A 144179-nucleotide genomic window follows, 5' to 3' on the forward strand; every position below is an offset into this window, starting at 1 on the left:
TCATTCAGTCATCTCACCTATCCTTAAGGGAAATAGGGATGCATCTCACCTACAACACATGGGAGGTGCGATGCATACAGGCTGCCAATTACAGACAGTGCGATGGGCCAGGGAACGAAACTGAGCTTGTTATTGGCTCAAAATTTGCAGCTAAGTTTAGTGATTTAGGTTGAGCTATGATAGACAGTAAAAAAAGTACAGGGGTATGATCTTAGGAGGTTATTGAGCTACCACAAGGGTGCTTAGAATGCTTGTAAGCCAGATTTTCATTTCATAAACCAACCCGGAGATTGACTGAAGCAACATTCATCTACTTTGCAATTGCATAGCAAGAGCAATTCAAAGGCTATCTGGCTAACTTCAGGCTCCATCTGTAGTTTATAAAGCAAACAACAATAACAAACAAACAAACAAACAAATCTGTCCCCAGTGGAGTCACCATTTTGTTTCCGAGAAAACTAGTGTCTTTTTGATTTGCTAGTCCCACTAAGACGAGTAGCTATCTTAGAAACAAACAATCAAAGCAAATTGTGATTTCCTTTACGTATGATAGATAAGGGAGAAGCAAAGAGGACCAACGTGGATATTCCACTTGGCTCTTTGCTTGTTTCCTCTCTCCTTTGATAGAGCTTGCCACTCCTCTCCTACTTGTCCTACTTTAGAGAATACCTGTAGAGGAAAATCAACAAAACACCATCAAAGCATCTCAATCTATAATACCATAAACAATGTAGAATCAGAAATACATTGACCATACAATTGCATTCACAAATAACAAGATTCAAAAATACACGATTATATGTAAACTCAAATAGCTTTATTAATAGTAGAAGAGAGGATTACAACCCAGCTGTCTGATCCAGCATCATCCTCCCAGCATCAAAGCCCTTTTCACCTCATGAAAAGCAAGATCACCCAACAATAAAATGTCTCTTCTCAAAGAGAAACCAACAACACTTCCTTACAAATTACAAAATTCCAGCTTTCAGCTTTCTCAGATGAGGGATCCATATATAGATGTCTTGCAAGGGTGTGAGTCAGCTCTAGGTTTCTGATTAGTGTCATTCCACTGATAGTTCCTGGTTCCACTTGGAGATTTCTTTGATCTCTTACTCATCCCTGGGCGAATTCAGAGAGGCAAGTGTCATATGATAAGTTTCTAGAAGATTCCCTGGGTTTCCACTTAGCAAACTATCTCTGCCATTTGTCTATTCTCGCTCATCATACCCCACAGAAGGCTCTTTCAGTATGCATCACACCTAGCTAGTGTAGTAGCTAGTATGCATTGCACCTTGACCATGGAGTAGTCAATATGGTCTAGTTTTGGCCAGTTCTAAGTGGTTTTTCGAGTGGAACTTCTGGGAAATGATGTAATCAGCTGACCCTGATCCTTTAGGGTATGAAACAACACTTTTAGGGGTTAAAGAGGTCTTGGTTTATCTATATATGTGGTTTGGGTTGAAGTGCCCAAATATGTCTATAACAATAGGTGAATTTGAATTCAAATCCAACCGTTCCCTCCAATTCCCGGTCATTAACACATATTTGGCGGAAAATTTCCAAATATATGCTCCATAAATGCATTTTCCCCGCTCCTTTCAACCGAAATTTTGCCATCCAACCATCTACAGTGCTTCCAACGGTCATTTTTTGGCCAAGCGACACAACGCCCAACTGTGTGATGCAACTCCTTCGGTGCCTTACTTCAATTCATCACACAACCTCATCATTTCGGTTTTCCAACTTTTGGGCAGTGTTTTTTGTAGTCTCATACTTCCTTGAAGCTACCTAAAGTGCTAAGACTATCCCGCAATCATATAGTCATTATGCAGGGGTGGGATCACCCTTCAAGTGACTTTCATTGACCTTTCCCAGGATTAATTCCCCATTCAACTTCACAAGTTGGACTACGCCACCATCTATAATTTCCTTAAAAACATAAGGTCCCAGCCAATGCATTTGAAACTTTCTAGGAATTTTTCAAACTTATTGTCATAAAGAAATACCATATCTTCCCTCTTCACGGTGCACTATTTTATATGGTGCGCCATGCCTTTTCATGATCCTTCTGTACTTGTTAATGAAATCCTACCAAGAACTAATCCTCTTCTAGTTCTACCAACTACGCAAGTCTCTTCTCCATAGTATCATGATCATCCATGTCTATAACTACTGCAATCCGCAAGCTTGGCACAATGTATTCCATGGGAATTACAACCTCTTTCACATATACCAATCTTAACGGGGTTTGGCCTGTCAACTTCTTACAAGTAGCCTTGTAGACCCAAAGAAAAGCTAGTATGCGCACATCCCAGCCATAACTCTTTGTGTTGCAAATATTTTTCAAGGCGCTCTCCAAAATTTTATTGAAGGCTTCCATCGTGCCATTCGCTTGAGGGTGATAAGGTGTACTCTTCGGATGATATAAGTGGAATTCCTCAAGCAACAAAAAAAATGTTTCATTTAAGAAGTGTGTACCCCTAACGCTCATTAAAATTTTAGGGCAGCCAAACTGAGACAAGATATACTCAAAGATAAACTTCGTGGCTATAGCTGAGCTACAGAATTTTACAGGCTATGCCTCCACTCATATGGTCAAGTATTTAGCCGCTGTAATAATGTATCTAGCCCCCGTATTTTTCCCTGGAGGCTGTATTGGACCCACAAACTCTATCGTCCACTTATCAAACACCTGCAACGTCACTTGCAGATTCAAGGGAAATTCATCTCTTCACAATGGTCTGCCTGTCCTTTGACAAACATCGTGCACCCTACAATAGGTCTTAGAGTCCTTATACATAGTAGGCCACCAAAGTCTTGCGTGTAGAATTTTCTACGCAGTCGCTCTCCCTGCGTAATGTCCTCCCGCTACTCTTCCATGTGCTTCTTCCAGAATGCTTGACCACTCATACTCTGGGACATATCTGCGCAATATTTCATCAGAGCCCATTTTGTATAAGTGTTCGGCAATCACAAAAAATTCAGTCGCTCGGACCACCAGTTCTTTCTTACGTTGCATCAAATATCCTTCCAGGGTTGTACCTATAGACAAAATCTAAATTATATCTTCGAAGTGATCGTTTGTGACACGAACAATGAAAAGTTGTGCATCAGGCAAGCCTTCCTCCAAACTTGTAGGCTCATCACGAGTCTCAATCTATGAGAGGTGCTCAAGACCAGCATTCAGGTGTCATGGCTTCACAATTATCTCAAAATCGTATTCTTGGAACATCAACAACCACCTGCAAATCTTCCCCCCAACACTGGCTTGTTGACAAAATATTTTAGAGCAGAATGGTTCGTATACATCTTGAAGTGCGCTCCTCAGAGACAGTGCCAAAATTTCTACAATGCGTAGACCATCGCTAGTCCTTCATGCTCTATGTTCGAGTAGTTCTTTTCTACCTTGACAACTTCCTACTCACAGATTATATAGGGTGGTCAGTATTGCCTTTGCCTGGTTGGGTCAATACCACACCTAGCACAATACAAGACACATCTACATGAACATGAAACTCCTTCTTACAATCCGGGAAGACTAAAATGCTCACAGTGACCATTTTCTCCTTCAAAACATCCAACCTTTCTGACAATCCTCATCCCAGCAAAATTTTGTATCCTTTTCCAACAGTCTTTCCATCAGCGTGGTTATTTACAAATATTCCTTGATGAATTTCCTGTAATATCCGGTATGGCCCAACGTTGGGCTCAACTACTTAACGTTCTTCGGGGCCTCCAAATTCACGATTATTGCAATCTTGGCAGAGTCTACCATCAATCCCTTCTTGTAAACTACATGACCTAAGATTATCCCATAAGAGACACAAAGTATACACTTCTTTAGGTTAAGGGTGATCTAATGTCTTCGATAGGTACCCAACATGAGGTTCATACTAGCAACATGGCGTTTTACCAATCCAAACACTATCTAGTCATCAAAGTAGACCTCCAATTTTTTTTAGATAAATTCCTTGAAGGCCGGAATTACTACTCGCGAAAAGATTGCAGGCACATTCTTCAGTCGAAAAGGCATCACTGTGTATTCAAAACAACCCACTTAGTCATGAAGGTGGTCTTACTCTGATCCTCCGGCGCGATCTTGATCTGATGACACCTTGAGAACCTATCTGTGAATGAGCAGGGCTCCTGGCCTCCAACATTTTCTAGCACCTCATATGTAAATGACATAGAGAATGGATCATGGATGCATGAGTCATTCAACTTCCTCAAGTCTACACATATCCGAATTTCATCCTACTACTTCTTTTCTTGAAGCACCATGGGACTCACCCAGTCCGACTCCTCCACAGGTTCAATGATCCTAGCTTCCAACATCTTATTCAACTCCTTGCACACCTTTTCTTTATACTTTGGATTTAATTGGTAGGGGCATTGCTTTATTGGCTTCTCATATGGCTTCAAAGTGATCTTCATGACACCCAGATCCCCCACTATCCCTTTTAGATCAAAGAACTTGGTGGGAAACAATTCCTGATATTTGTACAACAACTCTGCGACTTTAACAATTGTATCTTCATCAAAATAGTCACCTATCTTCACAAACTTCAACTACGCCTATGATCCGATGTTCACTTGCTTGGTCTTTAAAGGCTCTGATATATCAGGGATTTCTGCCTTAGGTCCCTCTACTTCATGTTGTCCTTCAGACTCGGGATTGTTGATGTTTCTGGGATCTTCATCACCTTCATTTATGGTCACATTATAACATTCAAGCGCATGGCGTAGCTACGTACTCTAATATGGTTGTACCCACTCAACTATCTCTTCAAGCGTTTTGAATATCACGACTTTGATCTCTGGGAGCACCTCATTTATACACTCAAACCCATCTTCAAAGATGAAAGTTGACAAAAATCTCTCCTTCAGGATATCCCATGTTGTTGTCCCATGTCAAAACTTTGTTTCCAAATACCAGTTCATTGGTATTGCATCAAACATGTGGCAGAAGATATGAACCCACTCTGGCTATGGTTCCTCTCCCCATGCTTTCATCCATCATGCCAAATGCTCATGTGGATAGTCCTTCCCTATGTATTTTTCCACGAGGTGGGTATTGGCATACCCAAACCTCAACTTCATCATTCTTCAGTATTCCTTCCAATCGACAAGTTTTCCTTATGTGTCCCCCACCATCGGGCAGGTGTAGCTCGCAACGCAATATATAGAGCTTGGAATTGATGTTCCTCTGGTACATCCATTTCAAGCTTCTCCAAAAACAAACTAACATTTTCTAAACCATCATAATAAGATAAGTTCCGTACCTCACTGGATATGCATCGAAGTGACTTTGTAAGCCTGTTACAACACGACGATGATACTTCATGTAGTCAGTTCTCCCAATTCTCAAGCTCCTCATCAGAATCCGAAGTGCAGGAACTATCCCTATCCCACGCGAGTTGTCCATCCACAGTGGGGTTGATCCAGTCCTCATCACACACAATGATCTTATAGATCTAATCAAGGCCATCTTCTTCTTCATAATCACAGACTGGTTTAGTATATCGCATACCTTCAGTCAGATCCAATGGAACAATAATCCTGAGCTCCTTCCTTTTGAACGTCATTGTATTCTTTTTTATATTAATGAACACGTCCATATCAAAGGCCCAATCGATGTCAAGAACCATGGGGTAAGGTTTGTTATCGTCGACTATCTTGATCACTTCAAAATCAACTAGAGCGCTTGCTCCTTCAATATCTATCGTTACCCCATATAGGCGGCCCATAGGAATAATATTTTGTTGGTTCACCATTCATAGCTTGATAGAAGACCACTACAGTGCAAGTCTCCCCATTCTCTCCCAAGTTTTCTTTGGTAAAACGTGCACATCAGATCCCAGATCAAGAATTACCTGATCCATTTCATATTCTCCAATTTTTGCAGTCACTCTAATCTCACAACTGGTTCACTTCTTTCTTTTCCCCACTTTGCATATTGCATGTTGTTCTGGTAGAGGTTTAGTTTTACCTGTACATTTATCCATTAGTTCCTGTAGCCCTTATACTACCTTCCTATCCCTTAGGAGCTTCATCCAAGTTTTAAAAAATTACGCTAACAACGAAGGCTCTACTTCCTACGCATTATCCCTTCCTCCAGAATTTCCCTGATTTCCTAATATAGAAGCTTCCAAGAAGCTCTTCTTAGCCTCCATAAACGTTTCCTTGGATTTTCTTAAATCAAACCCAACTTTTTTTTCAGCAGCCTTGCGTACCCATCCCTCAACTTCTGGTTGCTTCCACTTGTCTTCTCCAATGGCGATACCACTTCACGTAATGATATTAACACTAGGCTAGTCTTCATGAGGCTCCGACCTCATCATTTGGATGTTATGTGTAGGTTGTTGGGTGTGAGTGTTCTTTTCTTGCATCTTTTCTATAAGTATCGGGCAATCTTCTATGACATGGTCAAACTACCTACAATACTAAGGAGGGGCGTGTCAGATTCTGACAGTCATGCGCAAAATGACCTGCTTCTCCATAGTTGTAATAGATGATTTGACCACGACCCCTTCCAGCTCCTCCTCCTCGCCCTCTTCCTTAGCCTTGAAATCCTTTGCACACCATGGTTGCGTCCCGATCCTAAGGCTGATTTTTTGCTTGAATCCTATAAGTAGGGATCTACTCCATCATTAGTTCATAGCTTCTACAATTGCTCTCATTGTGACCTGCAAATTTGCAAAAAGTGAAAAACAACTATTGCGGGGTCTATACAAAATTTTGCAGAAGATGGAAATTATTTGTCACGTGCTTCCTAGAAATTTGATTAATAGGTCACTACAAGGCTAGTCCTATACTTGTCCCAATGGTTTTTTCTGGCTTCAAGGGGACGGGACCTCCCCCAATAAGATAATTCTGATAGACTAGGAAATGGTCCTTATTGTGACCATGACCTTTGCATTTTAGGCACCAGACTTCTATGCACACCTCGAGCTGGACTTCCTTTCCCTTCTTGAGGCTCTACAACTCCATGTGTAAGATAACCAACTATGATTGAATATTTTTCACTCCCAGATCCATATCTTGCATGGGTGAAGCCTCCAATCTCATGGAAATCTCCAAGGCTTTAGCTTGCGTTCCTATTTTTTGTTGAGATTGTGGCATTCTCAGATGAGGCAAGAGAAAAGCAATGTACCAATATCTGTGTTGATCATCTGTGATCCTCATATTAGTCTGTTGAGTTAGATACTTTAGTCTTTGATCAAAGTCTCACGTAGACTCATTTACCTTCCGCTGGATCTCTTTAAACGTTGTCACTAACTGGGCTTACAATTTAGTCTTCTTAAACTCATTTTCCAGCGCTTCTTGTATTTCCATCATAATCGAATTAGGTTTACATGAATATAACTTGATATACCAGCTCAACGCTCTGTCCTACAGTGTTGTAACTAGTTGTGCTTTCTTCATGTCATCATCAGTGATCTATTGTGCCTTCCATACAACATCTACTACAAAACAGAATTTTTCAGGGTCGTCAATCCCCATATCCTTAAACACTTGCATCTTCATTGCGTTCGCTATGTTGAATGATGGAGGTGGAGGTGGTGGAGGAGGTGTATGTGTGTGAGGCAAAGGTGGAGGTGGAGGTGTAGGTGTGTGAAGCGGAGGTGGAGGTTGCGGTGGAGTGGACGGATGTGGTATCCTTGCGATACCTTGAATCATAGTCTGTAGTGTGCCTCGCGGTGTCTTCAGAATACTATTTTCATCATCACTATTAGACAATCCCAACAACGGACTATACTCAGCATCTGAATCTAGGTTCCTTTTAAATGTTCATCCACTTCACGTAGTCCCAAAGATCAATTCAAGGGCATAACCCTATTTTCTCACAATAACATTTTAATCCAAGTCTTCAAGGATTTCAGGTACTTACATCTTGGCCCCTTGAAAAACCTGCGCTCTGCTTCACTATAACTGGTGGACGTATTGATTGCAAACTCAGTAATGAATCCTCCCATAATACTATCAATCCCGTAATCGACAGCCTGCATGATTTTTTTTTATGTAGCCTGCAAGCACTTTACTAGTTCTGGGGTCCACACAATAGGGTCATTAGGCTTCCACATACCCTGATTATCCGCCAATTTAGAAAACCACTCATTGACATGGAAAAGAGTGGAATAATATCTCATGTTCATCTGTGAATATGTATATATTCAACCACTCTTCCTTTCACAGACGTGGATTCCTATTTTCCTGGGCTACAAACATGTGAAATTTTCGATCTATCCACTTTTCAGTCTCTTTCTTAGTCGGAAACAACTTATCACACATCCCTCAAATAGATCCCAATCCCAGCAATGGAACCATTTGTTGGGTTAAGGGGGCCTGACTTAGGTTTAGATTTAGCTGCAACAACCAACAAAACACTAACTGCTGGCCCTTTCGGAACCAACTAACTTAGCATAGGATGCCGTCTCACCCAAAGAAGTATTGGGGGATGAAAGAACCAAGTTTCTGCATCTATAGGTCAGTGTGATGGGTTCCTGCGGTTTCTAGGGCTTATTTTAATCTTCACGAACCCTAACCCTTATAATAAAAACAACTTTCATTAGTGTTCAGAAACCAAATCTAGGTCTTCTCAAAATGCTTTAAACATTCATAACAGTAAGTAAATAAGCAGGTCTGCTACTTCTGTGCATTAATTAAGAATTACTTCATATAAATTTAGAATAACAAAGTGAATATACAAAAATATCATAAGTAATTATAGATGCACATATACACAAGTATGGCTCAAAATAGTCTTTATTAGATGTATTCTTCCGGTTATAGTCTTCTTCCTTGTGCACACAGTTACAAGGGCCTGCGCACTCAGCCTGCAGAATTAGCAAGGTCTCCATGCACTCAGTATCAAGATCCTTCCCCTTCGCCTAAGTACAAGAAACCGGATTTCCTGCCTTAGCTTACTTACCCATACAATGATCTTCTATTCTATTATGATCTCCTAGACTCGCTATGACTCCTTTAAATATCTTTCTCTTTTACAATACCATGTTCCATTGACCATGGGTGGGTCACAAAACCTCCTATCTTCTAACATACGATGAGAATAAGCCCCTTTTGACTCCTATGACCTTCATTCTCTACTACCTCAAAATGCAGAGACTTTATCAGCATTCAAAAATTAATTACAAAATTTACCCTAGGGGACGTTGTCCAACCAGAAATCTACCCTCCTATCGTGCATGTGTAGTGCGTCATTGGTGGGGAATTCAATGACTTTCAAGTAGAGAATGTTTGTAATAGCATGAAATTTAGTCGTTTTAATTGGAATTGTTATCCTAGTGCCTTTCCACTCCATCTTGTGCCTCATATCATTGGAATGGGTTCGAGGAATCATAAATTTTCTCATCTCAGCGGTATTCTACTTATTCTATCCATGTGATTGTGTGATGATTTTTCCTGTAACACTGATTAAAAAGATATTACTTTGGGTTTCATTTTATTTCAGCTCCAACCTAGGGGAGGCTTGTAGGAAAATAAACCAAGTTTCTATTGTTTCCCTCACCCCCATAGCCTCCAACTTGTTCAATAGATTATTATGGGTCTTTCTTGTGCCCTGGCCACACTTGGGAATAATTCCTTTCAGTTGGACTCTAAAGCAGTAAGCCCATAAGGGATAGTCAATACTTTTGCATGTAGACAGCCTTGGTGGCAGTTAGTTTAGGTTCAAATAAACAATATCTATGCATATTCAATATGTTGGAATTATGATTATATTGAGAGGGGTTCGAATCATTATAATGGTATATTTTATAATTTTAACAATGTAAGACAATTTATTCCATTCAACACATCAATAAAATAGTAACACATAAGAAAATTAGATGTCTTTGGAAACCCCTTAAAGGGAGAAAACCAAAAAAAATATATATCTAAACATTATTGTAGGCTCCAAGCTACTATTACATTAATTTACTAGCACCAACTAGAAGGAGACACCCATCCTCTAATATTTACACGCACCAACCTGAAGGAGAAATTGATCTGCTTTTTACAAGCACTAACCTAAAGGAGGTACCTATTCCCTGATATTTATAGGCACGAACTTAAAAGAGACATTGATCCCCTAATTTATAGGCATTGACCTGAAAGAGATACCTATCACTTGAGATTTATAGGTACCAACCTAAAGGAGACACTGATCCCTTAATCTATAGGCACCAACCTAAAGGAGACACATATCCCCTAAAATTTATAAGAACCTACCTGAAGGAGACTTTAATCCCCTAATTTACAAGCACCAATTGGATCTACCTATTAGATCTCTTTTTCATCACATTTTCAAACGAGATCCATAGGAATTCCATTTAATTTTACTCATACAAAATCCTTGATGTCTGATCTTTTTCCTCAAATCTTCAACATTCAGGCATGTTGCCACAAAGTCATACTATCAATGTTCCTTCACACTTAGTTGTCACATTGTTAATCAGGCTTCACATTCTGTTGTCACATAGTCACACTGTCACTTAGTCTTCACACTTTGTTATCATACCATGACTTTGTCACTCAGGCTTCACACTTTGTTGCACATAGCCTTCACACATTTGGTGGTCCTCAACAGTCACACTTGTTGTCTTAGCAATCACACTTATTGTCTCACTCAACAATCATACTTTTTGTCCTTGTAATCACACTTGTTTCTACTCTAATTTTCTATTATATAGTATTTCTATCATACATTCTTCACACATACATTTTTTTTTTACTACTTTGCTATCATTTTTTTCCACTCTAGATTATTGTTGCACATTATCACTATCAATTGTTTCCATTCAAAATTGTTGTTACAATTGTTAGTGTCAGTCAGTTCAGCCTGTCACCAGTGATCAAATATGCTCTTACAAGGTGTTGTTATAGTGTCAAGTCAAATTTTTGTCATTTCAGTGAGTCTTCAAATAAAAGTTTGGTCACTAGTTATTGTGTCTATGTCACTTCTGCTCCCTTCACTTACTCATGGTCTTCATCATTCATCATGGTCATTGTCTTCTTCGAGGTATCATATCTTCATTTAAGTGTCTTGGGTCATGAAATGGTTAAATTCCTCATTTTAGGTCATGGTCTAGGGTTTCACTCCATGTGTCATCGTGATACCCTATGTCAAAACAAAACATGTCCATCATGTGATTAAGTGGTTAAATGGAGTTAGCAGCATAGGTAAATCAAAATAAAGGTAAAGGTAATATTTAATTTCAAACAAGACAATGTTGTAGTACACTACCTCACCTCATCATTCCTCATAGGGAGATGTTTGATTCAAAATATGTTTCTGAACAAATGGAGAATAATTTTACAAAATTGAAAGAGGTTTTTGTCCATTATAGTCCAAGGAACAACAAGATCCTTCAGTTTATACATGGGTATTATGATTTGAAATAAATTCCCAAAATACACTTGCTACGGGAGAGTTAATGCACTTCTGGACAACTTGACTTCAAGACATTTTTCAGGGACTTGGAGCCGGTATTAGCAGTTCTTAAGGACTCTAGTGTGTAGCAGACATCCTAAGATTTCCAATGGTACCTTCATATCATTATTTGGATTAGTGAAAGGCATATGCAAGTGCTCTGCAAGTTGGAGCTTCTCTTTTGTGAGAGAAACCCTGAGTTTTTGGAGTGACCTTGGGAAATCAATTTTTCTCCCTAATGGAGTGTCCACATTACATGCTTGAGGTGTCCATCTTGTACCAGACTTCAAGAGCTTTCCAATGATCTATCAAGCTCTCAATTTGGAGCCATTTAAGTCCTCCAAAAGTGGTTTGGAAGATGGCGCTGCACTTCTTTGAACTGTGCTACGCTTTGGAGCCGCACGTAGGAACACTGCGCTGTGCGCAGGACAGAGTGCCCAGAAATCCTTCAAAAATCTCCCAAATCTCAATTTTTATCTAGCAAGCTTGATTTTATTGACTTCTAAGCCAAGTTAGAAGTAAGTACACCATCCTTATCCCTCTTTTTCTTTTCAAAATTCATCTCATGTCAATGATTCTTCAAGTTAGGGTTTGTAGCAAATTTTGCATGGGAAATGTTAGGGTGAAAATGGCCATCATAATTTTTGATCTCCAAAACATGTAAATTGATATCCTACACCTACATACATGTTTGATGAGTCATTTTTACCAGTTCATCCACCTCAAAACAAAGTTTAAACACTGAAAAAGCAAAACCCTAGCTCATTCCTACAATTCTTTTTGGCAAATTTCATCATAAACCCTCTTGGTCTCACTTGCCAGAAACAACATCTTTTCACTATTTTCTTCACGCATTTTCATTAGTTTTCAAATTCATCTCATCTTTCCTAAAACCCCTCCCCTCATGTTGTCAAAATATCCTACATATCACTTCATTTCCATTCATACCTCACATCTTATTTTCACTTCCTGCTGCTAGGACTTTGTGTCATCATGGAGATAGAATCTTCGCCATAAAGAAAGAGACAAAACAAAGGAGGGAGGATTCTCAAATATGAACCATCAGACTGCAACACAATCAACTCTTATCCTTTCATCAAATAGTGCTTTGAGGATGTTCACTGCTTGGAATTTTGCAAAAGGGTAAGTGAGGCAGGGTTTTATGAGCAACTGACAGATTGGGTAGCAACACAACTGAAAGGAGAGACTACTGTCATTGCTGGTATTGAGTTTAATTTCTCAGTGGCCTCCATCTCAATAGCAATTGGCTTACTAAACAATGGCGAATATTGGTTCAAAGGAATGAGTCTAGATCTTGAAAACTACAAGACTTTCCTAAAGACACCATACAGAGATACACATACTCACCTAATTCCTTTCAGATATTTACTCGAGAAATATGCCCCTTTAATGAAAACTATCATGAGGTTCTTTACTTGTGAAGGTAGATTCTCCAGGTTGTATTCCTATCAAATTCACCTCTTGATGCACTTCACATCTCAAAAGCCACTCAACATGTGTAATTACCTATTCAGGAGCATTTCAAAAATGTCTGAAAAGATATAATTAAAGGACAAAGAGCACTCCCCAAACTTGTTCCATCACAGTCTCATTAAAACCATTGTCCTTCACTAGCTGGCAGAGAGAGGTATGGCTTGGGAAGCCTTTTTAGAAGCAGCTTTAAAATGGCATGAGGAAAATGCAACATCTTAGTTTCCAAGTGCACCAAAACAACAAACAGAGATGGGATCATCTACCAAAATAGTGGAGAAGACTCGGCTACCCAAACCTAAGGTGACCAAAGTGTATAAGAAAGGGTAGAGGCTTGTGTTTTCTTCTCACAAAGAGAAAGGGGCCAAGCCTTCTTCATTGACAAGGCAGGAAACAACAACAAAGGATAAGGGCATAGTGGAACATGAGTTTGAGCTTATTGATTTAGACGCGGAAGATCAAACTTCATTCATGAGACAGACTATCAGGGACAACGACTACCAAATCAAGGAGTTGGCAATAAACTAGAAAGGGCAAAGTATGTTATATCATTCCTTGAACAGGAAAACAGTCAACTCAAAGCAAAGGAGTTGATCCTAGAAAAGGAAAAACCAGGTTAATGCAGCAAATTGGCAAAGGTAAGGAGATCATGACATCAAGTGAGCCTGAAGCATCAAAGATGAGAGGAAAAAGGAAAAGATAAAGGACAAGAGGCCTGAAGAAAGCTTTGCAAGAGGAACAAGAACAAATTTTTCTTAATGAAGACCTTGACCTAGAAGAAAGGATTTCCCTAGAGGTTCATCAAGATAAAGAATATTTGCTTAATACGGTGAATGAACACTTGGAGAAGCTCCTTGAGAAGGCAAACAGAGACAATCAATTGCTCAGACACATGGCACATCACTATCAAACTCAAAACATGATCACCAATGTCAAGGTAAAACAACTTGAAAATAAGCTCAAGGAGGCCAAAAAACATCAAAAGGATGAGGGAACTTGGAGATTCTTGCTGAATCATCCATGAAGGTATAGAAAACCTATTTTTACACCTTCCCTCCAATTTTTAGCAAATTATGAGCATTTTGAGTTTTTTGACAAATTTTGGTCTAAGTTCAGAAATTCAGTTGCTCCAAAAGGCACTGCGGTTTTTATTCAGGCCACCATTTGAGGAAAGGTCTACATTTTTGGAAATTTATTGACATCCCCTAAAAACCCATTTTCCCATATTTTGCAGAGGTGGCTTAGTTTTGGAGAAAAATGAAAAAAAGTGGCAAAAAACTAGCATTCTTGAAGGGCGAGTTGACTGTTCTCTCAAATTTGCATTTTGACTCCTGGAAGTCACCTAACAATCAGCTCAAGGTCAGTGCTGCGCTTCTGCAATTTCTGTGTCTTTATTTGAAAATTTTCACTCTGTAAAATTTCTAGTTTTCAGTTTAACTTGTTCAAAGTCAATATTCTCTATGTAATGGAACTAGTTATGATGCTAGGTGATGTAGAAATGAATAAATGTACATCATAGGTTGTTTTTGATGTTTATTAGGCCTCATAATAGAAGAAAACTCCTAAACAAACTCTTCATGAAGTGTTTGAGTTGCACCTTCTCACTCTCACTTGTTGGTTGAGAGAATCTTGGAGTCAGTTCCCCCAACAAGGAATTTGACTCCTGAAGGTTGGAAAGTGGTCTAGGAAATTCTATAAGTATCATTTCACTTCAGGAGAAGAAGGTTGAACTTTTTATGAAGGAGGCTTGCATTGTAATCATCTTTCAGCTAATACAGATAGAGGTTGCAGCTATTTTCAAGGAACTCTAGCCCAGTGAGTTCATGTTGCTTGTACTTCAGTCTTTTTGTTTTCTCATGGTCCAAACATCTTTATCTACATTATATCTCTTCTTTCTATGAATTCCTTGTGATAAAATACTCAGAATTCTTATTTTTCAAGCTCTGTTATTTGGTTTTCATGGTTATGTGTTTTGTCTTCCTAAGCTAATGAAATCATGTTTATTTATGCTCATTAGTTTATTCCACACTATATCCTCTATACTACACTGAAAAATACTCAAATTACACCATGGCTTCTGACATCTAGCTCCTTCTTATGTTTGCTCCTGTATTCCCACAGCCTAGACCTACTTGTGGCTCCAAACCCTAAGTTCAGAAAATCCCTAAAAAACCAAATTTTCACAAACAAATACACATATCTAGCCTAAAATTCATTTTTTTAAAAGTTGTATCACTGATAAGAGACTTAGAGAGATCCCTCTCATGCTCAGTAGGGCTAGCTACTGAGCTGAAGTGGTTTGAGGTTACCCTTTTTTATTTCCTTTTCAACCTAGGAGATTGTAAGGACTAACATTTTGGGCGTCATTGTTGGGGAACAAAAGATCATATCTTCCCTGGGAAAGAAAAACAAGGACCAGATTTGATTGCTGATGGTGAACAGTGATCAAACACAAGAAAGATTGTGCATCTTTCACCTAGCGACTCCAGTGTCAAAGAATCAAAAGGTTCAGAATTTTCATGGCAACTCCACTATTCAAAAATCAGTAGTTTGAAAAACTTCTTGGTGTCTTAATTGTTTTCAAGATGGATTCAACTGCTCAAAGGTATGCTCCTATGAATTGAGCTCATATTCATGGTTTTCCGAATTGAATTTGTTGCATAGATTGGCAAACTAATTTTCCCAAATTCATAGATGGAAATGAGGATGAGGCTATTCTACATCTAATCATTTTTCATTGGCATATACATAAGCTCAGGATTAAGTTTCATGAAGATTGTTTGATGAAAATGTTTATGGCTACCCTAGAAGGAAAAGCAAGATCATGGTATGAAGGATTGAAGCCATGTAGCTTATTCTCTCTTAAAGAATTCCGCACAACATTCTTTGAGTTTTATGGAAAGTATCATCATTGATTCTTGTTGTCCGAAGATTGTTGTGAATCCTGTGAAAACTTCATTCAATACCTTGAAGAGTCATGTGAGGCATGGCAATATCAATCAGACATAATGGTTGAAATCTAAGACCCACTTAAAAGAGGATGCAACCTATTGAGCTATGGAGAGATCTATTATAGTTGTGTTTCACATAGGGAAGGCTCTCTTTTGGTGATGAAGAATGTCTAGATTATGAGATCATATAGGCCCTTTATGAATATTCTTCCCAAAAAAAAATAACAGAGATTAGCTGCTTTGATACAAGGGATCATTCAAAACACACATCAACTCCTTCTTTTCTTGAAGATGAAACAGATCTGCATCCTAACAGTCAAGAAGAAATTGGTCCAAGTGAAAATTTTGAAATTGCATGTACAAAAAACTTAAGTAGTGAACCAACTAATGACAAGGATCATCTACTTTTGCAAGGAAATAGTGAATAAGAAGTTGTTTCCCTTGATTCTTGCGGCAGTGAAATTGATATTCTTTCTTGTTGAAGCACATGAGGAATCAAACTTACTTGAAGTGGTCGCTGCATTTAAAGTTTTCCATAAGAATCCAAAACCCTGTCTTTTGGATGAGAGGTATGAAGATAGCCATTCACTTGTTCTTTCATATTGTTCTTTCTCTGAGGTTTTATTTCCAGATCAGGTTTGTGAAAACCAAGATGAGGTTTCTAATAGCCAAGAGAGGTATGAAGATAGCCATTCACTTGTTCTTTCATATTGTTCTTTCTCTGAGGTTTTATTTCCAGATTAGGTTTGTGAAAACCAAGATGAGGTTTCTGATGAAGTGTATGAACAAGATCTCTAGACACTCACCACTCATATGTCTCTCTAGCTCATCCATTTTCTGAAGCACTATTTCAAGGGAAAATTCATGCAAATCATAATTTTAAATTGGCATGTGTGAAGGTTTCGGACAATGTAATTATAGCAGAGAATAATCATCAAACATTACAAGCAAATTATGAAGAGGAGAGCAGCGATAAAGAAGAGGTTGTTTTAGAGCCACTTGATGGTCTTCCTCCAGATTCAGAAAATGAAGAGTGTGCTTGTATTTCTTCTGACTTTCAAGATATGCTAATCTTCCATATTATTATAGACCCTATTACCAATTTGTTGCAGCCATCTGGAAAGATGAATTTTCTTGTATTAATGGATCATGAGCACATATTCAATGGACATTCGGAGTTCCCTAACTTTTGTTTGTTCTACCTGCTCAAGGAAAGTACAAGCAAAATTCAAGTAGCCACTTGCTGGATTGGTTACAAGGGAGGGATCATTACACATGATTGTATATACATCTTTAGTAGGTCGGTGGTTACCATCAAGATTTGAAGCTCGAGGTGAAGGCTCTAAGATCCCGATGGTCTGCTGCCATAAGCAAGTTCAGTCAATATGTTTTTTATAGTCAAGTCAGTCGATTAGTCAGTCAGTTTTCAGTTTGACTTTAGTCTTTGCATTATGACTCCATGCCCAATGGATAAGGCTACTTGGTCTACGGTGTTCTTGACACCTCCAAGGAGCTGCCATCCCTAGTTGGATCCAATTTTAGTGTTAGTCAGTCCAGCCTGTCACCAGTGATCAAATATGCTCTTACAAGGTGTTGTTATGGTGTCAAGTCAAATTTTTGTCATTTCAGTCAGTCTTCAAATAAAAATTTGGTCACTGGTTATTGTGTCTATGTCACTTATTCTCCCTTCACTTACTCATGGTATTCATCACTCATCATGGTCATTTTCTTATTCGAGGTATCATATCTTCATTTAAGTGTCTTGGGTCATGAAATGGTTAAATTCCTCATTTTAGGACATGGTCTAGGGTTTCACTCCATGTGTCGTCATGATACCATATGTCAAAAAAAAACATGTCCATCATGTGATTAAGTGGGTAAATGGAGTTAGCAGCTTAGGGAAATCAAAATAAAGGTAAAGGTAATATTTAATTTCAAATAAGACAATGTTGTAGTACACTACCTCGCCACATCATTCCTCATAGAGACATGTTTGATTCAAAATATGTTTCTGACCAAATGGAGAATAATTTTACAAAATTGAAAGAGGTTTTTGTCAATTATAGTCCAAGGAACAACAACCTCCTTCAGTTTATGCATATATTTTATGATTTGAAAGAAATTCTGAAAATACACTTGCTACAGGAGAGTTAATGCACTTCTGGACAGCTTGACTTCAAGACAGTTTTTCAGGGGTTTGGAGCAAGTGTTGCCCGTTTTTAAGGACCCTAGTGTGTATAAGACATCGTAAGCTTTCCAATGGTACCTTCATATCATTATTTGGATTAGTGAAAGGCATCCACAAGTGCTCTGCACGTTGGAGAATCTCTTTTGTCAGAGAAACTCTGAGTTTTTGGAGTGACCTTGGGAAAATCAATTTTTCTCCCTCATGGGGTGTCCACATTACATGCTTAAGGTATCCATCGTGTAGAAGACTTCAAGAGCTTTCTAATGAGCTATCAAGCTCTCAATTTGGAGTAGTTAAACGCCTCCAAAAGTGGTTTGGAAGATGGCACTGCGCTTTTGTGAACTGCGCAGCACTTTGGCACTGTGCTTAGGAACATTGTGCTGCGTGCAAGACAAAGTGCCCAAAAATCCTTCCAAACTCTCCCAAATCTCATTTTTTCACTTCCAAGCTTGATTATATTGACTTCCAAGCCAAGGGACAAGTAAGTACACCATCATTATCCCTCTTTTTATTTTCCAAATTCATCTCATGTCAATGATTCTTCAAATTAGGGTTTGTAGCAAATTTTGCATGGGAAATGTTAGGGTGAAAATGGCCATCATAATTTTTTATCTCCAAAACATGTAAATTGACATCCTACACCTAAATACATGTTTGATGAGTCATTTTTACCAGTTCATCCACCTCAAAACAAAGTTTAAACACTGAAAAAGCAAAACCCTAGCTCATTCCTAGAGTTCTTTTTGGCAAATTTCATCATAAACCCTCTTGGTCTCACTTGCAAGCAACAACATCTTTTCACTATTTTCTTCACTCATTTTCATTAGTTTTCAAATTCATCTCATCTTTCCTAAAACCCCTCCCATCATGTTGTCAAAATCTCCTCCATATCTGTTACACTAAAATTTGTCACCATGACTATTTGCAGTTAGTATGGCTTCATCAACTGTCATACTATCCTCCTTGGCAAGTCTTATACCTCTGCTCTTCATGTCAAACTTCAAGAAAGAGAGAAAGTCCTTAAAAGTCAATTAACTCTAGTTACGCAGTTTCTCTTAACCTTACCTGTGTGTACGCACCCCAAGTTCACAATACCTGCGTACTTGTACGCTCTGTCTGTAAAGGGGTGGGTGCGTACCCCTGTAAAGGTCAAAAGGCACGAGTTTTACTTCAAAAAAGTTACTTGTGGTCTATTCTAGAGCATTCTAGAAGTTGGTTTGACGTGTATTGAGCGCCTCCAGGTGGTTCATGTATCCCTATGAAAGAGGAACTTATCCCATCAAGAGGGGAGCTATCCCATTCAAAGAGGGGCTTATCCCATTGATGGTGGACTTGATTAACTTCCTCCAAAGCACTATAAATATAGGTATTGGGCCAGAGGGAGGGGAGGTTGAAAGTTGAACATTCCTAAGGGTAGATGCTGCTGAAATTAGGACTCCCTTATAGAGCTTGAGAGGAGAGATTCCCATCCTTTCTTAGCTTCATTTGGAAGTGGGTGAGCTGATCAAAGTAAAGGAGAACTCTTGCTGGACCCTGGGAGGGACCTGCACAACACCAAGGCACTGGTTGTAACGGTTTCTTTTGTTTCCACTTAATACAATTAAGTTCATTTTTCTCAACAAGTTGTTATACATAATTTGTTTCATATACTCCTTGGTCTTTATGATGAATATGTTTTATTTTATGAGTTATTCAGGTGTTATGTAATCGTTTGCTTGTTAGTGAATGCAGGTTTCGAAGAGAAGGAGGAGCTCATCTGGATCGGAGAGATTGGACTACTACAAAGCGTTGGACTAAAGGTATGTTATAAACACATGATTGCTTGTATTCTAAATGCATATTTAGGGAAAGATAGTTCTTAATTGTCTTGTTTGTCACTAGAAAGCCTTAGCTTCTAGGGAGGTCAGTTTTGTCCGCAAAATTGACTCTTTCCACATGACAAAATGGCGACTCCACTGGGGAATCCATGGATTTGATTGATTTCTCTTTTGATTGATACTTTGATTTGAGAAAAGTCGATTTCTTTCTGGTTTTTGACTAATTGACTATGAATTTGGGTGGAATAGCTTAGGGTTAAGTTAGATTTTACTTTTCTTGGTTTTGCTAGAAGTACGCAGCCTCTGCATTAAGCACAGTGCGTACTTGTATGCACTGCAGCTTTGTACACAGAGCGTACCTGCACCTGTGCAAACAGGCTGCCTGCGTACCCTGTCAAAAGTTGAGAAAATTTCAATTTTTCCTTTTTTGCTTCTTAGATTTTGTTTATAATTTGTTTTTGCTGCCCAGATCCACTGGTTACCTGTCAGAAGTCTTCATCCAATATTTTTTCATTAGTATCTAGGGTTTTAGTGAAATTCATAGAAGTTCTAGCCCTAGGGTTTGATTTTTGCATTGGTCCTGTAGTGACTTTGGCTTTAGAAGTTGTAAAACCTTGGATCTCCCTGGTCTTTTCAGTGTTCTTAGAAGTCGAACCTTTCATAAAATCCACCTGTGTGAGAAACCTATCTTTGTGTTGTCTCTTTGCAGAATTTCGAGAAAGCTTGTTGGTTAAAGTTGTGAATTTCATTCTTAAGAAAAAGAACAAAAAATTTTGATTTTTGTTTTTGACTGGTTTATGATTCTGCATGAACGAGTCCTTGGTTGAATTGTAACTGAGTAAAACATCCTGGAATTATACTTGGTAGGCTTTTGCCTCATTAGATTTGCTTTTAGGTGAATTTCTCTTAGATTTGATTTTAGGTAAAATTGATTTGATTGTCATAGATTTTTAAAATTTGATTTTTGTTAAGTAGTTTTACATGCTTTGTTAATATAGGAAAAAATACAAAAAAATCTCTTTTGAAGAAAAGTTTGTTTTAGTAGCGTTTGAAGTCTTTGAAAAGAGAAAGGAATTTTCGTGAAATAATTAGTGGTCATGTGTTTTATGCTTTGGAAAAGATAAAGAGATTGTTTCTTTGATTTTCATTGCCAAGAAAGTTGTCTTTATATCAATTTTGCATTCTCCAACTCTCTTAGCTAGGGAATTCATTGAAAAAAGAAAAATAGTATAAATCATCCTAGGTGCATCTTTTTTAGTGGATTTGAGTCGAGTCTACACACCATCAGTTTCATCTCCACTACCTTTTGTCCTAAAGAAAAGCCATAAAAATTAACGCTTAAAGTAAAATTAACTTAGTAACTTTTTATTTACTAGGGCTCTGAAACACCAATATAGATCAGGCTAGTGTCTTGGAGTAGGAGAGTAATTAACTCTCCAAGACAGCAAAATCAAACAAGTAGCTCATCTTGTGGTAGGATAAATCCAACTGTTTCATTTATACTCTAGGAAAGCTCCTCTTAAAGGAGAAGCACGAGATCGTGTCCGAACCAGTGAGGGGATCAATCCTCCTTCATTGGGAAAGACGCCAGATACGCACGTACTACAAACAGTAAACCTTAGATTATTTTCGAGGAGCCTGGGGTCACTTGTCGGTAAACCTTGGATTATTGTCAAGGAGCCGGCAAGGGGATTGAGCTTGATACTCTGCCGTTGCGTGCTATCGGATCGTATACTGTTCCCCCAGGTGTATTTGTTACTGTTGGTGACCTTAGTGACCATTCCTCAAGGTCAACCCCAGCCTCAATATGTACCCCAAGGTCAACCTCAGTATCAATTTATACCTCAAGGTCAACCCCAGTATCAGTACTTACCTCAAGGGTATCTACCCCAAGGTCAGTACTCGAGTCAAGGTTATCAACCACCCCAAGGTCAATCTTATATTAAAGGTATGGGAAATGTACCTTTCAATTATCAATCCTACCCTCAATCCGGTTATGGATCTCAATATCCTCAACCTGTCATGGGTCAATACCCCAGAATGAACATAGTGTGGGATCCATCGCAAGTTCAACAGGTATTGCAGCCAAGTGTACAGTTGTCATCTCAAGTTGGACAACCCTTAGTTTCTGGTTCACCCCAGCAACCAATCCAGTCTAATGTTCAAACTTCTGTACCTTCGGTAGTTTCTCAGTCTGGGCCTATTGCCCCTAGTACTCCATCTCAAACGACTGTTGTAACTACCGCAACATCTGTTCAGTCTACCACACTTACTTCTGGAGTATCGACAGCTCTGGTTTCTACTGTCTCTGTAACTACTCCTCAGACATCTTTACCATTGTCTGGATCCACGATTCAAACTACGGTTCAGATGCCTGTAGGACAACCTAGTTTAAGTACGGTTGTCACTAGTCAACCACAATTCGCTTATCAACCGTACCAGGGACAGTACTAATACGGGCCTGTTGTCCAGCAGCCAGTTTACCAGTATCAACTGTATCCTGGGTACACTTATCAACAATCACAACAACCCCAGTACGGTCCGGTTAATCCTGGTTTTCCGGGAGGACACAATATCCCGAATGCGATTCCTATTCCAAGTTATCCCGGATATCCTCCTCCTGGGACTAGTCTTGTGACCCAGAGCTTTAGGGATCCTAATCGGCAATTACCGTTTATCGCAACTTTGGATTTACCAGACTTGTCGCGCCTAACGAACGATCCAATAAATTATCTTCCGTTTTGGCCGCCAATGCCAAATAAGTTGCCCAGTGGCATACCCAAGTTCGAAGGTAAGTATGGAGAGGACCCGTCGAATCATGTGATGACTTACCACCTCTGGTGTGCCTCTAATTCCATCTCGGATGATTCGATCCGCTTACGTCTTTTCCAGCGTACTCTCATTGGTCTCGCGGCCAAGTGGTACATTGAGTTACCACGGGCCTCTTTTTATAATTTTAGCCAGTTAGCTACCTCATTCTTAACTCATTTTCAGTTGTTGGTCAGATATGATAATGGCACGGAGTTACTAACTTCATTAAAACAATCGACGTCCACTTATATTTCCGATCATATTCATGAATGGAGACGTCGAAGGCGGTTAGTGAAAGTTTTTATCCCGGACCAAATCTTAGCTGAATGGTTTGTTAAATCATTATTACCGAAGATTACTGAAGACGTAGCTAAGGCCGGAGTAGTTACTGAGGAGCAAGTGATTGCTCAAGCGCAGTACCTTGACTTAGTTTACACTCAGTCAGGTACATTACACGAAAAGATCCTAGATCTTCCTAAGTCAAATCAAATCGCTGCTGCTCCTTCGAGGTCTCATGCCGTTGATGGCATGATTGGTACAGTGAATACTAAAAGCAAGAGGAAATCCTCAAAGAATTCTTCTCCTATTATAACCTTGCCAGACTCCCTGACAGGAGAATCTTCTGCTGAAGTTTCCGCTGATATTCACGCTGTAGAGTCATCTACAGCTAAATCAAAATCCGGTGGGAAAAAAAAAAGTAAGAAGAAGAATAAAGCAGACAAAACTCCAAAGGAGAAAACAGAAAAGTCGGAAACCAATGACGAAAAGCGCAAACCTCGATATCCTTGTCTTATTTGTGAAGAGGATCATTTTACAAGAGATTGCCCTCATCGGGCCGAGGTTGTGAAAATCGTCAAGGGTTCCCCAACTCCTGCTGTTTTGAAAGATCCATTTCCAAAGCAGGAGAGTAAGATGATAGGTTCTTCCTCGAGTGCCAGTGAAGAACCCATTTTGATGATGTCTCATGTAAGGATTGCGACTCGATCGCAAGGTTATGGTAGTAAAAGTCCTGTTGATGGCAAAGAAGCAGAATCTTCTCATTCTAATCCGTCAACCTCAGCTCCCGGTTCCGATCCACTACAGATCGAGAAACCTAACCCAGACTTAGTGATCAAACCGCCCGCCAAGGGTTTACTTCGAAGGTCTGCTTTCAATCCACATGCGAGAGCGGCCCAGAATTACAACATTGTTGAGGATTTAGCTGTTTCACCCTCAGCAATGTCGGCTTTGGAGGTGCTGCAATCATGCCCAGCACAACGCAAATTACCTTTGTCGGCTATCAGAGCTGTTGATGTTCAGGACCCGAACCTAATAATCTTTGATCTAGAAAATAGTACACCACGTTTACCTCATCAAATGGCTTTCCAGATCCCAGTGATAGTCAAAAACAGGCCTATTCATCGGATTGTAATTGATGAGGGAGCTTCCACGTGTATTATGTCGATACAGTGCTGGAGATCGCTTGGTTCTCCTTCACTAAATCAATCCCCAACAATTCTTAAGGCCTTTGATGGCCGTGGGTTCCATCCGTTTGGCATTCTACAGGATTTGCCTATAGGGGTTGAAGGAAAAACCGTTAGTATAGATGTGGAGGTGGTTGATGCCCCTCTAGACTACAACCTTCTCTTGGGTCGAAGTTGGTCTTACGCTATGACAGCGGTCGTTTCATCGGTCTTCCACATAATGGCAAGATCGTAACAATAGACCAGCTGGCTTACTTTTCATCCGACCCAACCTCTTCAGAGAGTATCCAACATGTCGGTAAAACGACTATCCCTGATAAAGATGTTGGAGTAGGATTAGTTAAAGATGCCGGTTTACTGGGAACTTTTCCTTTTCCTCCAATCAACGCCTTGTCTTCATTTGCATCCATTCATATGATTACTTCAGACGCCATTGTTTATGACAATCCTTGGATCGTTCCTTTTGAATCTGAGATAGACTCATTTGGTGATGCTATGCCTTTGAGTCCATATGAAATTGCCTATGAAGCCATGCAGTCTTTTACCGACCCGAGTTCAACCAAAATCGACCAAATGAATGTGGTCTGTGAGGAATCACTTTTCACATCAACCTCGAAGTTAATAGCGTTTCTCGAAGTCGTGTCATCTGATGAACAACTTTGTGAAGTCCTGTGTGTAGACGATTTACCATGGGAAGATCTCCATCATCGATATTCGTTTTTACCTGAGGATGATCGTTTTGAAAACGATTTCTCATCAATCTTTACAGCTGAATATGTCAAAGAAGCTCAGAGTCCAATGAAACATCCTGATTCAGAGCTGAGTTTGGGAAACATTTCTCGCACTATTCCCATTGACATTTCAGTCAAGCCCGGAATTCTTGAGCACATTCATATAGGTGCCTTGTGTTCAGATGACGAAATTCAGACATACAATGCCCTATTTCAAGAATTCCGCGACGTGTTTGCCTGGTCCTATGAGGAAATGCCAGGAATTGATCCCACGATTGTTGTCCATGAGATTAAGACTTACCCGGGCGCTAAACCTGTCCGGCAACGTTTGCGTCAGATTCACCCAAGAAAAGCGGCTGCAATTAAAGCAGAAGTTGAAAAGCTGTTGAAAGCAGGTTTCATTTATCTGATCTCGTTAACGGATTGGGTATCGAATATTGTTCCGGTTAACAAAAAACAGGGAACAATAAGAATATGCATCGATTATAGGGATATCAATCGAGCTTGTCCCAAGGACAACTACCCAACACCCTATATCGATCAAATAATTGATGATTGTGCCGGCAGTGAAATATTTTCCTTTATGGACGGTTTTTCCGGTTACAATCAAATCAATATTCTACCTGCCGATCAACCAAAAACGGCTTTCATTTGTCCATGGGGGACATTTGCTTATTGCAAATTACCTTTTGGACTTAAGAATGCCAGAGCCACTTTTCAAAGGGCGATGTCTTATGCGTTTCATGACATCAAACACATTGTGCAACCATATCTCGATGATTTGCCCGCTCATTCATTACATCGAGCTGATCACCTTGTCCATTTACGAGCAATCTTCATGAGGTGTAGGCATTATCGTATTCGTTTGAACCCACACAAATGTGTCTTCTGTATAGAAGTGGGACGATTGCTGGGATTTGTAGTTTCAAAAGCCGGCATCCACGTCGATCCCTTGAAGGTAGAAGCTATCATCAAATTGCCTCCTCCTTCGAGTCTTCGCCAACTCCAAAATTTGCAGGGAAAGCAAACTTTTTACGCCGATTCATTCCTAACTACGCCGAGATTACAAAGGGTTTTACCCGGTTGCTGAAACAGAACGCTCAATTCTCTTGGGATGAGATAGCTCAGAAATATTTTGATGCACTCAAGCACGCGTTGACCCATGCACCGTTGCTGCATCCTCCCAACTACAACCAGGATTACTTTTTGTACCTCGCTGCCGCTCATTCCACCATTGGAATGGTCTTAGTTCAGGAAGACGAATTCAGAACGGAACATGTGATATATTACCTTAGTCGGACTTTAAACCCCACTGAGCTCAAATATTCACATGTGGAGAAATTGGCATTGGCAGCCGTCCAAGCTGTCCAACGTTTTCGTCACTACATTCTACTTCGTAAAACTACAGTCATTTTGGATTGCAACCCTATGATCTACATTTTGACTAAGCAATTGCTAGGGGGCAAGTACTCTAAATGGATCGTTATCCTGCAAGAGTTCGACTTGGAGTTTGAGAAATCTAAGTCTAAGAAATCCTTAGTTTTTGTAGAGTTAATGTGTGACTTCCCGCGTGCTGACACAGAAACTGTGGTAGAGGAACCCATTGCGGACGAATCTTTGTTTCTCATCAGCACTTTAGATCCGTGGTATGGGGATATAATCGTCTATCTCCAGACCCAATCCTTTCGGCCCAAAGTTTCAAAGTCGGAACGTCGGAAAATTCGATTCCAGTCCCAACAGTACAAAATTATTGGAGATACTCTTTATCGCCGTGGGGCAGACTTGGTTTTTCCCCGTTGCTTAACTCACGAGGAAGCTGAAAGGGTTCTGAATGACTGCCACTCTGGAGCGTGTGGCGGTCATATGTCTGGGTATGCCACAACCCAAAAGATATTGCGCGCTGGCTACTTCTGGCCGTCCTTGTTTAAAGACTGTATTATTGCGGTCCGGAAATGCCACAACTGTCAAGTGTTTGATTGCAAGATGCGCGCTCCACCTGCTCCTCTCCACCCTATAATTGCCGTTGGTCCTTTTGCCAAATGGGGTATTGATTTTATTACATGTAACCCTCACTCGGCCGGGGGGCATGCGTATATCATCCTTGCAGTTGATTATTTTACTAAGTGGGCCGAGGCGATGCCTACATTCGAGGTAGATGGAAAGACAACTGCAATTTTTGTATTCAATCACATTATTGCTAGGTTTGGTGTCCCACAAGTGATAATCACTGACCATGGGCGCCATTTTCAAAACGTTATGATGACAGAACTAACAGGCCAGCTTGGTTTGCGTCACGATAGCTCAACTCCTTATTATCCACAAGCGAATGGTCTGGTTGATTCCATCAACAAAGTTTTAGTTATCATGATCCGAAGAATCATTGGTATCCATCGGTCGAATTGGCATAACATGTTATTTTCCGCGCTTTGGGCGTACCGAACCTCAGTGAAAACATCAACAGGGTTCACTCCTTTCCAACTAGTTTATGGTTTGGAAGCTGTGCTGCCCATTGAATGCGAAATCCCGTCACTTCAAATGGCCATCGAATTACTTCCAGCTACTTCCGAAGAGGAGAAGCGTTTATTATACTTAGCTCAATTAGATGAGACTCGACGTGATGCTGCATTGGCAATCGAGACTCACGCAAAACGTATGAAAGCTCAGTATGATCGAAATGTGACCCCTCGAAATTTTTCGGAAGGAGACCTAGTGCTATTATATGATCAAGCTAACGATAAATTAGGTGCTGGAAAATTCTTTCCTATGTGGCATGGGCCCTACATTGTCAAGCGAAAGCTAGCAAAAGAGGCCTATGAGCTGGTAGACTTTGATGGGGACTCTTTGGGTAAACCCAGAAATGGACTTTACCTAAAGAGGTATTATGCTTAAATGTTGGGTATGGAGATTTTAGTTAGGTTAGGTTTTTCTTTCTAGCTGGTGTGTTTGTTAGTTTAGACAGTGTGCTTAGCTTAGAAAGTGTGTTTTTCATCGTTATTCTGCTTATCTTGGTTTTACGCTTGATGTTTGTAGATGTCGATGCCTCTCGAAACATACATTGGATTTGCTGATGGTGCTTGTCGTAGTACACGAAATATCTCTTCCGCAGCTTGGGTTATCTATTCGCCCTCTGACGAGTTAGTTTCTATGCATGGGGTGAGCCTCGATCAAACAACAAACAACATTGCAGAGTACAGTGCAGTGATTGAGTTATTGTCTGAATCTATTTCATTTGGGATTCGGAGTTTGATAGTGAGGTTAGATTCTGAACTCGTTGTATTACAGCTTAATAGAGTGTATGCCATTAGAAATCCAGTGTTATTAAGGTTATTTTTGAGTGTGCGTCTCTTGGAACGTGAATTTGATTACATTGAATATCAGCATATTCCAAGGTCTTTAAATACATTAGCAGATGCAATTGCTTCTCGAATGTTAAACAGACATTTGCGATAATCATACATGTAAATTTAAAAACATTTAATCACACATGTTTAACAAGATAAGCCGGTAATAATGATATATATATAGGAGTGTGTCAAAAAATACATCGTCTTCGATCATAGGTTGAAAAACACCTTATGATCGGCAAAAATGATAAGTACAAAAAACCAAAATGTCACATGTGTCTACAAAAATGACCATCCAATCACTGGTGATGCTCTCTATACGACACCACTGCACGCGCCACCCTACACAAGAACCTCCTAAAAGGTCCTGGGACTGCGACTACATAGCGCTGAAACCTGATAGGAATATCATCTATAGTAGTCTCTGGTATGTCTGTCGTAAGATGCTCTAGGTCTTGTTCCAACTCAACTAGGGTCTCTGTTGCCTCGTCCCGTGGGGCCTGTGCCGCTGCAACTGGTAGTCTCCTCTCGAAAGGCCGGAGATTGGCTGGACGGCATGGGCCTACATCTGCATTTTGAAAATTATTACTTTCAGTTTTGAGACGATATAAAAGAACAAAAAAAGTAGATAATTTAAAAACTTGTGAAAATGAAGTACCTGTGTCATCCCATTGTTCTCCTGGTGGAAGAACCATGTCCGGATCTCCACGAAAATCAACTCCAGCATAAGGAAAATCCTGTATCGAAAAGACCTGTTCCTCTAACCAGTGAAAGTACTCTAGTCTAAATCGGACAACCTCCGTGCCCTCGTCAGGATGACGGGCCATAACCGCAACCCATCGCGTCAATTTGGGCTCTCGGGGAAGCCCAGCCTCAACAGTGAGATGCTGTGGGATCAGCATCATAACCCTCTCTAAAGAAAAACTCACAACTAAAGCCCCATAACCAAAGGTCTTCAGCTGTCCATTTTTGGTTTTAGTCAGTTGGCTTTTTACGTTAGCCAACACAACATCACACTAGTTGAAAATGGTGCCTCGATAGCAATCAATCGCCATCCGCATCTGGGATCCAGTGGCAATGTGCAAAGCGGCAGCCCCGCAAAGTCTGGTAACTGTAAAAGCAATGACCATAAGTTCAGGGCGGGATATATTTTTGATCTCTATCCCCTTCTCCTGGTTCTGCATGTTGCACCACTCTAGTCGGAGACTAGCAATGGACTGGCCACCCGGCCTAGTCCCGGATAGAGTCAAGTGTTCGCCCCTCTTGGGCAAACCAGTGAGAAAGTAAATATCTGAGAGCTCTATCTCAAGCTGGTGCCCTCCAATGTAAAAGCACTGGTCCTGGACGTTCCATCTCTCTACCAGCCACTCTAGAAAGCGCACCTGGGCCCTCATGCCAGGTATGGCCTAGTATTTGTAAAGGCCGCATGCCTTCAAAGCATCAATGGAAGGTTGATGATTAATGGCGGCCAAATCGACATCTTCGTGCTCTCTCTCGTGCCAATCAAGCATGGTGGGCAATCTACACACCAAAAAACATCTGTTAGAATCAATGAAATCAAAACAATTTGGTCCATTTTGAAGAAATTGGGGTTTAAAAATTCGTTTTGCGGGGTACGCACCCCGCCTTTAGGAACATGGCGTGCGTACGCGGGTTCCCTTAAGGCAAGGTGCGTACGCCCGGCATTTTCCCAACTGAGAAAATGTCGGGGTACGCGGGTCACTAGTGGAGTACCTGTGTACCCCGAAAAGCGGACCTTGAAACCCCAAAGCCTTCAAAAAATGAAACTAGGGCCTAAAAACAAATTCTAAATGGATGGAAATGAAGAGGCGGATGTTGTAGAATACCTGATGAGACGGCGTTCGATTTCGACAGCCGGATTCTCCACAATGTCCACGGGAAGTTTCTTGCCAAAAGCCCTTTTTCTCTCCTCAACAGTAAAATGGTAAAAATGAAATGGTAAAAGCCCTTTTTATAGGTTTTTTGGGTAAATAAATGATAAATTTGTTTATTTTTCACCATGAAAAGGTATTTTTCAAAGTATTTTTATCTATCTTAAACAGGTATGAGTAATGTGTTGGTTTTTGTGCAGGATAAAAGGATTTCAGGGAAAATTGTCATTTTTCACAAACAAAAACATCAGAGTCATCTTTTAAGCCCTTTTCTGACTCCTAAAACATGAAAAGATTGCCAAGCGTTTCTTTTACACTCGTTAAAACGTAATTAAAAGACGGTCCCCTTATAGCCCTTTTCTAATCGTAAAAACAGGAAAAGATAGCCGGATTTTTGTCGTTTCAAATTCGATACTGGAAATAAAACGACGTGTCCTTGATCGCTTTTTACTTTTCAGGTCAAAGACACTAATTATGAAAGTACTCCTTGGTCGTAAAAGATCCAGCGGTTCACTCAAGTATTATTTTATACTTTTTCGGGCTTGGGAGACACAAATTTACGAAAAAGTTCAACCCTGGAGTCTTCTTAAGTTTTTCAAACTCTCTAAAATTGAAAAGCGCCGAGTTTCTCCTATACTGGACTCGTTAAAATTTCACAGTAAAGGACCTGTTCGATTACAAACAGGAACGGACCACTCCTTCTTAGGGTTCGAATCTAAACTAAGTTGGACTCATCCGAAGGATGAGCTTATAATCAAGCACATGTTATCCTCCTCAAGCTTGTAAAACATTAAGAGGTACTTTCCAGAAATGGTGGGGGAAAAGAGAGGAAAATGAGCCTATTTGTTATCTTTTGTCTCAGAAGAAACTTTGTCACCACTCTTGAACACGACACTTTTCATTCACCTGGGTTGGGAAATCCTTTGCCTAACAGTTGATTAAACCACATTGAAAATCTTCAACCGGTTCTGGGTATTAACTTTGGGTCAATTGTCACCAAGCCATCTGTTGTGTCGTTACGTGTTCAAGAGGTCACTGCAAATAAACCATTCATCTGCAAAATACCTGTCATCCATCTCAACCATCCCTGAGTCAGTCCTTACAACTACATTTCTTCAACTTGATCTATGATTTCGTGTTGTGGGCTTGCCTGCAATGGGTCGCTTTCTATCGACATCAGCACATTATCTAGAAAGATGACCTAGAAATCATCAGTACCTTGAAATCTGCATGCATCAATGGCATATTTCTCGCCTTTGACGACGGTTTACATCATTGACTTTCGATCGAAGGATTCCATGACATGTTCGACATCAACTCATTCATTCACATCTCATGGATTGTACTGGGTACTTTGAGAACCATTGACATCACTGGTGGTCTCTCTCACACTTGTTAACAGTTTACATCATCGACTGGTAATCAAGTGGTTTCTACCATGTTCGACATCAACTCATTTATTCGCATGGATAGAATCGTACCTTTTCGGGAAGTAGAAATGAAGACCCTGGATCTAGTTTCCACCATCCAGGCTGCGAGGAGTTTTGTATTCATTATACAGTAGACTAATCATAAACAGATGGCTGCGTCCATACTGTGTCTACAAGAGTCTATGATTATGATGTATTGCGAAATCATTCCCATATCAGAGCAGTAGTTAGTTTGTTAGTTAAAGTTTTCAATCTGAGTATGGGAATGCCTACCTCAATGATGATATGATCTTACATATGTATTTTGTGTTGAATATTTGCAGGTTCCGACTGGGCTCTCCACAAGATAATCCTTGAAATGATAAAGTACTTCACCCTTCCTAGATAATATGAAACCCTAATCTACTACAGGCTTCGCACTTTAGGGGGCAATCTATTACACTAAAATTTGTCACCATGACTATTTGCAGTTAGTATGGCTTCATCAACTGTCATACTATCCTCCTTGGCAAATCTTATACCTCTGCTCTTCATGTCAAACTTCAAGAAAGAGAGAAAGTCCTTAAAAGTCAATTAACTATCGTTACGCAGTTTCTCTTAACCTTACCTGCGTGTACGCACCCCAAGTTCACAATACCTACATACTTGTACGCTCTGTCTGTAAAGGGGTGGGTGCGTACCACTGTAAAGGTCAAAAGGCGTGAGTTTTACTTCAAAAAAGTTACTTGTGGTCGATTCTAGAGCATTCTAGAAGTTGGTTTGATGTGTATTGAGCGCCTCCAGGTGGTTCATGTATCCCTATGAAAGAGGAACTTATCCCATCAAGATGGGAGCTATCCCATTCAAAGAGGGGCTTATCCCATTGATGGTGGACCTGATTAACTTCCTCCAAAACACTATAAATACAGGCATTGGGCCAGAGGGAGGGGAGGTTGAAAGCTGAACATTCCTAAGGGTAGATGCTGCTGAAATTAGGACTCCCTTATAGAGCTTGAGAGGAGAGATTCCCATCCTTTCTTAGCTTCATTTGGAAGTGGGTGAGCTGATCAAAGTAAAGGAGAACTCTTGTTGGACCCTGGGAGGGACCTGCACAACACCAAGGCACTGGTTGTAATGGTTTCTTTTGTTTCCACTTAATACAATTAAGTTCATTTTTCTCAAAAAGTTGTTATACATAATTTGTTTCATATACTCCTTGGTCTTTATGATGAATATGTTTTATTTTATGAGTTATTCAGGTGTTATGTAATCGTTTGCTTGTTAGTGAATGCAGGTTTCGAAGAGAAGGGGGAGCTCATCTGGATCGGAGAGATTGGACTGCTACAAAGCGTTGGACTAAAGGTATGTTATAAACACCTGATTGCTTGTATTCTAAATGCATATTTAGGGAAAGATAGTTCTTGATTGTCTTGTTTGTCACTAGAAATCCTTAGTTTCTAGGGAGATCGGTTTTGTCCGCAAAATTGACTCTTTCCACATGACAATATCACTTCATTTCCATTCACACCTCACATCTTATTTTCACTTCTCGTTGTTCGGACTTCATGTCATCATGGAGGCAGAATCTTCACCAGAAAGAAAGAGACAACACAAAGGAGGGAGGATTCTCAGATATGAACCATCAGATTGCAACACAATCAACTCATATCCTTTCATCAAACAGTGCTTTGAGGATGTTCACTATTTGGAATTTTGCAAAAGGGTAAGTGATGCAGGGTTTTATGAACAACTGAAAGATTGGGTAGCAACACAACTAAAAGGAGACATTGTTTTCATTGCTGGTATTGAGTTTAGTTTCTCAGTGGCCTCCATCTGAATAGCAACTGGCTTACCAAACAATGGTGAATATTGGTTCAAAGGAATGAGTCTAGATCTTGAAAACTACAAGCCTTTCCTAAAGGCACCATACAGAGATACACATACTCACCTCATGCCTTTTAGATATTTACTTGAGAAATATGACCCTTTAATGAAAACTATCATGAGGTTCTTTACTTGTGAAGGTAGATTCTCCAGGTTGTATGCCTATCATATTCACCTCTTGATGCACTTCACATCTCAAAAGCCACTCAACATGTGTAATTACCTATTCAGGAGCATTTCAAAATTGTCTGAAAAGATACAATTAAAGGACAAAGAGCACTCCCCAAGCTTGTTCCATCACAGTCTCATCAAAACGATTGTCCTTCACCAGATGGTAGAGAGAGGTATGGCTTGGGAAGAATTTTTAGAAGTAGCTTTAAAATGGCATGAGGAAAATGCAGCGTCTCAGTTTCCAAGTGCACCAAAACAACAAACAGAGATGGAGTCATCTAGAAAAACAGTGGAGAAGACTCCGCTACCCAAACCTGAGGTGACCAAAGTGTATAAGAAAGGGCAAAGGCTTGTGTTTTCTTCTCCCAAAGAGAAAGGGGCCAAGCCTTCTTCATCGACAAAGCAGGAAACGACGGCAAAGGATAAGGGCATAGTGGAACATGAGTTTGAGCTTATTAATTTACAGGCAGAAGATCAAACTTCAATCATAAGATAGACTATCAGGGACAAGGACTACGAAATCAAGGATTTTGCAATAAATATGGAAAGGGCAAAGTATATTATATCATTCCTTGAATAGGAAAACAATCAACTCAAAGTAAAGGAGGTGATCCTAGAAAAGGAAAAAACCAAGTTAATACAGAAAATTGGAAAAGGTAATGAGATAGTGACATCAAGTGACCCTGAAGCATCATAGATGAGAGGAAAAATGAAAATACGAAGGACAAGAGGCCTCAAGAAAGCTTTGCAAGAGGAACAAGAACAAATTTTGCTTAATGAATACCTTGACCTAGAAGAAAGGATTTCCATAGAGGTTCATCAAGATAAATAATATTGGCTTAATAGGGTGAATTAACACTTGGAGAAGCTCCTTGAAAAGGCAAACAAAGACAATCAATTGCTCAAACACATGGCACATCACTATCAAGCTCAAAACATGATCGACAATGTCAACATAAAACAACTTGAAAATAAGCTCAAGGAGTCCAAAAAACATCAAAAGGATGAGGGAAACTTGGAGATGTTTGCTGAAGCATCCATGAAGCTATAGAAAACCTATTTTTACACCTTCCCTCCAATTTTGAGCAAATTCTGAGCTTTTTGAATTATTTGACAAATTTTGGTCTAAGTTCAGAAATTCAGCTGATTTAAAGAAAGGTCTACATTTTTGGAACGCTCTTGACATCCTCTAAAACCCCATTTGCCTATATTTTGTAGAGGTGGCTTAGTTTTGGAGAAAAATGCAAAAAAAGTGGCAAAAAACTAGCATTCTAGACCATTTTTTGACAAGCGCTGCGCTTTTGGAGTAACCTTGGGAGAATGAATTTTTGAAGGTCTTCCCATGCTCCAAATTTAGAAATTCAAACTGTTATGGAAACTAGACTTGACGGGCTAGTTGAAAATTCTCTCATATGTTCATTTTGACTGCTGAAGGCAACTAAAAATCAGCTCAAAGTTGGCACTGCGTTTCTACACTTCCTGTGTTTTTATTTGAAAATTTTCACTATGTAAAATTTCTAGTTTTCAGTCTGACTTGGCCAAAGTCAAGATTCTCTATGTAATGGCACTAGTTACGAGGGTAGGTGATGTATGCATGAATAAATGCACATCATAGTTTGTTTTTGATGTTTATTAGGCCTCATAAAAGAAGCAAACTCCTAAACAAACTCTTCATGAAGTGTTTGAGTTGCACCTTCTCACTCTCACCTGTTGGTTGAGAGAATCTTGGAGTCAGTTCCTCCACCAAGGAATTTGACTCCTGAAGGTGGGAAAGTGGCCCAGCAAAGTCTATAAGTATCATTTCACTTCAGGAGAAAAAAATTGAACCTTTTGTGAAGGAGGCTTGCATTGTAATCATCTTTCAGCTAATACAGATACTGGTTGCAACTATTTTCAAGGAACTCTAGCCCAGTGAGTTCATGGTGCTTGTACTTCATTTTTTTTGTTTTTTCATGGTCCAAACATATTTATCTACATTATATCTCTTCTTTCTATGAATGCCTTGTGATAAAATACTCAGAATTCTTCTTTTTCAAGCTCTGTTATCTGGTTTTCATGGTTATATGTTTTGTCTTCCTAAGCTAATGAAATCATGTTTATTTATGCTCAATAGTTTTTTCCACACTATATCCTCTATACTACACTAAAAAATACTCAAATTACACCATGGCTTCTTACATCTAGCTCCTTCTTATGTTTGCTCCTGTATTCCCACAGCCTAGACTACTTGTGGCTCCAAACCCTAAGTTCAGCAAATCCTTAAAAAAACAAATTTTCACAAACAAATACACATATATAGCCTAAAATTCATTTGTTTTAAAGTCATATCACTGGTAAGAGACTAAGAGATATCCCTCTCATGCTCAGTAGGGCTATCTACTGATCTGAATTGGTTTGAGGTTACCCTTGTCAATTTCCTTTTCAGCCTAGGAGATTGTAAGGACTAAAAACAATCATATACACATTTTTTTCCACTCTACTTTGTTGTCATTTGTTGTCACTTTTCTTTCTTGTCATTTGTTGCCACTCTTCTTTGTTGTCATTTGTTTCCACTTTTATTTTCTATCATTTTCTAACACTTTGATTTTTTTCATTTGTTGCCACTCTAGTTTTTGTTGTCATTTTCTACCATTGTATTTTGTTTTCATTTGTTGCCACCCTACTTCATTATCATATGTTTCCACTCACCATTGATGTCTCATTCTTACATGGTCTATTTTTGTCACAATCACACATACATTACTTAGCATTGATGTCTCATTCTTACATATTCTCTTGTTGGCACAATCACACCTATAGCCCTCAGTATTATTGTCTCATTCTTACACGCTCCCTAGATGGCATAATTACACCCACATCCCTTAGCATTGTTGTCTCATTCTTACATTCTCTCTTGCTAGCATAATCACATATATACTCTTCAGTATTCATACTCATTCCCTCCTCACATCCACTATCACAACACTCACACTTGCTTCCCCTCTTACATTTTCATAGTCATGCTTGCAATCCTCTAAGTCAATTTACTTGACAATCTATTTATATTTTCCCTTTTATCAAATTTAAATTGATCCACGGTTTAGACCCATGTTATTTACCCATGGTAATGTCCCATCATATTTTCCCATTGTATGGACATCTAGGCCAGGAACAAGGTAAATATTATTTTCCCACTTTCATATGATTACAAGGAAAAGAAGAAGTTAACAATACTGAACAAGAGCAAAGATAGTGGTTGTGACTCCACACCATTGTTGCAACTCTATATGCAACTCCACAATATTGTTACACCTCCACTGCAACTCCATTCCCATGTTGCAACTCCATTGCAAGTGTTGCAACTCTTGTTGTTGTAACTTCAACCCCATTCATCATTGCTGCAACTTTGACATAGAAATTCACAATGATGATTATGCTACAACACATCCTAGACATACTAAATTTGTTGCAACTCTCAGACTTTCATTTCATTGTTTTGATTGTTGGATTTTCTCATGTTGCGACTCCTTTTTCCGCAACTATTGTTGCTACAACTATGAACCATTATTTCAAACATAGTCACACATCTACTCAAAAAATCATCGTTAGTATCATGAATATTATCAATCTTTGTATCACCATCATTGGAATAATAACTAGCTCCACTCATTTCATGATGTGACTCTTATAATTTCTTAAAGGAAGAAGTTTAGATAGCACCTTGTTTCTTAGTTCATAATTATAATACCTAGAATTTCCCCCTTATGTACAGTATATTTTCTATATGGTAATTACATCAAATAATTCAAGTTGGTGTTGCTTCCAATGAGGCCTCCCCATTGTGAACCATTTCCAAGTGGTGGAGGTACAATGACATTCTAGCTATCCATCTTTCCAATAGCATATTTTGAGCATCTAGACTTCGTACTGCTCTGTATTGTTTGAGTTTCTTTCCCATACTAGCCCCAACCACTAGCATTCTTCAGTTTGGTGGTCCATTTTTCATGATTTGCATTCCTCTACTAAGGTTTTTTGGACTCTTTCAAAAATTTGAATAGTAATGAAAACTTAATTATTCTAATATTGATTCCCTCTTCTCTTGTAAGCATCACTATGAAAACCCATTACTTACAATTATGCTAGTTCTTAGATTGATCCTCGACGTTTGCTTGATGGTGGAATATCTACTTTTGTTTCCTCAAATATATTCCATGATGTGAAATCAGGAAACTTGCAATTGGTTTTATTTTTGTAACAGGACCTTTATTCTACTCTACATCTCTATTTACAGGTAGAACACTGATTGTTTCAAATTTTTCAATAGGGCCTTACATCTCTATTTATAGGTAGCACTCTAGATTAAACTAAAATTAATGACCATAATTCCTTTGACATCAATGAAAACACTTTTTCAACACAAGATATGAATCATCATGTTGGAGTTCATAAGAACATACTAGCTTATGTTGATTGTTGTGAAGGCAAATCCCCTCTGCGAACAGAGTTGATACCTCTAGCCCAATGAGTGGGTGTTATGTACAAAATGTATACCTACAGATAAGTATATCTTCCCTAAGTGGGTAGTTACACTTAGAACAACTGAAGTAAAGATGTTTAACCTTTTCCTACAATAAACAGGTCATATTTTTTAATTGTTGTCATCTTTTGTTTATGTTGGCAGGTACCAATTGAGTGAATTCAGTTTGAGTGGGAGTGACAGGAGCAACTCAAAGGATATCAAAGGAAGCAAATGATCACAAGTAGGTTCTTTTATATTATCTCTTTATTGTAGGAAAAGGTTAAACATCTTTATTTCAGTTTTTCTAAGTGTAACTACCCACTTAGGGAAGATATACTTATCCGTAGGTATAAATTATGTATAACAAATTGGTGACCATACTGGGGAAAAACCATCATTCCTGGTAGTTATCAATTGTCTTAGCAGCACCAATAGACTTTTCTTGAGTTCATTTACCTATATTCAGTCATTTTGAAGCTTCTTTGGTCAAAATGTGTGCTTATTTGTGTGTTAATAGTGCTCTCTAGCATCAACGCACTGTTGTTCTTGACACAGTGCACTGTAGAGCAGCCTTAGCCTAGAGATAGTGCTTTGCAACTTAATGTCCCCACTCAAGGTTGCACTGGTCCCTTTCAAGCCAAAACCCCATCTTTTTGCTTTATTTTTTCCAAACTATTTCAAATCTTGTTTGCTGAATGGTCAATGTTTCTCTGTCCCTAAAGTCCAAATTAGCATTTCTTTTCCATGCCAACTTTGGCTTTGTTTGTTCAATGTTTATTTATGTTTTCTTTATCATTGTCGAATCAATCCTAAATTTAGCTTACATTGATTAGTCTTTACTTTTCTGAAAAAGAAATTGTCATAAAGTCTTCGTTTCTTGTGAAAAACATTGATTGGTTGTTTGTGCATTTAGTTTCTTTATGTTCATCTAAAAATTAAAGGAATGAAAATAAAAACATGCATAATGCATTTAGAAGTTTGTGTGTGCTTGTAGGAATGGTATAGGGAAAGTTGAATTAGATGTGCTATATGCTCTTTGTTAAAATATTCTGATTGCTCTATCCCTTTTAGTTACGCTTTTCATTTTTTAAATCAAATGAAAAGAATATTTCCCATCTTAGTTGCATTCTAGGAGTTTCAGAAACATCATGCAGTGAATCTGAAAGGAAAACTTTTAAATAAGATCAACTAAAATTTATCTTAATTAACCTAATGGAGCATTGTAACTTAACACATAACATTTAGAGGTCTAGGCTAGAAATGTGTTCCGACATCATTAAACATAGCAGCTATCACTAACAGTCTAGGATACATTCCGAGTGTGATACCGCATTCCACTTACGTAAGTATATCGTAGCTCATCCACGTACTTCCAGGTATATTGGGAAATGTTATAGTACGAAAAGTATAATGGAATGCTCTCACTATGCGGTTTCGCATTAGACAGCGCTAACACAGATTGGGCCTCCACGTCCTTTCAGGTATATTTGGGAGGACTACATTAGGTTGCTATCCATCCATAGGTAACCGAGTCTGCCTCCTTGTATACTGTGATACAATGAAAACAACATTTGGGGAGATTACCTGCACATATGTTAATTCCTTGGCTCCTCCAAGGTGGTACATTGCAGTTCACAGTTACTTGGTAATTCTTTTGCCTAGATTACCCTCTTTTTGTTTATTTCTTTTTATAATAAAATAAATCAGCAATCATGGAAGAAAATCAACCTTACCCCATTGTTCGTGTAGGACAGCAAGTAAATTGCCTTTACCGCCTGAAGCTACATCTAGTCAGTGAAAGCGGTCACGTTTAACTAAGTCCAGTACATCACAAACCCTTGGTTCTTCATCTGATTTAGCAGGGTCACCTATACCTGTATGTACTGCGATTCCAGTTACTGCTAGTATTACTACTTTATCTGCTACTGAAGTGGAACATTTACAATTACCTGAGGAAACTGAAAGTGAACTTACTGAAACAGTAATTGAAGTTGTCCAGCAAGAATTTGATCCTCAGCCAGAAGTTGTTCAAGAAATTCATCCTGAACCTATTGTTCTTTTACCATAACACTTGGATCCTGAAGTTAAAAAACCAAAAGTTGTTCTTGTACTGGAAGATGATCGACTAGTTTATCCATAGACATCTGTAACTATTAAAACTTCTCCTTTACCACAAATTCAAACACCGAAAATTTATTACGAACCTGATGGTGAAATCCTTCCACCTGGTTTGATTGCTATTGAAGAGGAATTTGAATAAGAAACTTCACCTAGAACTCCAACTCATTTTGGACCAGGGATTTATCTTTATCCTTATTTTCCTCGGTTAACTTATACTACTCCTCTTGATCTTTTTTACTTTCAAACTCCCGTAGATTCATTAGGACATTTATTGGGTCATTGGACTATGGATGAAACAACATCCCAGACTATATCATATGTTGCAGCTGCAACAGCATATACTATCGCTACTTCGATGTTTACCACAACACCTGAGTCACATCTGTATGGTGGTCCATCCGTCCCACTGGGTTACGAATCATTATCTGGAACTCACTACAGTGTTTCTTCTAGTCCATGGTCTTCACCCCTGTCATCCACAGGAATTTTACCTAGTTCTTCACTTGCGGATACTGATTAGTTTGATCCATCAAATCAATATCAAGATGGTGCATATGGTTACCATCCAATATATCCACTTAACACTGGATTACCTCCATAGGAGAAAAATATGCCCAATTTTCTTATTCTCCATACTCTCAGGGGCCACCATATGGCAGTTTACCGTCATCTTTAGGTCCAACTTATTCTGGAATGACTGTTTGTCAATGGAAGCCTACAATGCCTGTTTAACCAAGGCTTGTGTATTCATCACAACCAATACAACCTATTTCATCCATACCTACTACACATGTCGTTACGACTTTACCACATTCGCAAGCTCAGTTGATTGTATCTTAACCTTTGCAAGTTGATCCTTCAACCTCTTACCCTCAAGTTTAAGGTCTACAAACTCAGTCTTCTCAAGCCATTTTAAAACAACCGTTTGTGTCTGACATCCAACAACCTCAATCCAGTTTACCATTAACTGGGATGAATCAGACTTATACTAGTCCAATTTATGCACAACCTGGTCAAACTTATACTGGTGTGTTTTGGTAAGTTTTAGTGTCTATGGATAAACACTTAAACCCCTTACTAGTAGCTAAGTCTAGAACAACAGTGCAAAGCATTCTCTATTTTCTCTATGATCAAAAGATTAAATAAGAGGTAAATAAAATCACCTGTAGCTTTCACTTACTCCTTATCTCCCTTGATCCATTCTGTCACTCCTCTCCGTACTTAATCTGCTTGAAGAGTACCTGCACACAGACAGAAGACAAAAACTGATCAAAGCATATGATAATGATCTATTGATTAAACATATCATGGAATCAAGCACATGATACACATATGAAAGCATAAATGAATAACACAAGCATATGGAAAAAGCTTTGAACACTTTATTAGTAAAAGGAAGAGTTACAAACCAATTTTCTTGATTCAGCATCACTCCTCCAGTTCAATCCCATCCTCTCCTCATAACGAGCAAGACATTTTGACATCATTACAATACTTGAAATCAACTCAAGTCTCATACTAATAGCATCTCCCTATAATTCAATAATTTCCAGCCCTTGATCACTTAGATGAGTAGTATTTTTATAGGTGAATGAAGGAAGTTATGCCATAAATGGTGATAATAAATGACCTCCCAAACTTAGAATTTAGTTCCATGGAGGAAGTGATAAGGGATTGATGTTCCTTAACTCCCTTCCTCATCCAAATACGAGCTCAAAGGAGTAGATAGCCTTGATAAACTTCTAATAATAAATATTTCAAACCCTCATGGAAATTCCCTCAAATTCACCCAGCGCAAGCCAAAGAGGGACCAAGTGCGCTGCATAGCACCATATCAGTGTATGGTTTGCATTTCAGCGCACCCTAGTGAAGGCCTACCTGTGCTAACCTTCTTAGAGGCAGTTTCTGGATGATTTTGGTCATGGAACTTCTTGGGAAGCTAGGCATTCTGATGATTGACTTCTTTAGGGCATGTAACAACTAAATTAGGGTTTGATGGGCCCTAATATTACTAATCTTTAGGTTTGGGTTGATGTGCCCAAATGGATCTACAACAATTGCCCCCTAAAGCATGAAGTCATAAGTATGTATGTCGAGTGAAATGCTTTATCATGTGGAGAGGAGGTTTCGAAGCGGAAGGTGACCTGCATCAACTACAACACATATATCATGATAATTTGATTTTTCTCATGAACTTGCTGAGGGAAGGCATACCCATGCTTAGCTTATAAACTTTCATTACATGTACAAATATAGTCGTCTACAGATAGAGACCCATGAATGAATGACCATGAATGCAAGGCCATTATACATTTGATTTAGTACTCCTGAAAACATCGCAGCCCAAATGGATGAAACTAGATCTGGGGTCTTCATTCTCGTTCAATCTTTCACTCAAGTACAATTCTAACCATGTGAATAGATGATCTAAAGTTGAACATGGAAATACATCGTCTAATTACCAGCCAATGATGTAAGTCGTTAACAGACGCGAGAGGAATCACCAATAATGATAATGACCCTCAAGGTACTACAGTACATTTTGCATGGTGTGAATAAATGATTTGATGTCGAACATGATACAAAGTCTTTCGGTCGAAGGCTAGTGATGTCACCCTATCGCTGGAAGCAAGAAACCTGCCATTGATGTATGCAAGCCTCAAGGTACTGAAGGGGTGTTTCTAAGTCAACTTCTTAGATGATGTGCTGATGTCGACAAGAAGTGACTCATCACAGGAGGGCCTTGATGTATCCCACATCAATGACATGAAACGAGGTAAATGATTTTGGAGATGAAAAAAATCGACTGACGACACAAGGTTTAGGAATGGCAATCATGAAAATGAAGGCTTACAGTATTGCAAAGGATGAAGTTTGCACTGAATGACTTCTCTTGAACATGTCGGTGACACTAAGATGAATTGGTAGCATTGATCAAAAACAAAGTAATGGATGGTATTGTAGACCAACAGTGTGATAACCATCAAGCTGAATGACCCAACCCACATAGTCACGGTGATGAGGTGAAAGTGTCATGTTCAAGAGCGACTTGCTACCATAAAGTGTTTACCCCTTTTTCCAATTTTCCCTGGTCATTGCTGACCAGTACCTCTTTATTTTTAATCAAGCTTGAGGATGATAACATATGATTGTTGTATAATTTCACCCTTCGGGTGAATCCATCGCTATTTGATGCTTTAACGAGTCTAGCAAAGGTGAAAATCGGTCTTGTCTAGATGGACAAGTTTTTCGCTATTTGATGTTTTTAACGAGTTTAAAAACAAATATAACTCGGTCCTTTTCATGTTTAGGGAGTTTGAAAAGGGACAAAAAGAAAACTCTGTAAGTTCTTTTTCGTAAAATAATCTCTCAAGTCTGAAAAAGCGTAAAATAATACAAGAGAGATATCGTTTCCAATCCTTTAACGAGCTAGAAAAGACAAGCGTTCGACAATATTTTCATGCTTGGAGAGTCTGAAAAGAGCTTAAAGAGGACTCAATTTTGAGGAATGAGTGGCGTCTAGGATAGCATCTAGTTCCGGTGATGTTGGAACTTCTCAAAACATGTTAATTGATTTGAATAGGCTGGCTAATAAGACCACTCATTGCAACTATTCCTCAAAAAGGATAAAACAACCAAGTGAAAGCGTATGGTCGTCCAAAGAGACGGTGGTGATGGAATGAAACAACCAAGGCTCATCTGATGAAAGAGGTTGATAGAATGGAAATCACAATGGTTACAAATGAAAAACGAGTTCATTTTTACACAAGCTTAAACCATAGGGAACTATGCTTGGTGTTGGGCAACGGAGGCCCCATAGTGAATTTTTGGGGCTTAAAGCCTAAGTTTTGGGTCAATGTAATGTAAAGACCCCGCAAAATGCGGGCGCAAAGCGCGAGAGTCTAGGGGAGTCTGCCCCCAAATATTGTAATTTAATATAGAATGTGTTGGCCTACCCATGGTCCACGGACCATGAGAATGTATAAATAGAGCGAGGCTCTAAGTATAGAAGGTAGCTTTTTTTTCTGATCTTAATTGTTATGGGTTTTTGAATGTGATATTCGCTCTGAGTCTATAAGTCCGAGTCATGGTTGAAAGTAGTAAGAGTAGGCTCTGCAACTGTGTGCGCAGAGGCTTGGTAGAGTCTGTAGCTGTGTGCGCGGACCCCTGCAGCTGAGTGCACAGGTGGAGTTGGGATTGTAACAGAGAAGAAGATTAATAAAAGATAAGTGCTTCAGAAATATTTTGCATCTACTTGTAGATCTGTGTGTTTATTCTTCTGTTATGGTTTTATGCATCTCTTTACAGTTTATGTTTGCACACACTTGTTATGAATATTGAATGATTGATAAAGACCCCCGAGCCCACAAAATTAAGTAAAATCTATAATAATACCACAGTAAGGATAAAGGATTTGGATAGCACCTCTCCGCACTCTATACAGAGTTACGCAAAGGCCAGACAGCTGCGCGGAATAGTGCAAGCATGCAAGATTGGTTCACGACCTTTCCAAACCTCATCAAGAAATCCCTAGGGTATGGGAACCTGGTTCCAGCACCCTCCCATACTACCTCGGGTGAGACCTCAGTCCGCGCTCTGCAAACTATTGCCAAAAGGGTCGGTAGTGTGGGATTTGTTTGGCTAAATCACTTCTAAACCTGGGTCATGCCCCAATAAGCCTACAAATGGTTCTGTTGTCGGGACTGGGATCTGCCTAAGGGATACTTGATGTCAGAACACTGGAACCCTAAGAAGAAGGAAATTGAAGATTGGTTGGATCAGAAGCTTCACGAGTTCGTAACATAGGAAAATAGGACTCCGCAGATATCCAAGAAGAGGTGGATGGATCCCTATGTATATATGGAAATCCACGAGATCTTGTTCACATCCTTCTCTAAGAGTTGTATGATTGGATAGTGTGGTTCGCTGATGGCCAGGGTAGGTATAAGCTCGATCAACCGATAGTGTGGAATCCAGAGTTAGTGCGCAGACTATAGGCATCAGAAGATAAGATCGTGTGGGCTGTGGACCATTAGTGTAGAAATTTTGAATAATATGACACTTATTCACAGAGATTATCCTAATTATACACTATTGTGGAATACATGCATAATACATAACCTCCTATACGTTGATCATCAATTTTGTAGTATTAAAAACAATGAAACATCAATTGCATGCGCACATTAACATAGTATGTAATCTGGGGAAATAATACAGTTGAAAACCCCACACTATATTTATATTATATTGATTGAGAACATGTATCAATACATAGTACAATACTCCTCACAAGTACTCAGTACTATCTCCACCTGTTACACACAAACTAGCTCAGATTTGATGCCTCAAATCTCCTCCACTGTTTACCTGCCTCCACTGCGCAATCCTGCATGAGAATAATGATGAATGGCTGAACCAAACTCGTATTTCCTTGGCTGAACCATGCAATCCTCATTAGCATTACTCAATCCCATTGATTTTGCAAGATCTCATGCACAACTATAGTCACAACTGATAGCAATATCAACCTCTAACACCTGTCTCCACTGAACTGTCCATGCACTAAGTTAACTGATGTATTCTTTAGTTTCTTTATGAGTTAATAATTAGTGAATTAATTTAACAATTAATTCACATCACTCATCACTAGTGTATTTGCAGTTAAACTAAATACAACTAGTTCAACCAAGTCAAATTGAACACAACTCCATCAACTCCTCAATCAACTTCACCAAAACTCAACCACTTGAGTTCTAACTGAAGTCCACCATGCAATAGCTCAACTGACTCACAATAAAAGCGTATTTCCTTCTGATAGCTGCATGTGCCACATCTGTATCTAAAACTAAAGTGCTCCAAGAGGATAAGGTAATGTTTATAGTCCAAATATTATTATGAGCTAATAATATTCAACTATTCTATTTTTACCCTGGCAGTCTAAAAATAGAAACCGCCCATATGTCTAAAAATAGAAGTCCATATATTTTTACCAACATGACCAATCATCCACAAATAGCATCCTGCAACTCATAGACCATGATCCATATGTCTAAAAATAGACATAGTTTAAAAATAGACTTTGCGCCAAAAATAGCCTGTGGGCCCACTTAGTGAAGGGGACTTCTTTCCACTAAGCTCCATCATCTTGTTGCATTCTCAACACTCCCTCTCAACAAGATATGGATTATCAGCAACCCCTATCCTGCCTTGGTGGTATTCGAATTTGCTCCTGGTGAGCGCCTTCATCAAGATATCAGCATCCTGATCCTCTGTTGGAATGTATGAAAGTAACATGATTCTCCGCTGCACACAATATCTGATATGATGGTACCTGATGTCAATGTGCTTAGATATATCATGAAATACTGGATTAGCCGAAAGTTTAATGCAACTCTGGTTATCACAGTAAATCACAGTAGGCTCCAAGTATGAACCGAACAACCCGACCAGAATCTTCCTCATCCATATAGCCTCGCATGCAGCCAAACTTGTTGCCATATACTCGGCCTCTGCTGAATTGAGTGCCACGGACCTTTGCTTCCTGCTGTACCAAGAAACTACTGTCGACTCGATACTGAAGACCCCTCTAGATGTGCTATTTCTGTCCGTTGGGCTCCCTGCCCAATCTGCATCCGTGAAGCCACATAGCTTCACCTCATCCTCTTGTTTGTACCACAATCCATATTCCGATGTGCCTCTGAGATAACACAATACATGCTTGCCTGCCTTCCAGAAGAGCTTGGTTGGCTTAACCATAGCTTTTCAAAGCTGGTTAGCAGCATAGTATATATCGGGTCGTGTATTGACCAGATACATAAGCAACCCCACCAATTGTCGATAAACAGTGGCATCCACTACTTCTGTTGAAGTAGCATTCTCCTTCCTCCAACCTCCAGGAGGAGGAGTATCAACAAGCTTGTAGCCATGCATGTTGAACTTCTCTAGTATCTCCCGAGCATACCTACCCTGAGAAACAAATAGTCCATCACTACGCTGCCAAATTTCCAATCCCGGGAAATAATGAAGGAGGCCCAAGTCCTTCATCTCAAACTCCTTAGCAAGATCATCCTTGCATGAAAGTATCAACAGCTCATCACCTATTAGAATCAAATCCTCTACATAAAGTACAATGATAAGCAACTTACCCTCCACCACAATCTGGTATAGGTTAGGATCTGCCTCACTCTTAGAGAATCCAAGTCTGGTGAAATAACTGTTTATCCATGTGTACCAAGCACGTGGTGCTTGTTTCAACCCATACAATGCTCTCTTGAGCCTGCACACATGCGACTCGCTACTGAAGATCTCGAAACCTTCTGACTGTTCTATGTACACCTCCTCCTCAATGACTCCGTTGAGGAATATAGTCTTCACACCCATTTGATGAATGTGCCACCCCATCTGCACTAAGAGAGAAAGAATCGTCCGTATGGAAGAATACCTTGCGACAGGTGCAAAGGTCTCCTCATAATCGATCCCTTCTATCTATGAAAAGCCTTGGGCAACAAATCTTGCCTTGTACTTCTCCACACTCCCGTTAGCTGCCTGCTTAACTTTGTAAATCCATCTCGAACTCACCACTGATTTCCCTTCCAGTCTTGGGACAATCTCCCATGCACTTTTTTTGACAATTGAATCACACTTCCACCATGGCATCTACCCATGCAGGATCCTCCACAGCTTCCTCGAAAGAGGATGGATCAGTTGCAACACATTTGCTCACAAGAGCCATGTATCCATTGTACCGATTAGGTGACTGTCTCTGTCTACGTTGAGCTGTAGGTGGTCCTACAACCTTCTTTGCATATTGAGCCAGTCGCTCAGCTTCTGTCAAGCGCTTTCGCCCTCTGATGGTTGGCGCTGCATGAGTGGTCTCTTCCACTGCATGAACTTTGTCCTATGGCTAATCCACGTCCTGAAGCTCATCCTTAGGAACTAATAGCTCCTCATCTGCATGCAACTCAAGTGAACACTTTATGGCTTTCTCCTCCTGAAATTTTATATCCCGTCGCACAACAGTCTTTCCATTGTCTGGCAAATACACACGATAGTTGTGGGGCATATCAGTGTACCCCACAAATATCCCAACCTCTGCGGTTGGCTCCAGCTTCTTCCTGGCATCCTTTGTCACATGCATGTAAACGTTAGAACCAAAAATCCTCAAATGAGAAATATCAGGCCTCTTACTAGAATAAGCCTCCTCGGGTGTACTCATGCCAAGTATCCTGTGAGGACAACGGTTCTACACATATACTGCAGTATTTCATGCTTCCACCCACAAGTGAAGGGGTAGGCCCTGATCATGCAACATCGCCCGTGCAACACCCACGATCGTTCTGCTCTTCCGCTCAGCAACCCCGTTCTGCTGTGGGCTATGAGGAGCTATGAGCTCTCTTCAAATCCCTTCTGCACTGCAGAAGTCCTTGAACTCGCCAGAGATGTATTCACCACCATTGTCGCTCATAAGAGCCTTCACCTTCTTCCCTAACTCCTTCTCGACCAGTGCTTTGAACTCACAGAACTTTGAGTATGTCTCACTCTTCTTCTGCATGAAGAAGATCTAGCACTTTCGAGAGAAATCATCAACAAAGATCACATAATACCTGTGCTTTGCTGTCGAAGCTACTGAGAAAGGTCCACACACATCTGTGTGAATTCTCCCAAGGATCGTGTTATGAAACCAGCTCAAAAAAAGATAGAAAAGAGAGATCCACGCCTTAGAATTCAGCCTCTTCGAGGGGGCAACCTCCTTTACATTACATAAATGAACAATTCTTGGATGATACAAATGAAAATACCTCCTTTCTATATATAGGATTCTAAGTGGTCCCAATACAATCAAAGCCTACATAACAACAATATTGTAGGGCACAACAATAACAATAGTGGGCTTCTATGTGGCACAATAGTAACAATATGGGCACTACATGGGTACATCAGTATAATAAGTGGGTTGTACTAATAACAATAAGGGGTTACACTAGTAGTATAGGGGCCTAACATGTCCCTCTCCTTCAAAAAGTGTTGTCCTCAACGCTTGAGTAGTTCTTGATGCTTCTGTATAAAATTCTTGTCCTCCCATGTGGAAGCTTCAGTGGGTAAGTTCTTCCACTTGATGAGATACTCTGAAATTGATCGTTTTCGTAGCTGTTGAGTTCTTGTTTCTATGACTGCTCCAAGTTCCAATATGATTTTTCCTTCTTCTTCAATTTCTTGCAATATTGTTTGAATTGGGATATTTTGCAACTTTTGAATAAATGGCCATACTTCTTCATCCTTCTTCCATTCATCCCTTGCTTTGTTTATCCAATCTGGTTGGATAATATAAATAGCACAAAACAGTGCTTCCACATCCTCATCCTTGAAGCGTCTTCCCATTCGGTAAGGTCGCCATTTTTTAAGTGCATGTAGTATTGCCAACATTTCCTTCTCATAAATAGCTTGCTTGAGATGTAGCAGTAAAAATACCCAATCACTTACATCAAAACATTTTTCACTATGATGTTGATCTACCTGTTGTTTCATTTGATTTTTCACCGAAGTGGCGTTATCCTTTAAAAGTTGGAGAACTTGTTGTTGATGCTCGATATGATCTTTCTCTGCTTGAACCTTTTTCTTCTTGATATGTCCTTCTATCTTTTGAGGAGTGGTAATTTCTTCCAGTCCTTTACAAGATATGGTCGGATTCATTTCTTGATGCTCGATGTGATCTTTCACTTCTTGAATATTTTTCTTCTTGATGTGTCCTTCTATCTTGATAGTTTGAGGAGTGGTAATTTCATCCATTGAATTACAAGATATGGTTGGATTCATTTCTTCTTTCTCGATGTGATCTTTCACTTCTTGCACCTTTTTCTTCTTGATATGTCCTTCTATCTTGAGAGTTTGAGGAGCGGTAATTCTTGCCAATGCTTTACAAGATATGGTCTGATTCATTTCTTCTTTCTCTGGGGTGGTGTCCTGACATATATCCTCTTCTTTTGATGTTTCTTGATCCTTTTCTTCCTCCTTTTCATATTCTATGTAAAATAATTTCTTCTCGGCACACCTATGACCTTTAGTGCATTTTCTATCACAATTGTAACAAAGCCCTTTTTCTCTTTTTTCTTCCAATTGTTGTGGTGTAACCCTTGTAGGTTGTGGAAGGCTGGGAGAAACAACACTTCCATCTTTATAGTTGTGAGGGGTATGCTTCCCGGTTTCCATAATTTTTCTTTCCATTATGTCACAAAGCCCTTTTACTCTTTCCAATTGTTGTGGTGTTTCTCTAAAGAAGGTGTTGCTCTTTGTATCCTCATAATGTGCTATCATTTCCTCCGTGAAAATTGACCACGTAACAAGTTTTTTACGAGAACAAAGCCCTTTGTACCATAAAAATTGATCTGGTTCTAAATATGAAGATGCAATACATACCTTTTGTAACAGTTGAACACCATGTATATCAAAATATTGCTCCATCTGAAGTATCCAATTTACCGGATCCTTGCCATCAAACTTCCTCATCTTGTTTTTTCTTGATTTTAGGAGCTCTACCTTGAAACGACTGTAATTCTGTACTTTTAGATCTTTAAGTTCTGAAATTGTGATCTTTAGTAGCCCTCTATGTCTTCTTTCCAATGCCACAAGTCTGATCCAAATTGGATTCTCCAAGAAATAGTTATGAACAATCTCCCGCAGTGACCTGATTATAGACTAGTTCAGTAGAGCGAACTTGTATGAAGTGCCACGTGTCACTGTTTCAACCTTTGACTCTGAAAAATATATAAACAGAAACTGCATTCCGTCCTCTTTCTGTAACTTCTTACGAAATTTCAATCCGATGCTCAGAAAGAAAGTTATGACGATTTTCCCCAGGTCACCTGTTTTGAGTGTAATTCAGGAGTCTGCAAAAAGACCAATTTCCTCAGATCATATGTCCGACAATATCGCGTAAAAATTTCTGAAATTTGGACCCAAGGTTCAGCGTCAATTCTTCTCAAATGGGTTTTTTTTGCGACTTCTGAAACGTCACAGAAAAAAACGTTATAGCGAAAATGCCACGATGACTTGTTTAAAGCAGCGAAACCCTAGAATCCAAAGCTCTGATACCAAATGTTATGAAACCAGCTCACAAAAAGATAGAAAAGAGAGATCCACGCCTTAGAATTCAGCCTCTTCGAGGGGGCAACCTCCTTTACATTACATAAATGAACAATTCTTGGATGATACAAATGAAAATACCTCCTTTCTATATATAGGAGTCTAAGTGGTCCCAATACAATCAAAGCCTACATAACAACAATAACAATAGTGGGCTTCTATGTGGCACAATAGTAACAATATGGGCACTACATGGGTACATCAGTATAATAAGTGGGTTGTACTAATAACAATAAGGGGTTACACTAGTAGTATAGGGGCCTAACAGATCGTCATGGCATGACTATCCTTCTCGTGAAAGGTGGCTTTCACAAATTTTCCCAAAGTACACCCTTTGCACTGATCTAAATGCGCAAGAGTGCCTTTAGGAAGCCCTGTAGTAATCTGCTACAGTATCTTCAAGGCTCCATGGTGAAGGTGACCCAATCTCTTGTGCCATAGCTCGCCATCATCCCGGCTCACCAATCCTTCTACCTTGCATGCCATTGTTGCGCAGCCGTCTACATGCAACTGATAAATATTCCTGACTCGAACCCCTATCTTCCGGGTTTCTCCAGTTGTCTTACAGCGCAGGAAAGCCTTTCCCTCGCTGAAAACAACATCATATCCCTTGTCTTCTAACATCGCCACAGAGATAAGATTCTTCTTCAATCCTGGAACATGCACCACTTCCTTCAATACGAAGGGTTTACTAGAATCCCTCTCAAAGGAAATGGTACCAATACCAGTCGCACTGTATCTACCATCATCGCCCATCTCAATGTGCACTCCAAGATCTTTCTCCTCCAGATCAGAAAACAAATCTCGATCTCCTGTAATGTGAAAAGACGTACCATTATCTAAGAACCATACTGATCCCATCACACTGGATACCAAGCATGCGATCAACGAAAAATCAAGCTCAAACTGCAAGGCTAAGGCCTCTCCTGCTGCAGATCCAACAACTTGCTTATTTATCTTCTTCTGCGGACAATTAGTGGCATAGTGTCCGTGTTGGTGACAGTGAAAGCACTTCACCTTGGACATGTCTTGCTTCTTGCCTTTTGCATCGGAATGAGAAGATTTCTTGTTCTTCCCCTTCTTTGCTTTGGTAGCCAAAGTGAAATTTTCTTCATCAGGTGCCTTTGATGAAGATCCATCCCTGGTATTCTGCCTGATCTCCTCCTGCACAAGGTCTGACCAAAGTCTCTCCCATCCTGGAAATTTCTCTCGACCATTGACAGAGTCCTGATAGGAATGCCAACTCTTCAGAAGACCAAGGAGAGCTAAGCTCACCAAGTCCTCATCATCGACAGTCACCCCCACACTTCCCAACTCATCCCTGCACTGATTGAACTTCGTGAGATACTTGGGCATATTGTCTCCCTTCTCGCACTTAATGTTTCTGAGTTTATCCTTGAGCGCCAACCTCCTATGATCGCTCTTGCTTTGGAATAGATCTATCAACGCTTTCCACATCAAGTATGGAGAAGCCTTTCCATGCAGGCTAGACACAATGTGATCCTTCATGCCCTCCAACAGAATCCTTCGACACTTTGCTGTCTTCTTTTGCCAAGCATCAACTTGCGCAGTATTAGTAGGCTTTGGGACCTCAACCTCTATGAACTCCTTCAACCCATTATCATCTAACACCACCTCCATCCTGTCTTTCCATGCAATATAATTCGAGCTGCCCTTAAGAGCATACTCCAATCGCAATCCGTTGAAAGACATTTCAACTTTGACACCAAGAAAACACTACCGCAAATTCGAATTCCACCAGCTCAAAACTCAACCGCCTCTGATTTAGAATTCGTGAGAACAAAGTATTTCTCATACAAAGATTGATTGTATGGGATTTTACTGGATATCTCACCTTCCAAAGGAAAGATGATTCCAGATGCTACCTGGCCTAATTATAGACTCTGCCTGAAGAAATAAAATGTAAACACTTTCTGAATAATAGATCTGATGATCAACAGCTCCGATACCATGTAGAAATTTTGAATAATATGACACTTATTCACAGATATTATCATGATTATACACTATTCCAGAATACATGCATAATACATAACCTCCTCTACATTGATCATCAATTTTGCAGTATTAAAAACAATGAAACATCAATCGCATGCGCACATTAACACAGTATGTAACCTGGGTAAAGCATACAGCTGAAAACCCCACACTATCTATATATTATATTGATTGAGAACATGTAACAATACATAGTACAATACTCCTCAAAAGTACTCAGTACTATCTCCACCTAAGACTCGGCTTCCTTTATTGAGGATCTTAAGAAAATTAATCTTGAGCCCGAGGACATTTTGGTCAGTTTCGACGTGGTCTCTCTTTATACTTGCATTCCTATCAATGAGGCCTTGATGGTTATTAATAAGCTAACTGACCCGGATACGGCTAAGTTAGTTGAGCTGTGCCTTACCTCTACATTTTTTAGCTTCGAGGGAGAATTCTATGAGCAAACTTGCGGAGTTGCCATGGGATCCCCCTTGTCCCCTGTCGTAGCTAATCTCTTCATGGAGGATTTTGAGTCGAAGGCTTTGGCCTCCTCTCGTCTCTTACCTAAGCTTTGGAGAAGATTCGTTGATGACACTGGTGTTGTCTGGTCTCATGGTCCGGCCGAGCTGGATCGCTTCTTCTGTCATCTCAATAACCAATCCGCCGCCATTAAATTCACGATGGAAAAAGAAGTTAATGGTTGTCTTCCGTTCTTGGATGTTCTCATCTCTAAAAAGGTGGATGGTTCATTTTCTCATCAAGTTTATAGAAAGAAGACGCATACTGAGCAATACTTGCATGCTTCTTCTCATCATTTCCCCGCTCAGAAGTTAGGAGTGCTTAGCACGCTTGCCACCCGTGCCGTTAGGATTTCGGATGAGGAGAGCTTGGAGAAGGAGAAGGCTCACCTCCTTGATGTCTTTGAGAAGAATGGTTACAATAGACGCCTCGGTCATAAAGCCTTCCTCAGGGCCAAGAAGGAGCCTTCTATCCGAAGGAATCCCGATGGTCATATCTTGGGTGTGAACCTTCCTTACATCGAGGGAACCACGGACAGGATTGCGAGGATTCTGAAGAAGCATGATGTTCCTACTACTTTTAGACCTCTCAGTACTATCCGTGGATCCCTCAGATCTGTGAAAGACCCGATCGACCCTAAGGACATGAAGGGCGTCTATATCATTCCTTGTTCCTGTGGAACCCCCTATATTGGTGAGACTGGTCGCTCGATCAATCAGCGGATTAGCGAGCATTCGGCTGACTTAAGACATGGGAGGACCAAGTCCTCGGCCCTGGCTGAGCATGTGGGAAAGACTATGCATCATGTGTGTATAGAGGATGCTCAAGTCATTGCCAGGATTGCGCAGTTTCACCACCGCAAGTTTAGAGAGGCCCTGGAGATTGAAAAAAGGCCGATCAATCTTAATAGGGATGATGGCTGGAAGATTAGCAGTTGCTGGGTCCCTGCCTTGTCTTCCTAACCTTTTTCCCCCCTCTTTTTTTCTCTCCTTTGGCTGGTTTGTCCTGTTATTATTTGTGGTTTGGGTCCTTTTTTTGCTTTGTTTGAGTTTCGGGCTTAGTAATATTAACCTTTCATACTATTGGGCATATGAGTTTTTCCCCTATCTCTTTATATATTTTTAATTTTACTTTTTATGTTTCTTATTATTGGCATAGTTAATTATATAAAATTAAAATAGTTATATTTTATATTTTGACCATTAAGTTTTAAGGATGGATTTTGATATATCAACCCTAGATTTCGTCATTCTTCTATTAGTATTAATTTACTTACCTATAACATTATAGTTCTAATATTGATTTAGTTATTAGTTATGATATTAATAGTCCTAGTGTTAATGACCCTAGATTATGAGGTTATATAATGGAACTTATTTCTAGAAATATCAATTATTAGTAGACATATATTGTTTATAATTAATTAATGACCAATTAATTTAATCACTTTATATGTTTGATTCTAAAAAGCATGATATATCTTACCTTAGATAATTATGAATAAATTACCTAGGGTAAATAAAATTCGAATAATATTAATAATGTGTTGTCTTTACTTATAAGTTATATTTGATTATAGCTTAATTATTATATAGTATGTCCATCATTATTATAATTTTCTTAATATTTAGGATAATATTAATATTAATATTATTAATATTAGTATTAATATTAGGATTATTATTATTTTTAATATCAATAACCCTAGATTAGGGATTTACCTATTGTGACTATTTTCTAGAAATATTAACTATTGGTGGATATAGATGATGTAATAATCATATTGACCCGGGTTTTTAAACATTATTTATGATTGATTCTAAAAAACACGATCTTTTTTACCATTAGAAAATTATCAATAAATTACCTAGGATAAATAAATTCTAATTTTAATAATGGGTTATAAGGGATTAGAGATTATTTATTATATAATATGACCATTATTATTAAAATATCATTTTTTCTTAATATTTGGGATAATATTAATATTATTCTTTTCCTTAAATTAGCAATTGAATTTCCTTAATTTACCTTATTTTACTTTCTTCGAGAAATTTTAACTAACTAATTTAGTGGTTTGACCGGGTCAAAATTAGCCGTTAGGATTTAGCTGTTGGAATCTCTGCACACTCTATTTATTCTCGCTACGCCAGATCAGTTCTTCATCTTGTCCTGACGATGAACCACACTGGTTGGTTCGAAACGCGTCGACGAAATATTGGTTATGTGATTTTGCCGAAGATTTCTATACAATGTTATGGATCACAGAAGTCTAAATTCCTTAATTATCTCCACCTGTTACACACAAACAAGCTCAAATCTGATGCCTCAAATATCCTCCACTGTTTGCCTACCTCCACTGCGCAATCCTGCATGAGAATAATGATGAATGGCTGAACCAAAATCATATTTCCTTGGCTGAACTATGCAATCCTCATTGGAATTACTCAATCCCATTGATTGTGCAAGATCTCATGCAAAACTATAGTCACAACTGATAGCAATCTCAACCTCTAACACCTGTCTCCACTGAGCTGTCCATGCACTCAGTTAACTGATGTATTCTTTAGTTGCTTTATGAGTTAATAATTAGTGAAATAATTTAACAATTAATTCACATCACTCATCACTAGTGTATTTGCAGTTAAACTAAATACAACTAGTTCAACCAAGTCAAACTGAACACAACTCCATCAACTCCTCAATCAACTTCACCAAAACTCAACCACTTGAGTTCTAACTAAAGTCCACCATGAAATAGCTCAACTCACTCACAAGAAAAGCGTATTTCCTTCTGACAGCTGCATGTGCCACATCTGTAGCTCAAACTGAAGTGCTCCAAGAAGATAAGATAATGTTTATGGTCCAAATATTATTATGAGCTAATAATATTCGACTGTTCTATTTTTAGCCTGGCAGTCTAAAAATAGAAACTGCCCATATGTCTAAAAATAGAAGTCCATATACTTTTACCAACATGACTAATCATCCACAAATAGCATCCTGCAACTCATAGACCATGATCCATATGTCTAAAAATAGACATAGTCTAAAAATATACTTTGAACCAAAAATAGCTTGTGGGCCCACTTAGTGAAGGCGACTTCGTTCCAATAAGCTCCATCATCTTGTTGCATTCTCAACAATTAGCTCGATCGGATAACAGGGGGATTTATCAATGAGTTCGCGATAGACATGACCGTGAGCTATAACGAAGCAGAACGACGTTTTCTCAAGGGACCGCACAGTAGGTACATTAAATCTCTAAATACCTAGATTAAGATGTTGTTATGTGAAAAGCAGGTTATGTGAATACATTAATGTTTGGAGCAATGCGGAGCAGAAGGATCTACCAAGGTATCGAAGGATTAGGAAATAGTCCCTTAATTTCACCTTCACGAGAGAGCGAGGAAGAACGTGCTTGGGCTTCTCCGAGGAGTGCGGTCAGTTTGATAAGGCAGCGCATTCCACAGTTATCACCTCCACTTACGCCATCACCCACTTCACCTACTTCACCTCCATCTTCAACCACCCCACCTCCACCCAACCCACAGTTCAGCATGGCGAGTGCAATCAAGCTACCCGTATTCAAAGGAGTAGGAAATGAGGACCCAAATCAGTTTTGGTTCATAGTAAGAGCAGTGTGGGAAGCACACGGGGTTACAGATGAAAACATTAAGAGGGCCACATTGGTTAGCACACTGCAGGATTGTGTGTTGACATGGTATATCAAGCACCTGAACGACCACCCAAATGGAGGAATAGCAGAGATCTAGAATGCGCTGAACAGAGAGTTTAGCCGGCCAAAGTCAGAGACATAGTCAATCATTGGGTTTAAAGAGATCGCAATGTTTCCAGGTGAAACCCCTAGGATCTGGATTAGAGACTGAAAAGTATGATCTGCGAAGCTAATATGACCTGACGGATGTGCAGCATCGCGTGTGGTTTGTGGCATCTTTGACACCACACTTGAGGACAGCGTTGTCACAGCAGAAGCTTTCAACCCAAGCAGAAGTGTTGGAAATGGCAATGAGGTTGCATGAAACCCGATACAGGATCCTGGGTTGGGAGTCCAACAGATCCATGTGCAACTACAAAACCTATGCTTGGAGATGCAGAGTTTGAAGTAGGAGAGGGCACCCCGGACAAAAGCGTGCGAAGAAGTGTGGTGCATAAAATGTAAAGGCCAGGGCCATGATAAGGATCACTACCCAGTATTCGTGAACTATTTGGCATGAGGGGGACCAATTCTATTAATACCAAAGACACAGACAGGGCCAAGTGCAGCACCCGCACTCTGGTGTGCAATCTGTCAGGTGGGATGAAAGCACACGACGGAAAACTGTCATTTGTTGCAGAAGTATACTCAGACTCCCCAGCAGCTGTTTTGCAATTTTTGTAGATCGGTGGGCCATGATGAGCATACGTGTCGTAGCTATGAGTTAATGATGGAGCAGACTCCAGCATATAGAATGCAAACTGAAATGAGAGGCGTTGACCCAGCCGTGGGGAAGGCACACAGGGGATTTCAAGGGTGAGGTCAAGGACGCGGAGGAATGGGGCCAGGAAGGGGCTGCGGACAATTAATCTGTTAAAATTGCTATGGACCAAGGCACTACGCTCATGACTGTACCAACCCGACAAGACTATCTTGTCCATACTTTGCTCAATTCAATCATGAAGCAATAGATTGTCCTACGCTGATCACGTAGATGCGCGAGAAGGACGTACTACAGCCTAATCTAACCCAGAATATCCAAATGATGAGGTCTGAACCATGCGAAGAAGACCCAAATGTGAATATGGTGCTTAGCATTGGTTCAACCATAGGGGAAGACAAGGGGAAGCAGCCCGAGGGAGATACATGGGTTCGCAAGGCTCCTACAAAGGAACTGGATTTTGACTAGAAACGCGCAAAGGAGACATTTATGGAAGCTAAGAAGAGCTTCACGGAGGCCTCTACATCAGGTAGTAAGGATCAACCAGAGCCAGGAATGGATCCTTCTATGCTCACTACCTCTTTAGAGACATGCATGAAGCTGTTGTGTGACAATAAGGTAGTTAAAGGACTACAAGAGCTGATCACTAGGTGCGCAGGGTCGGGTGAACCACGCGTAGTCCAGAAACTAGGAAAGCATGTGTTGCACACCAGGAGGGAAATGAGATTAACAGCGTAGATTGGTGAGCATGAAATGGATTAGGTAATGCTAGACCTGGGGTCGAATGCAAATGTGTTACCAAAGCAAACATGGGAACGCATGGGTAGGCCCACATTACAATGGTCTCCTATTCAAATATGAATGGCGAACCAATAAAAGATCTTGCCCATGGGGAGATTGCAAGGGGTGGCCGTGGATATCAAAGGCTCGAACACACAAATGGACTTTGAATTAATAGAGATTTTTTATGACAGTAACCCTTACCCTGCGTTGCTAGGAATAGATTGGGCCACTGATATGAATGGAGTCACCAACCTAAAGAAGCGGAAGATGACATTCGTGAAAAAGTCTCTACGCGTGGTAGTTCTGCTAGATCCAGCCGAAGGAGCACACTACACTGAACCTGTACGCGAGAATGACAATGAAGATGAGCTGGATTGCATTTACCAGATAACGGCAAAAGACCAGGATCGGGTAAACCCAACAGAAGATGGGAGAATCTCATGGGAGCGCAAAAGTTCCTGTACTTCGGATTCAGATGAAGAAATAGAGCGCTAGTAGAACCAGTTGCATGAAGTAACAACACTGAATTGCAACATGATGATTAGATCGCTACAGCAAGTGATGACCGAAGCAAGGGAAATACCAACAGATGAATGGATAACTAGAGTGGATGAATTCCTAGACAAATTTGAAAGTGCAGTATAGGAACACCAGTAGTACGGTGCACTAGAACGGGCGTTACGTGTGACACCCGCACAATGGGGGCATACCCCTCAGAAGACTATGGGGAACTGGCACAAATATAGAAGACGAATGTGCTTATGGTGTGGAAGTCCCCAGCATCGTACACGAGATGGACAACCAGGACGAAGTAGTTTGCGCACGCACCTATGTCGATGAAGCCAGTTGCAAGCATAGCCCAGACTAAGGATCGAAAATCCGAACCCGATGCAAGGAACATGGTGCATGCTACAAAAATTCCACGTCGGAGCCTTCGCAAAGATAGGCAGAACCATGAATAGAGTTTACCCGACGGGGTGAACTGACTGGCACGCACCAGCAGTTAGATGGGCCTATAGGACCATAGGCAAAAACCGAAGTGCGGAAATGACCCCAACAATGAAAAGAAGAGATGAAACCAGGAGGACAGATAAGAATCCCCAGACCACAACTTCCGCAGTTGGGACAGGATGCGAGGACTTGGGTAAAGGAATTAGGCAGTTATAGGATGTCCTTTAGCGAGGGAGTTTGAAACTTCGTGAACTCGATGAAGAGTGGGCACGGCTGAGGAAGAAAAGCATGACATTGGACAAAGAAATAAGCTAACTGGAAACCAGAGTCGCACAAGCGGGCCACGAGAAATTAAGCATGATGGGACTAGGTCTAGCTGGCCCTACTACTGCATTAGAAAGACTTGCGACCCTGCTATCATGGTTGTGACTGCACCTTACTAAATAGGGGAGCGTACCATACAAAGAAGAATACGACACACTATTAGACACAAGGGTATTTAAAGGGTGCCCACAGCCCAGGCTAGCAGGAAAATTGAAGCCTCATAGCGGGGGTGCGACCACCTAACTATCTGTAGGAAGCACAGTCTCAGCGCTGCAAGTAGTTGAAAGAAGGCACGGGACTATAAACGAGTCTGCAGGAGAGCTACACAGAAAGGAGGTTCCGCGCAGGGCCAGTATGTCACAGGGATCGCAGTCGCGCATAAGGGGCTGCACTGCTGCATGGGTAGGCTGGGACGTGACCGTTGATGTCACTGCTCATGACAAGAGGTCTAATTTAAGACAAAAAGGAGTGGGCGATGGGTCATTAAGATAGAAATTAAGAGTTAGATTTGAGATGATCTGCCGCCAAGAAGGTATCAATGACTCAGAAGTGGAGGGAATGGGCGAATTCAAACACAAACGTTACTATAAAATCCCATGGGGTAGCCTCGAGGCAACACTTGGTAATTTGAGATTTGAGCCAGTACAGAGCATTGAGCACCAAGCTTCCTGGCCACCCTAGAGTATGTGACCAAGCGGATCCAGTATAGAAATGATGGCGGCTGCAAGGACCAGAGTGAGATTCGTGGAAGAGCCTCGTATGACCCAGGAGGAACCGGGAGAGGCGGTAGCTACACCAGAGGTTCCAAAGTCCCCACGCATGCTGCGACCCTAAAAAGACAAGTAGACAATGGGGCCAGTCTGGGTATCACCACGGATCCCACGATTCAACAAATTGTTAATGGAAGAGAAGGGCAAACCTGTCACCATTGAAACTGGGGAGGAAGAGGAAGATTTGCAAGCCCTGATCACTCAAATTGAAGCACAGGACGATGAGGTGGAAAATGTTTCCCAAGTACCTTCGGTGATAATGCTACCCCCATACATCCCCCTATGGAAAGGGATGGCCAAGATACCAAAGGACTTGGAGGCCACGAAGAGTGCACTCTAGACCCCGCTTCTTCCAAATGAAATAAGATTTGATGGTCCACCACTGGGACGGGTACCAAATACAAAGTTTGAAGACCGGGACCTCACAGATAGCAAGAAGTTCCCACAATTGGCTGCGGGGAAATCACTGCAGCAAGAGTGGTTACAAAGTGTGGAGAAGGCTGGATTACTCCATCTGAGGTGGATACCCCACTACCACCACGTGCCCATCACAATTTTTGTCATCCGACAGCTACTATGTCTAGTACATGATGGGTATCTCTGGCTGGAGGAGCTGATTCCCATCATCGCCGATTTAATACACTGGATTTCTCGGCTGCCTACCAAAGGAAACAATCTTGCAGCCATAGCAGGAAAGAGCAACGACTTGGGCCTTGCAGAAGCAATGAAGGCCAAATATAAGCTGGAGAAGAGGAAGCAAGGGTATCTAATAGCAAGAATCAAGGACCAACGGGTGCATGTCACCACCCAACTACTGGCCGGCAAGCTCATGAGGAAATGCCATGCAAACGAGGTGCCAGCATCTGTAATTGTGTTGGCAGAGTAGTGTGTAGAGGGGGTCCAATTCAACTAGGCGCAATTTCTCTGCGACAAATTTTTGACAAATTGCAGGGAGGCCCAGGAGCAGGGTAAGACCTTCTAATATCCATGGTTGCTCTTATCCATCCTATTGGTTGTAGCGGAGCTGCCAGAGGATAGCCAGTTACCCACCGTTGAGAAGAACCTACCCAAAGCCGGGTGGTACACCTCGCTCTGGGCGATGAAAGACGCGATGAGGGTTCATGAGATCAAGGTGTTTTGGGTGTTCATGGAGGCACGCATCCAAACATGGATTAACGCAGGCCATTTTTGTCCCAGAGAGTATACAATAGTTTGCAAAGCATGGCCTAATTGAAGGCAAATATGCATAATTTGTATATCCGGGAGTGAAAGGATCCAACCTGAACATGGGTAAAGCTTCCATTCATCGCAATGGACGATGCAATCTTCGAGGTAATGGCAGCATGGTCTTCATAGTGGAACGCTTTGGACTTAGCAGAACTAGAAAATATTTCTTCACAACAGTGGAAGAAGGAAGCCAAGCTGCACATTGGGAAGTTGGCAGAGAGAAAGCACCACGAAAAGGAAGCGACCGCGCAACAGAAGGCGGTTGAGGCAGTAGCGATTGCGCAGATGGTAGAAACCACAACCATGACCACCGAAGAGACCAAGGAAGGTCAGGAAATGTCCATGGAGCAGGACAAATAGGGGGAGGTGGAGACACAGGAATGCATGGACCTTACAACAACATCGACCCAACCCAAGCGGGCGTGCGTCCAGGAGCAGCCAACCGCACACAAAAAGACAAAGAAAACGAAGACCTTGGAGGGAGATCTTCTTGATAGTAGCATACCAATTCATGATGTCACTAAGGATGCTCTGAAGGAGTTGATGACGGAGTAGATAACTGTGTTGGGGGTGCTCAGAGCGCAGTTGCAGGCATTACAGGTGCAACCCCCAGGAGTGATGACACCGAACCTTGCAGAAGGTGCATCCGTAGCCGAGCAGATGTTGCGCACCTACACAACGAACACTTTGGTGTTACCAAAAGGCGTCTTCCTAGCAGAGATCGAAGGTGACATAAGGGGTTGGGGGTTGAATTTGGCCGCTCTTCCCAGAGAGACCCTATACTAGCTACAGGATGGGGTAACCGCTGAGCTCCACACCAGGGAAATGTAGAGCTTTGAAATTACACCTCTCCTATACATTTTCCCAGACTTTTTCCCTCACCAATACTCCATAAGTTGTCAGAAATCATTGCATATTGATTCTAAAAGAGCATTTAAGTGGTTTTCTAACTCTGTTTTTGTGTTTTCTATTTTAACTAGATTTTGCTCATTAGCTACGGAATCCAGTCACTTTCCACAGCTGATTCAACTTTTCGCAGCTGTTTTTGTTAAACTATAGGTTGCAGGTGTCATCAGGAAAAACAAGTCCTATTGGTTCAACCGTATTCATCAAGGGAAGTTGTGGTCAATGGTGGTCCAACGTAAGAGTCCTATGGCAGCCAGACTTTGTTTTCAAACACGTGAAGGATTCTGAAGGATGCGTGGCCGTTCCTAAATCTCCAGGGTCATGTTGATAGATTTAATAGTCTCAGCAACCATTATGCTAAATCCATGGACGCTGTCTTTTATGTGTCTCCTGTTGACGTAGTTTCACAGGAAAAAAACTATGTAACCTTTGTTATAAATAACGCGTTTCTATACGCATAGAGTTAGTCTTTTTTTGAATGTAATTGTGTTGTTCAAAGTTCACTGTGCCGTGAAACTAGTCTTATTACTGTAAATGTGTTTTGAAATATATGAGAAGACTCTGTTTCTACATGGTTTCGTGAACATAATTTTGGATTGATAGCTTGTTGACCGAGGCTGTGCAGAGGGCCCCTGTATGCTGAGGTTTCGTTTTCCTTGTTGCTGTAAAGTTTTATACAATGTTTCCTTATTTCCATTGCATATATTCCATATTTATCCACCTGTGTATCCATCAATTGTTATGGTATTAACATTTCACATATGTTCATGATTTTACAAGCTTTATATGACACTGATCAGTGTATGTATGTTTTAGGATAGAGTAGGTAACCCAGGAATCTACATATAATTTTTGCAATGACTAGTGACATGGGATTAATTCTCTGCTGACTTTTCTTTTCTTAGTTTTTTTTATTCCAGTTCTGTTTTGTTGATTTCAGTCTTGTTCATTTTCTTTGTTAGTTAGTTTAGAAATCAACTTACTCATATCATTGATGATTATCTCCAAAAGCCATAGCTAGACTAACTGGCAAGGAATCGGATTATGAATGTTGTGATTTGATTTTAGTTTTACTTTTCTGCAATTAAATATCAGATTGCTCATGTCATTGACGATTATCTCCGAAATCCATAGCTAGACTAACTAGCGAGGAATCGGATTAGGAATTTTGTGATTTGATTTTAGTTTTACTTTTATGCAATTAGATATCAGATTGCTCATGTCATTGACGATTATCTCTGAAAGCCATAGCTAGACTAACTGGCGAGGAATCGGATTATGAATGTTGTGATTTGATTTTAGTTTTACTTTTCTACAATTAGATATCAGATTGCTCATGTCATTGACGATTATCTCCGAAAGCCATAGCTAGACTAACTGGCGAGAAATCGGACTATGAATGATGTAATTTGATTTTAGTTTTACTTTCTTTGCAATTTTTTATTTCTTTGAGTGCAGTAGCTTAAATCATTTTTCTGTATTTAGACAGCAGCAAAGATAATAGTTTCATGATCAGTAGTTCATTATTTACTTGTTTTAAATAGCAGCACATTTTTCATTCTTGTTCAAGTATTACTGTCATCACTAGTATATTCTAAGATCTTTTGAAGTGTTAAGTTTTGGAAACCATTATAGAGGATGTAATTGCCTAAAATCCATATCCATGCTTGCCTTTGAAAGACTCAGGAATAGCATTTCTATTCACAATAGGAGATAAACGAAGATAAAAACCCCCAAAACAAAATAAAAATTGGAAAACGACAAAATATAAGAAAGAGGTTGTCTTGCACATATAGTGCACCACACTTCATCATTTTACGACTCCCAGATTGATAATTAATGTAGAAATTTAGGACACACTAAATTGACCAAATGTTTTGGCACCGTTGCGAGGGACGTGTAACTAGGTAGCCAATTTGTTAAAAAAAGAAAGGAAAAATTGATAACTTCTTGAAGTATGCTCTCCTCTTGCACCTAGTGTGATCTGGAGGATCAGAAAAGAGAGTTGTCAGTTCAATAATTTCTTGATTATGCTCTCTTCTTGCACCTAGTGTGACCTGGAAGATAAGAAAGAGAATTATTAGCCCGACTTGAAAAAAATAAAAATTAAAAAAAAAAGACATGCATAGAGCAAGAGATTCTAGGGGAAGGTTTATAGCTAGGGCCAAAAGTTCTATTTTCACAACTCCAGCTACTTCAAGGCATAGACAAGATACACCTCCATCATCTCCAACTCACACTCCCAGCCTTAGGATTCCTAGAATTCAAGGGGTAGCAACTGAATTAGGAGACTCTCCCACACTATCCATCAAATCTGACCTAGGAGAAGAATCTTTCTTCACTTCTACAGGAGAACATATTGTAATCAAAGAAGTAGAATCACTTGAAGAAGAGGAGGGAGAAATTCTTCCTTGTTCGCCATTAATAGAAGAACCAGAAGACTCTGAGAACTCTGAGGAAACTATCATGACAGAGGAAGTAGTGAATGGATTTGGAGGAGGGGGTCGAGGTAGAGGTAGAGAAGGAGGAAACAATGGAGGATTTACTTGAAAGATTTCAATACAACTTAAAGAGAGCAAAAATGAGTAATTTAGATGAGGAAACCTTGAAAGCCCTTCTATTGAAAGCCATTAGAGATGAATGGATAGATATTTTAAACATGATGGGGAAGGGAGATATTTCTCAACTTCCACTCCATGACATAGCAGAACTATGTGTCCATCTCTCAAGGGGAAAATCTAAAACTGGAAAAGGGCCTAGAGATCCTTCTCTTCTTAGAGAAAACAAATCTGCAACTGGATCAGTAAGTAGGGCAGAGATTGGCAATATGCTTGATGAGTTCAAAACTGATATTCTAGGGAGCCTTAGTGAACAACTAGACACCCTTAAAATACAAAAAAAACAGAAAGCAGAAGCTGAAGCCTTAGCCATCTTTTGTCCAAAATGTAGAAAGAAACATGCTTTAAGGGAATGTCCGTTGGATGCAAAAGTTGTAGAGACATGTGTGATTTTCTCAGAAAGCCATGAGACCAACGATTGTCCTTCAATTCCTAGGCTCAAAGCTGTCTTTCAAGATGATCCAAATTCAGTAGAATCCCTTTGTTTTGTTTCAAGAAGACCATGGCAGGGGCCACAAAATCAAGGATTTAAAAATCCTATGAACTTTCAGCTCCCACCAAATTGGAATTCTTGGCAACAACCCTGGCCCCAATCTCAAAATCCATACCAATCATGGGCACAAAGGATGCAAAATCCTTATGGGAGATTTGCTCAATTTTATCAATATCCTCCATCTTTTCAAAATCAACAAAATCCAAAAATTCCAAATCAAAACCCACAGCTCTCATTACCATTTCCGCAACAACAACCTTCTCAACAAAATCCAAATTCTCAACTCTTGCTTCCATTTCAACAAAAGACAAATCAACTACCAGCCCAGCCATTTCCAAATCCCAATATCAAAAATCCTCAAAATGCTTACATGGTAGAAGGACAACAATTTCCTACCTATATGATTGTTCCTCTCAACGATGTAAAACTCAGGTCTGGTAGAGTTTTAGAAAAACCTTCTATAGATGTTCAAAAGCAAGATACCTCTGAGGAGGATTCTCTTAAAGCCAATAAAGGTTCTAAGGAAGCATCTCTTCAAAACCAAAACATTCAAAAAGAAAAAGAAAAAGAGTCAACCCCCACAACTCCTGTAGTTGAGCAACCTACATCTTCATCCACACCTCCTTTCCCTGAAAGATTACAAATTGAAAAAGGGGTGGAAAAACAAATGTTGTTGCCTGACTATGACTTTCTAGATGAATTAATGAATGTTTGTATCAAGATTCCCTTGCTACAAGCCATTATAGAGATTCCTATTCTAGCAAAAACAATAAAGGAGTTGAGTCTCAAAAGACCAGGAAGGAAACCAAGAGATATAAGAAGAATCCACCTGGTAGGAAAAATTGCAGATATCATGATGGTAAAAATTACCATGCAGAAATATGTAGATCCAGGTAGTCCAATTGTCAAGACACATATAAATGGGATAGAAATTCCAAATAATTTGATTGACTTAGGGGCCGTTATCAACGTTATGAGTAGACAGACTATGGAAGAACTTATACCTCCTAATCTTCTTTTTACACCCACCTTACTGCAACTTGCAGATAGATCAATAATCAAACTAGATGGTGTATTAGAAGACATTTCAGTCTCCTTATATTCTTGGGAATATCCAGTAGATTTCATGATTTTGACTCCCAAGAGTAATTTAGGAGGGCATCCACTCATCTTAGGAAGACCTTGGCTAGCTATAGTTGATTCATTCATTAGTTGTAGATCTGGGGATATGTACATTTCTGATGGTAGTTCGACAAAGAAATTCAATCTGTATCCTCCAGCAAAAGCAATTACAGAATTAGGAGACAATGAATGGGTCGATGATGAGGACAGTCTACAACCTGTCTTTACCATTTTTGAAATTAGTGAAGATAGTCAAATTCTGAACACATTAGAAAATTTTGAAACACCTTCAGAATATGACCACACACAATTTCAGTTAGACTCTGACATTGATTATTTATCATCAAGACAAATGTCTCTTTCTCTATGGAAGAGTTCGGTAGTTCTACCATTGAGATTTTTCTAGGTAAGACATTGAACATCAACAAAAATTTGGCAAAGTCACAACAAGAAGAGCTAACCAAAATCTTGCAAAAACATTCTACTGCATTTGCATGGGAGTATACTGATATGAAAGGTATTGATCCTAAGACTTGCATCCATCATATCTATATCGAGGAAAATAGTATACCAGTCAGACAACCTCAGAGAAGGATGAATCTAAATCTTAGGGAGATAGTGAAAGAAGAGCTCCAAAAACTACTCAATGTAAACTTCATTTATCCAATTTCAGATAGCCAATGGGTTTCTCCTTTGGTTATAGTACCCAAAAAGAATGGTAAATGGAGGGTATGCATTGATTACAGGGAATTGAAAAAAGCAACTTTGAAGGATCACTTTCCTTTTGCCCTTTATCGATCAAGTATTAGATACATTAGCAGGCAAAAAGTACTTTTCATTTCTGGATGGTTTTAGTGGTTATAATCAAATTCAGGTAGCACCTGAGGATCAGGATAAGACCACATTTACCTTTCCATGGGGAACTTTTTCTTATTGAGTGCTTCCTTTTGGATTATGTAATGCACCCGCGACATTCCAAAGAGCAGTACTACGAATTTTTTCTGATCTAATCCATGATTGTGTAGAGGTTTATATGGATGATTTTACAGTTTATGGTAATTCATTTCAAGAGGCATTAGAAAATTTGGAAAAAATCCTTATAAGATGTAAAGAGACAAACCTTTCATTAAGCCATGAAAAATTCTTTATGATGTTTACTGAAGGTGTTGTTTTAGGACATCATATTTCAGGGGATGGGATTAAAGTTGATAGATCAAAAGTTGAGGTCATCTCTAAATTTCCTATTCCAAATTGTTAAAAAGATGTTAGAAGTTTTCTAGGATTTACTGGATACTATAGAAGATTTATAGAAAACTTCACTAAAATAACATCTCCACTCTTCAAACTGCTTACAAAAGACTGTGAATTCAAATGGGATCCTGATTGTCAATCAACATTTGAAACTTTGAAAACAAGAATATCTGAAGCGCCTATCTTGAGAGGACCAAATTGGAAACTTCCTTTCCATATTTCTACAGATGCTTCAGATACAACTTTAGGAGCTGTGTTGGGTCAAAAAGATTTAGTTCCTTATGCCATTTACTATACCAGTAAAAATTTGACTCCCACTGAGTTGAACTATACTGTAACTGAAAAAGAGTTCTTAGTTGTTGTTCATGCAATCAATAAGTTTAGACATTATATAACAGGCTATGAAACTTTTATTCATACTGATCATTCTGCAATTAGATATCTAATGAAAAAACCTATTACTAATGGCAGAGTTACAAGGTGGCTCCTACTTTTACAGGAATTCAATATTACTGTGTTGGATAGACCAGGGAAACAAAATACAGTAGCTGATTTCTTGTCTAGGATTCAGAATACTAAAGAAGATTCTCCTGTAGAGGATAAGTTTCCTGATGAATATTTATTTGCAGTAACTACTAAGACCCCTTGGTATGCAGATATAGCTAACTATTTGGTTACAGGGAAACTACCTCCACATTTATTTCTTGGTGAAAGAAGAAATATTATTCAGGAGAGTTCAAAATATTCATGGATTTCTAACGAATTGTTTAAAACAGGGCCAGATCGTGTGATCAGAAGATGTGTTAGGGAAGATAAAATGCCTGATATTCTCAAAGCATGTCATGATGAACCATGTGGCGGACACTTTGCTGACAAAATGACAACCTATAAAATCATCTCTTTAGGATATCATTAGCCATCCCTCTTCAAAGATGAAAAACAATATGTCAAAAGGTGTGACAGTTGCCAAAGAGTAGGGAAACCTACCCTTTCAAATGAAATGCCATTGCAACCACAGGTACTCATTGAACCCTTTGAAAAATGGGCTTTAGATTTCATTGGACCTATTAACACACCATCTAAACAAAGAAAGTATATATTGGTATGTACTGATTATGTCACTAAATGGGTAGAAGCCAAAGCATTACTTTCTGCTACTGAAAATTTAGTTTTTAGTTTTCTTTATGAGGATATTTTTACTCGCTTTGGTGTTCCAAGAGAAATTGTGATAGATCAGGGAAGTCAATTCACATCCAACCTGGTGGAGAAGCTGATGGAAGAATACAAAATCAAGCACAGAAATTCTACTCCTTACCATCCACAAGCAAATGGTCAAGTGGAGTCTACAAACAAAGTTATTGAAGGCATCATCACCAAAACTGTTCATCTACACAGAAGAGATTGGGCAGAAAGGTTTCCTGAAGCCTTGTGGGCCTACACAGAAGAAATTGGGCAGAAAGGCTTCCTGAAGCCTTGTGGGCCTACAGAACTACATGGATAAATACAACAGGACATTCTCCCTATGAACTTGTTTATTGGAAAGAAGTCTTGCTTCCCATTGAGTTCCAAGTCAAAACTTTCAAGATCGCAGTTCAGTTGGGAATGGATCTATCAGAAGCCCAAAGGCATAGAATGGAGTAGTTGAATGAGCTAGATGAGATCAGACAAGAGGCAATCCTAAGAACTAATATAGTTCAATATCAAAGAGCTAAGTGGCATGACAAATACATCAAGGAGAAAAAGTTTCAAGAAGGAGATTGGGCATTGCTATTTGATTCCAAGTCTAAAGATTTTAAAGGAAAATTTCAGACTCATTGGCTTGGGCCATATGAGATTGAAAAAATCTTTAGCATTTGAGTGGTAAGAATCAAAACCATTGATGAACATCAAAATCCTCTTATTGTGAATGGCCACAGATTAAAGATCTATCATAAGCCACTCTCAAAAGAGGAATTTCTCAAAATCTTTCAAGATAGTTTTGCAATAAGGCTGGAGAAGAAGAATCCTTCTTCTCCACCAGCCTAGCCTTTGTTCTTTTCTATTTCTATAAAAAAATAAAAAATAAAAAAATGTGTATAATCCTGAAAACCAATCACTGATTGGCATTCTTATACAGAAAATACAGGGCAAAAATCAGGAACTCCTGATGCCCTATATTTTCCAAAAAAAAAATCTCTTTCTCATTTCACAGTTTTATGACACTCCACTTCATTTCATTCCACTCCATTTCATTCATTTCATTTCATTCCGCCAATATTTTTTTTTTTTCATGACCATCTTCATTCATTCAGTCATCATTTATCCATCTCCATTCAGTCATATGATCACTGTGTCAGTTTCCGCAGCTGAACCCAGTTTCCGTAGCTAGAAGCAGATTCCGCAGCAATCACTCTATTTTTCAACACTGAGAATCAGATGTTAGTTAAAAGACCATGAAAATCAAATGCAGGTATGACCAAGAACATATTTTGAAGACATGAGGCACTTAAAAGCATCAACAAGGAGCAGCTGATCAAAGGTTAATGGACGAAAAGTGACAAAAATTCCAAGGTATGAGTAAGATTTATTTCAAATAGCATTTAGAGTACATTTTATATAGTTTTGAAACCACGGCTCCATTATATGCAATGATTGGCGTTGATAGCTCCATAACCGTTCCACAACCTCTATATGATTCCTCCACAAACCTTGCATTTATTTTCAAATGACCTCATGATCAAGCCTTCAGATTTAACTCGTGTTTGGCTGTACTTTGACACTCCACCTATAATTATAGGGACGTGGTTGATTTGATCACGGCTCTTCTCCGCCGCACAAATTCCGCAGCCATTTCTTGAGCATGTTTACGTCTACTTCGTAGACATCTAGTTTAAAACTATGCTGGGCTCACTTTACTCCCCTACTATTCTATTGAAGTCACGTTTGAATTCCTACCCTATTCACATAAGCCTCTGCTCTGTTGCATAAACTCACTCCTACTACCTGTTCTCTGTTTTCCATTTACAATCAGTGGTTCTTCTCCATAAATCATGTCCATTTCCCGCTAACCCAGCCATCTCACCTCCGTTCATCCAATACCCACGTAGACGTGTCTAAGACAGAAGGAAAGAATGGGTCCTCTGTTGAGAGCATAACTGGAAGGGCCCAAATTTATGGAAGGGTATCCACAAGTGAAAAGCATGCTAAGGAAGGCCCGGTGGTTACAATTTATTTAGAAATTCAAAGGCTACAACAAGGAAGTTATGAAGACTTTTGCGAGGTCCTTTGATGACGTAGAAGCAGAGGTTGGAGACCTTAAATTCTCAATCATAGAGGCATCCATAGCAGCTGCAACCGAACTCCCACAGGGGGGAGAACGATGGTTCAAAAATAAGAGCTTTGACGAGAGAGCATGGAGGGTTATCCTATGAAATCTAGGTATGGATGTAACCATCTTTAACTGTGGAATCCCTGTCTCTGCTTTACAAGAAAAATGGGCTAGTTTATCATTAATAATCCAGAAATTCATTACCTGTGAGGGATGATTCGGGTCAATGTACATGTACCACACTTGGTTGCTGATGAATTTTCTAGAAAACCAAACTATTAATTTACCCTACTTCTTGCTAAATAGCCTGAAGAAAATGTCCACCACCATCCAAAAGAATCTGGGAGACGTAGAACTCCATTTGTATCATCACGACCTTGTGAAGATTTTGATAGAAAAACAATTAAAAGAAAAGAAGGACACATTGGAGAAGTTTTTGGTTAGAAATTTCTTTAAAGATCCACAAGAAACCCCTGAAAGCAGCACATCAAGGAGAAGCAGAAGAAAGAAAAAAAGTGATAAAATTCAGGATACTCCTACTAACATAGTTGAAGAAACTAGTAGGGAAGAAAAACTGTCTGAAAGTAGGAAGGAAACAACTGAGGGTAAGAAGCCAACAAAATCAAAAGGGAAAAGAAATATAGAGGCTGTCTATCAAACCCTAGAACCTTCCTCAGAAGAGGACCACCAAATGCTATCTGAAAGACTAGTTTACCTTTAGGAACAATCAGCTGCAGCAAAGAAGAAAGGGAAAGAAAAACGGAGTGGGGAGAAAGAGGACACTAGCCCACAAAATTTAAGGAGAAGTTCCAAACTTAAAGGGAAATTGAGAAAAATACAAATTAAAGGGCCCTGCTTTATTGATTTAGGAGGGGAAACAGCAGAACAACCTTCAGCAATTCCTCCTAGACATGGTCCCCACCATACTCCTATTTCTCAGCCAGATTTTGACATGAGTCCTTCTCGGCCAGATTTTGAAATCAGTCCTTCTCAATAGGATTTTGGGGTCAGACCAAGAAAGACCACACTTGAGATAGATCCAAACCAGCAAGAAATGTATGATTATATATAGCCCTTGGAGAAAATGGCCAAAGATCCAGGCACGTCATCTGCCCAGCCTAATACAACTCAAGAAGCTCAAATCCAATCACTAAAATAGGAAGTTTTTGAGTTGGAGGTCTTAAATAGACACATCAAAAGAGAAAATGAAACATTGAAGGAATGAGGCAGGTTAGATAAGATTATTCATGACAACACCATGTTGCATCTTGGGCTATGGCAAAATAAAAATAGAAAATTAAAGAAAAAGAACAGAAGGTTGAATAGGGCTCTCATCAACCTCAAGTTCAGGTGTCTAATGAGGAATCCGAGGATGGTAGTGGTCCCAAGAAAGAAGAAAAGAAGGTTGGATGTATTGGTAGAGGTCTCAGAACACATGAACTGAAAGGAGGATGATCAAAGTTTTGGTTGCATGGGGATATGCAACACCTTCATAGTGGGGGTATGTAGAGCTTTGAAATTACACCTCTCTGATACATTTTCCTAGACTTTTTCCCTCACCAATACTCCATAAGCTGTCAGAAATCATTTCATTTTGATTCTAAAAGAGATTTTAAGTGGTTTTATAACTATGTTTTTGCGTTTGCTGTTTGAACTAGATTTTGCTCTTTAACTGCGGAATCCAGTCACTCTCCACAGTTGTTTTTGTTAAACTCTAGGTTGCAAGTGTCATCAGGCAAAAAAAGCCACATGGGCAAGTTAGAAATGACCTGGACATGGATCAGGGCCTATTGGTTCAGACGGATTCATCAAGGGAAGTTGTGGTCAACAGTGGTCCAACGTAAGAGTCTTATGGCAACCGGACTTTGCTTTCAAACACGTGAAGGATTCTGAAGGATGCGTGGCCGTTCCTACATCTATGGGATGTTGTTGCCACCTGTAGACTGCCCCACGATGCAAATCCAACAGCCATAGTTGATAGATTTAATAGTCTCGGCAACCATTATGCTAAATCCATGGACGTTGTCTTTTACGTGTCTCCTGTTGACATAGTTTCACAGGAAAATATCTATGTAACCTTTGTTATAAATAACGCGTTTCTATACGCATAGAGTTAGTCTTTTTTTGAATGTAATTGTGTTGTTCAAAGTTCACTGTGTCGTGACACTAGTCTTATTGTTGTAACTGTGTTTTGAAATATATGAGAAGACTCTGTTTCTACATGATTGCGTGAACATAATTTTGGATTGATAGCTTGTTGACCGAGGCTGTGCAAAGGGCCCCTGTACGCTGAGGTTTCATTTTCCTTGTTGCTGTAAAGTTTTATACATTGTTTCCTTATTTCCATTGCATATATTCCATAGTTATCCACCTGTGTATATTTCAATTGTTATGGTATTAACATTTCACTTCTGTTCATGATTTTACAAGCTTTATATGACGTTGATCAGTGTATCTATGTTTCAGGATAGAGTAGGCAGCCTAGGCATCTGCATATAATTTTTGCAATGACTAGTGACATGGGATTAATTCTCTATTGACTTTACTTTTCTTAGTTTTTTTTAGTTCCAGTTCTGTTTTGTTGATTTCTGTCTTGTTCATTTTCTTTGTTATTTAGTTTAGAAATCAACTTACTCATATCATTGACGATTATCTCCGAAAGCCATAGCTAGACTAACTGGCGAGGAATCGGATTATGAATGTTGTGATTTGATTTTAGTTTTACTTTTATGCAATTAGATATCATATTGCTCATGTAATTGATGATTATCTCCGAAAGCCATAGCTAGACTAATTGGTGAGGAATCAAATTATGAATGTTGTGATTTGATTTTAGTTTTACTTTTATGCAATTAGATATCATATTTCTCATGCCATTGATGATTATCTCTGAAAGCCATAGCTAGACTAACTGGTGAGGAATCGGATTATGAATGTTGTGATTTGATTTTAGTTTTACTTTTCTGCAATTAGATATCAGATTGCTCATGTCATTGACGATTATCTTCGAAAGCCATAGCTAGACTAACTGGCAAGAAATCGGACTATGAATGATGTAATTTGATTTTAGTTTTACTTTCTTTGCAATTTTCGATTTCTTTGAGTGCAGTAGCTTAAATCATTTTTCTGTATTTAGATAGCAGTAGAGATAATAGTTTCATGGTCAGTAGTTCGTTATTTACTTATTTTAAATAGCAGCACATTTTTCATTCTTGTTTAAGTATTACTGTCATCACTAGTATATTATAAGATCTTCTGAAGTGTTAAGTGATGGAAACCATTATAGAGGACATAATTGCCTAAAATCCATATCCATGCTTGCCTTCTAAAGACTCACGAATAGGATTTTCATTCACATTAGGAGATAAATGAAGATAAAAACCCCCAAAACAAAATAAAAATTGAAAAACGACAAAAATATAAGAAAGTGGCTGTCTTGCACATATAGTGTGCCACACTTCATCAGTTTACGACTCCCGGATTGATAATTAATGTAGCACTTTGGGACACACTAAATTGACCAAACAAGAAGTCCGTGCCCTCCAGGTCTTAATGGAGCAAAAGGGAAATCTGGAGCAGATCAGTCTACAGCATGACAGTTTGGTTGCACACAACCAAGGACTGGAACAGGCTATGGAGGAGGCCTGTAGCAGTGTGCCAGAACTAGTTGTGCTAGCGGAACTCCCAGTAGTTGAAAAGATTCATCACATGGCAACAAGATTTTGTAGGGCCCAAGAGGAGGCTGTGAAAGTTCAGTTGGAGTTGAACTTGCAGATGTCTGAGCTGCGGCTGAAGGTGCAACTCTCTACACCCAAGAAGTCAGAGAGTAGCACCACCACACCATTCAATCGAGGTTAGGAGTGATAGAGCAGGTGGTATAGGACTGCACAGGATTGTTGGATTAGCCCTTCCTCACGCTCACTTCATTACAGGAAGATCCATCCATATATCAGTTGGAGGAAGAAGCATGGTAGCTACAGTAGGCATACAACAATGTCAGAGGGACTGCACAAATGGTCACCCTCACTTAGCACCTTACCAAGATGAAGGAGGCCTAGGATCTCAAGGAACAGGTGGATGTTGCGTGCCAGAAAGATGCAATGCTAAAAGCACGCATTCAACCTTGGCTTGAGGAAGGCTTCCTGGTCACCGCCACAATTCAGGAAAAGCTAGCACAGATGCAGAATGTATCTGGGCTAAGGCTAGAGGGTGCCCTTGACAATGATGCATCAGAGAGTTGCACCCAACTAATACAATGGACAGCAGAGGAGTTCGTTGCCACCATAAGCGAAGTGCAGAAGTTGTTGAATGGACTCCGCGCAAAGATCAGCATACCAACCGAGTGAATCGGGATGAGTCACGTTGATTGTGTTGGGGGCCTGCTGGGTAGTGTAGGCCCCATAGTGAATTTTTTGGGCTTAAAGCCTGAGTTTTGGGTCAATGTAATGTAAACGCCCCGCAAAATGTGGGCACAGAGCATGAGAGTCTACGGGAGTCTGCCCCAAAATATTGTAATTTAATATAGAATGTGTCGGCCTACCCATGGTCCACGGACCATGAGAATGTATAAATAGAGTGAGGCTCTAATTATAGAAGGCAGCTTTTGTTCTGATCTTAATTGTTATGGGTTTTGAATGCGATATTCGCTCTGACTCTGTAAGTCCGAGTCGTGGTTGGAAGTAGTAAGAGTAGGCTCTGCAGCTATGTGTACAAAGGCCTGATAGAGTCCGCAGCTGTGTGCACGGACCCCTGCAGCTAAGTGCGCAGGCGGAGTTGGGATTGTAACAGAGAAGAAGATTAATAAAAGATAAGTGTTTCAGAAATATTATGCATCTACTTGTAGATCTATGTTTTTATTCTTCTATTATGGTTTTATGCATCTCTTTATAGTTTATGTTTGTGTGCACTCATTATGAATATTGAACGATTGATAAAGACTCCTCGGCCCAAAAAACTAAGTCATATCTACAATAATAACATAGTAAGGATAAAGGATCTAGATAGCACCTCTGCGTGCTCTGTACAGAGCTACGCAAAGGCCAGACATCTGCATGGAATAGTGCAAGTGCGCAGGATTGGTTCGCGACCTTTCCAGACCTCATCAAGACATCCCTAGGGCGTAGAAACCTGGTTCCAGCACCTTGCCATACTACCTCGGGTGAGACCTCAGTCCGCAGCCCACAGACTGTTGCTAAAAGGGCCGGTAGTGCAGGATTTGTTTGGCGAAATCACTTATGAACCTAGGTCAGGCCCCAATAAGCCAACACATGGATTCAGTTTCATGTTTACATAAGCTTGAAATGAAAAACTATGCTTGGATTCAGTTTCATTTTTACACAAGCTTAAAATGAAAAATTATGCTTGAGATTGGTTTACATGCCCCCAACATGATGAAAGGGAGTGTCTTCTATAACCATATGGAAGTCACTGCAGTGAAGCAGGACGGTTATCCAACACCTTTTTGGCTTCGTCCAAATAGGGACAAAGGTGAATGGGGTGATTCCCTTCACATAACCTACAGGAAAACTTAACTTTACCATTAGGTGCATGCCCCCCAAGCTTCATTACATTCACCTAAGTAGACTACTTGTGGCTATCAAGTGGATGGAATGAAGGTTCATCTATGAGATCAAGTGAAAGAATCGATTGGATTTTACGAGATCTAATCAAAGACTCGACATGGAACTTTGCTCCAAGGGACCATGTTTCATTTTTTAATGAGCTTGACACAAGACAAGGAACTATGCTCGTATTCCTTGGTTTCATTTTTTAATGAGGTTGACACAAGACCAGGAACTATCCTCATGGGGCCCGTTTCATTTTTTAATGAGGTTGACACAGTAAAAGAACTATCCTCATGGGAGTTGTTTCATTTTTTAATGAGGTTGACACTGTAAAAGAACTATCCTCATGGGCCTCTTTCGTTTTTTAATGAGGTTGACACAGTAAAAGAACTATCCTCATTTCCTTTGGATCAAAAATCATAAGAGGTCATGAAGGAGAGATCTGCTTCCAATGCCCCTAGAACATGATGTACAACATCGCTGAATTGATCGTCAGTTGATGTAGGTATAGAACAGGTTTCCACATAATTAACCTGTGGCAGGGATGATACCATTGGAACAAAAGGACCATTTAGGGAAGATGTTTTACTGGAAGCCATATTTGGACCAGGAAATGAAAGCTGGTCAACAGTGAGAATTCTACCTTCATGCGGGAAAAAAATCACTCGAAAGAGTGTTGAAACAATAGCTGCCATGTCATAAACATAGTCACACCCCAGAAGTAAGTTGTAATCTATAGGGTCTGGGACTACCATCACGTTTAGATAAACAATTTTTCCTCCCAATGTAATAGGTAACTGAGGGAGGATCCCTAATGGTTGATTGGTTCCTCTGTTAAAACCCAACAGATTCTATGTAACAGGCACAAGCAGCGGCAAACCAAGCGCTTGCCAAGTAGTTGAGGAAAGGATGCTCATTGATGCACCTTCATCTATAATAGTGCTTGATACAATCATATTACAAACTTGTACTATGATCTGGAAAGGCACATAAGAAGGAAGGCGAAATCCTGCCAGTTGATTCCAATCAAAGGAAGTGACTAGACTACTTGGATGGGGTACCGTAGAAAAGGGAGAATTAACCCCTTGAGTTACGAGAACTGGAGGATTTTCCTCCTGTCTTGATGGAACAGGAGGATTGCCCCCAATATCATTTGAATTTGAAGAAACAAAAAGATCTTGAGTGGTATCATTTTCACTCTCTTCAGGAAAGGTACGATTAGCTGAAGGTGAAATCAAGTCAACTATTACCTCAACCTGTTGATTTGGGTCGGGTATAGACTCAGAGGATTCACTTTTAGAGAGAGTGGGTTTGACCGACAGTTGATTTGAGTCAGTCAATTCATCAACTAGTGAAGGATTAAAGGATAGTCTCCTGTAACCAAATGGAAATCGTTGTATTGAAGCAAGACGGGATTCAAAAACTCTTTTGGCTTCGTCCAGATAGGGACAAAGGTGAATGGGGTGATTCCATTCACATAACCTATAGGGAAACTTAACTTTACCTTTGTTTCCATGAACTTTACTACCACTAGTTGATGGTGTGTCACCAACATGATCTCCAGAAGTTGATGACACAGGATGATGTGAACAGGAAGACCATTCTTTTAAGATCTGAGGAATATCAAGACAATTTTGAAGAAGATGGTCTCCCACACAAAGTTTGCATGGATATCTAACTTTGTGATGCTTGATGGACGATTTCTCATCAAATGTTGCATTCAAATCAATGGTTGCTTGGTTGCCCCTTTGCTAAATTTGCTTCTTCTTCTTTTTCTTCCCTTTCTTCTTCTTCTTAGCCACATGGTTACTAGTACCAATACTTTCACCAAGTGAATAGGAAGAAGGGGAGGAAAAAACAACCGAGGAAGAGGGCAAAGGGACAACCTTAGGATCAACTTGAGGTTGATTTTGTCCAGTTGGAGGTGTACTCAATTGCGGAGAAATCACGACATTTTGAACAAAGGAGGTTGAAAAAAACCATACTGTCAAGCCAATGGTAAGTCCTAGTAAGGATAATGTAGCCATGTAAGGAGCACCAATATTTCTGAAAGAAGGAAAAGGACTAGGATTCCCATCAAAAGGAATTCCTTGATTGGTGTTGTCTGTATTTGTCGCCATATGTTTCAAGCTAAGATTAACTAAGAAGTGAGCGTGGAGGATGTTATCTGCTATCAATTAATTTTATTTTAATCAAAGTAACATAACAAAACAAAAGAGTGATAATCTAGGAAAAAGGTTTACCAAGAAACTGTGAATTGCAGAGTACCTCCTGGCGAACCAAGAAGTACAGGTAGGCAATCTCCCTGAATGATGTGTTTGGTGTATCATAGTGTACAAGGAAGCCGACTCAGTTACCTAAGGATGGATAGAAACCTAGAGTTGTCCTCCCATATATACCTGAAGGTATGTAGAGGCCCAGTCCGTATAAGCGCCATCTAATGCAAAACCGCACAATGAGAGAATTCCCATATACTTTACGTACTATAATACTGCCCCATATACCTGAAGGTACGTGGATGAGCTACGATATACTCATGTACGTCGAATGAGGTATCACACTCGGGATGTATTGCAGACAAGTTAGCGACAACTGCTTTGTTTTATGACGCCACAACACGTCTCTAGCCTAGACCTCTAAATGTTTTTCATTAGGTGACAATGCTCCATTAGGTAAATTCAGATAAATTGTAAGTCGATATTCTTTAGAATTTGCCTTTCAAGGTTCACCATGTGATGTATGCTTGCAATTCCTGAAATGTAAATAATATGATAAGCATTCTTTCCATTCAATTTAACGATGAAAATCCTAGCTACTAGGGATAGAGCAATCAGGTCTTTGACAAAGAGCAAAGAGCATAACTAATGCAATTTCCCTAGCTATTCCTTTCAAGCATTCACAAACTACAATATGAATGATGCAAGTTTTTCTTTTCAAATCCCTTAATGTTATGATGAACAAAAAAGGAAATATGCACAATCGATCAAAAATCTCTTTACAAAAAGGCAAACCATATGCACATATAAATCAATTGATCTTTTATGAATGAATACTTTATGACAATTCAGTTTTCGAAGGAAAAGATGACTTTACGACACTTTCTTTCGAACAAAGATTAATCATATGCACACATCAGTCAATCAATCTTTTATGAATGAAGAATTTACAACAATTCGATTTTCGAAGGAAAATATGACTTTTACGACACTTTATTTCGACAAAGATCAATCGACCAAAAACTAACTTTGACTATAGATTGATAATGACAAAGAAAACATTAAAGAAACATTAATCAATGCAATCAATGTAGGGCTAGCTAAGGAGATGAAAAACTATTTTTTGAGACATGACATCATTGACATTCAGCAAGCAAGAAATTAGAAGAATTTTGACAAAACCTCAATCCAAAGGTGGGAATTTGACCTAAGGTTGATCAACAGGTCAAAGAGGGGCCAACTGCATTGCAGAGCACTGTCTCTCACTAAAGCCTACGTTGATTTCAATGATTTCAAGATTGATAAGCGTAGATCAAAGAGGGCCTATCTGCACTAATAACCGCAGGTCAAAGAGGGCCCAACTGCATTGATTGTAATATTTCAAGGTTAATCAATGTAGGTCAAAGAAGGCCTAACTACGCTGCAGAGCACTGTCTCTAAGGCTAGCCTTCGCTAATTCTTGTGAGGCCACTCAAGAGTCATCTAACCTCAAATGTTGACCAAAATTCAATGCAAAAGGCTGAATTACAAGAAGTAAAGTATTTCAAGGTGTGTAAGGAGGTGGATAAGCTACTAGGAAAGGTGATCTTCCCCAGTGGAGTTGCCAATTTGTTTTGGGAAGTTTTAGTGTCTACGGGTAAATGCTTAAACCCCTAGACTAGTAGCTAAGTCTAGAACAATAGTGCAAAGCATTCTCTACTTTTTCTATGATCAACACATTAAATAAGAGGCAAAGAAGCCTACCTGTACCTTTTGCTTACTTCTTATCTCCCTTGATCAATTATGTTGCTCCTCTCCATACTTAATCTGCTTGAAGAGTACTTGTACACAGACAGAAGACAAAACCTGATCAAAGCATATGATAATGATCTATTGATTAAACATAGCAAGGAATCAAGTACATGATACACATATGAAAGCATAAATGAATAACACAAGCATATGGAAAAAGCTTTGAACACCTTATTAGTAAAAGGGAGAGTTACAACCCAATTTTCTTGATTCAGCATCACTCCTCCAATTCAATCCCATCCTCTCCTCATAACAAGCAAGAAATTTTGACATCATTACAATACTTGAAATCAACCCAAGTCTCATACTAATAGCATCTCCCTATAATTCAATAATTTCCAGCCCCTGATCACTTAGATGAGTAGTCTTTTTATAGGTGAATGAAGGAAGTTATGCCATAAATGGTGATAATGAATGCCCTCCCAAACTTAGAATTTAGTTCCATGGAGGAAGGGATAAGGGATTGATGTTCCTTAACTCCCTTCCTCATCCAAATACGAGCTCAAAGGAGTATATAGACTTGAGAAACTTCTAGAGATATCCAATGGATAAGGAATCTTTCAAACCCTCATGGAAATTCACTCAAATTCACACAGTGTAGGCCAAAGAGGGACCAAGTGCGCTGCATAGCACCATATCAGTGTATGGTTTTGTTATAGAAATTTTGGGGCACTGCAACCCCAAGCATAAATGTCCATAAACCAAGGTCTCCTAAGTCCCTAAAGGTGTTGTTCCAACCCCTAAAAGAACAAGGTCAACTGATTACAGCTTCTCCCAGAAGTTCTCCATAAAAACCACTCAGAACTGGTCAAAACTGGACCATTTCACCTGCTCCATAGGCAAAGTGAATTGCATCCCACCTGAATACACACAGTAGGTGCATTGCATGTCAAAAATACCTTCTATGGGGTGCGATGGGTGAGAAGGGACAAATGGCAGGGTCAATCCGCAAGGTGGAAAAGCATGGAATCTTCCAGAAACTTCTCCTGTGACACTTGCCTCTCTGAATTCGACCAGGGATGAGTAAGAGATCATCAATCTCCAAGTGGAATAAAGAACTATTAGAGGGAAGACACTAATCAAATCTCAAGCTGACTCACCTCCCTTGCAGACATCTATATATGGATCCCTCATCCCAGAGATCCAGAGGTTGGAATTTTGTATCTTGTAAGGAAGTACTGCTGGTTTCTGGGTGTAATATCATAGTGTTGGGTGATCTAAGCTTTTCATGAGGTGAAGAAGGGATTCTTGCTGAGAGGATGATGCTGGGTCAGAACAATTGGTTGTAATTCTCTTGGCTCTTTCTTGATTATCAATAAAGCTATTCAAGTTTTCTTCCATACACTTGTGTGATTGATGTTTTATGCATTTGTATGGTTAATATACATCTGATCCTATATTGCTTATGATAATAGATCTATGTTCTCATATAGTGTTATGCTGCTTTGATTCTACAGGTACTCTGTGAAGCTGGGTACACAAGAAAGCAAGTAGCAAAGGACTATCAGAAGAGAGAGGAATCGAGCAAGGAACCAAGTGCAAGACAGAGGTTGGTCTCCTTTATTCTTCTCTCATCTATCTCTCATAAAGGAAAACGAAAGTAGTTTTAAGTTTGTTTGTTTCTAAGGTAGCTACCAGCCTTAGTGGGATTAGCAGCTCTGCATAGACACTATTCTCGGTAACAAAATGGCGACTCCGCTGGGGAGCGAGTAGATTGTTTGTTCATCTACATTTGTTTACTTTATAAACTTACAGATGAAGCTTGAAGTCAAGCTAGCTAGCCTTTGAACTGCATTTGTTATGTAAGTGAAAAGTAGATCAACGTTGCTTCAGTCAATCTCCGGGTTTTGTTTATGAATTAAACAATTGATTTACAAGCTCTCTAATTGCCCTTGTGGTGGCTCTAGTAACCTCCTTAGATCTACCCCTGTGATTGATTTACTGATTACCACTTGCTTGGCCTAAATCCCCGAACCGAACTACAAACTGTGACCCGGAATCCAATCAAAGTCTCGTCCCTGGTCTAGCGCACTGTCTGTTCTGTGAAATTCAAATGCAGCGCACTTCCCGAGTGTAGTAGGTGCATTTCATTTCAGTTTCACTGTGTTACAGGTGCTCTAATCAGACAAGGCCTTGTTCCTAAATTTTGGTTTCTGTGTTCATACTTTTCAGATCTATTCAGGAGTTTTGCTGCCTGTAGTCAGTACACCTCTGTTTGAAACCCCTTTCCTTGCTATTATTCCACCTCCATTGTGCAAAGAACTGTAAATGTTTTTATGTATTTTTTGAGTCATTTTCAATTCTCCTTTACAAATAAGTAGCGTAGTTGTACTGTCGTTTCTTGATTTGAAAGTGTCGCAAGTGTCGTTTTCAGTCATAGAAGAGAATCTGATTGTTCTTGATAGTTGATTACCTTGTTACTATTGTATTTAATCTGTATTAGTAGTTTTTCTAGTGTCGAAAGCAAGTTTTCAATTCCAAATCGCAAAGTGTTGTCAATGTCCTCATTTTGTCTTGAAAAGAAACTTGTTAGTAATTGTCTCTTTGAAAAATAATTCAGATTTGCGCATTAGCTTTCTTTTTATCATTTACACATTAAGAAGGCTGAAAACAAATACATGCATGTGAATTTGCATTTAGACTGGTTGTCAGTTTGATTTAGGACAGTGCATATAGTGTGTGCTCTTTGCTCTTTGTTGAAAGAACGCCATCTCTCTTTCCTTAGTAGCTAGGATTTTCATTTGCAAAAAGAAGACTAAACGACTGTTTATCATCTTAGATTGCATTTTAGGAATTGTACATTTACATCACGTGGTGAACCTGAAAGGCAAATTTCTTAAACAAGATCAACTATAAAATAAATTTAATGAATCTAAAAATTCTTTGGAACCTAACGTACAACATCTAGAAGTCTAGGCTAGAGACGTATTCCGGCGTCGTAAAGCCTCGTAACTGTTGTTTTCACTTTTGGTTGGGTGATTCCTCCACTTTGAGACGATAAGTGCCAGTACAGACTTGTGCTCCCACGTACCGTCGAGTATATTTTGGGAGACCACAATAGGCTTAATCCTTTATCCATAGGAAGCCGTGCCTGCCGCCCTATCGATCGCAATGCACTGAACACAGCATTCGGGAAGATTGATTGTCGTACCGTAAAAAGTATTCTGCAGTTTTGCGATTGGTTTGGTAATCCCTCTGTCTAGATTTCCAGAGCAGTCCCTTTCATTCCTTTTCAGACTCCTTAACGGAAAAGGTCCATCTGAGCACTTGTCACTTCAGGCTCATTAAAAATCGAAGGCGACTAGAGTCATCTTTTGTTTTTTCTCGACTCTTAAAAATTGAAAAAACAAGTTGTGTCAAAGCGTCTAAAATTTATTTTAAACGGAATAATTATCACCTTTCCTACATTGGTCTTAGGTTGAGGAAAATGGAGTCCACCAACCAAGGAGTTCCCCTTGGAGGAAATCCTAGTCCCTTCTCCTCTTGGGGAGATGTTGGTGCACCCCATATGGCCACATTTTCACTTCCAAGATTGACAATTGGCTTGCCCGTATGTCTCTTCTCAACCTCTGTCGTTTAGAACACTGTGATTCCTGAACAATCGAGTCAGCAACTAAACGATTCCAGAGTTACCCCCCAACCCTATACTTCTTCCAATTCTTCCTCTCCTCCTTCCTCTTCGCTTGATTAAGCTGGTAAAGCCAAAAATCAAGTACCTGAGAAGAAGAAGGAAAAGAAGAAGAAAGAAAAGAAGAAGAAGGAGCCAAAGGCAAAAAGGGACAACCAAGCATCGTCTAGCAAAAATCCACACACTGCACCGACCAGGCCTAAATCGCCATGTGTCATTTGCAAAGGAGACCACTGTTACACAGTAATTTTTCACCATTGGTCACCGTCCCTGTTACCCCTTTCCCGTACTTTGGAGGACTCATTCTGGGACCTGTGAGCAGTGACATAACTTAAAAACACTTGCATTATGTTCCCGTGAGTATGGACTTCATGTGCCCTGAAGATACCTCCTACAAAATATCCCTGAAAAGTGCCCTTTTTCCATTAGCGCGGGTCCACAATGTACTACCCACGCCAATGAATGAGATCCTCAAAAGAAGGTGCGACCATTGGCTCTCTGTCTTAGAGTAACACCTGTGCCAACCAAGTTTGGAAAATATTTTTAACAAACGCGCGCCCAGATGTTTTTTCCCTTCAAGTCATGAAGTCTTTTGAGGATAAACCTCATCTTCTAGATGTCGAGAGTCATCATCTATCCTTTACATCTATCCACAGCGGCTTTTTGGAGATAATGCCAATCCACAATGGGTGTCCTGATGCATTGTATCTTCCTCCCCTTCTCCATCTATAAAAGTCTGTCCTCATGCATTTGACAAGCTAGTTTTTGGAGTGATGCTAGTTGTGATAACGCTTGTCTTGAGTGATAGTAAGAGTCTTGGAGCATAGGGAGGTTATGCTGCCGGAAGTCTGAGAGAGAGAAGGTCTATTGCAAGACATGTATAGCTGCTCGCCCAGCCAGAGGAGAGATTCAACGTCAGAACTTTGGTTGTATCTTTCTCTGTTGATTATTCATTAATGAACGACTATCATTATGGTTCCGATCTTATTGTTCGCTATGATAATGTTTGATCTATATCCTTTCTGACTGATATATAGTTGTATTTAGTGGATTTTATGCTTGTATTCGCTTCGTTCTTTGCATGTGCAGGTATCCATTCGCGGAGATCATGAGGATCGTGACCGTGGGAATGGGAGTATCAACTCTTCTACGACACTAGCGTTGGACTCCAGGTTGGTTCTCATAATCCACTTTCAATTTGCAACTAGGAACTTGCATGGTAGCGTGAATTGATTGTTGCTAGACCCATTTTGGGCTAGTGGGATCGCCTCTGTCTGTAGAGGGGATTTACCTCTCCAACAATTTGGCGACTCCGCTGGGGAAGCTATTTGTTGTTTGATTCATAAACCTTGGACGGAGCCTAAAGAACGGCCAGGTAGCCTTCAAAACGCTATTGCTTTGCATTAGCGGAGTAGATCAATGCCACTTCAGTCAATCTCCGGTTTGGTTTACGAACCGAACAGCTTGGAGTTTGTCATGCACCTTGATCTCTCTTGTTTGCTTGCTTAGATGAGTTTTCTGAGCTGGATTTTTATGCTTGGTCTGCCTGTCTGTATATTTGATTTGTCTGGTTTCTGTTAGTCAAGCCGTGAACTGTTGGTTTTTATTTTTTTAGTCGGCAAATTTGATTAGCACGTTTTTAGGCCTGACAGTCGCGCCAGTTGGGGCAGGTTGCACATTGACAGACCGCGCCAATCCTTAATTGGCGTAGTTTTCTTCCTGACAGTCGCGCCAACCCTGTGAACTTGTTCATTTTGCTTGTTTATAGCCTCCCAAGCTTGGGTTTCCTGTTTTGTTCAATCATCTGAATGTATTAGAGTCTTTTTTGACTGGTTTTGAGTCTTTTTCTGGAAAATTATTAATTTGATTTCCTTTGATCATTACTTGGAGGTTGCTCTCGATCTTTTCACAATTTTGCATCTTTTTGCTTTTGTTTTTGCAAAAAAAATTCCTTTGAGTGTTAATCGCCTTTTAGTGTTTTTAGTTTATGATCTTTGGAAATCTCACCCGTTTTTCTTGGTTTGCACTTGATTGGTTCTTAGATTACATTAGAATCATCATGTGTTTGAGAATTCTCTTGCATAGATCACACTTGCATAATTAGAATTCTCATTTTCAGGATATGAATGAAAAGTGTGCATAGATTACATTTGCATACTTTGGGTGTTTGCCAGTTTCTGTTTTGGTCTTCTCTTGATCCAGTCAACTTTTTGGATACTCTTTTGCATCTGTTTGGTGGTTGTTGAAGCTTATTTTTGGGTTATTCGAGCAATTTAGTTCTTTTTGCTTGATTTCCATATGGCCCATTGAGATTGGAGTTTTTCTTGGTTTGAAGGATTGCCTTTATTTTCAAAGACTTGATTGTGTCCATTGAGTGAAATTTTGTTTTTTTCTCTCTGTTATCGTATCTCTCAAAATTTACTTAGTGCATTTTGCCAATAAAAGAAAAACGAACAATCTCTTTTGCGTTATATTAGTTAATGGAAATTAAAGCTTTTCGTTGTTGTTAGTGATTAATGACTTTAAAGAAAAGTTTCTTTTATTGCCATTAGCTACATTAGAGTTATCATTGTTTGTTTTATGATCATTTTGTTCGATTGAAAGATCTCAACTCTTCTGTAGTTAGCATTCATCGAATGAAATGATATATTTTGGCATATAGTTTGCATCTAGGAAATTTTGAGATATTACATACAGTAAGGCCTGAAAATCGAAACCTAATCAAAGATCAACCATAAAATGAACTGAATGAATCTAACAATGCATTGGAACTTAACGAACACATTTAGAGGTCTAGGCTAGAGACGTGTTCCGGCGTCGTTAAACCTAGTCGCTATTATTTCACATTACGGTTGGGTGATTCCTCCTTTTGTAACTCGGTAGTGGTCTAGCACGGATTTGTGCTCCCACGTACCGTCGAGTATATGTGGAGACCCCACTAGGTTATCATCCTTTATCCACAGGAAGCCGTGTCTGCCGCCTTACAAGTCGTAATGCACTGAACACAGCATTCGGGAAGATTGACTGCCGTACGGGAAGTCCTTGGTTTTCATCTGATTGCCAAGGTGTATAAGCAGTTTTACAGACTGTTTGGTAAACCTTTTGCCTAGTTCTCCAGAGTAGTCACTTTTGACCCTTTTCGGACTCCCTAAAAGAAAAGGTTCACCTAAGCATTTTGTCACTTCGGGCTCACTAAATATTCGAAGGAGACTAGAGTCATCTTTTTGTCCTTTTCTCGACTCTTAAAACATGAAAAGGTCAAGTTAAGTCCGTGCGTCTTAAAATTTATTCGGCCACGATTCACATTTACCCAGTTAGATCTTGTTTGCGTTAGCTTGAGTAGGGTTCTTTCTCGTTTTCAATGGCAACCTTCCCCGAGTCTTCCGGCCAAGGTGTTCCCCCGGATGGAAACCCCAGTCCATTTCCTTCTTTTGGAAATGTCGGTGCTCCGTATATGGCAACTTTGTCTTTGCCTGGGTTAACCATCGGTTTTCTCGTATGGTTGTTTTCGACCTCGGTAGTCTCGAGTGTGATGACTCCTGTTCCACCGTCTCCTCCACCCGAACAACATCATGTTGATTCCAAGGTGGACTTCTCCCCTTCTTCGCCTATTTCTGCGTCCTCATCTTCTACTTCACCTGGCGAAAGTCTAGATTCAAGTAACCAGGTGGCTAAGAAGAAGAAGAAGAAGACGAAGAAGAAGAAGACTCCTAAACGAGAGGTTAAAAGTACAACTCAAGTCGAGCCACCTTCTGCTCCTCCGCGGAAGGTCAAATTTCCTTGTAGGTTGTGCAAGGAGGACCATCTTCTTCGCGATTGTCCTGGCATTCCCAAGGTCTTAGAAGTATGGTCTCGCGATCCGGCCCACCCCTCATCGTCCTCTGAAGCTCACGGTGATGCTACACTATCAGCTGGAAATGTTAAGGGAAAAGGGAAGATTCGAATCCCCTGTAGACTTTGTGAAGGCAATCATCCCCTTCACCTTTGTCCGCTCATGGATAAAGCCTCTGTTGTCTTGGAAAGTCTTACAGCTCCCTCACCCCAACTTCCCGTTGTTTATCAACGTCTCTCTGCAGTTGCAGATCATTGCCCTGCTGACAAAGAGATCGACCAAGATTCCTCTCTTGTCCAGCCTCCTCTTCCTGAACCTGGCTCTACCAAGCCTGTTCCAGAACAACCATTGGTCGGAAAGAGTGTCGACTTGAGTTCACCACCTATCGACCACTCTGTTTCGGAAGAGCATAATTCCCATGTTCTTCTCGTCTCCTCAAATTCTCCTGAATCCGGAAATGACTCTACTATCCCAGCTGTTCCCGAGAGTCCTGCTTCGGTTCCTTTAGAGCAGGGGGGCAATCATACGATTCCCCCACCAAGTAGTTCAGTCGTTTCCTTCGACTGGAGCCGTTTGACTACCTCTCGCCTCCCATCCCATGTGCCTTTCTGGGTCACGGTACACGCCTATAATAAAGCGATACCTGGCACTGTTTTGGATGAGGGTGCATCTGTCAGTCTTATGCCTGCTACTACTTGGCAAGCTTTGGGTTCCCCACAGCTTGTGCCAGTCGCACCAAATCTGACGGCCTTTGATGGAGGAATTAGTCAACCATTAGGGATCCTTCCAAAGTTCCCTATTACTTTGGGAGGCAAGACCGTCTATATAGACGTATCGGTTACCCAAGGTGCATTAGGTTTCAATCTTCTCCTTGGTCGTGACTATGTATATGCCATGGGGGCCCTTGTCTCTTCACTTTTCCGTGTGGTTTGCTTTCCACACGATGGAAGAATTGTGACTATCGATCAATTATCGTTCGTTCGTCCACGAGTCCCTCCTGCGCAGTCGTCATCCCCTCCTGGTTTTCATCCACCAGTTGCATCTGCCCCACCACAGATCAACTACGTGGCCACCTATCTCGTGCATGTATCCAACGATGCCGCCGTCGTGCACAGTGTCTTGGGGGCATTGGGTCCTGACTTCCGAGATGTTGTCCTTCCACCGGGAGTGGCACTCTTGGAAGCCCCGACTTCCTGTTCATTATGATGAAGTTTGGGCGGAGCATAGTTCCTTTCCTGTGTCAAGCTCCTTAAAAAATGAAACTAGGTTTGGTCGGAGCATAGTTCATTTTCCTGTGTCAAGCTCCTTAAAAAATGAAATTAGGTGGTGGAGCATAGTTCCTTTCCTGTGTCAAGCTCCTTAAAAAATGAAACTCGGAGCATAGTTCGTTTTCCTGTGTCAAGCTCCTTAAAAAATGAAACTAGGTGTCCGAGGATAGTTTTGATCTTGTGGCGACCTATTTAAAAAATGAAACAAGGGTTATGAGGATAGTGCTTTTACTCCATCAACCTCATTAAAAAATGAAACAACTCCCTTTCCAATTCGAGTCTTTTGATTAAGATCTCGTAAAATACAAGTCGAGTCTTTCTTAGATCTCAAGAGTGAACCTTCATTCCATCCACTTTGTTGGATGCAATGAAGCTTGGGGGACATGTACCTCGATTTGCGTTATTATGCTGGGGGCATGCGAACTGATAACAAGCATAGTTTTTCGTTTCAAGCTTGTGTAAACATGAAACTGAATCTAAGCAGAGTTCTCCATGGTTCAAGCTTGTGTAAAAATGAACCCATACCTGATTTACATCTCGTGATTGTCGTTTTTATCCACTAAATTCTGTTAAATGAGCCATGGTTGTTTCATTCCATTGCCACCATCTGTTTGGCTGATCACATGCTTTCACTTGGTTGTTTATCCTTTCCTGAGGAACTGCAGCGATGAGTGGTTTTATTAGCCAGCCTCTCGACCATCATATGTTTTGAGCAGTTCCGCCATTACCGGAACCAGTTGCTACCCGTTATACCACTCGTTCCTCTAGGACGAGTATCCTTTAAGCTCTTTTCTGAATCGTAAAATATGAAAAGATTGTCGAGTATTTTTTCCCTTTTGACTTGTTAAAAAGAATAAAATGGAGGTCTACTTTCAGCTCTTTTCCGACCGTTTAAATACAAAAAGATTGCCGAGTTATCCCTCTTGACTCGTTAAACGTAAATAAGAGGCGGTCGTCTTTAAACTCTTTTCCGACTGCGTAAAAGTGAAAAGATCGTCGGACCTTGTCGTTTCAGGTTCGTTAACGGTTTCGAAACGACGTGGTTTCAATCGTTTTTTTACTTTTTCAGGTCGAAATCACTACTTATGAAAAGTACTCCTCGATCGTAATGGTCGGGTAGTTCTTTCGAGCATTATTTTATACTTTTTCGGGCTCGAGAGACACAACTTTACGAAAAAGGACACCCTTGGAGTTTTCTTTTCCGCAGTCTTTTCAAACTCTCTAAACATGAAAAGACGCCGAGTTTTTCCTTTGTCAGACTCGTTAAAACTTAATGACATTGGAGTCCATCAAGATGACGTTACAAGCATATGCTATCCCCATCAAGCTTGTAAATAAAAATAATTGGGGTACTCGCCAGAAATGGTAGGGGAAAATGGAACCATAATTATTGTCGTGTCGGCAGTATGTCGCTCTTGAACATGGCACTTGTCTGCTTTCGTGTCTGGGTGGGGATATCTCATCTCATTTTTCACTTGCCTCCATGGATTTGGGTAATCCTGTTTGACCTCTCATCTGCTCATTGCCTCGTCACCATGACCTCTAATCCATGGATGTCAAATACTGCCAATTCCACTGTCGTGCCACCGATATGTTCAAGAGAAGTTGACCTCTGCAGAGTAACAACCTCTTTCTGATAGCTCAAACAATTTTGATCCACCACAATATTCTTTCTCTGTCTCGTGTCGATGATGTGGGAAACACTATGGCCCACCTTCGATCAAGGTCACTTCCTGTCGACTTCAACTCATTATCCAGGAAGCTGATCTAGAGACTCCCTTCCAGTGCCTTGGAGCCTGCATGCCTCAATGGCAAGTTCTTCGTGTTTGACGTGAGGTTTTCATCATTGGCCTCCGATTGAATGATTCTACGGGTGTTCGACGCCAGCTCACTAATTCGCACGCCGTAGATTGTACCTATAGTACCTTGAGGGCCATTGTCATTATTGGTGGTCCCTCTCGCGTCTATTAATGGTTTTCATTATTGACTGGTAATCAGACGATGTTCATGCATGTTCGACTTCAGCTCATATATTCGCATGCTTGAACTTGTACTTTTGTTCGGGTCGAGATGGAGCGCAAGACCTTGGATTTTGTCTGTTGTAATCTAGGCGTGATTCTTGTTACATGACTCATTCACTAGATGGCTGTGACCATACCTGAGTCGATTCATTGATCCTAACCAGATGGCTGCACCCATACTATGGATCTAGATTATTATGTACTCTCTTATGGATGGCTGCGACCATACCACATATATCATGTACTTGAGCTATCAGTTGTATCTCTCAATGCAGATTCTCGGCGGCAGCTACATGTGTTCTTGTAAAGCATTTCACCCCTCTCTCTTTCTCGGGCCTCATGCTTTAGGGGGCATCTGTTACACAGTAATTTGTCACCATTGGTCACCGTCCCTGTTACCCCTTTCCCGTACTTTGGAGAACTCATTCCGGGACCTGTGAGCAGTGACATAACTTAAAAACACTTGCATTATGTTCCCGTGAGTATGGACTTCATGTGCCCTGAAGATACCTCCTGCAAAATATCCCTGAAAAGTGCCCTTTTTCCATTAGCGCGGGTCCACAATGTACTACCCGCGCCAATGAATGAGATCCTCAAAAGAAGGTGCGACCATTGGCGCTCTGTCTTAGAGTAACACCCGCGCCAACCAAGTTTGGAAAAGATTTTTAACAAACGCGCGCCCAGATGTTTTTTCCCTTCAAGTCATGAAATATTTTGAGGATAAACCTCATCTTCTAGATGTCGAGAGTCATCATCTATCCACAGCGGCTTTTTGGAGATAATGCCAATCCACAATGGGTGTCCTGATGCATTGTATCTTCCTCCCCTTCTCCATCTATAAAAGTCTGTCCTCATGCATTTGACAAGCTGTTTTTGGAGTGATGCTAGATGTGATAACACTTGTCTTGAGTGATAGTAAGAGTCTTGGAGCATAGGGAGGTTATGCTGCCGGAAGTCTAAGAGAGAGAAGGTCTATTGCAAGACATGTATAGCTGCTCGCCTAGCCAGAGGAGAGATTCAACGTCCGAACTTTGGTTGTATCTTTCTCTTTTGATTATTCATTAATGAATGACTATCATTATGGTTTCGATCTTATTGTTCGCTATGATAATGTTTGATCTATATCCTTTCTGACTGATATATAGTTGTATTTAGTGGATTTTATGTTTGTATTCGCTTCGTTCTTTGCATGTGCAGGTATCCATTCGCGGAGATTGTGAGGATCGTGACCTGCCGGAGCAAGGGAACGAGAGTATCAACTCTTCTACGACACTAGCGTTGGAATCCAGGTTGGTTCTCATAATCCACTTTCAGTTTGCAACTAGGAACTTGCATGGTAGCGTGAATTGATTGTTGCTAGACCCATTTTGGGCTAGTGGGATTGCCTCTGTCCGCAAAGGGGATTTACCTCTCCAACAACCACTATCATCGAGATTGTCCTTGCATCCCTTGGATCTTAAGGGACTGGTCTCCTCGTTTGCACAACCCGATGTCGTCAACCTCTGATGATCATGTTGAAAATACACCGTCAACTAGTGAAAGTGAAGCCCCTGGACAAAAAGGAAAATTTAAATTTCCTTGTAAGTTGTGTGAAGGCGATCACGCCGTCCACCATTGTCCCTTCTTAGATGAGGCTAAAAGAGTTTTGGATGACCGTCCGGTTTCACTGTTACGGCTCCCTCCTGGATATAAGAAATTCTTGCCGAGTCCATCACTAATTGAAAATCCGGCTGACACGCCCTTGTGGTCGGCCAAAGTATCTATCATTGAAGAAAACCATCTGAATCCATACCAGACGAAAGTCAAAAGGTCGAGGCGGCAGTTGACCCGGTCTTGCATTCAAAGGTTCCATCTTTAGATGATACAGTCACCGAAGAGAACAAGGATGACACCGTCCAAATTATTTTCATAAGCACAGACTCCGATGAAAATGGGGGCAACTTACCCATTCCTTTACCGTAGGAAGGAAGTTCGTCAGATTCGTACCTGCATGTCTATTCGATCCCACCTCCAAGCAACCTAGTTGTTTCCTTTGATTGGAATCTACTAGGCAGACCCCGTTTACCGGCTATTTACCATTCCGAATCATTGCTCAAGTATATAGAATGGTCATGGCCGGTACCATCATAGATGAAGGGGATTCTGTGAGTATCCTTTCCTCAACTGCTTGGAAAGCACTTGTTTCGCCATCGCTTTTGCCTGAGATGAGAAATCTAATAGGCTTTGACAAAGGAACCAGTCGACTGTTAGGGATCCTTCCCAATGTGCCCATAACATTGAGAGGGAAAACCGTTCACATGAACGTAATGGTAGTCCAAGGACCCCTGGATTATAATCTACTCCTTGGACGAGACTATATTTATTGCATGGGAGCCATTATCTCCTCACTCTTTAGAGTAATGTGTTTTTCGCACGAAGGAAGAGTGGTCAAGCTCATAGACCAGCTTTCATTCCCCGGTTCGCGCATAGCAAATAGTCATATACCATCCTTGAATGGTATTTTCACGCAAGGAATGTCTCATCAATCCCCAGTCTGGCCTCCTGATGAGCGCGAGTGATTCGGAGGATATGACTGAAACCTAGGGGGCATGCACCCTGGTCTGCTTTGGTAGGAAAACTTCAGGTATAGGGTAGGTTTCCGCGAGGGATATATGACTAGTCTGACACACCCGTCCGTTTTGGAAAATGGGATTAGACTGGAATAAGGTTCCCTCGTCAAAGTTATGTGAGTGCAGGTGTCTGTGCCACTCGCCTTTGTCTATTTCGGTAGACATCACCGAAGAAGTGTTTTGTTTGTAACACAGATAGAACAATATTTGGTAACCTGAAAGAGGTAGGCCTTTCCCGATAAAACAAATGTTTTGTCTGCAAATTGAGGGGTAACGTTGAAACTCTATTTCACTATACCTGGGGGCATGCAAACCTTTTGGCATGAAAGCGAAGAGCGACCATTTATTTTTTAAATTTGTAGGTCCTCTATCCCTTTAAACTCATAGGATTGGTCGTTTCCTAACTTGCATAAAGAAAGGATGTGGGACAAAGCTTTGAAAAATTCTGTTTTTTGAGACATTCTTATTATACAACTGGATCGAGCAGTTTTAACGCAGACTTCAAGCTCGTTAAAAAATAAACATAAGAAATGAGCAAGTGTTTCCCCCAGCATTTAAGCTCATTTTAAAATAAAAAATGAACCAATTTCCGATAAATAACCGTCGTGAATGTAGTACTTCAGCCTTTAAAGCCTTGGTCGTGTTCTCATCATCACCTCCACTTTGTATTGGCCGATCATTCACCTCCACTTGATTGTTTACCCCCTTTGAGGAACAGTTGTGAAGAGTGATCCTGTTAGCCATCCTTGTAACACTGCCGTGATTGGAAAATTCCAAACCTTACCTGGAATCAGCTGCTACCCGAATTTATCACTCGTTCCTCAAAGACGAATCTCCTTTAAGCTCTTTTCAACTGACTAGTAAAATATGAAAAGATTGCCGAGCTATTGGCCTCTCCAGCTCGTTAAAGTGACAGGAAGTGCTATCCCTCCTTTAGATTTTAATCTTTTTGGACCTCAAGGATTAATACACAAAAAGATCGAGCGCTTGTTTTGTTCGTCTCGTTAAAAGTACCGAAAATTCATCCCTTCTGTATTATTTTATACTTTTTCAGACTTAAGGGATTAGATGATGAAAAAGGATTTTTGGAGTTTCCTTTACGTCCCTTTTCAGACTCTCTAAAATTGAAAAGGACCGAGTTATCTTTGTCTTTAAACTCGTTAAAGCCTAATAGCGACAAACTTGTCCATAACAAACAAGAACAAGTTTCACTATCACTAGGCTCGTTAAAACATAGCGATGGGTTTTCCCAAAGGGAAAATTATAGAACAAGCATATGTTATCCTCCTCAAGCTTGACAAAAATAAAGAGGTACTGGTCAGCAATGACTGGGGAAAAATTGGGAAGAAAACTTGAAGAAACTTTGTTGGTAGCAACTCGCTCTTGAACATGACACTTTCACTCCGCATCCGAGTCGGGTTGGGTTGTTCCATTCACTGGTCACATCAGCATGGTTCCATCACACCATCCACATTTGGGGTTAGTGCTACCAATCCATCATGTCAGTGTCGCCGATATGTTCAAGAGAAGTCACTCAGAGAATTCACCTGTGTTTCACCCACTATAATACATTTTTGCTCCATTCTTTCATGACCGCCACCCTGAACCGTATATCACCAGATTGTGTTCACCTCCATTAAAATCATTTTCTCCATTCTGTGTCATTGATGCAGGATTCACTAAGGCCCTCCTATGATAGATCGCTTCTTGTCGACATCATCTCATTATCCAAGAAGTCGATCTAGGAACAACCCTTTCAGTACTTTGAAGCTTGCATGCCTCAATGGCAAGTTTCTCACTTTCGGCGACAGGTTTACATCAATGGCCTTCGACCGAAAGATTTTACGTGGTGTTCGACGCCAAGTCCCTTATTCACACCACGTGAATTGTACCGCAGTACCTCGAGGATCATCATCATTATCGGTGATTCCTCTCGCGCCTGTTAACGGCTTACATCATTGGCTGGTAATCAGGTGATGTCTTTCCATGTTCGACTCCAGAACATCTCTCACATGGATCAACTTGTACTTTGAGTGAAGATCGAACGAGATTGAAGACCCCGGATCTAGTTTCATCCATCCGGGCTGCGATATATATTCAGGAAAATAAAGACATCAAATGTACATCATTGCTACACAGGTAATCATCTAATCTAAGGGATGATGGCTCTACCAGAATCATCAGTCTACACTCAGACGATTGTCTGTCTCATGTACATGAAAAATGAATTTATAAAGTTGAGCATGGGAATGCCCGCCTCAGCTAGATCATGAAAATATTATGAAGATAATTTATTGTATTGTATCTTATTATAGGTCTCCTTCCAGCTTGAAAGAACTTCGGATCCTCATGATAAAGCATTTCACCCAACATCAAAAAGATTAACGACCTCATGCTTTAGGGGGAAACTGTTATAGACATTTTTGGGCATGCAACCCCAAGCATAAATGTCCATAAACCAAGGGCTCCTAATTCCCTAAAGTTGTTGTTCCAACCCCTAAAAGAACAAGTTCAACTGATTACAGCTTCTCCCAGAAGTTCTCCATAAAAACCACTCAGAACTGGTCAAAACTGGACCATTTCACCTGCTCCATAGGCAAAGTGCGTTGCATCCCACCTAAATACACATAGTAGGTGTGTTGCATGTCAAAAAGCCCTTCTATGGGGTGCGATGGGCGAGAAGGGACAAATGGCAGGGTCAATCCGCAAGGTGGAAAAGCATGGAATCTTCTAGAAACTTCTCCTATGACACTTGCCTCTCTGAATGCGACCAGGGATGAGTAAGAGATCATCAATCTCCAAGTGGAATCAAGAACTATTAGAGGGAAGACACTAATCAAATCTCAAGCTGACTCACCTCCCTTGCAGACATCTATATATGGATCCCTCATCCCAGAGATCCAAAGGCTGGAATTTTGTATCTTGTAAGGAAGTACTGCTGGTTTCTTGGTGTAATATCATAGTGTTGCGTGATCTAAGCTTTTCATGAGGTGAAGAAGGGCTTCTTACTGAGAGGATGATGCTGGGTCAGAACAATTGGTTGTAATTCTCTTGGCTCTTTCTTGATTATCAATAAATCTATTCAAGTTTTCCTCCATACACTTATGTGATTGATGTTTTATGCATTTGTATGGTTAATATACATCTGATCCTATATTGTTTATGATAATAGATCTATGTTCTCATATAGTGTTATGTTGCTTTGATTCTACAGGTACAGAGGTTGGTCTCCTTTATTCTTCTCTCATCTATCTCTCATAAAGGAAAACAAAATTAGTTTTAAGTTTGTTTGTTTCTAAGGTAGCTACCAGCCTTAGTGGGATTAGTAGCTCTGCATAGACACTATTCCCGGTAACAGGTTTGTATTGCAACGCACCCTAATAAAGGCCTACCTGCGCTGATCTTCTTACAGGAAATTTCTAGATGATTTTGGTCATGGAACTTCTTGGGAAGCTAAGCATTCTGATGATTGACTTCTTTAGGGCATGTAACAACTGAATTAGGGTATGATGGGCCCTAATAGTAATGATCTGTAGGTTGGGGTTGATGTGCCCAAATGGATCTTTAACATGGTGGGCAACAACTGTTGTATCAATAATCGTGGCAGCCACGATACCAACAACAACAATTCCAATAGTACCAAACTTATCCTGGACTTGGGAAACAAGCCTATGCTGGGTTTGGTCAACAACAAGCTTACCCAGGTTCTAGTCAACAATCCTATGTTGGTTTTGGTAAACAACAAATTTATTCTGGTTCCCAACAACAACCTTATACTCGATGTGCTCAACAAACATACCCCTATAAAGGTTACCAACAACATATTCCTTATGATGGTATGCAAAGGACTATTTCCCAGGAAATTCCATCTTACCTTGGTTATGCTCAACCCATCCTAAACTGACAGTTTCCTTTTCTCGCAACACTTGAATTACGGGATTTAAATCGGCTTACCAATGATCCCATTCTTTATTCAGCTTGGTGGCTGGTAATTCCACACAAATTACCTTCTGATATTCCTGTTAGGACCTCATATTGTCCCTTTTTGACCATATATTCTGCTATGATACCATCCCTTTCAACTTATATTTAAAAGCCTTTGTTAGTATTTTTAACCCAATTATCTCAAAGGTATGTATGATTCTTCTCATCACTATACGTTTAATTATTTAGCATATAATCACGACATCTTCATAGTTAATATTTGAATTATTAAGTGCTAAAAAGTTAAAGAATGATATGCAGTCTGCGATGTTGAAACAGCCTGGAAGACTATTTTTGCAGTTGCTGAAACAACAGAAACGACACGCGAATCGTGATGCTGAAACAGTTTAGATTTGCGTTCTAAATTTGACAGCAGCAAAGGAACCAGAACTAATCACTGAGGAAGCTGTTACACTGGATGTAATGCTTATATCTAACGAAAACATTACTGTAATAGAATTTTGTTGACCTGGAATTGATTTCCCTATTTTTGTATAATGGGTTAAAACAATGTAAATCTTTTGTAATAGATGTCTCCTCTTTATAAAGAGGATACATCTACATTAGAGGGGGATGAACAGACTATGGAAAAGGCTTAGCTAAAGGAATAGGACTGGAACTCTTTTTGTAATATGACCGATTGATGGATGAATAAAGTTTTGTTCTAAACATCCTTTTCTAGTTCTTGTTTCCCGGGGAATCTTGTGAGAAGGACAGGGCCCACATTCATCACAAGATTCACCCATTACATTTCTGTAGTGTGTTAAGTGTGTCTTTTATTCATGCATTGTTAAAAAGTATTGTTTGTTGAACATTGTTTATAATACCTTCGTTAAAACTCTGTTCCTTTCTCAATTGACTATTGTATGAGTGTCTCACCAGTGATTAAGTTACAGAGTGAATTGGAAAGCTAGTTAATCAGAGGCAGGTGCTGGAGATTCCCACTCTGGGGGTAGGGTCCTGACTCTCTGTTACAACACAACCATTATTTTCTTTTGTAGATTGATTCTTTCCATTTCTTTGCGTGAAATTAAGCATTTTTTTGATAGCTATCTGCAATAGAGTGTAATTGCTGTAATGCAGAGTGGAGCTTCAATTTGTTAATTTAAGGCGTTATTTGTTTGTACTGCAACTTCTGTTGATTTTAAAATTGAGTGCATATAGTACGCAATTGCCTTTGAAATAACAAGACTTCCCTGGGTTGACAATTAATGTCACACTTTTTTGTTTAATTCAATAAGCAATTAAAGTGACCAACATTTTGGCGCCGTTTCCGGGGAAGGCAATTATAGATTTTAAAAGTACTGATGATTTTTCTATAGATATGCAGAATGCATGAGAGGATGCAAGAAAACTAATCCTACAGGTGGCAAGGGCAAAGGAAGAGGAGGAAGAAAAACTTTCATCGATGATATTATTTCAAAAGCTGAGACATCCCAGAGGTTAAGCTCTCGAAGGCCACAGACCCAACACTCTTTCCAAACGGACCATCAAACGGAGGAAGTAGTGGGACCTGAAAGGATTATAGAAGCAGTAAAACACACTGAGGAACCAGTGGAGGAAGTCGAAGGACCAGTAGAAAATATTGAAGAACCAATAGAAGATATTGAAGTTGAGGAACCAGTTCAGGACATTGAGAGTCCAATAGAAAACACTGAAGACTGGGCAAGCACATCAGGAAAAAAACCAATGGAGGACAACAATGAAGGACTCTTCGGTGGAGGTCGTAGAGGCGAAGGAAGGGGAGAGAATTCTCTCTCCACCCTAGAATTCCCTATTGGGGAACTCCCCAGAGGAACAACTCCTATGAAGAATATCCCACTTTCAGCATTACCCAATTTCCATGGTTTATCCTCTTAAGACCCTGATGAGTTTCTTTTTGAATTTGATATATTGTGTATAAGCTATGATTATGTTAATACTGCTCAGAAATTGAAGTTGTTTCTAGCAACATTAAAAGGAAATGCACTAATATGGTTTATGAGCTTGGGAGGTCATGTGATCACAACATGGGATCAGATGAAGGAGAAATTTCTGGCCAAATACCGAGACTATTTCCGAACGAGAGAAAAAAGGGAGGAATTATTCAAGATGGTTCAGAAGGAGGATGAAAATCTAGAGGACTTTGTGGAAAGACTCCAGTATAATCTGCAGAGATTTGAGCACCCTGATGTAAGTAAAGATATTCTCAAAACAATATTATTGAAATGGGTAAGGGATGATTGTTTAGATATGTTAAATATGCTTGGTAAAGGAGATATATCTAAAGAATCGTATGACGAAATTGTTAACCTCTACAAGAGGTGTTCAAGAGGAGCTGCAAATAAATCAAAGAGCAGGGATAGTACTTATTCAAGGGTCCAGAAATCAGCTAGTGGAGGAGCAACAAGGGATGAAATAGGTAATCTACTTGAGGAATTCAAGACTGAAATGTTAAGTTCTTTTGCTTCACAGATTGATACCTTATAGGTTAAAAAGAAGCAGGCAGAGGCAGAAGCTGCTTTGTCCATCTTCTACTCTAAATGCAAGGAAAAACATCCATTGAGGGAATGCCCACTGGACAAGGTGCTAATCTGTACCATTTGTGAAAAGGACCATGAAACTCAACAATGCCCCTCTTTACCAGGGATAAAGGCAGCATTACAACCAATGGAGGAAGAATCTGAAGCAGTTTATCTGTTGACACAAAGGATGCAATGGCAACCACGAGGACAAGGTACGAATTCTAGTATGCCATTTAATCGTTGGAAATAATTAGCCTTCTTTTAATGAAGCAAATTACCCTCCCTTTAACCAAATGAAATACCCACCCTTTAATCAAATGAATTTCCCACCCATGCAGCAAACAAACCCTCCCTTTGTAGACCCTACAATGTGGACTCCCTCGCTTCTACAACAATCCTATTTTAACCAATGGAACCCAAACTAGAGAGCTCAACAAACTCCATTCACAAACCAATTTCCTCAGTTCCAGCAACAAATTTCTCTTCCGTCAGGTACCCCGCCGAATAATCAGACCATGAAGCCTCAGCTGCCTGTACAATCGAACCCTAACCCTAATAACAATAAATCTATGCAAGTTATCGACATTCAGAACCTGCCTACATCTCCCATGCAATGTAACGATATTCATTTACGATCTGGGAGAGTAGTTGAGCCAATTATAGATGATATTACCTCTTCCAACTCTGATAAAGAAGAAGAAGAATAGAGTAAATCATCTAATAAGGATGCTGAAATGGTCAATCCACCCTCTAATAAAACTGCTGAAACAGCAGAACCACCGTTCCCTGAGCGCTTGGCTCTCACTAAGATGCCTGAGCCGCCTGCTTTTAACCTTTTAGAGGAATTGCAGAATCTGTATGTTAAAATTCCACTTTTACAAGCACTCAGAGATGTACCGATCTATGCCAGAACCGTTAGAGACATTTGCATCAAGAAACCTGGTAGGAAGGCTAAAGATCCCCTTACAGTTCATGTGATGGAAGATCTAGCTGCTTTAATGTCAGGAAAAGTTCCTCCTGTAAAATATGGTGATCCTAGTCACCCTACGGTCACAGTGCAGGCCGGAAAAACTATTGTTTCGCGAGTTCTGGTAGACCTAGGTGCTGTTATAAACATTATGACCCTTGAAACTACACAGCTGTTACAATTGAAAAATGTAATTAGAGAAATGCCAACTATCCTAGAATTAGCTGATTGTTCCACAATCAAACCAGAGGGAGTTATTGAAGACCTGATCATTTCAGTTGAATCCTGGAATTATCCACCTGACCTTGTGGTGTTACAGATTAAAGCAAAGTTGGGGGGGCATCCTTTGATTTTGGGGAGACCCTAGCTGGCTACAACAGATGCTTTTATTAGCTGTATATCAGGTTCAATAACAATTTCTAATGGTTGTGAAACTAAGCAGCTTATGTTATACCCTCATGCTACACCTATGATTAATAATGATGATTCTATATGGTTAGACTATAAGGATAATGATACTCAACCCATCTTGACCATTGGACAAGCCTTAACTCTTAAAGATACCACAGAGGATGAAGTAATTAGTAATTTTATTTCTGAACCTTCCTCAATTATTTCTGAAGCACATAATCAGTTAACTGCAATTCTGGATCCTGAAACACAGCAAAAGCTTAAATCTGAAGATATACCTCAAACATCAACTGCTATCTCCTCTAAAAGCATAACAATAGAAATAGAACCTGGCAAAACATTAAACATAAACCCAAATTTATCTGATGCTAAAACACAACAGCTAATGGAGTTGCTCCGTGAGAACAAGGAAGCATTCGCATGGGACTATACAAACATGAAGGGGATCTCTCCTGAATTATGTACTCATCGTATCTATATTAAGGAGGGAGCCTGACCAGTCTGTCAACCCCAGCGATGAATGAATCCCGACTTGATGGAAATTGTTAAGGAAGAACTTCAAAAGTTGCTTGATGCAGGGTATATATATCCCATATCTGACAGTGAATGGGTTTCTCCATTGGTGATAGTACCTAAGAAAAACGGGAAATGGAGAGTGTGTGTAGATTATAGAGCTTTAAACAAAGCCACCAAAAAAGATAATTTCCCCTTACCCTTTATTGATTAGGTGTTGGACAGTTTGTCAGGGAAGAAATTCTTTTCCTTTTTAGATGGTTTTAGTGGATATAACCAAATCAGAATTGCACCTCAAGATCAAGACAAGACCACTTTTACTAGTCCTTAGGGAACTTTTGCTTATAGAGTTCTCCCATTTGGACTATGTAATGCTCCAGCAACATTTCAAAGAGCAGTAATAGGAATTTTTTCTGATATGCTTAATGATTCTTTGGAAATATTTATGGATGATTTCACTCCCTATGGTGTGACTTTTGAAGTTGCAATACAAAACCTTGAGAAAGTACTTAAACGATGCATACAAGCTAATCTTTCCTTGAGTACTGAAAAATGTCATATGATGATGAACGAAGGAACTGTACTAGGGAACTTCATTTCATTCCTTGGGATTCAGGTGGATCCATCCAAAGTACAGGTAATTCAGACCCTTCCTATTCCTAAAACACAAACTAATGTAGGAAGTTTTCAGGACATGCTGGATATTACAAAAGATTTATCAAAAATTTCTCTAAAATAGCTTCTCCTTTGTTTGTGTTACTTATGAAAAATGTTGAATTTAAGTGGATTGATGCCTGTCAGAAAGCATTTGATGAACTTAAGAATCATTTGTCTACAACTCCTATTCTGAGGGGACCTGATTGGGCACTTCCCTTTCACATATCCTCTGATGCTTCAGATACTGCAATTGGAGCTGCCTTGGGCCAAGAAGAGAACAATATTCCTTATGCTATCTACTTCATTAGTAAGAATATGACCCCTGCTGAACTTAATTACACAGTTACCGAGAAAGAATTTTTAATAGTTATTTATGCTATTAATAAATTTCGACATTATATTACTGGTTATCCTACTTTTGTTCATACTAACCACTCAGCTATCAAGTATTTAATGAATAAATCTGTTACAAATGCTCGAGTCACTAGGTGGTTATTGTTACTACAAGAATTTGATATTACAATTGTGGATCGACCAGGTAAAGAAAATGTAGTTGCTGATTTCCTTTCTCGGATAAAAACTGATGATAATACTCCAATAGATGATTCCTTTCTTGATGAATATTTGTTTTCCGTATCTGCTCACTCACCATGGTTTGCAGACATTTCCAATTATCTGCTTGCAAGGAAGTTACCATCACATATATCACATAGGGAGAAAAGAAGGATCATTCAACAAAGTGCTAGGTACAGCTGGATAAGTGGGTGTCTTTTTCATACAGGACTTGATCAGGAGATCCGAAGATGCATTAGAGAGGATGAGGTTTATGACATATTGAAGGCTTGTCATGATGGCCCTTGTGGTGGGCATTTTGCTGATAAGAGAATAGCACATACAATTCTCAGGATGGGTTATTATTGGCCCTCACTTTTCAAGGATGCAAAGAAATATGTCAGGGCCTGCAACAGCTGTCAGAGAATGGGCCAACCCAATCATAGAGATGAAATGCCACTGAACCCTCAGGTAATACTTGAACCCTTTGAAACATGGGCTCTAGATTTTGTAGGGCCCATCAACCCTCCATCCAACCAAAGAGTTTATATATTGGTTTGTACAGATTATATGACTAAATGGGTGGAAGCTAAGGCACTAATCAAAGCTAATGAATAATCTATTTTAACCTTTTTATTTGAAGAAATCTTCATTAGATTTGGGGTGCCTAGAGATTTAGTCCCAGATGGAGTACCTCCTTTCAATTCACATGGTTTCAAAGATATGCTTCAAAAATATCATATCAATCATAAAATGACTACACCTTACCACCCCCAAGCTAATGGTCAGGTGGAAAGTACATATAAAGTCATAGGAGCTATTTTAACAAAACTGTGAAGGAGAATAGGAAATATTGGTCTCAAAGACTACCTAAGGAATTATGGGTTTACAGAACTACTTGGAGGAACACTACAGGTTTTTCACCCTATGAATTGGTTTACGGTAAAAGTGTTGTTTTTCCTGTGGAATTTGAAATTAAAACTTTAAGAATTGCTTTAGCTGTTAACCTTGATTTGACTGATGCACAGACAGCTAGGTTACAGCAACTGCAGGAATTGGATGAAAAAAGGTTGGATGCCATCCATCAAACAACTATGATTCAGTAGAAAAGAACCAGGTGGCATCACAAAACTATTAAACATAAGCAGTTCCAAAAAGGTAATTGGGCTTTACTATATGATTCCAGGTTTGAAAATTTTCAAGGAAAACTACAAACAAGGTGGCTGGGACCTTTCGAAATAGATATTGTTTTTCCTAATGGAATAGTAAGGCTCCTAACAATTGATGGTTCTAGAACTCCATTGCTATTAAATGGGTATCAACTTCGTCCATACCAGCAACCAATTTCTAAGGAGGATTTTAAGGCCACTTGCATGGTAGATTCACATTACATCTTTTTGGGGTAGCCTCTTGCCCCTCATTGCATTTAATCTCTGCATTATTTTTGTATTAGTATTAGATTAGATTACTTAACTAATAATCCCTGTCAGGGGCTGCCATATTACAATTTATTTTGCAGGTCTTAATTCGGAGGCTGGTTGAAGGAATAATTGCATTATAAGCAGGATCAGGTTTCAATTTGGGAAACATGGCCATTCCATTTCAATTCATTATCCATCAGCAACATTTTCCTATCTTCTTTAATAGCAGCATATCTTTTCCCCTTGTTGAAACACCAGTTTCGGCCGTTGCTGAAACACCAGTTTCTGTTGTTGCTGAAACACCAATTTTTTCCCCATTTTACCTAATCTTCCCCCATTTTCCCTGTTACTGAAACACCAATTTTTCCCCATTCTCTCCATTGTTGATACACTGATTTCTCCATTGCTGAAACACCAAATTTTTCCATCTTTCTGAAGAAGAGTCGATTTTCCCATTTTTCCCTTAATTGAGGCATCAACCTCTCTCAAAAACGATCGATACATAACATTTTCCATTTTCAGAGAATCAACCATTCATCTTGATAATTGAGTTCCTTCACCATTACCTCCTATGAATAGAAAAATCCTTTTATATAAATACCCTCATATCTTATAACCCTTTCCAATAACCATTGGTGATCCACTAAACAAGGAAAATATACTTTTAGCACAGCAATCGAAGGTAAAACGTGAGGTATGCGTGTTTATGTGTAATTATTAAACTACAGTTAATGAGAAGATTTTGATATGATTGTCGAAATTGTCGTACACTCAAAACTTATCATTTTAGCCGCAATTGGGGGGGAATATCAAAGTTTTACAATCATTACCCAATATGCCAATTACCATCGTTTTTTTAACACCATCGAGTCTCGTCACCCCAACTATGTTTTATTATTTCATAACCCCATTCGCAATATCTTACTCTGTCTCGGTTGCGGTAACTCGGCTCTGTACTGTGCATTTTACCAAACTAGTAACTATGGGAGGTAACACTATCTGAAATGAACCTGGTTCAATGGCTCTATTGGAACTTTACCCAGAAGCATATCAAATTTTTCTACAAGTGGGCTGGGTGGATTACTTCCGGAGGCTCCAGGAATTTGATTCTCAGCAAGTCCTAGAATTTGCACGTAATTTAAAGGAATATTATTCTACTGTTCGGGGAGTGTGAATTCTAGTAACATAGGAGGATATAGCGCTGGTTTCAGGATTACCGGCCAATGGCATCCGCTGTTTCAGCTATAAAAACATAATTCTGAACGCACAGCAAGATTTTCTTCTACCTGGGGAGCGGGTCAAACCTAAAGGCAGAGGTGTTGCACTGCGTTCATTACCACCTCCATGGCCAAAGGTTGCAGAGTTTGTCGAGAACTATCTTACCTGCGAAGGACGTTAGTAGGTAGTGTACCAGCATGACTTTGTGTTGTTGAATCATTTAAGACATGGTCGTTTATTAAATATGCCATACTATCTGCTTGGGTGTCTAAAGAATATGTCACATTATTCCAAGGATGCAAAGTACCCACTCCTCTCCATTACTCACCATCTCCTGGTTCAGCTCTTAATCCTGAGGGGCTTTTCCCTGCAGAACCCTCCTCCCCTTAACAACCCACCCCAAGAAGCTACTGAAATCTCTCAACCAGCAACAGAAAACCTTCATGAAACTGCTGAAATTTCTCAAGCGGCAGCCGAGACTCCCCAAATGAATACTGAAAATCCTCAACCATCCGTGATAGCCAGTCCAATTGACCCCACTAGTGCATCAACCCCGCCCCATGATTTACCTAAATCATCCATTCCCACGGTCCGTATCCCCAATGGTGATTCTGACGACGATATTCCTCTGGCTAGGCTGAAAAGGAAAAAGAAAAGGCAATAAACGATTGTTCCTTCATCAAAAAGATTAACAAAGGCCTCAATGAAACAAGCTATTATCCCTTATGTTCCTTCTACCCCAGAGAAGGCCATCCATAAAAGAAAAACCACTGCTTTTCCTGCTTCCTTACCTCGAAGACAAAGGAGGACGTCTTCTGCAACAGCAACAGAGACCCCCACCCCAAATTCGCCACCCATTACCCTAAAACCCCATACTCCACCAAACCCCGAATTTGTACTTTCCTCACCCTCGGGTACCGAAATGCAAAATGTCCAGGATTTTGTGACATCATTCCTTTCAGAAGACGCAGCTGCTCCACAAGAACCAGCTGCTAACTTATCAAAAGTAGACACCCAAGATGATGTACAGCATGTAGCTGTTACATAAGAACCAACTACCAACTCAACAGGTGTTACACAAGAACCACCTTCTGAGGAGCTAAAAATAGATGACCTAGAAGTGGCTACCCCACAAGAACCAGCTACTCACTCAACAGGTGCTGAGGAGCAAAAGTTAGATGACCAAGAGGTAGCTATCCCACAAGAACCAGCTACTAGTCCAGCATATGTTACACAAGAACCACCTGTTGATGATCATTATCTGGAAACACATCAGGACATAGCAGTTACTGATTTAGCAGGTGCTACACAAGAACCACCTGCTGATAAACAGGAAATGGGTAATCAACATACAGCTGAATCAGCCACTGTCTCAGCAAGTGTCACACAAGAACCACCTGCTGATGACCATGATCAGGAAACAGAGCAAGACCTAGCTGCTACTGACTCAACAGTTGATACACAAGAGCCACCTGCCAATGAGAAAAGTGTAGATACCTAGGATACTGCTGCTATGGAAGAACTAGCCACTCAGTTGCTTGATATGTAGAATTTGCATGTTCAGGAGGATATAGCTGTTATAAAACTAGCCGATGGTCCAACAGTTGTCACACAAGAACCACCTACTGGAGAAATAAATAATGAAGCTGCCACCAAACAACCATCCTCCCATCCACTTGAACCAGCTACAAAGACTGCAACTGCTACAGAAGGCCCTGTCACGTTAGCTTCCCTTCAACAAGAGAATGAGTTTCTGAAAGCCGAGATTGAGGCTTATAAGCAGGAGTTAATAATAGCAAGGGAAGCTTATGAAAAAGAACTTAATCTGTATACTTTAGCCCAGGTAGCATCTGCAGTCGAGAAAAGTGCAGATAAGGATCGGTATGAGGAATACATGTGCAGCCAATGTGGTGACCTCTATTCTCGAGCTGGTTATAAGGTAGTCAAAGTACCATTGTATGGACCTACTCCTACAATTACCCCTGTTGTAGTGAAAAAGGAACGCCCTACTGTTACACAAGAACTAGCAGGGCCTTCAAAGATTTCAGAAGAAGAAGAGAAACTGCAAGTACCCCGGCCTACCCCAGTTGTTAAAGCTGAGGATCCTGCACCAAAGTCGGCGAAGACGGTATTTACCCAGACTGAGCCTCTTTGTGTAGAGACTGTCTTTACTCAAACTTTAAGCATTCAAGAACTCAGTGATATATGGAAGAAAGAGTATGCCTTGTCCCAAGAAAGGGAATTTCAGGCACAAAAATCAGTACGGCAGAATCATGCATATAGAAATTGGGAAGTCTTGGAATAGTTCCATGCACAGCAGAAGGAAAATAAAAAGTTAAAAACTAGACTATCTCTTATATTTGAATTAGTTCAAAGACTTCTGGCTACTAGGAAACCATCCTTTAATTATTCCGTGTTCCTAGAAGAATGCCTAGCATTCCTTCAGATAAAAGCAGTTAGAGATGGACAACCTCACGAAGTGTCTACACCCCAGCAATTTATTGAAACTTTTGCAGTAGTGTCATTCAGTGAACAGAATCTCTTATGTGAACTTTATCTCCATAATGAGGCCATGCCGGAAGATAGAAAGTTTAATTTGATTCCTGTGGCTGGTGACATTCAGATTAGAGCCTTGGTCTCTTTTATGGCCAATCAACTCACGTGGCAAAACGCTTTTCTTTCAGCAAAACATAACGAAGAAAATCACCTTCTATGGATCCGCGCTGAACCACAGAATGCTACAATTTTCATTGCTGAACATCATAGGGTTATAAAAGAACCAAGAATGACTGAGCATATCAGGGAATTACAGGCAGTAGTGTTAGAAGAATGTCAACAGTATATCAAGAAGAAAGGACCTCTTGCCATGCAGGCAAACAATTTGTTCTGGGAACATTGCCCTAAGGAGAGAAGGGAATACCATCCTCTTAACCCTCTCAATCTTCATGCAACAATTTCATGAGTGCCTAATTATGTTAAATGTGTTCAGTGGTGTGGTAACAAATGGTTGGGTTATCATTTTCACTTCCCCCTTCTCTGGTTGCCAGTACAACAATATAAGGCCTACTTCAAGGTGTCCAAAAAGGAGAAGCTTGCAGCATGGAAGAGATTACAAAGTGTCCAGGGTTTCAAAGATTCGACTGATAGCACCTTTTATACTTACTGTATAAGTAATTTGCACTGTACATCCCAATATTCTGATTCAGACTCAGAGTAGATGTTGCATGGGGACATGCAACTGCTTCAGTTGGGGGGGATGTTAGGACCTCATATTGTCCCTTTTTGACCATATATTCTGCTATGATACCATCCCTTTCAACTTATATTTAAAAGCCTTTGTTAGTATTTTTAGCCCAATTATCTCAAAGGTATGTATGATCCTTCTAATCACTATACGTTTAATTATTTAGCATATAATCACGACATCTTCATAGTTAATCTTTGAATTATTAAGTGCTAAACAGTTAAAGAATGATGTGCAGTCTGCGATGCTGAAACAGCCTGGAAGACTATTTTTGTAGTTGCTGAAACAGTAGAAACGACACGCGAATCGTGATACTGAAACAGTTGAAATTTGTGTTCTAAATTTGATAGCAGCAAAGGAACTAGAACTGATCACCGAGGAAGCTGTTACACTGGATGTAACGCTTATATCTAAAGACAACATTACTGTAATAGCATTTTGTTGACAGGGAATTGATTTCCCTATTTTTGTATAATGGGTTAAAACAATGTAAATCTTTTGTAATAGATGTCTCCTCTCTCCTCTTTATAAAGAGGAGACATCTACATTAGAGGGGGATGAACAGACTGTGGAAAAGGCTTAGCTGAAGGAACAGGACTGGAACTCTTTTTGTAATATGATCGATTGATGGATGAATAAAGTTTTGTTCTGAACATATTTTTCTAGTTCTTATTTCCTGGGAAATATTGTCAGAAGGATAGGGCCCACCTTCATCACAAGATTCACCCATTACATTTCTACAGTGTATTAAGTGTGTCTTTTATTCATGCCTTGTTAACAAGTACTATTTGCTGAACATTGTTTATAATACCTTCGCTGAAACTCTGTTCCTTTCTCAATTGACTGTTGTATGAGTGTCTCACTGGTGATTAAGTTACATAGTGAATTGGCAAGCTAGTTAATCAGAGGTAGGTGCTGGAGATTCCCGCTCTGGGGATAGGGTCCTGACTCTCTGTTACATCACAGCCATTATTTTCTTTTGCAGATTGATTCTTTCCATTTCTTTGCGTGAAATTAAGCATTTTTCTGATAGCTATCTGCAACAGAGTGTAATTTCTGTAATGCAGAGTGGAGCTTCAGTTTGTTAATTTAAGGCATGATTTGTTTGTACTACAACTTCTGTTTCTTTTAAATTGAGTGCATATAGTACGCAGTTGCCTTTGAAATAACAAGAATTCCCTGGGTTGATAATTAATGTCGCACTTTGTTGTTTAATTCAATAATCAGTTAAAGTGACCAACAATTCCTAAGTTTAATGGAAACCCTAGAGAAGATCCACCCAATCACGTTATAACTTTTCATTTATGGTGTTCATCCAACTCCCTAAATGATGATTCAGTAATACTACGTCTTTTCTAGCGAACGCTCACCGGTCTGGCTACAAAGTCGTGTATTGAATTACCATGAGCTTCATTTGAAAACTTCATAGCCTTAGCCACTACACTTTTAACCCATTTCCAGTGACCCATCAGATATGAAACTGGAACGAAATTGTTGACCAAATTTAAATAGACCACTGCTACTCACATTTCTGATCATATTCATGAGTGGCGTCGTCGTCGTCGAATGGTCAAAACTTTTGTTCCTGATAAGCTTTTAGCCGAGTGGTTTATTAAATCCTTGTTTCCATCTATCACTGAGGATGTGGCTAAAGTAGGAGTTGTTACTAAAGAGTAAGTAATTTCTCGTGCCCAATTCCTAGACTTGATTTACACCCAATCTGACACGCTCTATGATAAGATTCCAAATGCACCTAGACTAGCTTTTACTGTTCCACCACCTCCATCTAGTAAGGACTCTCATGCTAGTGACGGTGTGATAGGTTCTTCAAGCACTCAAAAAAAATGTAGACCAGCTAGTCAAACACTTGCTATTTCAAATCAAACCTCTAATACACCTACTAATACACTTTCTTCCGAAATAAATTCCATGTCATTTGACCAAGGTAAAAATGAAAAGAAACCTGGAAGAAAGAAAAATGGGAAAACCAAAAAGAAACAAAATTCTCCCCCTCAAGAGAAATCATCTGATTCCTCTTCTCTAGCTAGGAAACCTCATTACCCATGTTTAATTTGTAATGAGGAGCACTTTACGCGAGACTGTCCTCACCACTTTGAAATCTCAAAACTTCTTAAGACTTCTAGTACATCCGCTATGTTGACAAACCCTTTTCCAAACCCAGACACTTATTTGGTTGCTACAGATCATGCTTCCACTTCAAAAGTGCTTATGTTATCCGCCACTAAGCCTAAGACTGATGTTTTGGTGACTACATGAAGTAAATATTACAGTAATCCACCGTCGTCGTCGAATAACCAGGCTATAGATCAACCCAATACTTCGACTTCAACTTCGTCTAACTCCATTCCACCACCTATTGCACCAGAGTTAACAATAAAATTGTCTAAGGGAGTTGTTCATAAATCTACATTCAACCCTCGAGCTCAAGCAGCACAAAATTATAACATATTAAAAGATTTTTCTCAGTCACCTTTTGCTATGTCGATGCTTGAGGTGCTTCAAAATTATCCCTTCCAAAAGCATGTTTTATTGTCAGTAATTAGTGGAATTGATCCAATGGATTCCAATATTTTAGTTTTTAACCATGCGGGTTATCCGCCAAAATTACCAGCACAGTTAGCATTCTTGATCCAAGTAAATTCTTTGAATCACCTCATTCACTGAACCATTGTTGACGAAGGTTCATCTACTTGTATCATGTCAATGAATTGCTGGAAAACACTTGGCTCACCGCCTTTGTCATGATCACCTACGATGTTAAAAGCTTTTGACGGTTGCACTTATACACCTTATGGAATTTTAAGTAACCTATAGATAGAACTAGGGGGGGAACTATAACTATTGAAGTTGAGGTCATTGACGGACCCCTTGACTACAATATTTTACTAGGAAGACTGCGGGTTTACGCTATGGCTTCTTTGGTTTCTGTTGTATCTCTAAGATGATAATGGTCAGCTATCATGCCAGGGCATCTAAAATGTTTTGGATGTTTTGTTTTAATTTTGGAGGACCAATGTATGAAACAGACTGAAAACAGTGATGCCTAACATTTTTGAATAATACTAAAATTTAAACAAAGGGTTGCTATTAAAAGCCACACAGTGATTAATCTTATCTGGTGATGAGTAGAAATAGAAAGATGATATGGCTATTACAGTTTTCAAATAGAAAATCAAATAACCATAAGTAATAAAAACCTTCAAACAATGCTCAAAAAGTTTAACAAAATATGCCTAAGATTACAAAGAGACTGATAATTTTATGATTTAGAGGGAATTACTTAAACAAACAGTTTTTGTAATTCATTCTCTTTAAAGATGATCACTTCAGAGAGTTTCTAGGAGTAATTGAAACACAACTGCTCCTACCTAGTTATGTTTGTAAAACTTAAGAATATGAAGAAAAAAGAATGAATGAAAATTGGGAAAACTTAGAAGGAATACGAAACTATATGAATCAAAATTCAGAATCCTTTTCTTTGGTATTAGTGATTCAGAAAAAGCTAAGTACATTTAGTGCTTACATATGTTTCTTCAAGGGTGCAACCCTTAATAACTCATGAAAGGGAGTTATTTATACAAGTTTAGTGTCAAGAAAATATCTTAAACAAATTTACAAAAATAACTTATTACAAAATTAGAAAAATGAACTGATAGTCGATATGTCACTATTTTTTTGTTGAACTGTTGATGATTGTTCCCCAAAATTCTGAATGTTGTTGAACTGTTGATGATTGTTCCCAAAAATTTTGAATGTTGTTGATCCTTCTTTCAGTCGAGTAAATTCATTAATTGTTTCCAGCATTTTTCATCTGGGATAGATAACTTAATTACCCTTCGCTAAACCTCATCCATTTCTGTATATTTAGTAAAAGTAAGTTTTACTAAAAATATGTGTTTGACTTCATTAAGGATGAAAAAGGTATCTCAGAGTGCGTTTAGCACAAGACTTGGTGTTGTTGTACCCTTTATATTTGAAACTATAGCTGCACTAGCTATGACCTCTTTGAGCTTGTGGATATAGTATTCAATAGGAATTAACTGATCATTTATTACAAATATGGAGGGAAAACCCTTGCTGGTCAAGGGTTCCAGCCTGCTAAAAAAACATTGAACTATGACATTGACACTACCGCACTTTTCCTTCAACTGAAGAATGAGATTTTTCTTTGTAATAACTTTCTTCAATTCTAGTATGGTTGTTGTCCTATCATCAATACCCAATTATTGAAGCTCATTCTTTTCTTTAGAATTCAGAAACTTGATTATTTCAGTGGTTATTTCTGGCTTGTCCTCAAGTTCATTTGGGATAGTTTCAATAGCTTCTTGAGCTCAACAAGTCTTTTTGATCAAAAATTATTCTGATATAAGGCTAGATATCTTTGATTGATTCAATAATCTCCCCCCATACATTCTCCTTTACTAAACCCAATTTATTTTTGAGGTAAGAGTTTTTGACCTTTCTGCAATCTCTCAATTTTACCTCTTCCCCTCTGCAACTCAACTGCATGTGAGCTCTCTGCAACTACTTTCAGGTGTTGTAGTGTCTTTATCTGATCCTGCAATTTCTTAATCTCCTCTGTCTAAATACACAGGTTCTAAATAGCTTCAGGAAGTTGTTCAGCTCCTTATGTTGTACCTGTGGTTGCTATTGTGCCTAAGGCAGAAACTGTAGTTATAGAGACTGCTGCAAGAGGAACTACATCCATTGGAATATTGGCCTTTTTCACAGCTTCCTCTTTCTCTTTGACAAGTTTTTCCATTTGTTCCTCCATATGTTTTATTTGCAGATTTTGTTCCATAAATAGTTTCATCATGTCTGATTTATGAGCCTCAGTTTCTTCAATTTATTTATTCATTAGGTCCTCTGAAGCTGGCAATTTGAGTTGCTTCCTTAATGTTGAAATCTCAACATTTTTCTTCTTGACAATTTCTTCTACAGCATTTATATTGGAGGGATCATATCCAATCTTCAGCACCAGATCTTCCAAAGCTTTGATCTTGGTGTCTTTTGCCAATGAGGAAACTTTTTCAAGCTTGAGTTGTGACTGTGTATTAGCTAAGGTGACCTGCAACTTTGACAGACTCATGGCAGTGTTAGTTAAAGTAGAAGAGATCATTTGGCCAATCTGTTTGTGCATCTCAATTTGGTCAATTGGATGTACATATTTAACATTAAATTCAAAGGAAGTTTTCTTCTGGTAATGTGCAGCAGTTTTGGTTTGTGGAATCTAAGCTTGTAAGAAAGCCATCTACATTTTACCCTTTTCAGAGTCAAACACTGAAAGAAGTTTGGCTTGAGAACTGGAAGAATGTTTCCAAAATTGAGTATAAGTGCTCAACTTTAAATCCTCATTCTTCTTCTTAATTTCACTGAAAACATGAAAAATATCATCTTCTTGGTTTTTATCCTTCTGACTGCCTTTGCTGGTTTGAATCACCTGTTTTTCATGAGATGTGGTGGAATGAGTGGGAGACTAAGTAGACTATCCACCAGACTGTGTGAAAATAGATGTCTCTCCAAGTTTGTCAAATGTTCCTTTCTATGACTCATTAGTTGCACTACCCTTCAAAGAGAGCTTAGGTCTCTTCTTTCTATGCACGATTCTAAAGCCTTTACTTGATACTTCAATTCTAGGGGATGATTTTTCTTCCCTTCCTCATTTGGTTGTCTTTTCCTACTACTCTAGTGGTACAGATGAATTGACCAGCCTGAGTTTTTAGGTTAAACTGTGATTTCTTCTTTGCAACCACAAAATGCACTTCATCTGCATTAAGGATCTACCTAATATATTATAATGCAAAAATTCTCATAGGGAGGTACTTAGGCAATTTGTAAGGTGAAATCTCACAACCATAGACTCTGGTCTCTTTATAATTTTGATAAAGGTACCAATCTCCTATTGTGGCTTCATCAACTAGTTGCAAAAATTTTACAATTTCATCACTAATTCTTGGTTCTAGAGTGCTACTCAGAAGATTAATGGCTGGATGAACAAACAATTCTATGAACTGTTTATATGAAAATTCTTCTTTCTCCTTCATTCCCATAGAAGTCCAAAAGATGACTGATTTATGGTTCCCTTCTTCATCTAGCTTCTACAAAGTGAATGGAAACTTGTCTCCCTGAAAATAGATAAAAAGATATACAAGTACTGAAGCATACTTGAATACCTCTTGAGTATTGAACTGGACAAATTGTTCATGAATGGCCTCAGCTAGAAATTGACTAAAGTTAAAAAGAACAGTGGGTTTGGAACCAGCAGAAAAGATAGACAAGAAACCAATGATGGCTTCATCTACATATTGATCATAATAGTAACCAAGGAGATAAGAGAGAATGGTGATAATTTGCTTGGTTCTATCTAGAAATATAGATGAATCATAGGTATTGTTTCTTTTAGGGAGAGGGCTATCTACAGCTAGGAAAAGTTCTAGGGTTTGAGCTCTTTTAGTGAAATCTAGTTTCTGATAGGCTTCTGTTAGGCTTTCATGAGAAAAAGGAGTGTTTGGCACAATAGTTGGGGCCTGCAACATCTGGTCAATGGACTAAGCATTGATGGAGCACAAGATTTCTTCTGTAGGTGAGATAATAGTTCTTTGACTAGGGTCATAAGATGCATGACATATTATGAAAAATTTAGGTGCTCTTTGGGTTTTAGGGAAGATGTAATGAGGAATATGGGAGTCCCAAAGTCTAATTTCTTCCATTTGATCGATGAATTGGTCCTCCATTCAACAATAGATCTCAAACAAGTCAAATTCGGACAAGGACTCTTGGATTTTATAGTTTTTGTCAGCCAAGGGAGTATGATGGAAATCGACTTGTGGATGAATGAGATGACTTGGGGTTTCTGCAACTTCCTTCCCCTTAGGAGGCATTCTGGTGATTGGATTACAAACTAAAAATGACAGAAATGGGAAGGATTCAACTGAAATACAGTGATAACAAAAAAACAATATAATTGAAATAGATTGAGTGAACTTGGATTCCAGCTTGCTTGTGAACAGGAAAAAAAGTTTGCTTGAATGGTGAATTTGTCATTTTGACTGTAAGCTACAAGTATCCAGTGATCAATTGAGTTACAAGAATGCACTATGTAACAATTTTTATGAAAGAACAGGGTTTATAAGGCATAAAATGGAGCGGGTCTATTAATCAATGGCTAAATTCGTATTAACTCTCCAATGGGACTGAGAAACGGATTGATGGAATATTGATTTGCAAGGGGTGGCGAATTAAATGGATAACGGGCAGACAGGCGGAAGATTGGTCCACGTAAGGATGATGGGACAGAGGAAGTGACGTGGGTATTGACGTAGACAATGACATGGGAGCAACGGTGATGGAGGAGGCTGAAAACCGCGTTCGGGGGTGAGTTTGGGTGGTAAGTAGTTTGGGATTTTAAGTCCCAAACAACTAGGAGTGGAGGTTGGCAGTTTCGGGGGGCGGTTTCTAAAACTGCTGACTTCAGACCCCCCCCCCCCCCCCCCTCCACTGATAATGTTTAGACGGCAAGGGAGGGCCAAGGAGCAATATAGGCCATCAGATCGGAGGGAGATGTGAGGGATGAAAGGAAAATGGAGGGAGTTTAATGAAGTGAGGCGGAAGGTGATGGTGGGGTCGAAACAGATATGATGGATGTGACAGGTGTGGGGTTTCTTGGCGAATCAATGGATAAAGCGTGAATATTATAAAATAACATTGAGATTTAGCAAATTATGGTTAATTAAAACCATTCGTTATATGCACATATATCCAATGTTTTAACTTAGGATAAAAATCCTATCATGCTCCAATTTCATTTTATTTCTCTACCTACCCTTAACTTTCCTAACATTTTTTGCAATCTTAGTCACCCGAGTGCATTTAGACTAGCAACTCAACATTTTCCTTTTAATGATTAATCTACTTCTATCCCTTATTACTTCCATTGGCTCAGATTAAACTATTGAGCCAATTTTATTTGCTACCTATTAACAAACAATTTAAATCTAATCCAATCATGATTAAACTGTACGATTGGATTGTATGAACTAGTGTGGCATTTAAACAATCTGCACACAACTTTATTTGCAAAAATAAAATTGACTAAGAGTAGTGGCATTTGGATGTGCAACACTTTCAAAATTTATTATTTTATTTTATTTTATTTCTAATCTAACATTTTATTTTTTGCCTTCCTTTTTTAGGGCATCTATTCTAACATTTTATTTTTTCCTTCCTTTTTTAGGGCATCTATTCTAACATTTTATTTGATATGGACTTATTCATCAAAATATTCCTAACATTTTGTTTCTTTATTCTTTTTGTCCATATCCTAACTTAACATTTTCTTAAAATATATTTTCATTTTTTTCATTTTTTGGACTAATAAATGCTAACTTACCAAAACCAAAAAATGCTACAGCATCGGCTCCAATTGGGGACTGCTTTCTCCTCTAGAATGTAGAGAACCTGAAGATCCATGTGCCTTCTCCTTGGGATATGGATTCTTAGCTATGAAAAAATCACACTCACAGTTGAAAAAGTAAAATAAACTGGACTTTTTACAATGGTAGTAGTGAAATCTACTTCAACTTCTTAGTATTGAATGTAATGCTTGAGAAATATTCCATTAACAGGATATGTGGAATATAGTCCATCTAGGTTTTGTAGCACAAAAGTGTTGTTTCCTTTTACTTAGGTTGTCAAACTGTCTTTGTTTTCCCTTGTCTTCTCTTCTGGAATCCCATCTTAGAACTAGATCACCCTCCTTGAAGTCCCTTTCCCTGGCTCTTCTATCTAATAGGCTCTTCATCTTATTTTGATACTTTTTCAATTTGTATTGGACTTCATCTTTTTTCTCGTTGAGTTCAATAATTTGATTTATCCTCCTTGAAAAATCATCAAGTTCATCAGTTGAATCCTGCAGAAACTTTAAAACAGGGAAGGCCAAGTTGGTAGGGAAAATTGCATCTTTCCCATAAACTAACTAAAAAGGAGATTTTTCCAGTAGATCTATTTTGAGTAATCCTGTTTTCCCAGACTGCATAAATTAGGTGAGTGTCCCAGCTCTTTTTATGATTTTCTAAAGTTTTTTTTATAACCATACCATACTTTTATTGGATGATTATGCAAGACCAATTCCTTAAGGATAACATGGAGTTGAATGATGTAGCAGAATCTGGTATTTCTAGAAAACTCAATCATTTTAACATAGGAAAATGTTGTATCATTGTCAGTAACAATTTGGGTTGGGCAACCAAACCTAGATAAAATATTTTCTTCAATGAATTTGATTACCACTGAATTAGTTTCATTTCTTACTAGAATTGCTTCCACCCATTTAGTAAAGTAGTCTATTGTAGTGAGGATCCATCTATGTTGATTGCTTGAAGTAGGATGGATCTCTCCAATAAAATCTAATCCCCATTGGAGAAAAGGTGTTGAGACTATTGTTGGGATCAGTGGAAGAGCTGCTAGTTTTTTCTTTCTAGCAAACATCTGACAAGGGACACAACTTCTGACTTTTTCTACTACTTGTAAGAACAATGTTGACCAATAAAATCCTACCCTTAATATCTTATATGATGTTGCTCTCCAAGCATAATTTCCTCTGCAAAATCCTGTATGAAACTGATCAATAATCCCTTCAGTCTATGATTTTGTTAAACATAATAACAAGATATTGAGTGGGTCATTTATGATACAGTATTTGACTATTTCAATTTGAGAGTTTTACATTGAATTTTGGAGAATGATGCTAGAAACTCAAAATGGATCAAGAAATTTACAATATCTTGATACCAATTTGATAAAATAAATTTCTCAACAATGTGTACAGAAATGGTTTGATTTGAAGGTAAAGGTTCTTGTGGATTATTTTCCTCAGGATGCTAGGAAGGTTCTTGTGGAATCTCCTCATTCAAATTTTGGGAAGGTTCTTGTGGATTCTTCTTATTTTAATTTTTGGAAGGTTCTTGTGGATTCTCCCCTTGTATTTCAAAAACAGAGTTGATGCCTAGCACTTTACTGTTGGATTCAGCTAGAAGCTTAGCTAATCCTTTCCCCTTTACTAGCTTTGTGGTTTTGATAGTTAGATCAGATCCATCTACCTCTCTTCCCATCAGTGTCTCATCGGGTTAAAATAGTTTTTACAGCATTGCTAGGAACGTAAGAAGTAATAGGTGAATGTAGACATACATCCTGAATGATTTGAGAGATTGTATGAGGGCATAGGCTTGTTTCTCAATTATGTCATACTTAAGCTTAACATCTCTCATAACCTTACTAAAAAAGGCTATAGGTTGGTCATGGGAATATTCATTCTTTTGAAATAAAATAGCAGCAAGGGTTGTTTCAAAGGCAAAAGAAAATATACTGAATGGTTTGGTATAATCAGGACTGGCTAAGGTTGGAGCTTCAAAGATAGCTTTCTTGATTTGATCACATTCATGTATGGAAGGGACAGTCCATTTAACTTCATGATCCTTTCGGAGTATATCAGTTATTTCTTTTACAATTTCAGCATAATTCGGGATGAGCCTTCTTAAAGAATTAAAATTTCCTAGAAAATCTTGAATCGCTTTCTTATTTCTAGGTAATGACAATGTTTGAATGGAAGATACACGTTTGGGATCAATCACCACTCCTTCTTTTGAGATTATATGGCCTAGAAATTTTCCCTCTTTAATAGCAAACATAGAATTTCTAGGATTCAGGGATATTCTGAATTTCCTACACCTATCAAAAACCTTCATCAAGTGCTTTACATGTTTCTGATCAGAATTAGGAAAAACATTGATGTCATCAAGAAAAATGACTACAAATTTGTATACCTGACCCATAAAAGCTATGTCCATAGCTCTCTGAAACGTTTCTCCAGCATTGGATAAGCCAAAGGGAATCCTAGAATACATAAATGTACGCTAGGGTTTAGTAAAAGATGTCTTATCTCTGTCTACTAGATCAACCATTACTTGATCATAACCTGAAAAACGATCAACCATGAAAAGTCCCTTTGCTCCTGAAACCATCTGAAGTAACTGATCCAATTTGGGTAAATGATAGTTATCTTTTAATGATGGTTTATTCAAATTCCTAAAGTCCACACAAAGTCTGACTTCCCCATTCTTCTTCCTAACAAGGACTAGATTGGCATCCGAATCAGAGTATCTTAGAGGCACAATAATTTGGGCATCTAGCATTTTCTTAAGTTCCCTTTCTATAGTTGGTAGAAGAACTAGATTAATCATCCTAAGTTTATGTTGATAAGGCTTAGCTTCTGGTTTTAAAGGAATCTTATGTTGTATCAGTGATGTATCATAAGTCTTTAAATCAGCGTAGGTCCAGGAAAAAACATCCTTATATTTTTTAAGCAACTTAAGGTATTGAGATTTGATTTCAGGATCTAAGGACGAACTGATTTTGATGTCCTTAATCTCATCATTTGTTCCAATATTTACTTCCTCTATGTCATCTCATGGAGAAATTGACTGTGGGTTTCTGGGGACATCATTTGGGTAAAATAATTTCTCTAAAGGAATGAGACCTTTGGGAATAAAATTGTTAGACAATTGGATGATATCATGATTGGAAATTTTTGAATTGAAATTTGAACTATCATTTCCATTTGTGTTTTCATTTGTTTCTATTCTATCTTCATCAATTTGTAGAACTGAAAATTCATCTACAATCTGCAGAAAAGATTTTAGTTGTTCCTCATCTTCAAAGATCTGCTAGTATTTTAGATAATTTGGGATGGATTTCCTGTATTTGACTTGTATTTGATAGAGCACATTATTTTGATCAAGAATTTTAAATGAACTAGCCGAGACAACTAGTGAATCTGCATGAATATTCTCATCTCTTGGGATATAAGTCAAGTTAAAAGCATTAAATCAATTTTCAATTGAATCCCAAACCTCATTTCGATAAGATCTAAGCCTAGGATATTTTGTTTGGCAAATATTTCTAACTTCTTTTACAATGAGCTATGAGTCAGTGAAAACACTAAGGTTGTGTACCTTTAAACTCTTGACTAATTGTAGTCATAGAAGGAAAGCCTCATATTCTGCTACATTATTGGTAACTTCAAAATCAATTGTACATGATTGTGTAATATTTTCTTTTTACAGTGATATTAGTACTACCCCAGCCCCTGCTCCATCCTTTGCACAAGAACCATTGAAGAATATCTTCCATACATCAGTTTGATTTGGTATTTGGTTTTCAGTTACATCTTCAATATTTACTTGGGATTCATGTATTTTATTTGAAGAGAGTTGAAAACAACCAAAATCTTGATCAATTGCATAAATGGGATGGTTCCTTGGTTGATCTGTTTTTCATACAGTGTGCACAAATCTTACCTCTCTATACAACCTAAGTTGTTCTCCTCCATAAACTGGAATAGTGGCATAAGACATGTCCATCTGAAGAGTTCCTCCTAATTTGGCACAACAAGACCTTGAAAGGAGCATTCCAAATTTGGGAGGGATATCAGTGACAACTATATCTAACACTATGCTCTTTACTAGGATTTGGGCAAGAGTGACTACTAAATCCTTAATCAGTCCTAGACAAGGTACCCTTTTAGAATCAAAGGTGTACAAATCATGATAGGATCTAGTTATGTCAAGATTTAAATTATCCATGATAGTTTTTGGCATGAGATTATGTGATGCTCCAGAATCAAGCATATAGTTGTATAGCATGGAATCATTTGTCTTTACTGTCACATAGAAAGGGGGTACTATTTCATCTATCATATCTGAGCTAGGGCCAAAGACAACTGCTGGTTTTTCATCTTGAAGGCTAATAACATCACTTTCAGCATCAACAGAGGTGTTTTGTATCCATTTGGAAACGTTATTTTTATATCCATGGTTTTTGGAAAGTTCTGAAATTGGCATAGGGATTTTAACTCTTTCTAGCTCCTTTTCAACATTAAATGTAGTTAACAAAGTTTTTTCAATTTGAGTTGTATTGGTTGGTTAATTAAATGGTCGAATAGTATTTGTCTGAGTTTCAATAGCTTTGGTATGATGTTCAATTGTTGGAGTTTACTTAGGAGGTATTTCAAGGCCAGGTCTAGGTCTAATATCATATCTTTTGTTTAGCTCTGCAATTAGAATTTAGAGAAGGCATGGTATTTGGAAACCTGTGAGGATTCTTGATCTTGTTGAACTTGCTAATGTTGTGAAAGAGGAATAGTAGTGGTCTAACCAAAAGAGGTATCCATATTGTTAATATCTTCAATGATAGTCATGGTATTGTCATTAGCCTATTGATCATCTATCAGTAAAGGAGTTGGAACCTACTGATCATTACTAGGTCTTTGGAGTATTTTAATTATGGAGTTCTTTTGTATTGACCTTGATTCTAATTTTGAGGTCGAGTGACCATCTATTGAAATGTTCTAGGTTGAGTCTCAATCTTGGAAATTCTATTGGATAGATTTATAAGAAGTGAACTTATCTCATCTATTTTAGAATCTTCAGTTTTAGTCTTTGATGAAGTAGAAGCCTCTTGACTAGATTTAAGCTTTCTTTGGGTCTTTTCCTCTTTAGCTTTTAAAGTGACTAAGGTACCCCTATTTTCCTCCACCTCTATAGAATTAGTTTGCATGTCTCAAAGAGTCCTATAAGTTCTTTCTCTTAACATTACAACAAAATCATCTTCAAAAGCTTTTGAAAACCTAGATTTGTCTACTATAACGGGGGGGTTTGAAATCAGGGGGCATCTTATGATAAAGCTTGTTGAACCTTTTAATAAAATCAGATATAGGTTCTCCAAATTTTATTTTAAGTTCTTCAAACTCAATCAAAAATTAAAGAGCATCTTTCTTCACACCCCATTGGTTTTTGAATATATTTGTTAACTCTTCCCAAACCCTAATGGAATTTGCAGGTAACTATCTAAACCAGGTTCTCACATTTCCTTCAAGAGATTGAACAAAACCCTCATATAAACATTTTCTTGCTCAATATTCATATTATCTGCAAAATCTAGAAATGCTTGAAGATGGTCCTCAGTTGAGGAACCAGTTTATCCATTATACCTAGGAAGGTGTTTTAAATATCCAAGAGGGAATGCGTCAAGGTTTTGAGGTAAGCCTAAAGTTGCATATCAAGCCTGTACAATAGGCTGGAATTCCATAGTATATGGTGGTGTATGAGGTGTTTTTGTGGATGAAGAAGAAGAAGAAGAGGATGGTGATAGAGAGGGTGTATGACTATGTGGAGGTGAAGAAGGAGGGGATAAAGAAGGAGGAGACATTCTGAATGACTTTAAGGGAGTCTTAATAACTAACTTCTAGACCTGAGAATGAATATCCTCTTTTGTTTCAAAGAGTGGATTTGAATATATAGAAAAGGTCCCTTCAGGTTGTTGAGAAGTGGAAGCTTCAGGTTGTTCAAAAGTGGAAGGAAATGAATAAGTAGTGGGGGATATGAAGTCTGTAGGTTTGTATTCAGGTAAATGAACACCCAAGTCAAACTCAGATTTAGGTGATCCTAATGGTAGTGGGGGTTCTTGACACGTTTCAAATGAGTGAATGAGGAAAGTTGATTTGAAATCAACTCCCCTATCTAAGAGTTCAGAAACCCTAGGTGATAATTGTGTCAAATCTGGATTGGATGGAATGTTACTATAGGGATCAAATGGTAATATATATTCAGACTACAAGGCTGAAGAAGAAGAAGATGGTTGATGTCTTCTTTTAGAATTGGCCCTTCTCACAAGTTTTTCTCGGCCTGCCAGAGGATTAATTGTGTCAGATTCAGAACGAGATTGAGTGTGCTTAAAAGGTGCCAGTTTGGCACAATGAAGTTGCCAGGTGAAGGATTTTGACCTATCTAGACCTTTAGTCACCCTTAAAGGAATAGGATTTATATCATTGTCCCATGAAAACTAATCATATTCGAGTCCCTAACAATGGCGCTAGATTGATGTTGTATCTCTAAGATGCATGCCAGGGCATCTAAAATGTTTTGGATGTTTTGTTTTAATTTTGGAGGACCAATGTATGAAATAGATTTAAAACAGTGATGCCTAACCTTTTTTAATAATACTAATATTTAAACAAAGGGTTTCTATTAAAATCCACATAGTGATTAAGCTTATCTGGTGATGAGTAGAAATACAAAGATGATATGACTATTACAGTTTTCAAATACAAAATAAAATAACCATAAGTAAGAAAAACCTTCAAACAATGTTTAGAAAGTTTAACAAAATATGCCCAAGATTACAAAGAGACTGATAATTTTATGATTTAGAGGGAATTACTTAAACAAATAGTTTATGTAATTCATTCTCTTTAAAGATGATCACTTCAGAGAGTTTCTAGGAGTAATTGAAACACAACTTCTCCTACCTGGTTATCTTTTTAAAACTTAAGAATATGAAGAAAACACAATGAATGAAAACTAGAAAAACTTACAAGGAATACGAAACTGTATGAATCAAAATTTAGAATCCTTTGCTTTGCTATTAGTGATTTAGAAAAATTTAAGTACATTTTGTGCTTACAAATGTTTCTTCAAGGGTGCAACCCTTAATAACTTATGAAAGGTAGTTATTTATACAAGTTTAGTGTTAAGAAAATATCTTAAACTGTTTTACAAAAATAGATTAATACAAAATTAGAAAAATGAACTGATAGTCCATCTTTCACTATTTTGCTGTTGAAATATTGATGATTGTTCCCCAAAATTCTGAATGATGTTAAACTGTTGACAACTGTTCCCCAAAATTTTGAATGTTGTTGATCCTTCTTTCAGTCGAGTAAATCAATTAATTGTTCCTAGTGTTTTTCATCTGGGATAGATAACTTAATTACCCTTCGATAAACCTCATCCATTTCTGTATATTTAGTAAAAGTAGGTTTTACTAAAAATATGTGCTTTACTTCATTAAGGATGAAAAAGGTATCTCGAAGTGCATTTAACACAAGACTTGGTGTTGATGTACCCTTTTTATTTGAAACTGTAGTTGCGTTGGTTGCGACCTCTCTCGACCTCTCTGAGCTTGCAGATATAGTCTTCAATAGGCATTAACTTATCATTTATCACAAATATGGAGGGCAAACCCTTGTTGGTCAAGGGTTCTAGCCTGCTGAAAAAATGTTGAACTATGACATTGACACTGCTGCACTTTTCCTTCAACTGAAGAATGAGATTTTTCTTTGTAATAACTTTCTTCACTTCCAGTATGGTTGTTGTCCTATCATCAATACCCAATTCTTCAAGCTCATAGTTGTCTTTAGAATTCAGAAACTTGATTATTTCAGTGGTTGTTTCTGGCTTGTCCTCAAGTTCATTTGAGATAGTTTCAATAGCTTCTTGAGCTTTTTCCAACAAGTCTTTTTGATCAAAAATTATTCTGATATAAGGCCAGATATCTTTGATTGATTCAATAATATCCCCCCATATATTCTCCTTTACTAAACCCAGTGTATTTCCGAGGTAAGAGTCTTTGACTTCTTTCTACAATCTCTCAATTTGACCTCTTGCCCTCTACAACTCAACTGCATGTGAGCTCTCTGCAACTACTTTTAGGTGTTGTAGTGTCTTCAGCTGATCCTACAATTTATTAATCTCCCCTGCCTGAATAGACAGGTTCTGAACAACTTCAGCAAGTTGTTCATCTCCTTCTTCTGTACCTGTGGTTGGTGTTGTGCTTGAGGCAAAAACTGTAGTTATAGAGACTGTTGCAAGAGGAACTACATCCATTGGAATATTGGCCTTTTTCACAGCTTCCTCTTTCTCTTTGACAAGTTTTTCCATTTGTTCCTCCATCTATTTTATTTGCAAATTTTGTTCCATAATGAGTTTCATCATGTCTTATTTCTGAGCCTCAGTTTCTTCAATTTCTTTAGTCATTGGGTCCTCTAAAGCTAGTAATTTGAGTTGCTTCCTCAATGCTAAAATAGCAACATTTTTCTTCTTGACAATTTCTTCTGCAGCATTTATATCGGAGGGATCATATCCAATCTTCAGCACCAGATCTTCCAAATCTTTGATCTTGGTGTCTTTTGCCAATGAGGAAACTTTTTCAAGCTTGAGTTGTGACTGTGTATTAGCCAAGGTGACCTACAACTTTGACAGACTCATGGAAGTGTTAGTTAAAGTAGAAGAGATCATTTGGCCAGTTTGTTTGTGCATCTCAATTGGGTCAATTGGATGTACATCTTTAACATTAAATTCAAAGGAAGTTTGCTTCTAGTACTGTTCAGCAATTCTGGGTTGTGGAATCTGAGCTTATAAGAAAGCCATCTGCATTTTACCCTTTTCAGTTTCAAACACTAAAAGAATTCTGGCTTGAGAACTGGAAGAATGTTTCCATAATTGGGTATAAGTGCTCAACTTTAAATCCTCATTCTTCTTCTTAATTACATTGAAAACATGAAAAATATCATCTTCTTTTTTATTATCCTTCTGACTACCTTCGCTAGTTTAAATTACCTGTTGTTCATGAGATGTGGTGGAATGAGTGGGAGACTGAGTAGACTGCTCACTAGACTATGTGAAAACAGATGTCTCTCCAAGTTTTTCAAATGTTCCTTTCTGTGACTCATTAGTTGCACTGGCCTTCAGAGAGAGCCTAGGTCTCTTCTTTCTATGCACAATTCTAAAGCCTTTACTTGATACTTTAGTTGTAGGGGATGATTGTTCTTCTCTACCTTGTTTGTTTGTTTGTTTGTTTGTTTTTTTCTTTTGCTCTTGTGTGACAGATGAATGGACCAACCTGAGTTTTTAGCTTAAACCGCGATTTCTTCTTTGTAGCCACAAAATGCACTTCATCTGCATTTAGCATCTGCCTAATATATTCTAATGCAAAACTTCTAGGGAGGTATTCAGGAAACTTGTAAGGTGAAATCTCACAACCATAGCCTCTGATCTCTGTATAATTTTGTTAAAGGTACTAATCCTATTTTGGCTTGGTCAACTAGCTACAAAGCTTTTACAATTTCATCACTAATTCTTGGTTATGGAGTGTTTCTTAGAAGATTAATGGTTGGATGAACAAACAATCCTATGAACTGTTTATATGAAAATTCTTCATTCTCCTTCATTCCCATAGAAGTCCAAAAGATGACTAATTATCGGTTCCCTTCTTCATCTAGCTTCTGCAAAGTGAATGGAAACTTGTCTCCCTGAAAATAGATAAAAAAATATATACAAGTACTGAAGCATAGTTGAATACCTCTTGAGTATTGAACTGGACAATTTTTTATGAATAGCCTCAGCTAGAAATTGACTAAAGTTAAAAAGAATAGTGGGTTTGGAACCAACAGAAAATATAAACAAGAAACCAATGATGCCTAAATCTACATATTGATCAGAATAATAACCAAGGAGATAAGAGAGAATGGTGATAATTTCCATGGTTCTATCTGGGAATATAGATGAATCATAGGGAGGGTTTCCTTTAGGCAGAGGGCTATCTACATCTAGGAAAAGTTCTAGCGTTTGAGATCTTTTAGTGAACTCCAGTTTCTGATAGGCTTCTCTTAGGCTTTCATGAGAAAAAGGAGTGTTTGGCACAATAGTTGGGGACTGCAACATATGGTCAGTGGACTGAGAATTGATGGAGCACAGGATTTCTCTTGTAGGTTAGATAATAGCTCTTTGACTGGGGTCATAAGAGGCATGACATTTTCTGACAAATTCAGGTGCTCTATGAGTTTGAGGGAAGATGTAATGAGGAAGATGGGAATCCCAAAGTCCAATTTCGTCTGTTTGATTGGCGAATTGGTCCTCCATCCAACAATATATCTCAAACAAGTCAAATTCAGACAAGGACTCATGGATTTTATAGTCTCTATCAACCATGGGAGTATGATGGAAATCAACTTATGGATGAATGAAAGGATTTGGGATTTCTGCAACTTTCATCCCCTTAGGAGGCATTCTAGTGATTGGATTACAAACTGAAAATGACAAAAATGAGAAGTATTTGGTTGAAATACAATGATAACAGAAAAATAGTATAATTGAAATAGATTGAGTGAACCTAGATGTCGGCTTGCTTGTGAACAGGATAGAAAGTTCACTTGAATGGTGAATTTGTCGTTTTGATTGTAAGCTACAAGTATCCAGTGATCAATTGAGTTACATGAATGCATTGTGTAATAGTTTTTATGAAAGAACAGGGTTTATAAGGCATAAAATGGCGCGGGTCTGTTAATGAACGGTTAAATTCGTATTAACTCTCTAACGAGACTAAGAAACGGATTTATGGAATATTGATTTGCAAGGGCTGGCGAATTTAATGGATAATGGGCATACACGTAGAAGATTGGTCCACGTAAGAATGATGGGATAGAGGAAGTGAGTGGGTATTGACGTAGACAATGACGTGGAAGAGGCAATGATGGAGGAGGCCGAAAACCGCATTCAGGGGTGAGTTTGGGCAGTAAGTAGTTTGGGATTTTAAGTCACGAACAACTAGGAGCGGAGGTTTCCAAAATTGGGGGGGGGGTTTTCTAAAACTTCCGACTTCATACCCCCCCGATAAGGTTCGGATGGAAAGGGAGGGGCGAGGAGAAATATAGGTCATCATATGAGAGGGAGATGCGAGGGATGAAAGGAAAATGGAGGGAGTTTAATGAAGTGAGGCAGAATGTGATGGTGGGGTAGAAACAAATATGATGGATGTGAAAAGTGTGGGGTTGCTTGGCGAATCAATGGATAAAGCGGGAAAATTATAAAATAACATTGATATTTAGCAAATTAGGGTTAATTAAAACCATTTGTTATATGCTCATATATCCAATGTTTTAACTTAGGATAAAAATCATATCATGCTCCAATTTCATTTTATTTCTCTACCTACCCTTAACTTTCCTAACATTTTTTGCAATCTTAGTCACCCCAATGCATTTAGACTAGCAACTCAACATTTTCCTTTTAATTATTAATATACTTCTATCCCTTATTGTTCCATTGGCTCAGATTAAACTATTGAGCCAATTTTATTTGCTACCTATTAACAAACAATTTAAATCTAATCCAATCATGATTAAACTGTACGATTGGGTTGTATGAACTAGTGTGGAATTTAAATAATTTGCACACAACTTTATTTGCAAAAATAAAATTGACTAAGAGTAGTGGCATTTGGATGTGCAACACTTTCAAATTTTATTTTATTTTTTTTTCTAATCTAACATTTTATTTTTTGCCATCCTTTTTTAGGGCATCTATTCTAACATTTTATTTGATATGGAATTATTCATCAAAATATTCCTAACATTTTGTTTCTTTATTCTTTTTGTCCATATCCTAACTTAACATTTTCTTAAAATATATTTTTATTTTTTGGACTAATAAATGCTAACTCACCAAAACCAAATATGCTACAAAAGTTTTGACATACTTTCGTATTATCGCTTTCCTTGATAAAACTTGTCGAATACCGAAGAAACAATTTCTATCGATATTTTGACCAAACCTGGAATTGTAGAAAACATCCATGTTGCAAAGTCTTTTTCTCCACCGGAACTTGAAACTTACCATGCTCGTTTTTGTGAATTTCGCAATATATTTGCTTGGTCATATGAGGAAATGTCAGGTATTGATTCTAGTATAGTTGAACACAAGATTAAAATGTGTGATGTTGTCAAGTCGGTATGACAGCGCCTCCGTCCTGTTCATCCGAAGAAGGTTGTTGCCATAAAAGAAAAATTTGAAAAACTTTTGCATGCTGGTTTCATATACCCCGTTCCTCTTCCTGATTTGGTTTCCAATATTGTTCCTGTCATGAAGAAACAAGGAACAATACGAGTGTGTGTTGATTATAGGTATGTTAATCATGCTTGTCCAAAAGACAACTATCCCACTCCCTTTATCGACTAGATAATTGATGAATGTGCCAGATGTGAAATATTTCATTTATGGATGGCTTTTCCAGCTATATTCAGTTCAATATCCGCCCAGAAGACCAATCTAAAACTTCCTTTATTTGTCCCTAGGGCACATTCGCATATAGAAAACTCCCTTTTGGCTTGAAGAACGTTGGGGAAAATTTTTAGAGGGCAATGAATTATGCCTTCCACGACATCAAACACATTGTTCAACCCTATCTAGATGACGTACCTGCTCATTCACAAAAATGGGTTGATCACCCGCAACATTTGAGAGCCATCTTTTTACGATGTCAACACTACAAAATTCGACTGAATCCACATAAATGTGTGTTTTGTGTTGGTTCTGGTCATTTTCTTGGTTTCGTAGTGTCCAAAGAAGGAATTCAACTCAAACCCTTGAAGGTTAAGGCAATTCTTGATCTGCCTCCACCTTCCAATTTACTTCAGTTACAGAGACTCCAAGGGAAGGCTAACTTTCTAAGGAGATTCATTCCCAACTATGCTGAAATGGCTAAAGGATTTACTCATATTTTGAAAAATGGAATTCCCTTCCATTGGGACCAGGTTGCGCAAGCTTCCTTTGATGCTCTCAAAGATACCCTAATCCGAGCGTCATTAATGTATTCCCCTAATTATCAGAATGACTATTTCCTGTATCTCGCCACTGCAGATACAACCATTGCTATGGTTTTAGTCCAAGAAGAATATGGGATTGAACATCTGATCTATTATTTGAGTTGTAATCTCAATGATACGGAATTTAAGTATTCTTACATGGAGAAGTTTCCTTTGGCTTCCGTTCAATTTGTACAGAGATTTCGCCATTATATCCTTCTCTGAAAGACCACTATCATGTCGGATTACAACCCTATGACATACATCTTGTCACATCAATTGCTGGGAGGGAATATTCAAAATGGATTGTCATTTTGCAAGAATTTGATTTGGGATTCATCAAATCCAAGTCAAAGAAATCTCTATTTTTTTCTGAGCTTCTTTGCGACCTTCCCTCTACTGCCATCGACTCAACAACGAAACCATCGATTTCGAATGTGTCTCTGTTTCTGATCTCGTCATTTGACCCTTAGTATGGAGATATACTGATCTATCTCCAAACCCAAACTTTTTGGTCCGATACCTCTCAATTGCAACAACGACGTATTCGATATCAAGCCAAAGATTATCTGATCATTGACGACACCCTTTACTGTCACGATATCGATATGATTTTTCATCGGTCCCTCACACATGAGGAAGCTGAGAAAGTTCTAAATGATTGTCATTCTGGTGCTTGTGGTGGAAATTTATCTGGTTATGCTACCACACAAAAAATTCTCCGTGTTGGTTACTTATGGCCTACTGTATTTAACGATTGCATTACTGCTGTCAGAAGTTGTCATGCATGCCAAATTTTTTACTGTAAAACTTGATTACCACCTGCACCACTACATCCTGTCGTTGTTGTTGGACCATTTGCAAAATGGGTCATTGATTTCGTGACATGTAACCCTCACTCGGCTGGGGGGCATGGGTATATTATTGTCGTCGTTGACTATTTTACAAAATGGGCTGAGGCAATGCCTACATTAAACAACAATGGTGAGAACACTGCACTTTCTTTCTTCAACCGTGTGGTTGCACAATTTGGTGTACCACAAGTTGTATTTAGGACTCTCACATGATGACTGAATTAACTATCAAGTTAGGACTCTCACATGATAGTTCTACTCCTTATTATCCACTGGCTAATGGACAAGTTGAAGCCATCAACAAATTCCTTAAGAGTATGCTTCAAAGAATGATAGGAGTTCACAAACGAAACTGGCATTTAATCCTATACTTAGCTTTGTGGGCTTACCAAACCCTGGTAAGGAACACAACTAGATTCACACATTTATAATTGGTGTATGGTCTTGAGGAAATCTTTCCAATACAATGTGAGATTTCATCACTAAAACTCGCAATTGACTGTTTACCTGACACTTCCTGATGAGGAAGCACGTTTATTACAACTCATCCATCTAGATGAAACACATCGTGAAGCCACATTTTCCAACGAAGAACATAAGAAACGAATTAAGGCGCAATATGACCGCAATGTCAAGCCTTGCATATTCTCAGAAGGAAACCTGGTCTTGCTTTATGATCAAATTAGTAACATGAAAATTTGAACCACTATGGATGGGCTCCTACATTGTCAAGCGTGTTTTTGCAAAATGCGCTTACGAGTTGGTTGATTATGATGGAATTCCATTGTTGCAGCCTAGAAACGGGCTATATCTTAACGTTACTATGCTTGACTGTGCGTAGTAAAAACATTGTATATATGCTTTGATTGCGTGTGTGTGTCACAGTGTGACTTTTAGAGTTTTTATGTGGTTAGTAATCTGCTTTGCATTTGTTGCATATGTTGGAAGCTTTTGAACCATTTGTTGGTTATGCCGATGGTGCTATTCATAACACACAGAACCTATCCTCTGCAGCATGGGCCATATTCGCTCCATGTGGTAAGTTAGTGAGTTTTCAAGGGATTTGTATCGGTCGTTCTACGAACAATATCGTTGAGTATAGCGCATTGATAAAACTCCTCGCTAATTCCATTTCACTTGGCATTTGCCGAATCATCATTAGGCTAGACTCACAACTTGTCGTACTACAACTTACGAATGTTTATATCATCTGAAATCCAACTATTCATCATATATTCCTTAGAGTTCGTCTCTTGGAAGCACATTTTGATTACATTCAATATCAACACATTTCCAGAAATTTTAACACATTGACTGATTCTTTAGCGAATTACGTGTTAAACAAACATTTACGACATATGTAAAGAGTAAACTTTAAATTCACATCAAAAGTTGAATAGGATTACACATAACCATACAAAAAAACTGAAAGTAAAATAGATAGATGTTCAAAGTTTTTACAAAAATTTGTGTCCAATACATGTTGCTTATTTGACCTCAAAACCTCAAAATGCATACAGTAAATCATCCTAAGTAGATCTAATGATTCTCATGATAACAGGTCACTGCCTGAGCTATCATGCACAATAGCCTCATCAAATGGCTAGGTACATCAATAGTATGGCGTTGTAGTCTCATCGGTAACTCCTTGATTTGAACATCTAGTATACCAAGGGTTAACCCCTCTATGTGACGCTGCAACTCCGCCAGTGTCTCAATCAGATCTAAATCCTGCAGAACTACTCTTCCGACATTTCTCCTCGCTGGTTCACCCCCCTCCTATTGATGACTCATTGGTCTAATAGCGCCAACATTTGTATACATTAGAACATTTTTAGTTTAGTCTTGGAAACATCAGAAAACACAAAAACATGTAAAAACTCAAAAAATCAAAAATACATGGTCAAAACAATTTACCTATAGCACCCCATTGAGCACCCACTGGTAATCTAAAATCTAGATCTCTATGGAAATCCATCCCTGCATATGGATGCTCCTCTATGACAATATGTTGTCGATGGAGCCAACTGAAGAATGCGGTAGAAAATGATATTGATGACTGACCAACATGTCTAGCCATCAACTCTACCCATCTCTGCATCCATGTATCTCTAGGACCAGCTAAACTCAGTGTCACATATTGAGGTTGCATCAATTGAATTCTCTCCAAAGTAAAAGTGATCAAGATCGATCCATAGCTGAAATTTTCCGGCTTATCGCTTTTTACTTTTTACTTTAGCTAGCTTCTCTTTCATCAAAGAAAGTAATGCCTCAAACCAGTTGAACATAGTTGGCTTGAGACACTCGAGCACATATTGCATGTATGATCTATTCGCGACATGAAGTTTCACGCTACCCGCCAACTTTGTGATAGTAAAAAGGATTATTTGCAAGGGCATATCACGAACATCCCTGATGTTTATCTTTCCGTCTTTGCTAGGTTATGTACCTAGCCAGTAGAATTGTCGAATGTAGTCCCTCACTCACTCACCCCAACAGGTAGAACCTTAAAGAGAAATGGAGGCACCACGTCTCGACAATCCTGTGAGGAAGTAAATATCATCGATCAATATAGGGATCACTTTGTCCCATATGTGAAAAACCTATCACACTGGATCCCATGAATGAACCAAGAATTGCAATAGTTCTAACTCTTGCCTCATCCCGGATAACCTGAAATATTTGAGTAACCCACAATCTCTGAGGGCCTCAATAGTACCAAGATCATTTAGGGCAACCATATCCTATTCTTCATGTTCGCTTTCACGCCATGCGATAGCCATTCTGATCTGATCAAATTCTGAAATCACACCATAGGCTTAGTTAGGATCCATTTCATGCAAAAACCTGAAGAGATTTTGGGTAGAAATGATGAATCAAATTTCTAAATTGCACCCAATGCACCCTTGATCTTTAGACAGTGCGATGTAGAGAAGTTTCCCTTATGTTTGACTACTCTGTAGTGTAGTTTTCGATGCATAAGGGTGCGTTGATCCTAGGGCGTGATATATTTACCCTAGGGACCCAAAAAACCTATTTTTTTTGCCTGAAATTGAAAAATAATGACCTTAAATGAAATAGAAGAGGTAGATCTCCTACCTAGTCCTAACGGCACGAAGAATGATCCACAGAATCTCTTGCAATTAGCTGCTGAAGTTTGAGGTAAAAAATTGGTTCAGAGCACAAAACTGAATGGTAAATGTCAAATGGTAAAATGACTTGGTAAATTCTTGTTTTATGGTTATTTCATGCTCATTAAATGAATAAACTAGAGTTTTTACCTATTTTTACCAATGAAATAGGTATGTTTAATCCATTTGGTTGTTATTTAAGCATGTTTATAGCTAACATAGTGAATTTGACGTGCATGATCGTAAAATGTACTTTTGACCATAGAACATACTTTTATCTCTTTTTCAATCTCTGTCCTCTTTCAGCTCTTTTCAGATTCTCAAAATATGAAAATATTGCCAGGCACTTGTACTTTTCATCTCGTAAACGGATTGGAAATGACAACTACTAAGTATAAGCTTAACCCTTTTCCAGACTGTGATATATTACTTATGAAAAAGGAATATGTTGATCGAACATGCTCAATAGGTTCTCTCTTGTATTATTTTACACTTTTTTGGACTTGAGAGACATTTTTACGAAAAATAACTTGTGGAGTTTTCTTTTTGTCCCTTTTAAAACTCTCTAAACATGAAAAGGACCGAGTTCTCATTGTCGTTAAACTCGTTAAAGAATCAAATAGTGACAAGCTTGTCCATCATGACAAGACTGAGTTTCACCTTTTCTAGACTCGTTAAAACATCACATAGTGATGGATTCACCTGAAGGGTAGAATTATACATCAAGCATATGTTATCCTCCTCAACCTTGTTAAAAAATAAAGAGGTACTGGTCAGCAATAACTGGGGAAATGGTAAAAGGGATAAATCACTTTATGGTAGCAAGTCGCTCTTGAACATGACACTTTCACTTCATCTCTGTGACTATTTGGGTTGGGTTATCTGCTTGATGGTTATCATACCTATGGTCTATCACACCATCCATCACTTTGGTTTTGGGTCAATGCTGCCAATTCATTCAGTGTCGACGACATGTTCAAAGAAGTCACTTAGTAAAATTCATCCTTTGCAATACTCATAAACCTTCATTTTCATGACTGCCATTCCTGAACATTGTGCCATCAGTCACATATTGTCTTCAAAATCATTATACTCATTTTGTGTCGTTGATGGGGGATACATCAAGGCCCTCCTACGACGAGCCGCTTCTTGTTGACATCAACACATTATCCAGGAAGTTGACTTAGAAACACCCTTCCAGTACCTCGAGGCTTGCATACATCAATGGCAGGTTTCTCACTTCTGGCAACAGGTTGACATCACAGGCCTTCAACCAAAAGACTTTGTATGGCGCTAGACACCAAAACATCTACTCACACCATGCTGAATGTACTGTAGTACTTTAAGAATCATTATCATTATTGGTGATTTCTCTAGCATCATCTCGCATTTGTTAACAACGTACATCATTGGTTGGTAATTGGACTTGAGCAAATGATTGGACGAGATAAAGGACCCTGAATCTAGTTTCATCCATCTAGGTTGTGATTTCAGGAGAGTACGAAATCATCTGTAAGATGGCTTTACACAGATAGTCACCTTATCATGGATCTATATTTGTAGATGACTATCTGATTTATGTACATGTAATGAAAAGTTTATATGATGAGAATTGGTATGCCTTCCCTCAGCAATTCATGAAAAATTCAAAGATATCATGATATTATGTATTGTAATTGATGCAAGTCACCGTCTGTTTCAAATCCTCCACATCACATCATAAAGCATATCACTCAACATTATCAGTTTTGACTTCATGCTTTATGGGGCAGTTGTTATAGGTCAATTTGGGCACATTGCTCCTGATGATCATATCAGTGTAAACAAGGTCTATCAAACCCTAATTCAGTTGCTACATGCCCTAGACATGCGATTGCATTGAGTGCTTTCATCCATGAGATTTTCCTGACTTCAAACCCTGTTGAACTACTTCCTTGGATCACCAGCGCACGCCTGGTCAAGGGTAATTGCTCTGCAGAGAAGGTAGCCCCATTCAAGGTTGTGTTGCAGAGCACTAAGCCCACTCAAGCCTATGCTGGGCGAGAATCCTCAAAATTTTCATTGGATCCTAAGTATATTCCTCCTTTCTAGAGCCTTCTAGAAGGAACCCAACTCCTATCCTATCAAGATGAGCTTGACTTAGGATAGCCTTGGATCATCTAATCCTTTATTATGTTTGACAAATACAGAGAGAAGGAGAAGCCTACCTCACTCTGATGCTAATCGCTCGATCCTTGGAGATGACTTTGAATCTTTCACTCCAGGGCTCACTCTTTACTTGTTCTTCACATCTAAGTACCTGCAAGGAAGATCAAAGGGATATGAAAGATACAAGAGAATATATGGCATACATCAAACATAAACTACTTAACAAATCAAGGAACATTAAATTAATAACATAAACATTTACACAATTATGGAAAGTGAACATCAGATGTATATATAATAAGATAAAAGGGGAAGAATAAAAACTATGCCTTGATGTTGGAGACCTCCTTTTGGTGGATGTCCAAGTCGAAACAATGACTCTTCAACAACACCTTCTCTAGACTAGAATGGGTAGCATGTAAGTGTAATCTTAGCATAGGGATGCAGCAATCAATGACCAACCATTTGGGGATGGAAGGGAGTGAATTTATAGGAAGGGAGAGGGATTCAGGGATCCACAAAAGCGGGAGGAAGGTCCACATATCAAGGGGAAAACCCATGATGATATATAGGGGAAAACCCAAATGAGAGAGATCGACTATATCAACAACAACCAATATCCATCTTGTTGTTCCAAAGGTTCTAGTGAGCGAAGCTTCTTCTCCATTTTGGGAAAACCTGCCAGAAGAGGTTCAACGAGGGTTTTCCTATGAAAACATGTGTTGGCAGCATGAGTGTATAACTGAGCAACCTTAAATCAGCATGTTAGGAAATGGAGAAAAACACACTAATGCCAAAAATTAGGCTTTTAAGCAACCTTCTCTAGAATGGATTTATGGCATTTTTCCTTTGATTATTTAGGGAGGTTTTGGTCTGTATATCATGATGGATATGCTGCACATTAGTCAACGTTTTGGCACTTTAGGATATGGAACGGGAAGTGAATAGGAGGTTTGAAAAAATATTGTGTAACAGATTCCCCCTAAAGCATCAAGGTAGAACAAGGAGTGATGGTTGATATGCTTTACAAGTTAGTGCAAGGATGATAACGACACCATCAGGAGACCTGCAAATCAAGCATATACACATACATATACATATCTGACATATAATGACTATGCCTAATGATACATGAATAGGCATCGAATAATACATGACTCTGTGGTATGTACACAGTCATTTGAATAGGAGGGATCATGTGCAAAGATCCTCGGTATGGTCGCAACCATCTGAATAAAAAGGATCATGAATATGGACCCATGGTATGGTCGCAACCATCCAACCAAAGGAATCATGTGTACAATCAAGAATGACTCATAACTCCACGCAACCTGGATTGTATTAGACAAAATGCAAGGTCTCGCGCTCTATGTCGACTCAGTTAATGTACGAATTCTAGCATGTGAATAGGTGTGTCAAGGTCGAACATGATAGAAAACCACCTGATTACTGGTCAATGATGTAAATTTTTAACAGGTACAACAGAAACCACCAATAATGACAATGACTCTCAAGGTACAATCAGCACAATCCACGAATGTGAATAATGAAGTTGAAGTCAAACACCCGTGTAATTATCTAATCGAAGGTCAATGATGTACACCTGTTGTCGAATGCAAAGAACTTGACATTGAGGCATGCGAGATCTAAGGTACTGGAAGGGAGTTTCTAAATCATCTTCCTGGATAATGAGTTGAATTCAACAGGAAGTGATCCATCGAAGTAGGGCCATTTTGAATCCCACATCATCGACATGAAATAAAATGATGTAGTAGAGTAGATAAGTATATCCAGGACTGCGGTAGAAAGTTAGACTGTGTATAAGAGGTAAGGATTTGTAGATGGGACTTCTCTTGAACATATCAATAACATGACTCTGGAGTTTGGAAGCATTTGACTCAACATAGGATCATAGGTCATGATGATGAAGTGGTATAATCATATGAGAGGAAAAATGGATTCCCCAAACCCATGAAGGAAAGTGACTAAGAAAGGATATCCCAAACCCGACACGAGCAACAAATAAGTGTCATGTTTAATAGTGACATGCTACCTTTATAGAATACAAGAGATGATCACTTTAACTTTTTCCCCCACCATTTATGGCAAGTACCCCATATATTTTTTATTGCAAGCTTGAAGGAAATATAATATGCTTTCCATATAAGTTCACCCTTGGGATGAATGCAACCTAGCAAGTTTTAGGAGCCCTAGAAAGGAGAAACTTAGTCTTGTCATGGTGACAAGTCCTACGTTGTTTAAGTTTTATGAGTTTGACGAAGGTGAAACTTGACATATTTTTCAAGTTTAGAGAGTTTGAAAAAGAAGCGGAAAAGAAAACTCCAAAGGTCCCTTTTCATAAATCATCTCTTGAACCCACAAAGGTAGAAAACAATATCCAAGAGAACCTCTTAACCATGTTTAACTAAGGTATTCCTTTTTCGTACAATAATCTATCTCAGTTCGGAAAAGGGTTAAACTTACACTAAGTAGACGTCATTCCATTTACTTTTACGAGTTCTAAATGACAAGTAATCGACAATGTTTTCATTTTTTGAGAGTTAGAAAAGAGCTTAATGATGACTCCAAGGGGTCGTAGCAGTTCCACAACTTTATCGAATGTATTTTCATCCCAATACTCATATATCTTTGCAAATATAAGTTACACATTGGATCCAATGTTTACTTTCCTGGTTTTCAAAGGTTCTATTATATCATGGTTCGCTGCTTTGGGTCCTTCAACCTTGCACTATACTTTGGTCTCTGTAATGTTGATATTCCGTGCATCCTCTTCTTCTTCTGCAGTCACATTCTAGCATTCTAGTGCGTGGCGCAGTTGTGTATTCCAGTCTGGCTGAACCCATTCTACTGGCTCCTCACGCATTCTCAAGATGGCAGCCTTAATCTTCTGGAGGGCCTCATCAATACACTCAAACCCATCCTCAAAGTTGAAAGTTAACAAGAAATTTTCCCTCAAGATATCCCACTCAGTTGTTCCATGGTGTAGCTCTATTTCCAAGTAAAAGTTCACCATAACAGTATCTAGGGTGTGATAAAAGATATGCACTCATTCTGGTTGAGTCTCCTCCACCCAAGATTTAGTCCATCGTGCCAAATGCTCGTGAGGATCATCTTTTCCTGAATATTTCTCTGTCGGGAAGGTATTCGCATACCCGAACCTTAGCTTCATCATTCGATTATACTCTTTCCAGTCAACAAAGCTATCCTTATCCGTACCCCACCAATGGGCTGGCGTAGCACGCAGCACTAGCTCAAGTGCTTAGAATCGATGCTCTTCTCGCACCTCCCTTTCAAACTTATCCAAAAAAAAACTGACATCATCTATGCCATCATAATGAGGAAGATTTCTTACCTCCATGGAGACACATCGAAGCGATTTTGTCATCATACTGTAGTGTAGCACTAAAACTTTGTGCAACCTATTTTTCCAGTGCTCAAATTCTTCATCTGAATCTGAGGTATAGGAGCTATCTCTATCCCACATAATTCACCCATCTGAAGTGGGATTGATCCAATCTTCCTCGCGTGTAGTTTTCTTATATATTTGATCCAAATCATCTTCATCTTCATAGTCGCGGGCCAGTTTAGTGTAGCATGCTCCTTTAGCGGGATCCAATGGTACAATAACAGGGAGTTCCTTCTTCTCAAAGGTAATCCTTCGCTTCTTCAGATTAATTACCGCATCCATGTCAAAGGCCCAATCAATTCCTAGTAGCGCAAGGTAAAGATTGTTGTCATCCACTATTTCAATTACTTTAAAATCATCCAGAGCGCTTTCTCCCTCAATGTCTATTGTTACCCCATATAGGTGACCCATAGAAATGATCTTTTATTGATTAGCCATGTGTATATATAGGAGACCATTGTAGCACAAGACTCCCCATCCTTTCCCATGTTTTCTTAGGTAGTATGTTTGCATCATATCCCAAATATAGGATGACTTGATCCATTTCATATTCTCCAATATGCGTGATCAGCCTCATTTCCCACCCTGTCATCTTCTATGCTTATCCAATTTCCTTACAGCGCGTTGTTCGAGAGGAGTCCCAATTTTACTCGTACAGTTTTCAATGAGCTCCTAGAGTCTTCCACCACCTTCCTATCCCACAAAAACTGCATACATGTTTCAGAAAAGTAACCAATAGCGATGGATCCATGTCCTGTGCTTCCTTGTTTTCAACTGGTTCCTCTTGACTCCCTGATGTAGAAGCCTCATAAAGTTCTTCTTGGCCTCCATAAAACTTTCTTTAGCCCTGTTGAGGTCAAAGCCGACCTCCTTGTCGGTAGCCTTGTGTACCCATCCTTTGGTTTCTGGTTGCTTTCCCTTATCCTCTCCCGTAGAAATACCACTTTGTGTCACAATATTGATGCTATGATCCTCTTCCTGAGGCTTCGCCCTCATCATCTGTATGTTTTGCGTGGGCTTCTGTGTCTTTTTCTCTTGCATCTTGGCTATCACCATCGGGCAATCTTCTATCACATGGTCAAACTGTCTGCAATATTGATAGGATGGATGCATTGGGTTCTGGTAGCCATGCGCTAAATGACTTGCCTCTCCACAATTATAGAAAATAACTTGTCTGTGACATCCTCCAGCCCCTCCTCCTCTTCCTCTTCCATGGCCTTGGAATCCTCTGCGTGATGCATCCACACCCTGATCTTGAGGTTAATTTTCTACTTGCACACAATACGTAGGCGTTCGATCCATCATCAATTCGTAGCTTCTGTAGTTTTTCTCATCATGCCCGACTGATTTACAGAAGGAACAAAACAACCATTGCAAATTCTGTACAAATTTTTGCAAGAGGTGGCAATGGTCAGTTGTGTGCTTCCCAGCTATCTAGAAAATAACGCACCATAAGGGTACTCCTGTGCTTGGTCCTGCAATATTCTCAGCCTTCAAAGAAACAAGACCTCTTCTAATCAAGTAATTCTGATAAATAGGGTAGTGATCCTTATCATGTTCCTTGTCTTTACATTTGATGCACCAAACTTCTGTGCGCACCTTCAGTTGAGCTTCATTTCTTATCTTCAAACTATGCAACTCCATGTGCAGACTTTCCAGCTGCAACTGAATATGTTGTACTCCAAGGTTCGTATCCTTTACTGGTGAGGCTTCCAACCTCATCGCGATCTCCACAGCCTCTACTTGTGTTCCTATTTTTTGTTGTGATAATGGCAATCTCAGATGAGGCAACAACGAAGCAATGTACTAGTCTTTGTGTTGATCATCCGTGATATTCAAATTAGACTTCCTGATTAGGCGTATTAGCCACTGATCAAAGTCCCATGAGGACTCATTTATCCTTTGTTGTATCTCCTTAAACTCGGTTACAGACTCCACCTGTGAGTTAGGAATTTTAAATTCATTGTTCAAAGCCTGTTGAGTCTCTGCCATCGTCGCGCCTGGTTGATCCATATAGAACATGATATACCAGGTCAACACCCTATCCTGCAATGTTATAACCAGTTGCGCCTTCTTCATATTATCATTTTTAATCTTCTACGCTTTCCACACAACATCCACGATGAACCAAAGTGTTCGGGGTCCTCGCTTCCCACCCTTTTAATGATCGACATCTTCATCATGTTCTCCATGTTGAATGGTTGATATGGAGGTGGAAGTGGAGGTGGAGGTGTAGGTGTAGGTGTATGTGGTGGAGGTGGAGTTGTAGGTGTAGTTATATGTGGTGGAGGTGGAGGTGGAGGTGAAGTGGATGGATGAGGTATCCTCGGGATACCCTGACTTACTATCTGCAACGCTCTTCACAGTGTTCTCAAAATAGTTCCTTCATTGTCACTATAAGGAGATCCTAATAGTGGACTATATTCAAAGCCTGATTCTTCATTTCTTCTAAAGGGATTTCCGCTTCGCGTAGTACCCAACATCAATGTAATGGCATAACCCTCTTTTCACACAACAACATTTTAATCAAGGTCTTCAGATAATTTAAGTACTTACATATTGGTCCCTTGAAGAACCCATGCTCTGCTTTGCTATAGCTGATGGTCGTATCGATCACGAATTCAGTGATGAATCCTCCTAAGATACTATCAATCTAGTGATCAACAGC

The sequence above is a fragment of the Pinus tabuliformis genome, chromosome 9 (assembly GCF_031772625.1).
Source record: "Pinus tabuliformis cultivar Carrire ecotype Pingquan chromosome 9, CPIR1, whole genome shotgun sequence".
Classification (NCBI taxonomy): Eukaryota; Viridiplantae; Streptophyta; class Pinopsida; order Pinales; family Pinaceae; genus Pinus; species Pinus tabuliformis.